General features: G+C 47.2%; 1 protein-coding gene and 1 long non-coding RNA gene across 2 annotated transcripts; one reads left to right on the top strand and one right to left on the bottom strand.

The window, feature by feature from the left end:
• Nucleotides 1–12776: 12776 nt before the first annotated feature.
• LOC141094363 (uncharacterized) lies at nucleotides 12777–19175 on the bottom strand. The gene is made up of 2 exons (XR_012233030.1): nucleotides 18925–19175; nucleotides 12777–13105 (listed from the first exon to the last, which is right to left on the bottom strand). It is a non-coding gene; the product is annotated as an uncharacterized lncRNA (long non-coding RNA).
• Nucleotides 19176–57866: 38691 nt separating this feature from the next.
• Nucleotides 57867–123312, top strand: LOC141093968 (uncharacterized). Its single transcript, XM_073579641.1, has 6 exons — nucleotides 57867–58976; nucleotides 110707–110880; nucleotides 110964–111087; nucleotides 111171–111271; nucleotides 111468–111558; nucleotides 122174–123312. Exons 1-6 carry the CDS (start codon nucleotides 57867–57869, stop codon nucleotides 123118–123120), a joined length of 2547 nt encoding a protein of 848 aa, XP_073435742.1. The 3' UTR covers nucleotides 123121–123312.
• Nucleotides 123313–144179: the final 20867 nt, after the last annotated feature.

Below are 144179 nucleotides of genomic sequence, written 5' to 3'. Positions count from 1 at the left end.
GTTCCGCACACTGCAGATTCGGCAGCCACATGTAGTCTGCAGTATGCTGGATGTAGTGGCCATGGCATTACAGCATAAATATCCATCTGAAGCAGATTGGCCCCCTAATGAGAAACCATGGTTCACTTGAAAAGATTGTTGTCAGATGTTAAAGAGGTTATGAAAAATGCCATTTCTGCAGACACATATGACATTTACATGGATGTCCTTGTCAGTGCGTCCATCAGGAATCGCATAATCAGGGCTGCTCCCCCAGCTTATAAACATGTAATGATGACCCTGATGGTGAATCAGACTGGGAAAACTCTCTCTAACACCTTAGAGGCAATCCGACAGGAGATTTGGGAGATTGGGGTCCCAAGCACAGTGGTAACTATACGTCTGGGGAGCAGCATAGAGAGTCCAGAGGCGATAGTAATGGCCACCGCACCTCACGCAAGGATATGTTTATTGCCTTGCTGAAAGATGGGGTTCCTAGAGAGAAAATTGATGGCATTGGTACAGATGAAATGTGGAAGTTATACCAAAAGCGAGGTCTTCATAAGAAATCAGGAAGTTCCCAAAAATAATTTAAGTGACCGTGAAAGATTCTGAATCTCCACAGCGTAGGCGTAGTTGGACACGAAGGGGGAGAGGGCCCACTCCCTCTTTGTCGCCAGTGAAACCCACAGCGCCGGGGTTTGAGAATCTTTGCGATCTGTTTCCTGAGGTAAAGGCAGCATTACTGCAGACACTTAAAACACGGCAAAGGAAGTTAACTTCTCCTTCCCCAGTGGTTTCTCAGTCAAAGGGAGATACGAGTGATTGACTCTGGCCGAGCCCTCCATCTGGATAAGCGCCCTCATGTAAATTTGACCATTAATTGGAAAAATAAAAATAGGCAGTGTGTAAAAGCCTTAGTGGATACGGGGGCGGAGGCCAGTTTAATTTATGGTAATCCAAAATAATTCAAAGGAAGAAAGGTGATAATCATAGGACTAGGGGGCAAACAAATAGAAGAAGTACAGACTAAAGTGTCATTGAAAATAGGGAATCTGCCTACAGCCATGTACAATGTAATGATTGTCCCTATACCTGAGTATATAATTGGCATTGACATACTGAAAGGGATGGCTTTGCAATTACCAGATGGTAAGTATCAATTTGGGGTGCCCCCCTCAGTGACAGTCAGACCTTCTCAGCTATCAGTGAGGCCTTTCATTGAAGCAGCCCCAGTGATGGTTGGGAAAGTTAAAATGCCTCCAGTAGAAATCCCTCCCAGCTCAAAGGTGATTAGTATGAAACAGTACAGAATCCCAGGGGGGAACAAGAGATCAGCGAGACAGTTCAGGATTTGTTGAATGTTGGCGTGCTTATACCCATAACTAATGACAATCCGGTTTGGCCAGTGAAAAAAAGCGATGGGTCAAGGAGAATGACTGGATTATAGGGAAATGAACAAACATACCCCTCCCCTCACAGCCACAGTACCTGACACTGTCACTTTGATTGACCACATACAGAAACACAAAGGGACTTGGTATGGAGTGTTAGATTGGGCTAAAGGTACTGTCACACTTAGGCCTGTTTCACACTTCAGTTTTTGTCCATCAGTCAAGATCCGCCGTTTTTCAAAAAAAAATGGATCCGCCATTTTGTTTGGCGGATCCATTTTTTTTCCCCATTGAGTTGCATTACCGGTGGATCTTGACGGATGGCCATCCGTTGGATCTGGTTTTTTTGCGGATCCGCCAAAATTTTGCCGTCCGCTGACATGCCCGAATGGAGCATGTAAAGTTTTTTCGGGTGGCAGGATCCGCACTTCACACTGCGCATGCCCGAAAGACTTCACTCAGCCGGAAATTTAACCCTAAAGTCTGTTCTGGCGGCTGAAAAAAAAAAAAATCTCTCTCTCCTCCCGGGCTGCGGTTCCTTTAAAATTCTTCATTCATCGGATCCGTCAAAAAAACGGTCCAGTGGTGACCTGTGAAGACTCAGACGTCAAGGTTAGATTTCAGAAAGGCAGATTTTAAGGGATTCAGAAAGAGAATTGGAGAAAATGTCCAGGAAGGATGGGAAATCTTGAAAAATGAAATTCTCAAAGCACAATTGTTAACAATTCCGAAAAGAGGGAAGAATAGGAAGCATTTAAGGAAACCAGGATGGATGAACACAGAACTTAAGCACATGCTAAAAAGGAAGAAAGAAATGTTTATAAAATGGAAAGAGGGAGGCATATCTAAAGAAGAATATAATGCTGTCTGCAGAACCTGCAGGGCACAAATCAGATTAGCTAAAGCTGACAATGAATTGAGGCTTGCAAGAGATGTCAAAAGCAATCAAAGGATTTTGGGGATATGTCAAAAGTAAAAGAAAAGTCAAAGATGCTATAGGATTTTTACAGGATGAAAATGATGAAATGGTAAGACAGGATGTTGAGAAGGCCGAACTTTTAAATTCCTATTTTGCATCTGTTTTCTCTCAGAAAGGAAATGTAACCTCAACTGTTCTTCACTGTCCTATTAAGGGAATAGAAGAATCCAGGATATCTATAAACAGAAAGATAGTGAGGAAACACTTAGCTAACCTAAATGAATTCAAGTCTCCAGGTCCAGATGAATTACACCCCAGAGTACTGAAGGAGATAGCAGAAGAAATTTTTGAACCCCTCTCCATAATCTTTGAAAATTCTTGGAGAAGTCCCAGAAGACTGGAGAAGAGCAAATGTTGTTCCTATCTTCAAAAAGGGGAAGGTGGACCCAGGCAACTATAGGCCGGTGAGCCTGACTTCTATACCAGGAAAGATCTTTGAACAAATTATTAAACAACATGTATGTCAGTACCTGGATAAGAATGAAGTGATTAAACAGAGTCAGCATGGGTTTGTAACTAATAAGTCATGTCAGACTAACTTAATTTCCTTCTATGATGGAATCACTGATTGGGTGGATCAAGGAAATGCTGTAGATATAGTATATCTTGACTTCAGCAAAGCATTTGACAAAGTATCTCATAAAATCCTTATTGAAAAAATGACTAAGTATGGAATGGACAAGGCAACTGTTAGGTGGATTCATAACTGGCTTAGTGATCGGACCCAAAGAGTGGTCGTAAATGGCTGCACATCCAGTTGCAAGAATGTCTCAAGTGGGGTACCACAGGGCTCTGTCCTGGGCCCTGTATTATTCAACATCTTTATCAACGATTTAGATGAAGGAATTGAGGGTAAACTGATTAAATTTGCTGATGACACAAAGCTAGGTGGAATAGCTAATACTAGAGAAGAGAGAGGATTCAAAAAGATATAAATAAACTGGAGCAGTGGGCAGCAACTAACAGAATGGTTTTTAACAGGGAAAAATGCAAAGTACTACATCTGGGCAATGAAAATGAAAAAAGCATATACAGAATGGGAGGAATAGGGCTAAGCAACAGCACATGTGAAAAAGACTTGGGTATACTAATAGATCACAGACTGAATATGAGTCAACAGTGTGATGCAGCAGCAAAAAAGGCAAATGCAATTCTAGGATGTATTAACAGAAGCATACAGTCTAGATCACGTGAAGTCATTATTTCCCTCTACTCCTCTTTAGTCAGACCTCATCTGGAATATTGTGTCCAGTTTTGGGCACCACATTTTAAAAAAGACATCAACAAACTGGAGCAAGTTCAGAAAAGAGCGACCAGAATGGTGACTGGTCTGCAAACCCTGTCTTATGAGGAAAGGTTGCAGGATTTGGGAATGTTTAGTTTGCAAAAGAGAAGACTGAGAGGAGACTTAATAGCTGTCTACAAATATCTCAAGGGCTGTCACATTGTAGAAGGTTCATCGTTATTCTCATTTGCACAAGGAAAGACCAGAAGCAATGGGATGAAACTGAATGGGAGGAGACACAGATTAGATATTAGAAAAAACTTTTTGACAGAGTGATCAATGAGTGGAACAGGCTGCCAAGAGAAGTTGTGAGTTCTCCTTCAATGGAAGTCTTCAAACAGAGGCTGGACAGACATCTGACTGGGATGATTTAGCGAATCCTGCTTTGAGCAGGGGGTTGGACCAGATGGCCCAGGAGGTCCCTTCCAACTCTATGATTCTATGATCCGTTCACATCAGTTAGCAACGGATCCGCTTTCCGCCATTTTGGCGGATTTTAACTGACACAAAAAAACTGAAGTGTGAAACAGGCCTTAGCGATGCACCAGCGATCCCGACCAGCGATATGACCCGGTCAGGATCGCTGGTGCATCGCTAAGTGGTCGCTAGTGAGCTGCCGCACAGGCAGATCTCACCAGCGACATCGCAGGAGTCGGGGGTCGCTACTTACCTATCACACTAGGCGATCCTGACGTCCTCCCGCCCGGCTCATCTCTCCACAGGAAGCGCCGCAGGAAGCTGACGAGAAACAGTCCAGGACGTTCTCGCGCGATCAGCGATAACCAGCGGGGTCGGGGGTCGCTACTTACCTATCACACTAGGCAATCCTGACGTCCTCCCGCCCGGCTCCACGCTCGTCGCGCCACAGGAAGCTGACGACGAGAAACAGTCCAGGACGTTCTCGCGCGATCAGCGACAGACAGCGGGGGAGCGGGTCTTTGGTAAGTATCACACACAGCGATATCGCTAGCAATATCGCTATAACGTCACAAGTTATAGCGATATTGCTTAGTGTGACAGGCCCTTAATGCTTTCTTCACCATACCAATTGATAAAAAGGAGTATTAGAGTATAGGGACAGAGAGAGTGCCCGGAGGCACAGAGCACATGATCCGAGTGGATGCCAGAGGGCACGACTGAGCAAAGACAGCGGAATGGAAGTTCAGAAAGGGTGCCCTGGAGCACCAAGAACACAAGGCGGAACAGAGGACCTGAGTACAGCGAACAGCCTGGCAGAGACACAGACGTCCCAGCCAGGAAGCACAACAATAATCATGCACCTTCCTTAGGGGGAGGTCGCCTGATATAGCACATGACCACTACTGGTTCCGGGTCAGGTCCTCTAGCCAGAAGCACCTGACCACTACAGCTTCCGGGTCAGGTCCTCCATTACCATAGAGAGGACCGACCCAGAGACAGCACTGACAGGAGCGCGCAAGCATGACATGGAGGAGCCCCGGGAACGAGAGCTGCGCATGCGCACCCGACGGGAGCCCCCAAAGGACCGCCGTACCGGAGTGAGCGACGTCGGGACCGAAGCCCCGCCTCCTGGTGAGCGCGGCATAACAGTACCCCCTCCTTTACGCCCCCTCTTTCTAGAACTGGAAAATAGCACCTTGACACTAGGAGCGGGATCCAGACACTTCCTAACTGCATGAGGACCAATCAGATCCAGAGTCTCAATACGAGAAAATTTGGTCTCCTGCCATACCCTGGAGAACTCCACGGACAGAGAGTCGGGGACAAGTATGCCTGAGACAGGTCAAACTGGCAGAGGCACACTGAGATGCTTGGAGACCGCAGCAGTGGTGCGGTTACTGAAAGTCAATTCAGCCTTAAGAGGCGAGCTGTTGGCGGATGGTTGCTTAGGAACTTCCTTCTTGGCACAGGACAGACAAGCAGCCACAAAGTCTTTGACATCCTGAGCAATAGACGGCCACCAGTAGTAGTGGGATAAAAGGGAGAGTGTCCTCTTGACACCAACATGGCCAGCAACTGGAGAATGTCCCCAGGATAACACACCTTTAAGGTTACCTTTAGCCACAAAGGTCTCCCCCGGGCGCTGGGATGTCAATTTGACGGAAGCCACGGAAATTACCTTGGACCGGTTACTTGACAGATGTGGAGACTGACTCTAGGCCCCTTATCGACATTGTCACAAGTCACAGGCCGGTTGCTTGCCGGATGTGGAGACTGACTCTCAGCCCCCCCTCTCGACAATGTCACAAGTCACAGACCGGTTAGCGGACGGCGGACCTGTAACCGCTGAAGACGAGCAAGCAGAGTTCTTCGCATGAACGGACAGCAGGCAACTTTTTTGACAGGACGGTCTCCAACGGAGTATTTCACCGGATTGCCAGTCCAGGGTCGGCCCATGAGTTTGTAACCAAGGAAGACCAAGAAGAAGGGTATGAGCCAAAGTTGGCAATACGTGGAAGGAGATCCGCTCCCGATGACATGTGCCAATCTGCAACTCTACTTCTTCAGTGACCTGGTTAACTGTGTCCAGCAAGGGCTTACCGTTGACCAGAACTACCGACCTAGGAGTCTCCAGGGATCTGACAGGAATCCAAAACTTCTTAACTGCCTCGAGACTAATAAAGTTACCCACTGCACCAGAGTCCACAATAGCCTTCACAGTGCAACTTTCGGAAGCAAAATTCAGGGACACAGGCACGATCAGCGGTAAAGAGGAATCAGATACACCAGAGGAGAGCTCACTTACAAGTCCCAGGCAGAGAAACTTCCCCAGCCTCTTGGAACATGAGCGTTTGAAGTGGGAGGCATCCCCACAATAGAAACAGCCCTTGTGCCTGCCTCTTCACACGACGCCATTGAGCTATCTGGAGATGATCCACCTGCATAGGCTCAGGTACCGGATCTATTGCAGATAATTCGGGTAACTGATGGGAAGAACTGAGCATGGAGAAGAGGTGGGAGGCCCCTCTCTCTCTGGCTGACTCGCAGGTGCGTTCCTGGTAGCGCAAATCAATGCGTGTCGCGAGAGAGAGGTCCTCTAAAATGGTAGGAGTATCATGGCCCGCCAGTTCGTCTTTGATCCGGCTGGACAGACCACGCCAAAAGGCCCCTACGAGGGCATCATTATTCCAACCAAGTTCGGAGGACAAGGTGCGAAAACATATTGCGTATTGTCCAACTGTTAAGAGTACCTTGACGGAGATTAAAGAGTGACTCGGTGGTGGAAGCAAGGCGACCCGGCTCGTCGAACACGTTACGGAAGGTGTCCAAAAAGACCGAAAGCTGAGAGACGAGTGGGTCATCCCGCTCCCAAAGGGGATTAACCCATGCAAGGGCCTTCCCCTCTAAGTGAGAAACTATAAATGCTATTTTAGCACGATCGGTGGGGTAATGTTGCGGCCAAAACTCAAACGACACTGATTCAAAATCCAGCGACACAACACAGGGTCAGCACCATACCGAGGTGGCTTACATAAGCGCGGTAGCGAGAGAGGAACCATGGCCTGGGCAGAAACGGATTGTATAGATAGGAGCCGATTGTTATGAATGAGTCACCGTAGGAGGAATAAACAAAAATGCAAGCTAAGTCCAGAAAACCGGAGAGGTTGGTAGCTAGCGGATTGCAGACCCCTGATCCTATTCACAACAACTAACAGTAGCCGTGGAGCGTGCCTACGGTGGTCCTAGACGCCTCGTCACAGCCGGAGAGCTAAATAAGCCTAAAGAAAGGCTGCCAGGTGGAACCGACCCCTATACAGGGACCGTTAGGAGCAGGCCCAGGTGTTCGAGTATAACAGTAGCCGGTACCGAGAGGGACGGCTCACAGGAGACAGGTGGGTATGACTGAGGGACGGTACTGGATACTTGGAAGACCAGGTGTGTACACGGAAGTGTGCTAACTACAGGATAGTGCGAGACAGGTACACGTGAGCACGTATGGCGTGTGGCGAGAAATATGTCTAGAGGTAAACCAAGCAAGACGCGTGCAAGGAGCACGACAGAGTACAGAATGGAGCAGCAGTCGTGCCAGGAGTATTAGAGTATAGGGACAGAGAGTGCCAGGAGGCACAGCGGAGCAAGAGACAGAGCACAAGATCCAAGTGGATGCCAGAGGGCACGACTGAGCAAAGACAGAGTGGAATGGAAGTTCAGAAAGGGTGCCCTGGAGCACCAAGAACACAAGGCGGAACAGAGGACCTGAGTACAGCGAACAGCCTGGCAGAGACACAGACGTCCCAGCCAGGAAGCACAACAATAATCAGGCACCTCCCATAGGGGGAGTTCGCCTGATATAGCACGACTACTACTGGTTCCGGGTCAGGTCCTCTAGCCAGAAGCACCTGACCGCTACAGCTTCCGGGTCAGTCCTCCATTACCATAGAGAGGACCGACCCGGAGACAGCACTGACAGGAGCGCGCAAACGTGACATGGAGGAGCAGCCCTGGGAACGAGAGCTGCGTGTGCGCACCCGACGGGAGCCCCCGAGGGACCGAAGCCCTGCCTCCTGATGAGCGCGGCATAACACCAACCATTTGTCACAGGGTAGTGGGAGAACACTTGGATGAGTTTGTCCTTCCATCACACATGCAGATCTCATTACATTGATGACATTATGGTGCAGGGAGACACAGAAGAGGAAGTAGCCCAGCAGCTACACGCACTGATGGAACTCATGAGGAGTAAGGGATGGGAGATTAATCCTAAAGAGGTGAAGGGACCTGCACAAACAGTGATGTTCCTTGGTATCCAATGGAACAAGGGACACAGGGAAATTACACCACAGGCTAGGCAAAAGATTCATGATTTTGCCATGCCCAGAGACAAAACACAGACACAACAGTTCATAGGACTTTTTGGAGACAGCGCATTCCACACCTTGGCCAAATACTCACCCCCCTCTACAAGGTAACAAGGAAAAAATATCAGTTTGAATGGGGTGAGGAGCAACAGACAGCATTTGAATGAGCCAAGGAAGCAGTGCAAAAGGCATTGGATCTGTGGCCGGTGTTGGATGATGAGCCTGTGGAATTGAATGTGTCAGTACAGGAAAGGTATGCTAATTGGAGTCTGTGGCAAAAGCAGGGGAGAAACAAAGTACCCTTGGGGTTTTGGAATAAAAAATTACCTGAAGCGGCCCAGCGCTATACTCCTGTTGAGTGTTAGTTATTGGCGTGTTATTGGGCATTGATTGACACAGAACAGTTGACAATAGGACATGAGGTAATAATTAGACCAGAAATTCCAATCATGCAGTGGATACGTAGTACCCCAAAAACCCACCGCATAGGCCATGCCCAGGAATCATCGGTAATAAAATGGAAATGGTATATTCAGGACCGGGCGAAACCAGGAGTAAGTGGGATTACAACATTGCATGAGAAAATAGCTAAAGTCCAAGTAGAACTTCAGCCACAAGATGGAGGATGTGTGTATGTATGCACGGCTGTGGATATGTACTCAGGGTACATGATGGCTTGTCCGTGTAAAACGGCCAATGCTAACAGTACCATCAAAACCATGGAAACCATAATATTATATTACGGTATTCCATTGCAAATTCAGAGTGACAATGGTAGTCATTTCAAAAATAGAAAGGTGGCAGAGTTCTGCTCAGAACATAACATTGAGTGGATCGTTCATATCTCATATTATCCTCAAGCCGCAGGATTGGTAGAGCGGTGAATGGGTTATTGAAAGAACAATTGATGAAATTGGGAAATGGAACCTATAAAGGGTGGAGAAAACATTTCAATGAAGCCCTTAATATTCTTAATAACAGACCAATTGGAGAACAGGAAACCCCATTAATGAGGATGATTACCCCCAATTTACAGATCATGCCTCTGAAAGCTACTACCACAGGACAGTTCTCTATTGGGAACTAGAGCCAGGAGCTCTGGGACCTTATAGAGCCACCCCACAGGCAGCAGGACTAGATTTACACTCTCATGAGGAAATCAGACTAGAGATAGGGACTGTAAAGGTAATCAGAACTGCTATAGGATTGCAAATGCCTCCTGAGCATTTTGGTTTTATAGCTCCAAGACCAGGTTTGGCCCTAAGAGGAATTCAAGTGATGGGAGGAGTGATAGATCAGGACTATCAAGGTGAGATCAATGTGCTCCTGCTGAATAGTGGGAAAAGTGACTTGTTGATCCAAAATGGAGACAGGATAGCTCAATTATTAATTTTGTCTATCCAGAAAATGAAAGTAATCAAGGGAACAGCTCCTACAATAACAGCAGTAGGAGGAGACCGAGGTTTTGGCTCCACTCATTCTCTAAATGATGGTGCAAAGATTTGGGTGAAGCAGCCAGGAGATAAAGGTCCTCCAGAACCTGCAGAGGTAATTGTCTGCCCCTTGGGCAATGTGCTAATCTTGATGAAGCCAGGACAAGAGAAGTGGGAACATGGCCCAACAGACAGGTGTTACAGGCATGGTCCTTTTGGTCTCTGTTACTACCCTTTATACAGAGGTGAAAGAGAAACTCTGATCAAGGAAAATGAGGCTTTATGGAAAATCAAGCAGAATTTATGGAGCTATTTGGCACAACTGACAAACATGAGCCATTTTTGTATGGCAAAGACTGCTACAAATGTGTTGGAAACTTGTATGGTAGCCATACCAACCCCCTTACGACTGTGGACCAAATTGAGAAGGGGATTTATTCGAGATGAAGAGACTGAAGATGTGCTCCAGGATTATACATACAACCCGTATTATGCTTGCATAAACTGTACTGGCGAGGACCTTCTTACAGAAGATATGATCACTATAAAGACTCAAAACATTGCATCTGCTGAGTTATGTTACCAAATGACTTGTGACCAGAATAACATAGGTAAATGAAAAACCGGGCATAATGAGATTAATATTATTTGTAGTTCTCGCTCAGATAAAGAGTGTTAAGCCCCCGTTACACATAGCGATATCGCTAGCAATATCGCTGTAAAGTCACCGATTTTGTGACGTAGCAGCGATATTACTAGCGATATCGCTGCATGTGATACTTACCTCCGACCCGCTCCCACACTGGTTATCGCTGATCGCGCGAGAAGCTCCTGGACCATTCCTCGTCGGTCACTTCCTGCGGCGCTTCCTGCTGTGACGACGAGCGACGCGTGGAGCCGGGCGGGAGGACGCAGGATCGCCTCGTCTGACAGGTAAGTAGCGACCCCCGTCCCCAGCGATGTCGCTGGTGAGATCTGCCTGTGTGGCAGCTCACTAGCGATGTACCAGCGATCCTGACCGCATCATATCGCTGGTCGGGATTGCTGGTGCATCGCTAGGTGTAACGGTACCCTAAGAAAATAAGATCGGGAAAAAATATGAGGTGTAACAACACAGTAATTTCCCCCTCATACACACATGTAAAATTGCCCAAGGGGTGGATGTTTCCTTGTGGGAATATAACTTTTAACTATATTCCGGCTAATATAACAGGTGGGCCGTGTGTTATTTCCAGATTAAGGTTAATGATGTATCCTTTATTCCCATATCATAAAATTAAGCGTTCAAAAAGAGGATTGTCTCGCTTACCAGAGCTTTGTAATTGTAACGTAACTTTATTAACTGAATCAGAAATTCTTGGAATGTATCTAACGATGGTAGGATCCCCCGCTATAATGGCATATGCTGCCGATACTGTAGGGAGATTATCTTGTCTCATAGCTAGATCAATAAATACTACGAGTAGAGCTTTAGAGAATATATTACTGGATATGCAAAGTTACCGGAAAGCAATTTTACAAAATAGGGCAACTATAGATTAGTTGTTGTTCATTCATAATCATGGATGTCAAGAGTTTAATGGTGTGTGTTGTTTTAATTTGATCACAGCCAGGATTTTCAGTCTCAGATAGAACATAGAATCGTAGAGTTGGAAGGGACCTCCTGGGCCATCTGGTCCAACCCCCTGCTCAAGGCAGGATTCGCTAAATCATCCCAGTTACAGGAATATGTTAATCACATCACACAAAGTGACAGTAGATGGTGGGATTGGTTATTTTCCTGGCTGCCTGATTTGGGGTATTTACGCTATATTTTAGGAGTAATTTTTGGGATAATCTGTGCACGTATTGCTTTATGTTGCTGTATACAATGTATTCCGTCTTTGTTTTCTCTGTCGCTCATCTGTTGATGTTATTCCTTTAGGATATGGTACTGGATATAAATAAATGGTTTCAGATAGCCAAGGGTGGATTGTAGCGCAAATTATATAAAAGATGCCTAGTTTGAGTGCATATTGAAATTACTGTATATTGAAATATAGATAGGAACCTGAAATGTCAGCATTTGAAGGCCTCATATCCAGTTCTTGAAAACCAGGGTTCATGAGGTCAGACACACAATGGCTATTCAGATGCGGCCTAAAGGGGGTTTTAGACATAGCGATATCGCTATAACATCACCGATTTTGTGACATAGCGATATCGCTATGTGTGATACTTACCTCCGACCGGCTCCCCCGCTGTCCATCGCTGATCGTGCGAGAATGTCTGGCTCCATTTCTTGTCGGGCGCTTCCTGCTGTGACGACACCAGGATCGCCGAGTGTGAAAGGTGAGTATCGTGCGCTATGTCGCTGCGAGGTCTGCCTGTGTGACAGCTCACTAGCGATCATTTAGCGATGCACAAGCGATCCTGATGGGGGTGGATCGCTGGTGCATCACTAAATGTAAAGGGGCCTTTAGTGTTGAGTATACTAAAAGACAATGCTTGTTGAAACAGTATGTTTAATCTTGATTACTGGCAAGAATTAACCTTTGTGTACGCTGGTGACTTACTTGAATTTTAAGAGCAGTGAATGGTGTGAGTATATTGACAAGGCATCACCTGATATTTGTGTCTTAAAGCATATGGGGGTTAAAAGTGGACTAGGCATATAGACAATTGCACATTAGTGTACATAAGGCCATAGAAATATGGCTGGGGAAGCCTAATGTAGAACCAGGAATATAGTTGGCAATCTGAAACCCATTATAGTGTATCCAATCTTAAAGATCTCTTTAACTGTAGTCTGAAATATATATATTTTGTGCTAGGGTTCTGATCATAGTATATTGTTGGAAAGAAACTTTGTTCTGGTTTATACCCCGGTGTATAATTTACTCTTATGTGTAAATATTAGGACAGGAGTAAATAGTCCGAAGAGGCAAGTCTTGTTTGATGTTATTTATTCATGATAGGTGGCCACTGTCATGTGATTGGAACATCAGACAACTAACTTGTGTATTTTCATGTTTGCACAATATTATATTGTGTAAACCTTTGTTTAAAGCATATAAAAGCTGGTAAAGCAGTCACTCAAGGCAGAAGCTTTTATGGACCTGTGTAAGGGGACGCTCTTCGCAGTGTAGATCCTAGGAAGCATTCTCTGTCTTCGCAGACCGCTTCTCCAGCTGAAGTATTTCCAGACAGATGATGTAAGTGCCCCTAGTGAAGACTCTTTCTCTTCTTCTTTCTGATGTGAGTATATGTACCAAAACCTTTGTAGTTTGAAGATATAAGTATACGCAATATCATACTATTTTCTATTTCCCGTAATTTCTATATTATTATCATATATTCCATTAATTTGGTGTTTTATCATTTAAATTAATGATTGTATAATAACATTGTGTCATATCCAAGTGGTGCCTTCTTTAAAGCCGTATCGGAACCTTATTGCTAAGGCCTGTTTCACACTTCCGTTTTTTCAAATCCGTCAAAATCCGTTGGTTTCCGTAAAAAAACGGATCCGCCATTTTTTTGCAGGATCCGTTTTTTTTGTCCCATAGACTTCCATTAGTGGTTACCGCGGATCCGTCAAAAAAACGGATCCGTTTTTTTAAAAACGGATCCGTTTGCATCAGTTTCCGTCAAAAAAACGGAAACGGATCCGTTTGGCGGACACAAAAACGGAAGTGTGAAACAGGCCTAAACAGTTGGCAATACAACACCTGACCCCTCCCCACATAAACCTCATCTGAAGTCCACCCCCCTTTAAGCACAAACCCCCATCGGACGTCCACCCACTCCCATCGGACGTCCAGCTTCCCCATCATAAACGGGACTACCAGACACCCCCCAAGCGTGCATCCTTAACCCCCCTCTCCCGGGACTACCAGACACCCCCCCCCCCAAGCGTGCATCCTTAACCCCCCTCTCCCGAGACTACCAGACACCCCCCCCCAGCGTGCATCCTTAACCCCCCTCTCCCGGGACTAACACACCCCCCAAGCGTGCATCCTTAACCCCCCTCTCCCGAGACTACCAAACACCCCCCCAAGCGTGCATCCTTAACCCCCCTCTCCCGGGACTACCAGACACCCCCCCCCCAAGCGTGCATCCTTAACCCCCCTCTCCCGAGACTACCAGACACCCCCCCAAGCGTGCATCCTTAACCCCCCTCTCCCATCATTAACCCCCCTCTCCCGGGACTACCACACCCCCCAAGCGTGCATCCTTAACCCCCTTCTCCCGTCATTAACCCCCCTCTCCCGAGACTACCAGACACCCCACCAAGCGTGCATCCTTAACCCCCCTCTCCCATCCTTAACCCCCCTCTCCCGGGACTACCAGACACCCCCCCAAGCGTGCATCCTTAACCCCCCTCTCCCGGGACTACCAGACACCCCCCAAGCGTGCATCCTTAACCCCCCTCTCCCGGGACTACCAGACACCCCCCAACCGTGCATCCTTAACCCCCCTCTCCCGGGACTACCAGACACCCCCCCAAGCGTGCATCGTTAACCCCCCTCTCCCGGGACTACCAGACACCCCCCCCAAGCGTGCATCCTTAACCCCCCTCTCCCATCATTAACCCCCCTCTCCCGGGACTACCAGACACCCCAAGCGCGCATTAACCCCCCCTCTCCCGGGACTACCAGACACCCCAAGCGCGCATCATTAACCCCCCTCTCCCGGGACTACCAGACACCCCCCCAAGCGTGCATCGTTAACCCCCCTCTCCCATCATTAACCCCCCTCTCCCGGGACTACCAGACACCCCAAGCGCGCATTAACCCCCCTCTCCCGGGACTACCAGACACCCCCCAAGCGTGCATCCTTAACCCCCCTCTCCCGGGACTACCAGACACCCCCCCAAGCGTGCATCGTTAACCCCCCCTCTCCCGGGACTACCAGACACCCCCCCAAGCGTGCATCGTTAACCCCCCTCTCCCGGGACTACCAGACACCCCCCCAAGCGTGCATCGTTAACCCCCCTCTCCCGGGACTACCAGACACCCCCCCCAAGCGTGCATCCTTAACCCCCCTCTCCCATCATTAACCCCCCTCTCCCGGGACTACCAGACACCCCAAGCGCGCATTAACCCCCCCTCTCCCGGGACTACCAGACACCCCAAGCGCGCATCATTAACCCCCCTCTCCCGGGACTACCAGACACCCCCCCAAGCGTGCATCGTTAACCCCCCTCTCCCATCATTAACCCCCCTCTCCCGGGACTACCAGACACCCCAAGCGCGCATTAACCCCCCTCTCCCGGGACTACCAGACACCCCCCAAGCGTGCATCCTTAACCCCCCTCTCCCGGGACTACCAGACACCCCCCCAAGCGTGCATCGTTAACCCCCCTCTCCCGGGACTACCAGACACCCCCCCAAGCGTGCATCGTTAACCCCCCTCTCCCGGGACTACCAGACACCCCCCCCCCAAGCGTGCATCCTTAACCCCCCTCTCCCATCATTAACCCCCCCTCTCCCGGGACTACCAGACACCCCAAGCGCGCATCATTAACCCCCCCTCTCCCGGGACTACCAGACACCCCAAGCGCGCATCATTAACCCCCCCTCTCCCGGGACTACCAGACACCCCAAGCGCGCATCATTAACCCCCCCTCTCCCGGGACTACCAGACACCCCAAGCGCGCATCATTAACCCCCCCTCTCCCGGGACTACCAGACACCCCAAGCGCGCATCATTAACCCCCCCTCTCCCGGGACTACCAGACACCCCAAGCGCGCATCATTAACCCCCCCTCTCCCGGGACTACCAGACACCCCAAGCGCGCATCATTAACCCCCCCTCTCCCGGGACTACCAGACACCCCAAGCGCGCATCATTAACCCCCCCTCTCCCGGGACTACCAGACACCCCAAGCGCGCATCATTAACCCCCCCTCTCCCGGGACTACCAGACACCCCAAGCGCGCATCATTAACCCCCCCTCTCCCGGGACTACCAGACACCCCAAGCGCGCATCATTAACCCCCCCTCTCCCGGGACTACCAGACACCCCAAGCGCGCATCATTAACCCCCCCTCTCCCGGGACTACCAGACACCCCAAGCGCGCATCATTAACCCCCCCTCTCCCGGGACTACCAGACACCCCAAGCGCGCATCATTAACCCCCCCTCTCCCGGGACTACCAGACACCCCAAGCGCGCATCATTAACCCCCCCTCTCCCGGGACTACCAGACACCCCAAGCGCGCATCATTAACCCCCCCTCTCCCGGGACTACCAGACACCCCAAGCGCGCATCATTAACCCCCCCTCTCCCGGGACTACCAGACACCCCAAGCGCGCATCATTAACCCCCCCTCTCCCGGGACTACCAGACACCCCAAGCGCGCATCATTAACCCCCCCTCTCCCGGGACTACCAGACACCCCAAGCGCGCATCATTAACCCCCCCTCTCCCGGGACTACCAGACACCCCAAGCGCGCATCATTAACCCCCCCCTCTCCCGGGACTACCAGACACCCCAAGCGCGCATCATTAACCCCCCCCTCTCCCGGGACTACCAAACACCCCAAGCGCGCATCATTAACCCCCCCCTCTCCCGGGACTACCAGACACCCCAAGCGTGCATCATTAACCCCCCCCTCTCCCGGGACTACCAGACACCCCAAGCGTGCATCATTAACCCCCCCCTCTCCCGGGACTACCAGACACCCCAAGCGTGCATCATTAACCCCCCCTCTCCCGGGACTACCAGACACCCCAAGCGTGCATCATTAACCCCCCCCTCTCCCGGGACTACCAGACACCCCAAGCGTGCATCATTAACCCCCCCCTCTCCCGGGACTACCAGACACCCCAAGCGTGCATCATTAACCCCCCCCTCTCCCGGGACTACCAGACACCCCAAGCGTGCATCATTAACCCCCCCCTCTCCCGGGACTACCAGACACCCCAAGCGTGCATCATTAACCCCCCCCTCTCCCGGGACTACCAGACACCCCAAGCGTGCATCATTAACCCCCCCCTCTCCCGGGACTACCAGACACCCCAAGCGTGCATCATTAACCCCCCCCTCTCCCGGGACTACCAGACACCCCAAGCGTGCATCATTAACCCCCCCCTCTCCCGGGACTACCAGACACCCCAAGCGTGCATCATTAACCCCCCCCTCTCCCGGGACTACCAGACACCCCAAGCGTGCATCATTAACCCCCCCCTCTCCCGGGACTACCAGACACCCCAAGCGTGCATCATTAACCCCCCCCTCTCCCGGGACTACCAGACACCCCAAGCGTGCATCATTAACCCCCCCCTCTCCCGGGACTACCAGACACCCCAAGCGTGCATCATTAACCCCCCCCTCTCCCGGGACTACCAGACACCCCAAGCGTGCATCATTAACCCCCCCCTCTCCCGGGACTACCAGACACCCCAAGCGTGCATCATTAACCCCCCCCTCTCCCGGGACTACCAGACACCCCAAGCGTGCATCATTAACCCCCCCCTCTCCCGGGACTACCAGACACCCCAAGCGTGCATCATTAACCCCCCCCTCTCCCGGGACTACCAGACACCCCAAGCGTGCATCATTAACCCCCCCCCTCTCCCGGGACTACCAGACACCCCAAGCGTGCATCATTAACCCCCCCCTCTCCCGGGACTACCAGACACCCCAAGCGTGCATCATTAACCCCCCCCTCTCCCGGGACTACCAGACACCCCAAGCGTGCATCATTAACCCCCCCCTCTCCCGGGACTACCAGACACCCCAAGCGTGCATCATTAACCCCCCCTCTCCCGGGACTACCAGACACCCCAAGCGTGCATCATTAACCCCCCCTCTCCCGGGACTACCAGACACCCCAAGCGTGCATCATTAACCCCCCCTCTCCCGGGACTACCAGACACCCCAAGCGTGCATCATTAACCCCCCCTCTCCCGGGACTACCAGACACCCCAAGCGTGCATCATTAACCCCCCCTCTCCCGGGACTACCAGACACCCCAAGCGTGCATCATTAACCCCCCCTCTCCCGGGACTACCAGACACCCCAAGCGTGCATCATTAACCCCCCCTCTCCCGGGACTACCAGACACCCCAAGCGTGCATCATTAACCCCCCCTCTCCCGGGACTACCAGACACCCCAAGCGTGCATCATTAACCCCCCTCTCCCGGGACTACCAGACACCCCAAGCGTGCATCATTAACCCCCCCTCTCCCGGGACTACCAGACACCCCAAGCGTGCATTAATCCCCCGGTACCCAGCCAGACCCCGGGAGCGTGCATTAACACCCCCCCAGAGACTCCATCAGACCCCGCAGACGTGCATTAACCCCCCCAGGACACCACAAGCGTGCATTAAACCCCCCCGACCCAAACAGACCCCACAAGCCAGCCTTAACCCCCCTGGGAGCCAAAGCAGACCCCACAAGTGTGCATTAACCCCCACCCCCCTGACCCAACAGACCCCACAAGCGATCATTAACCCCCTGGGAGCCCAAAGTAGACCTCACATGCATGCATTAGTACCCCCCAAAGTACAACCAGACCCCACAAGCGTGCATTATACCCCAAAAGCATGCATTAGTACGCCACCAAGTACAACCAGACCCCCACAAGCGTGCATTAAGCCCCACCCCCTGCCCCAAACAGACCCCACAAGCGTGCATTAACCCCCACCCCCTACCCCAAAAGCATGCATTAGTACCCCCCAACCAGACCCCACAAGCATGCATTAACGCCCCCGGAACCCCACCAGACCCGTAAGCGTGCATTAACCCCCACCCCCCTGCCCCAAACAGACCCCACAAGCGTGCATTAACCCCCCTCCAGATCCCACAAGCATGCATTAGTACCCCCCGAAGTACAACCAGACCCCACAAACATGCATTAAGCCCCCGAGACCTCAAATAGACCCCACAAGCAAGCATTAACCCCTCCGGATCCTAACAAGACCCCATAAGCATACATTAACTCCCCCCCCCCCCCGGACCCCAAATAGACTCCGTAAGCATGCATTAATCCCCCCTCCCCTCCAGTACCCCAACAGCTCCCAAATCCCACTAGTTAGCCCCAAGTATCAGCCCCATCAACCAAACATCTAAGAAGACACCAACCTGTTACTTACTAATCCCTCCTGCCTGTCACTGACAGCTGAGACACATGTGTAATGGAAGCTTCTCTCCCTGTACCAGACGGCAGAGACACGTGTAATGGCGTCTTCTCTTCCTGCCTTTGCTGTCAGAACACGCCCCCTCCGGTGTGACACGCCCCCGGAAATGACGTCACATCTGGAAGGAGCCCATACAGTCTAGGCATTGTACAGTGTCCAGTGTTGTTGTCAGTGGTCACTGTGTGAGGAGACCGCAACAGGTGAGAGGAGACTGGGTCTGACAGCCTGTGCCTGCTGAGGGGAGAGAAATGAGGGGACTGGGGGGCTGCGTCCCACAGGGGGAGGCTAGTGAGGGGACTGGGGGTTGCGTCCCACGGGGGGAGACTAGTGAGGGGACTGGGGGGCTGCGTCCCACAGGGGGAGGCTAGTGAGGGGGACTGGGGGGCTGCGTCCCACGGGGGGGGGCTAGTGAGGGGACTGGGGGGCTGCGTCCCACGGGGGGAGGCTAGTGAGGGGACTGGGGGGCTGCGTCCCACGGGGGGAGGCTAGTGAGAGGACTGGGGGGCTGCGTCCCACGGGGGGAGGCTAGTGAGGGGACTGGGAGGCTAGTGCGGGGACTGGGGGGCTGCGTCCTACAGGGGGAGGCTAGTGAGGGGACTGGGGGGCTGCGTCCCACGGGGGGAGGCTAGTGAGGGGACTGGGAGGCTAGTGCGGGGACTGGGGGGCTGCGTCCTACAGGGGGAGGCTAGTGAGGAGACTGGGGGGCTGCGTCCCACAGGGGGAGGCTAGTGAGGGGACTGGGGGGCTGCGTCCCACAGGGGGAGGCTAGTGAGGGAGCTGCGTCCCACAGGGGGAGGCTAGTGAGGAGACTGGGGGGCTGCGTCTCACAGGGGGAGGCTAGTGAGGGAGCTGCGTCCCACAGGGGGAGGCTAGTGAGGAGACTGGGGGGCTGCGTCTCACAGGGGGAGGCTAGTGAGGAGACTGGGGGGATGCGTCTCACAGGGGAAGGCTAGTGAGGGGACTGGGGGGCTGCGTCCCACAGGGGGAGGCTAGTGAGGGGACTGGGGGGCTGCGTCCCACAGGGGGAGGCTAGTGAGGGGACTGGGGGGCTGCGTCCCACAGGGGGAGGCTAGTGAGGGGACTGGGGGGCTGCGTCCCACAGGGGGAGGCTAGTGAGGGGACTGGGGGGCTGCGTCCTACAGGGGGAGGCTAGTGAGGGGACTGGGGGGCTGCGTCCCACAGGGGGAGGCTAGTGAGGGGACTGGGGGGCTGCGTCCCACAGGGGGAGGCTAGTGAGGGGACTGGGGGGCTGCGTCCCACAGGGGGAGGCTAGTGAGGGGACTGGGGGGCTTTTCGCAGAGAAGATTCTCGGGAGAGCTGCTTCGACGTACCGCATAGCATAGTCACGTATGACCAGTATGCATTAATGCCCACTAGCAGATTTATCCAGGGGACATACCAAGTCCATGGCAATTTCCTCAAGTCACTTGACGTCACACCTGGAAGGAGCCCATACAGTCTAGCATTTACCATATGTGGAGTGCGGCTCTGCGGGTGGAGGTAGGTGCCGGAGGCTCCATTATTCTCTGTGGAGTGCGGCTCTGCGGGAGGAGGTCGGTGCCAGAGGCTCCATTATTCTCTATGTGGAGTGCGGCTCTGCGGGTGGAGGTCGGTGCTGGAGGCTCCATTATTCTCTATGTGGAGTGCGGGTGGAGGTCTGTGCTGGAGGCTCCATTATTCTCTATGTGGAGTGGGGCTCTGCGGGTGGAGGTCGGTGCTGGAGGCTCCATTATTCTCTATGTGGAGTGGGGCTCTGCTGGTGGAGGTAGGTGCTGGAGGCTCCATTATTCTCTATGTGGAGTGCGGCTCAGCAGGGGGAGGTCGGTGCTGGAGGCCCCATTATTCTCTATGTGGTGTGCGGCTCTGCGGGTGGAGGTCGGTGCCGGAGGCCCCATTATTCTCTATGTGGAATGTGGCTCTGCGGGTGGAGGTCGGTGCTGGAGGCCCCATTATTCTCTATGTGGAATGTGGCTCTGCGGGTGGAGGTCGGTGCCGGAGGATCCATTATTCTCTATGTGGAGTGTGGCTCTGCGGGTGGAGGTCGGTGCCGGAGGATCCATTATTCTCTATGTGGAGTGCGGGTGGAGGTCGGTGCCGGAGGCTCCATTATTCTCTATGTGGAGTGCGGCTCTGCGGGTGGAGGTCGGTGGCGGAGGCTCCGTTATTCTCTATGTGGAGTGCGGCTCTGCGGGTGGAGGTCGGTGCGGACCGCTCTGCCTTCTGTTGAAACCTTGGCTAAGTTGTTTGTGCAGCATGTGGTCCGCTTGCACGGTGTGCTATTGAATATGTTGTCCAACAGAGGAGTGTAATTTGTAGCTAAGTTCTGGAGGGCATTTTGTAAAAAACCGTGAATCTCACTTTTTTTCATCTGCATACCACCTTGAGTCTGATGGCCAGTCTGAACGTACCAACCAGTCCCTGGATCAAATTCTGCGCTGTCTGGCATTTTCCAGACAGGATGACTGGTGTGATGCGTTGCTTCTGGTGGAATTTGCCTTCAACGGTTGGGTGAGTCAGTCCACAGGAATATCTCCTTTTCTGGTCAACTATGGGTTTAACCCACACTTTGGGGAGTTTTCACGAATTGATTCTGGCTGCTCGGGGGCAGAAGGTATGGTGCAGCGTCTGAGAGTCCTGTGGGGGGAGGTCCAATGGAACATCACTGAGGCTCAGGGTAGGTATAAATTCTTTGCAGACAAAAAGAGGGTGTCGGGTCCTGCCTTCCAAGTGGGGGAGAAGGTGTGGTTGTCTACCCGCAATATTAAACTCAAGATTCCCTCTGCCAAGTTGGGTCGTAAATTCATTGGTCCATATGAAATTTTGGAGGTGGTTAACCCGGTAGCCTACAGGTTGCAGAATCCCGCCTCCTTCAAAATTTCCAGTGTTTTCCATAGGTCCCTTTTAAAATCGTTGGATGCCGTTGAGGAGGATTCCTCGGCCATCGCCCCTCCAGTGTTGGTGGAAGGTCACTTGGAATATGAGGTGGGTCGCATTGTGGATTCTCGGTGGGTGCACCGTAAGCTGCAGTACCTGGTTCACTGTAAGGGGTATGGGCCTGAGGATCGGTCTTGGGTCCCGGCCAATTCGGTACATGCCGATCGGTTGGTGCAAGCATTTCATGCCAGGCATCCTGGAAAGCCTGGTGCCCCCCCCCCTTTAAGGGGGGTTGCTGTCATGATTGTGGATGGGATCTCCTTTTCTGTTCGCGCAGGATTAATTTTGTGTGGCCTCCCTATGTTCTGGGAGGGCTATAAGAAACCACCCCTCCCAAGGGTTCTTTGTCAGTGATACATTCATTACTGGCTGAGTAGATGACCCCTGGTGTGCTTGCATACTGCTTTGTCTGTTTCTGCCTTCAAGTGTTTGACCCGATCCATCCTCCCGTTCTGAGTATTGCCTTGTGATTCTGTGCTGATTGTCTGTTTCTGGTTCTGACCCCAGCTTTATATTCTGACCTTCCTTCTGTCTGACCCATTGGTAATTCTCTGATATCTTCGGTTTTCTGACTTCTGGCTACGTCCTGACAACTTTGTGTATCATCCCTTGGCACTACTCCGACCTCCTGGCTTGACTTAGGCACGTCCTGACTACCCTCTGGCTTCGCTGGTCACCGTTGCTACTCAGCGTCTGGCCCTGGCCGCTCCCCCAGTGGTCACGTGCTTCAGGTCCTTTACACCGACAGCTAGGCTCACTGCCTCTCTCCCCACACACTTTAGGACCATCTGGTTTCCCTGGAACATGTGTGCAGACTTCTGTTTAAAGTCTGCATTAGTGTTCATTATAGAGATAAGAGGGGAGTAGAGAAGGAGATTTTGAGGAGGTTGTCTGCAGTTAAGTACTGGGAGACTAGGTCACAGATGTATGGAGAACACAGGTCTTGAATGGTTTTGTATGCCATGGTTAAGGTTTTGAACTATAGTCTCTGGGTAATGAGGAGCCAGTGTAGGGATTGACAGAGTGGAGAGGCTGGGGAATAGTGGGGGAATAGGTGGATTAGTCGGGCAGCAGAGTTTAGGATGGGTTGGAGGGGTACAAGACTGTTAGAAGGGAGGACACAAAGCAGTGGCCTGCAGTAGTCGAGAGAGGAGATGATGAATGCATGGACTAGGGTTTTTGCAGATTCTTGATTAAGGAATGTACGGATCTGGGAAATATTTTTGAGTTGTAGTCTGCAGGAAGTGGAAATGGCATGGATATGTATTTTGAAGGTGAGATCAGTGTCCAGAGTTACCTCGAGACACAGAGCTTGCAGGACCCACTCCTCTACACCTTGTCGATGAGTTCCAGAAAGAGCATGTCTTTCCTAACTGACTGTGGGGAACCCCAGATGTGCGAGTGATGCAACCACGAGAAGCACTGCATCCTCAGCCACAACTCTGGTTGTGACCAGCAATGGTGGCAGGTGTGCAGTTCATGTGGTTGGAAAGGGTTGCCTAGCCTGAACCTGCAGTTGGGTCTCAAAAAAGGCCATCTGCTAACTTTGTAAAAAAAAAAAAAAAAACCCTCAGTAGAGGCAAAAATTGCAATATATTGACTATGTATGCATGAACCAGCACATGAGTGATCAACATGCATTAGTCTGGGAAATTCACTGCACTAAAATGTGGCCTAGTGTGCCTTGCCACCCACCGTCCACCCCCATCAACCGCATCTTCTGCTTCTTCCTGCTCCTTCGCTGTGCTAAGTGTTCTCACACAAGTCTCCGGCCTCAGAACCTCCACTTGTTTACCCACTACATTTGCGGTGAGTGACAGCACATCAGTTGTTACGGAAGTGGACATGCCTGCTGTTTTTGACAGCTCTCAAACACATCACATCTTTCTCAATCCACCATAACATCTCAGTCTGCACATCATTCACAGTCCAGCAGTTTGTCGTGTTCTCCTTACTCCACCCTCCCTCCCGCACTGCAGCCAGCCCTTGGTCCTGCAGTTGTTGGCACATAAAAGATTGTTTCCTCTGTGGTGTAATGACCACTATGTCTGCTAGGGGGCGCTGTGTGGATGTCCCAAGAGAGAGGATGAGTGGCAGAATATGGAAGGACCCTTATGTATCTCAAGGTGGGTGGCCTTGAGATGGAGACTTATGTATGTGTGTGGATCAGCAATGACATTGCTGAGGTGTTGCTTCAATGTGTCAGGGAGAAGTCTCCAGGTAACTAGAGAGATGGGGGGGCCTGGTTACCTACAAACCCACCCAGAGGGTGTGTTTAAAGAACACTGTTGTAAAGAGTGTGAGTGGTTGAAGGACCTGTGATGAGGTCAGTCATGTGACCTGGTGGGCGTGGCTATGGACCATATAATGTGGCCAGGGTAGGTCTCATGTGGTGAATGCTGGGACCTGGTTGGTCCAGTGTGGAAGGCCCTGTCTGAGAGAGAGATGGGGGCTGCCTTCTGACAGCAAGTGAACGCTGTGTTAATGGCTGCACGTGCCTTGGAATTCCCAATGGACATCTGCAGTATGAGTGACCCTGACGTGGGTGAGATAACCGAGGCTAGAAAGCCTGTGCATGTTTAACCTCTATGACTACAGAGTAACAGAGCTGAACTCTGACGCTATGCTGTTAAGTGAACTTTATGTTGCTGTTATGGGTTTATGCTGCTGAATAAACCACATGGACTGTTATGTCTTTGTGGAAAACCTGTGCTGGATCTGATTTTGTGGCTGCTGAGTGAGTGTCCCCTACTTGAATGACAGTGCTACCTCTCACCTCCTACACATGGCATAGCTAACAGCTTGAACTTCACCATCTCCAATCTGTTTGCCATGGAAATGCTGCTTTTCCGCCTGGTGTATGCAGTCACTTTCTGAAAGCTAATGGCCATCGCAGTCACACAGTACCAGTTGCCCAGTCACCATTACTTATGTAAAAAAGCTGTGCCTATGCTACACCAGCATGTCGCAGACAACGTCAGCCGTTACTTGAAAAAATCAATGTCTGTCAGTCTGCGTTTCACTACTGACACCTTGACGAGCAAGCATGGTCAGGGGTCTTTACAACTTGTTGATTAGGCACTGGGTACCTGTGCGGACAGATGGGGAAGGGGGCTGGAATCACCAAAGGCTTGCAGGGTGCTTTGGGATGGAGAAGTAAACCACTACACAGCAGAGGATGGAGAACTAAACTACTAGACATCAGGGGTTGGAAAAGTAAACTACTAAACACCTAGAGTTGAATAACTAAACCACTACTTACCGGGGGATGGCGAAATAAACCACTTCACAATAAGGGATGATGAACTAAGCCACTAGACTCCAAGGTGTCAATAGACACCAAGTCTTGGAATAACCACTGCTTTTGTCTCCTCCACCTCTTCTAGGGCCTCCACCTGCACCTTCAACCTCTCTCTCTTCCTGAGACCCGCATTCCAACATTGCAGAGAGAATCCCCCTCTTCCTCCGTACTGCGCAGCGAGGTCTCGCCACAATCAGGCAGTGTTTAAATTAATATGCTTTGGAAATCGCAGTCATACAGCTTAAGATTTGTGGTCAGCCATCCAGGCAACAGAGGGCTTTTGGCCTACCAGTTAACCATTTTATATGCGATCTGTCGACATGGTGGAATTTCACTCTCCACATGTATCAGTGACTGTGGCAGCAGCGACCAGCCCTGGTGCAATGCGTCCTTTTGCATAGTACAGATGTGGTGAAAATCACGCTTGCGTAGTAAGCCCAAATGAAGGACTTTTGCACCCTTCTGCACAGTTTTAAAATAACTAAGATTGTTTCCGCTGGTGATGCCAGTATCACTACTTCGGTCATCTACATGCTGGAGCACACTTTGAATAGTCTGCGGGAGGTTGTGGTCGTCCCAAAGGAAGAGGAGGAAGATGCAGAAGTGATAGCAATGGCTTAAAGTTCCGGACTGTTGTCGCACAAGCGGGTGCCATGGGAGGGTGGATTACAACAGCCGAGGGGGGGTCATGATACCAGACAAACTTATAGTGAAGGTGCAGGAGCCAAGGAACAAATGGAGGAGGACAAGGAGGAAGAGGTGATGCAACAGTCAGAAGATAAAGAGAATAATGATCCCCTCTCTGTTATCTGTGGTTGGCGCGAGAGGATGTAGGAAGCAAGCTTGAGAGTTACCCTGCCGCCAGAACACCATGGACTCCGACCTCATGAAAGTGCCCCACATATGAGTGCCTTCTTTCTGCACTATCTACAACATGATGCCCATATTTTTAGAATTAGAAATGGTGCTGGCTACTGGGTTGCCACTCTGTTAGATCCATGGTACAAGAGTAAATTTTGCCAGATCCTTTCCCCCTGTAATGGGTGCGCATATGCTGCTGGAGTATCATAACACACTTGTACACAAAATTAAGAGTGGTTTTCCCCTAGACAGCAGCCACGCACAATTAGTGCATCACAGTGTAAGTGGCCTAAGCAATTTCTGAGAGTCATTTCACACATTTTTTAGACCAACACATGCACCAGCAGAATAGTGTAAGTCTAACACTTGAATGACTGGAGAGGATGGTGGAGGAATATCTTCAGCTCAATATCCATACCATCAGGAGGAATTTGGACCCTTTTGCATTTGGGTCTTCAAAAATGACTGAGAGGCCTAGCTTTCATCAAGATGAACAAGTCCTAGATCTTCAATGACTTTTGCACCCCAATCGCAGACTGGGTGATGGTGTAGTTTTCAGTGGGCTGCATTGATCTTATGTTATTGTAGTATGTGACACCTTTGTCATGGATCCTGTGCCTGCTGTTGCTTTTGTTGTTAACAATTTTTGGAAATATCGAGATTAAGTTGTGTCTTCATCTGGTGGCTTGCCTGTAGTGGAAGGAGTGTCAAAGCTTAATTATACTTTCTCTACTCTGGGGAAATTGATTATAATTTAGTGGTGTCTTCCCCTTATTTTTGGAAATGTTTGGGTCTCCCACTTGTTTCTTGCCTGAATTTGGCAGGTGTCTCAGGGTATCAGGCCTACACCTGTCTCTCGTCCACCTGTTAATGATCAGTTTTAAGCTAGAAATGCTGGTCCAAGCCCTGTTCCAGGCCCTGCCCCATGCATCCATGCATTGCAATTATATGATTAATATTTTGGGTGAGTTGGGCCATTGGAGAGTTTTGATGCGGGGAAAAACACAAGACATAATAATGCCAGGCTCCTGATTCCGCACATCAAGGAAGGGCACACTTCCCAGGTTAGCAGACGATGCACTAGGTCAACAAGGGTTGATGCAGTCCGGGGTCATCTGGCACAGGCATACCAGAAGGTCCTCTCTTTCGGGCCTCTGGCATAGTGCAGGCACAGTAGGAAAACATCAGACACCTCCATTGCACAGGCGTCATCACAGGTAGGACCCCAGGGAACTGGCAGGACATCAGGACACAGGCAAGACACCGACAGAATAGGTCCATGAAAATCAGCATGGCAGCTCAGGACCGACTCTGAAACACGGGCTGGACCACGGACTGGACATCTGGACACAGGCTGGACATCTGGACTCCAGATTACAGACACGGCTCCAGGCAGAGAACATCAGGACTCAGGCAGGACATCAGAGACATCGGCAGAATGTTGGGCAGCAGTCGTCAGGCTCCGGACCTCGGACATGACCTCCAGGAACCAGACAGCGATCGTCAGGCTTCAGGCACCATTTGCCAGACTCTGGACATCGGACACTTCCTCCAGGCACCAGATTGAACACGATCTAGAAAGGAGCTCAAGCAATAGGGCAGAGTAAGTGTGCCTGCGCAGGAGCCGCAGAAGAAGTAAGAAGGAGGACATCATCTCTAGAAGAAGGGAGGCACCGGACCGGACACCGGGGTGAGTATAATCTAACTTTTTTTTCTTATCTTTCAGGTAACATCGGGGGCTTGTCCACAGCATTACAGAATGCTGTAGATAAGCCCCTGATGGCTGTGGCTGCAGTTTATAGGCCAAAAATGGGGTGACAGATTCCCTTTAAGGCACCTGGCAGCAGCTGCAGGCCTGGACACGTGGAAAGTCATGCTCCAGCTTCAGTGGACCTCGCAATCCACGAATAGCTTCCGCAGTGGCAGCCATGGACTGCACGTGCAGATGGTCATGCAGCAGAGCAAAGACTCTACAACACATGTACGGCTATGCAGCAGAGCAGAGAACTGAGCAGCATCCATACATTTAACAGACAACAGTATCCCAGCTGGTTAGAGGGAAAGGAGCAAAGGGTAAGAGCACAGACATGCAGAGTAACGCCGGGGTAACAAGGCACAAACACACCTGCGTTAGAACTAGAAGCAGCAGGATTGGCCTCTCTGCGCTATTAAACTGAGAAAATAGCACTGTCACGATCCATTTTCGAATCCGTGGCAGAGTCTGGACTCTCTTATATGAACCTTTTCCTTTCTGGCCTCTGGGGTTAATATGGAGTTTTGCCCCCGGTGGCTGCTGGTGTTACTACATGTTTAATTAGTCAGCAGGTGGTAACCTCCCCCCTCCTTCCTTTAAAAGGTCATCAGCTGCTGCTGCTCCCTGTTGGTAATACTGGTCATTTGCTAACCAACCTTGGTGAAGACTGGACCTACCTGGTGGAGAGGGGGTTCAGTTTATCTGGAGCAGTGGAGTTGCTGCTGGATGCTGATCGGGTGCCTTTCTTTGCTGTCTGGAGCCTTGGTGGCAGATAAAGCTAAGTTTGGGTTTTTAGTTGCTTTAACCCCGTGGTGTCTGTTTTATTTTTCCTTGTGTGTTATTTGGTGAAGTTCACTTTATTCCATGTCTCACCTCCTGGGGAGGGGGTTGTGGGTTTAGCTCAGGGCTAAACAGGAGATGGGGACTTGGGCCTCACAACCATCAAGTGTACCCCCAAGTTAAGGAAAGTCAGGGCACCTCCTTAGCCTGAGGGGCAGTTCAGGGACCCAGGTTCCACGTCTCCTGCCTTTTCCCTACTGTCCTGTGACAAGCACCAGCAAAGCATGTCCACTTTTTATATGGAGAGGGGCATGTGATTTCACCAATGACAGAAGCCCTTGTGTCATAATGTTGATGGTTTCTGTGCGTTGTTTGCCTGCTGGAATACACACATTAAGTTCATTAAAAAAACATACTGACTGCCGGTACTCTGACCTCTTCCCTTCATCAAACACGAAACCCCCCCCCAAACCTAGAAAAAAGTCCTAATGTCAAGACTCAGCTGTCAGGTGACCTGGGACAAGGAGCTCCTTCCCTGTCCCTAACACTATGGGGTGCCCTAGCTCGCCCTATTCCCTGGGATACTTTTGAAGGTGAAGATGCCGGGGCAGCTATCCTTGCCTTATCTCCTGAGTTAACCCTCTGTCTGTTCTCTTACCCCACCCATTGAAGAGTAGCGCTACTGTGTACCGCAGTACACCAACCTGACAAACAAGGCTTCACAATAAGGGTAAACTGAAAACACCATGCATACAAATATTCACTCACATATAACAGGAATGCACCGGGGAGCGGAGGATGGGGAAAAAACAAAGTAGAGGAGGGAAGAGAATTGCCACACTTACAAACCAAGCAACAGTCACAGATAACTCCTCCAAAACTCCTTCTCATGTGAACACCTCTCCTCCTAAGCCATGAAACAAATTCTAGCTCTGACATGGGTTTGAATCAGGACCCAGATTATAAAGGGGATGAGAATGGCTAACTGAGCACAGCTGAGAGCTCAGAGTTTCCAACATGGTCGATTAACCCCTGTTCTGCCAAAAGAAATGAACACCATTAAAATGAAGTGCTTTTCAGCTCAGGAGTAGGAGCAATCAGACATTGCGGTCTTCTAGATCAGGGGTCCCCAACCGCCGGTCCGCGGCCCAGCACCGGGCCGCTGCAGTGCCCTTGCCGGTCCGCGGACACAAGGGGAGCCAGGGGCGGTCAGTGGCGTAGCGGGGGCTGGGGCGGCGCGCAGCAGTTCTTAGCGGCGGCCAGGGAGCGATCCAAGCAGCTCCGCTGCCTGCAAGAGGGAATAGCAGGAGCGGAGCTGCAAGGACCCGTCCACTGCGTCCAGCTTCCTGCCCGCCGCCCGCGCTTCCTGTCTCTGACTGACACAGAGAGGAGAGCGCGGCCGCTGCTGTGTCAGAGCGAGGAAGCGCGGGCGGCGGGCAGGTGAGAGGAGAGAGGTGGTGTGTGTGTGTGTGTGTGTGTGTGTGTGTTGGTCTGTGTTTGTGTAGCCTGGCCCTGGAGGAGATGGGGACATGAGGAGAAGACTGTGAGGGGAGAGATGGCAGTGATGGGGTGCAGGCAATGATGGGGAGATGGCAGTGATGGGGTGAAGGCAATTGTGGAGAGACAGCAGTGATGGGGTGAAGGCAATGATGGAGAGAAGGGAGTGATGGGGTGAAGGCAATGATGGGGAGAAGGGAGTGATGGGGTGAAGGCAATGATGGAGAGACAGCAGGGTGAAGGGAGTGATGGGGTGGAGGGAGTGATGGGGTGAAGGGAGTGATGGGGTGAAGGCAATGATGGGGAGATGGCAGTGATGGGGTGAAGGCAATGATGGAGAGACAGCAGTGATGGGGTGAAGGCAATGATGTGGAGAAGGGAGTGATGGGGTGAATGCAATGATGGAGAGACAGCAGTGATGGGGTGAAGGCAATGATGGAGAGAAGGGAGTGATGGGGTGAAGGCAATGATGGGGAGAAGGGGTGATGGAGCACTCATTCAAAACCTATGGTGAGTTGAGTCACATTATAAATGTTATTTAATTATAAGTATGCACTGCTACACTACAACCGTGTCCATAGCCCCGCCCCCTTATGACAAAAGCCCCGCCCCTGCCACACCTCCATCCCCGCCCTGCCGGGCCATGGAAGAATGGTCTTGCTTGAAACCGGTCCCTGGTGCAAAAAAGGTTGGGGACCACTGTTCTAGATAGTCTCTGCGGTAACCCCGTGACAACGATCAAAAGCATTATTGGAAACGCGATCATTTTACCGAAATGTGCTCGAACTTTGCTCTGGAACACTAATCCGAATGTGCTACGTTTGTGCCGAATTTGAGTTTGGCAAACGTTTTCTGACAAGATCGCACATCTCTACTCCCCGTATTGTACACTGCATATTAATGCCTTTCTGGACAATCCTTTTTCTTTTTTTAGGGACTCGTAACAGGAGTTCTGCGACCTCACTATAGGCACTATCTCTGGTCCTCAGAACTGACGGGGTTTAGAAACCTGAAGGGGTTAATAGAAGTGTCAAAACTGAAAGTATGAACAGTGAGTTGTTTTTCATTTTTGTGCATTATGTTCCAACTTTTGCACTTTTTCGGATTGGTTACAGGATGTGTCCACCTGAAAAGACAGTGTGCACATGTCCTTACACTATATCAGCATCACTGCTCCTGTATCTTGTTTTCCCATGGTATTTTGTATGATTCTTCATCAGCTGATCTTTTTTCCATTTAGGATCCTGGCAGATACAATCGGTATAATTGTCTTCTAGAAATTTACTTTTAAACATTTAACAAATGGCTACGGACAAGATGGCGGAGAGGATATTACACCTCACCCTAGAGATCCTCTTCCGGCTTACTGGAGAGGTGAGAGATTCTGATGAGGTCACATTACATCATTCTTATCTATGGGAATAACAGATGGACAGAACTGGAGAGGTGAGGACTCTGGAAATGTCTGTAGAGAGATTTATTAATGTGTCTCTCCATAATCAGGATTACACAGTAGTGAAGAAGACCTCTAGTGAGCGCTGTCAGGACCCTGTGTCTGAGGGATGGGGAAGACCCCTGAGCCCAATCACAGGGCCTCCACCTCACCTGATACATGAGGATATCAATGACCAGAAGATCCTAGAACTCGCCTACAAGATGATTGAGCTGCTGACTGGAGAGGTGACACTGCTGGGAATGCTGGGACATTATACAGTAACACTATAAAGGGATCGGGGGGGTGACGGTATCATTGTATGTGTCAGTTTCCTGTAAGGTGTCAGGATGTCTCCGTCTATTTCTCCATGGAGGAGTGGGAGTATTTAGAAGGACACAAAGATGTGTATAAGGACGTCATAATGGAGGTTCCCCAGCCCCTCACATCACCAGGTAATAGACAGGACTAAATACACACGGCCTATAATTATCTGTATGTAAAGAATGAATTCAGTCCCTGTATGTTTCCTCCAGATCTATCCATTAATAGGACAACACCAGAGAGATGTCCCCGTCCTCTTCTTCCACAGGACTGTAACCAAGAAGATTCCAATGTTGCTCAGGATCATCAGGTAGATGGAGAGAAGGTGTCAGGAGATCTATGATGTGTAGATGGCTGTGAAGGTCTTGTGCTCAGTCTTGTTTTATCCACCAGTATTATATGTTTTATACTTGTGTAATGAGAGCGGTGGAGATGGCAGGATTAGAGCTGATCATAGATGGGACTCCTCCATCTGTCTGTGACTTTTACAATATTTGTTTCAGGGTGAAGATCTGACCCATATTAATACTACAGAGACATATGTGAGGGGTGATGAGCGGTGTAAAGAGGAGATTCCTACATATGACTACCCAGGTGAGTAGTGACCACTAAATGCAGAGAAGTCTACTCTAGAAGATTCTACTGTAATTACACACGTGGTCAAAATTGTTGGTACCCCTCGTTTTAATGGCAGAAAACCCCATAATGGTCACAGAAATAACTTGAATCTGACAAAAGTAATAAATTAGAAATCTACGAAAATGAACAAATGAAAGTAAGACATTGCTTTTGAACCATGCTTCCACAGAATTTAAAAAAACATAAAACTCATGACCTAAAACTGGACAGAAATGATGGTACCCCTGAAAATGTGCCAAATCCCTTCAGGGTCCAATCAAAAGACTCTAGAGAGAAATGTGCTGCCCAGTGTCAGAAAGCTTTGTCTCAGTCACAGGTCATGGGTCTTGCAACAGGATATTGACCCAAGAATGGCTAAGAGGAAAACATTGGACTCTTCTGAAGTGGCCTTCTATGATCCCTGACCTAAATCCCATTGAGCATCTTTGGAAAGAGCTGAAACATGCCGTCTGGAAAAGGCAACCTTCAAACACAAGACAACTGGAGCAGTTTGCTCCTGAGGAGTGGGCAAAAATACCTGTCGAGAGGTGCAGAAGTCTCATTGACAGTTCCAAGAATCGTTTGCAGTGATTGCCTCAAAAGGTTGTGCAACAAAATATTAAGTGAAGGGTACCATCATTTCTGTCCAGGCCTATTTCATGAGTCTTATATTTTATTTTTTTTTTTTACCGCCTTCACCCCGAAGCCTGTTTTCACCTTAATGACCGGGCCAATTTTTACAATTCTAACCACTGTCCCTTCATGAGGTCATAACTCTAGAACGCTTCAACGGATCCCGGTGATTCTGAGACGGTTTCTCGTGACATATTGTACTGATAACATTTTTTTGCTGTAACTTGTGTTTGTTTGTTAAAAAAAAAACGGAAATTTGGCAAAAAAATTTGAAAATTTTGCAAGTTTCAAACTTTTAATTTCTATGCCCTTGAATCAGAGAGTCATATTGCGCAAAATAGTTAATGCATAACATTTCCCACATGGCTACCTTACATCAGTACAATTTTGTAAACATATTTTTACATATATATTTCTCATTTTTACAACAATTTGCAAAGCCATTTTTTTGTAGGAACCACCTCACACTTGAAGTGACTTTGAGGGGCCTGTATGACAGAAAATATCCAAAAAATGTCACCGTTTGAAAAACTGCACCCCTCAAGGTGCTTAAAACCACATTCAAGAAGTTTATTAACCCTTCAGGAGATTCACATGAATTTTTGGATTGTGGGAAAAAAAAATAAACATTTTACTTTACTTTCACAAAAATTTTCCTTTAGACCTAATTTTTTTTACTTTTGCAAGGGTAACAGGAGAAAATGGACCATTCATTTTGTTGTGCAATGTCTCCTGAGCATGCCGATGCCCCGTATGTGCAGGGGGAAAGCTACTGTTTGGGCACACGGAAGGTCTCGGATGGGAAGGAGCGCCATTTAACTTTTTGAATGTAAAATTAGCTGGAATAATTAGCGGTTGCCATGTTGCCTTTGGAGAGCCCATGATCTGCCTAAACAGGGAAACCCCCTCAAGTGACCCCATTTTAGAAATTATAACCCAATGGGAATTTATCTACAGATGTAGTGACTATTTTGACTCCATGGGTGTTTTCCAGAAACAGGCAGCAGTTGCTGAGTGAAACTTGCAAACTGCCGTTGTAGTAACCAGTGTTATGAATAGGTCACCAAGGAGGCTGGCAGGAACAGGCTAAGCCACCAGAAAACCAGAGAGGTTGGTAACTAAGCGGATTGCAGACCCCTGATCCTATCAACACAACTAGCAGTTGCCGTGGAGCGTGCTTACGATGCCCTAAACGCCTCGGCACAGCTGGAGAGCTAACTAAGCCTAAAGCCAGAAAGGTGAAATCTAAACTGCCCCGGAGCAGATCCCCAAAGGAATAGACAGCCCCCAAACATATATTGTCGGTGAGACAAGATGAGACACAAACACAGGCAGAGAACACACTGAGCAAACGGTGGGGCCCAGGCTGTCTGGACAGGACAGAAAAGATACTGTCTGCAATCATGCACAAAACCCTAAAAAAGTTCAACACATCTGATATACAAAAAACCTGAGGCCACACGACCTCACCCCCGCTAGATCAGCACTCTGGTATGGACTGGAAACGAAGCAAAAGATACTAACATAACAGGGGACTGAACAAACTGACACAAGCTGTAACATATGGAGCGGGGCCCAGTGCTGCCCCCAGCAGGGAGTACGCTGAACCCTAGCAACAAAGCAGAAAGCAAAAAAAAAGGCACAACCAGATTAGATGCAAAGGATTAACCAAAGAATCACTTAGCTGAACCATGCAGATCAGGGAGGAGACAAAAGAACTCCAAATGCAGAAGGAGGAAATCACCAGCAACTACCAAGAGTAGCCAGCTAAGTTATATGCTCCCAGCCAGTAATCCCAGGTTCCCAATTATCGTCATTAGGTGGGAAAAGTCCATCAACCTGGCCAGCTCCGCTACTACCAGTAACCACCAGACAGAGCAGATGTAGCTTTGGCTCAGAAGTCCGAGCAAGGGAATTCACAACAGATCAGTACATTGCAGTGACAAGTACATTATGCCCAGCTAATACTTCTGGAGACACGCACCTGTTAGGCGGGCTCTCTTCACTACAGAAATGCCAAACGTGGGCACTAAATGTTGTTTAATTACAATTTGCCAATAACGCCAACTAGACCCTAACTAAAGGTTAACATAAAACATAACTTTTAATTCCACTATTAAGCAAATAATTTAAAACTACAGATTAGTCGGTATGAACATGGATAGTTAATTGTCTGTCTAATCCTCTGGATCTGTCACCACTATTCTATATCTCATTTATTCCATAGAGTTGGTGCGGCCGATACCACTACTCTTTCATAGGAGTTTATACACACTCCACTAAGTAGCTAATAAAAGCATATTCTAGGCCTCCCCGACATGTTTCACCAGACTACCTGGCTTCATCAGGGGTAGAGGCTAGAGGAATAGACAGCCAATTTACTATCCATGTTCATACCCACTAATCTGTAGTTTTAAATTATTTCCTTAATAGTGGAATTAAAGTTATGTTTTATGTTAACCTCTAGTTAGGGTCTAGTTGCCTTTATTGGCAAATTGTAATTATTTAATATACCCTATGCTGGTTATTGAGCAGCATGTAGTGCTTCACTAAATGTTGTTTAGGCACACTGGGGCTCTGAAGGGAGGGGGTCATTTATATTTGGGAGCACAGAATTTGCTGAATTTGTTTTGGGGAGCGAGGAGCAATTTCGCTTTTCTAGAACCTTTGTGCTACCAGTAACATGGAAGCCCCTATATATCCGTTAACAGATGACAGATCTGAGTGGAGACTTGCTTTTATTGTGGATTGAGTTGAAGCTTTTATTGGGAACATTTTACATATTGTTTGGGATCACATTTTTCCGTCCCTCTACACTGACACTTTGAGGTTTCCATTAACTATAATGAGGCAGCAGATTTACTCTGGACTCCGTCTGGCCTCTGTTCAGAGGTGTCCTTTTCAGGACTGTACAAATCTGTTCAATCCTAAAAAGACGGACACCAATGGATCACAGGTCATATGGCATCCACAGTGACTCCATCTGCCTCAAAATAGGGAATTTTCTGCCAGGGTTCTGTCTGAATCACGTATTTAAGAAATGTACATGGAAACCCCAGTGTAAGCGCTCAGCGCAGAGCATAGGATAAATGTGCGCCGAGCCTTACTGCAATCTTTGGGATGCAGAATGAAAAAATCAACAGCATGTGAAGAATTGGTTTTATTTCTTATGCCGTTCCTCATGCAGCATAAGTGATTTTTATTCTTCGGGTTGGTGCGGTTACAGCGATACCAGATTGGTATCGGGTTTTTATGATTGGCTGCTGTCACACAGTAAAAACCGCTTTTTATTGTGAAAACTAGTTTTTGCATCACCGTATTTTGAGAGCTATAATTTTTTCCTATTTTGGCCCACAGTCATGTGAGGGCTTGTTTTTTGTAAGACGAGCTGACGGTTTTATTGGTACCATTCTCGAGCACATGATATTTTTGTGATCGCTCTCTATTCTGATTTTTGGGAGACAGAATGAACAAATGCCAGCAACTCAGGAATTGCTTTTTGTTTTGTTTTTGTTTTTTATAGCGTTCCACGTGTAGTAAAATTAATAAGACAGCTTTATTCTTCGGGTCAGTACGATTACAGCAATACCTTATTTATATTTTTTTTTTATATTTTGGCGCTTTTACAAAATAAACTATTTAACAGAAAAAATACAGTCATATGTAAAAGTTTGGGCACCCCTATTAATGTTAACATTTTCTTTATAACAATTTTGGTTTTTGCAACAGCTATTTCAGTTTCATATATCTAATAACTGATGGATTCAGTTATATTTCTGGATTCAATTGAGGTTTATTGTACTAACAAAAAATGTGCAATCTGCATTTAAACAAAATTTGACCGGTGTAAAAGTATGGGCACCCTTATCATTTTCTTGATGTGAACACTCCTAACTACTTTTTACTGACTTCCTGAAGCACTAAATTGGTTTTGTAACCTCATTGAGCTTCGAACTTCATAGCCAGGTGCTTCAAATCATGAGAAAAGGTATTTAAGGTGGCCACTTGCAAGTAGTTCTCCTATTTGATTCTCCTATGAAGAGTGGCATAATGGGTTCCTCAAAACAACTCTCAAATGATCTGAAAGCAAAGATTATTCAACATAGCTTTTCAGGGGAAGGATACAAAAAGTTGTCTCAGAGATTTAACCTGTCAGTTTCCACTGTGAGGAACATAGTAAGCAAATGGAAGAACACAAGTACAGTTCTTGTTAAGCCCAGAAGTGGCAGGCCAAGAAAAATATCAGAAAGGCAGAGAAGAAGAATGGTGAGAACAGTCAAGGACAATCCACAGACCACCTCCAAAGACCTGCAGCATCATCTTGCTGCAGATGGTGTCACTGTGCATCGGTCAACAATACAGCACACTTTGCACAAGGAGAAGCTGTATGGGAGAGTGATGCGAAAGAAGCCGTTTCTGCAAGCACGCCACAAACAGTCGCCTGAGGTCTGCAAAAGCACATTTGGACAAGCCAGTTACATTTTGGAAGAAGGTCCTGTGGACTGATGAAACAAAGATTTGAGTTGTTTGGTCATACAAAAAGGCGTTATGCATGGAGGCTAAAAAACACAGCATTCCAAGAAAAACACTTGCTACCCACAGTTAAATTTGGTGGAGGTTCCATCATGCTTTGGGGCTGTGTGGCCAATGCCGGCACCGGCAATCTTGTTAAAGTTGAGGGTCGCATGGATTCAACTCAGTATCAGCAGATTCTTGACAATAATGTGCAAGAACTAGTGACGAAGTTGAAGTTACGCAGGGGATGGATATTTCAGCAAGACAATGATCCAAAACACCTCTCCAAATCTACTCAGGCATTCATGCAGAGGAACAATTACAATGTTCTGGAATGGCCATCCCAGTCCCCAGACCTGAATATCATTGAACATCTGTGGGATGATTTGAAGCGGGCTGTCCATGCTCGGCGACCATCAAACTTAACTGAACTGGAATTGTTTTGTAAACAGGAATGGTCACAAATACCTTCATCCAGGATCCAGGAACTCATTAATAGCTACAGGAAGCGACTAGAGGCTGTTATTGTTGCAAAAGGAGGATCTACGAAATATTAATGTCACTTTTATGTTGAGGTGCCCATACTTTTGCATCGGTCAAATTTTGTTTAAATGCAGATTGCACATTTTCTGTTGGTACAATAAACCTCATTTGAATCCAGAAATATAACTGAGTCCATCAGTTATTAGATATATGAAACTGATATAGCTGTTGCAAAAACCAAAATTGTTATAAAGAAAAAAGGTTAACATTAATAGGGGTGCCCAAACTTTTACATATGACTGTAATTATTTGCACTTTATTCTATTGCTTAATTTTGTTTATTTTTCTGCTGATGGCAGCTTGTTTTTGCGGGAAAAGATGACGCTTGCAGCGGTACCATTTTTATTTAGATCCGTTTTTTTTTATGCACTTTTTGTTCGGCGGTATGATAAAGCATTTTTTTCCCTCCTTTTTTATTTTTTTACAGTGTGCACTGAAAGGGTTAACTATAGAGCGGGTCGTTACGGTTGCGGCGATACCAAATTTGTGTACTTTTATTTATTTTTATTTACATAAATATAAATATTTCTCTCTCACCCATGACAGCACCACGGAGAGAGGGGATCCGCCCTTCAGGGACAGTAACCTACAGATAAAAGGGCGGTACCTCTCCTCCGCCTTCAGTTGGGTTCCTGTCCCTGACGGGGGGACTCACAGTACGGCGTACCTGTGATTTGAAGAAGAGTCTGGATCTGGGGCCGGCCTGTCCGGTATACGGCAGCGGGGAGGCCCCTGTCGTGGCAGGAGCGGTGCCCAAAGCTGCCACCGCTGGGGCCTATGCGGGCTGCTGGGTGAGCGGTGGGGGGAGACGTTGGAGCCGCCGCTCCGAAGGGAGATCGGGGCTCGCGGGGACCCGATGGAAGTGAGGGCAGCGCCATGGTACAGAGAGTACCAAGATGGCCGCTGCCCCGTAAGTAGAGGAGCGGATTCCGGGTCCCTGAAACTGGCGCATGCGCAGGAGCACGCTTCCCGGCCAGCGCGGTGTAGGATGGGAGAGGTGACTTCACGGGGTGGCAAATTTTCAAAATGGTGTATTCAGAACTCCTGGCTGGAAGCGATCCTGATGATGGGGGATAGCGACCAGCAACAGGAGCAGCATGCCAGGCTGCAGGTCAAGCAACAGCAGCAGCACCACCAACACCACCACCGGCAAAAGGAACAAAACAGAGACGGCCGTTCGAGCAGTCACTCCACGCGGCGTAGTACGTCAGCGGCAAGGAGCAAATCGCCACCAGGAGATCAGGCTATACAGGACCTGACTCCATCTCCCAAACCGGTACCTGCAGCCGCGCACCTTTGGGGGTAAGTCATCTTCGTGAATGATCACCCTTGTAATACAATTCCTCTCCCTTATTAGGGAAAGAAGATGGGGGGGGGGGGGGGGGGGAAAGAACAGGGAATGCCCCACTTGCACTAGGCCCCTACCTGTATCGTGGGAGAAAAAACTGAGTCTTGCACAAAAGAAATTCTTTGGCAGGAGACTCCGGATTTCGCATCCGACCTAAGGGCCACAATCAAATCAGAGGTTCAGAGTGTAAGAAAAAGTTCTATTGAGAGCTGGAAGAGTCGGGAAGAAGTTCCACAGACGATCTCTTATCAAGCTGAGGTTGAAGGTTTATTCGGAGATACACGGCAAAACAGATACAGAATAACAGAGGAGTTGGAATATGCGGGCAAAAACAGGAATTCAGACAAGTAGAGATTCGCTAGGAAGTCTGGCGATGATAAGGCTCTGTGCCCTGGCCATGGTGAGGCACAGTGGCATGATGGCGATGGAATGGCCCCGATCGACAGTAACAGGGGCTTCTTATACATTACCAGAACAAAGAAAGCTGCATTTTGCCGCAGAGGGCGTTAACATTATAATTCTAAGGCGTTTTCATGGTAATCTACAGAAACGTGGTTTAGAAAAGAGAATATAATGACATAATACGAAGATATTAATTAACATTTCTTCAAGCAACACTAAAACCCATAAGTCATTGGTATCTATGGCTACTGTCCTAAAATCTTATCATTGTCTCCAGTCTAGGTCCCTAAATTCTTACATCCTGACATTTTAACTACTCTACTCTTCGCTACCACACTATCACGTATAAGCATACTGACCATATATTTGGTAACCTGTGACCCTATTGATTGATCCAATCTTCCTCTACGCACATCGGCTGAGGTTGCTAGGAGACATGATCTCATTTTCCATCCTCCATTTAATACATTTTATCAGCTCTTTTGTAAAAGTTGAATCTTCTCTAACTTTCAACAAAATGGCTGCTAGAGACAACATGGCCGCTCAGTATATTATGACTGACCATTCTCTTACACAGAGCGCCCTCGTATCCCTTAAGCATAGGGAGAAAACGAGGAAGAAAGACACAATAGAAACCTCCCAGTCAGACTCTTCCACTTCGGGAGAAATCACATCTAAAACCTCAGAATCTGGCTCCTCAGACGAGGAAACGGGAGGGCGTCACTGCTTTCCCCTAGAAGAGGTAGACAGACTAGTAAAAGCTGTAAGGTCTACCACAGGGGTATTGGACCCTAGACCGGTTAAAACAGTCCAGGACATAATGTTAAGGGGACTAGGCCAGAAAAAACGGAGATTATATCCGCTTAACGAAATTGTCAAGGGCCTAATCAAATAGGAATGGGACAAGCCAGGCAGGAAAAATACTACAGTCCCTTCCCTTAAAAGAAAATATCCCTTTGACGAGGAGGCATCTACGTCTTGGGATAAAGCCCCGAAGCTCGACGTAGCAGTTGCAAAGGCCTCAAAGAAATTCGCCATTCCCTTTGAGGACATGGGCACCCTCAGGGACCCCCTGGATAAAAAGGCGGATACCTTTCTAAAGGGGGCATGGGAGTCAGCAGGCGGTAACCTCAGGCCAGCCATAGTGGCGACATGTACTTCAAGAGCCCTAATGGTATGGGTGGACCAACTTGAGAAACAACTGAGGGAAGGGGCACCAAGGGATAAAATCTTAAATTCTATCCCAGTAATAAGGGAAACGGCTGCCTTCCTAGCGGACTCATCGGCCGATTCAGTCAGGCTATCGTCCAAAACAGCAGCACTTTCAAACGCAGCCTGAAGAACACTATGGCTTCAAAGTTGGCCAGGGGACTTACAGACCAAAATGAAATTATGTTCAATCCATTGTGAAGGAAAAATCCTTTTTGGGGAGACGTTAGATGACATCCTCCAGAAAGCAGGGGACAAGAAGAAAGGGTTCCCAAATTTGGGGCCAGCAGCATTTAAAAGGCCCTTTCGAAATAGGAGGTTTTTTCAGTGGAGACCACCGAGGGAACAAAAGTGGGATGACAAAAGAGAGAGAGAGGGTTCTTCTTTAGTAACTCTTCCCGAGACAAAAAGCCCTCCAAGTGACAGTAACGCCCAGGGTGGGGGGAAGGTTAACCCTTTTTCTTCCAGCCTGGAGGAGAATTTCAAACAACCCATGGATAGTAAACCTAATCCATGGGGGCCTAAGAATAGACTTTCTCTTCCACCTCAAAAGTATGTAATAACGCCGCTGAGATCCAGTACGCGGGAACAGGAAGCGCTAGAAAGCGAGGTCCTAGGCCTAGTAAAGAAAGGAGTCCTCCAGGAGGTTCCCTTGCAGGATATGGGCAGAGGGTTCTACTCCCCTCTTTTTCTAGTAACAAATCCGGACGGCACCTTTCGAACGATCATAAATCTGAAAAAGCTAAACGAATACGTCAGGAATCAGAGCTTCAAAATGGAGTCAATCAGGTCCACTACCAAAATCCTGTTCCCAAACAACTACATAACGGTGTTAGATCTCAGCGACGCCTATTATCACATCCCTATCCACAAAGACTCCAGAAAATATCTCAGGTTAGCCGTCTCAATAAAGGGCAAGGTGAAAGAATTCCAGTACAGAGCCCTGCCATTCGGAATATCAATAGCCCCGTGGGTATTTACCAAAACAGTATCAGAAATGATGGCTCATATAAGGGAACAAGACATAATAATAATCCCGTATCTAGACTATTTCCTAATAGCAGGCAGCTCGGCTCAAAAATGCAGGGAACAGAGGGACAAGGTGATGGACACTCTACAAGGCCTAGGCTGGCTTTTAAATCTAAAAAAATCAAGATTGGAGCCCAGCAGGGTACAAGAATTCTTGTGCCTAACACTGGACTCAAACATTCAGGAGTGTCGCCTCCCAGACCACAAAAAGGAAAAAATCGCTCAAATTACAGCAAGAGCAATCCAAAATCCCTCTATGACATTAAGGACAGCTATATCACTGCTGGGTTCCCTATCCGCCTACCTGCCAGCAGTTCATTGGGCTCAGTTACACACGAGAGATCTCCAGTGGGACATATTAGCCAACCAGGCAGCAATAGGGGGACACCTAGAGGGTCGTATTACCCTAAATTCAAGAACTATTCATTCCCTAGCTTGGTGGTGAAACCAGGAAAATCTGTCCAAAGGGATCCCCTGGGTAACAAAGATAACACACATAGTGACAACGGATGCCAGTCCCACGGGATCGGGAGCACACATGAACAACGAGGTGGCTCAGGACGTGTGGGGAGATCAAGAACTAAAAGCCTCCTCAAATCAAAAAAAGCTTCTAGCAGTAGGCTATGCACTGACACACTTCCTACCCCGGCTCCAGAATCACCATGTCCGCATTCTTTCGGACAATCGAGTCACAGTGGCCTATATAAATCATCAGGGGGGAACCAGGTCCCAAGCCCTAATGGACACATCCGCCAAAATCCTCAAACTGGCAGAGGCAATCCTGCTATCTGACAGCCCTACACATCCGGGGTACAGAGAATCAAAGGGCAGACTTTCTAAGCCGCAACCAATTACGACAAGGGGAAAGGGTACTAAAGTGGTCCATTTTTCCGCAGATTGTAAAAATGTGGGGGACCCCAGACATAGATCTGTTTGCCGATTTAAAAAAAAAAAAAAAAAAAAATAGACACCTTCTACTCCCTAGATCCCAGGGGGAATCCTCTAACTCTGGATGCGTTTATGCTTCTATGGACGCAGAGTCTAACATATGCTTTTCCCCCAATCATGCTCATTCCAGCGGTCCTAAGGAAAGTCAGGGAGGACGGGGCAAGAATGATACTGATAGCCCCTTTCTGGCCCAAAGGAACCTGGTTTTCCTGGCTAAGAATGCTCTCAGTAACCGACCCATGGATCCTACCGGATCTCCCGGACCTGCTATCACAGAGTCCAGTGTTACAGTACATCCTCAGGCACCGAACCTCCATTTAACAGCATGGAATTTGAGAGGGTGCTGATGAGGGACAGGGGATTTTCAGAGAACCTGATAACTACATTACAAAAAAGTAGGAAACCGTGTTATGAATGAGTCACCGGAGGAGAAAACAAAAATACAAGCTAAGTCCAGAAAACCGGAGAGGTTGGTAGCTATCGGATTGCAGACCTCTGATCCTATTCACCACAACTAACAGTAGCCGTGGGGGGTTCCTACGGTGCCCTAGACCCCTCGTCACAGCCAGAGAACTAAATAAGCCCAAAGAAAGAAAGGGGAAATCTAAACTGCCCCGGAGCAGACCCCAAAGCAATAGACAGCCCCCAACATGTATTGTCGGTGAAAAACAGATGAAACCACAAACACAGACAGAAAGACAGGCTGAGCAAACGATGGGGCCCAATTAACTAGATAGGAAAGGACAGAAAAGATGCTGGCTGCAATCCGCAAATAAACCCTTCCAAAAATGTCCCAACCGTCTGATAGGAAAAAAGGCCCTGAAGTCGCTAGACTTGAAAATCACTATCAGCACTCAGGTATATTCTGGAAACAGAGCAAAGAGATCAACTGATCAGAGACAAAAATGGAATTCAGCCAGTCCCAACCAGGACTGGCTGAACACAAACACTAAGGAAACCAGACAAAATCTCATGGAATAATAGCAGAGCAAAAACTTAGCTTTTAGTAGACAGGAACTAAACTGGATGCAAGAGCTCAGAGCAGAAAGGATCACCAGCAACCCTGCAGGGCGTCGGTTGCCTTATATCCACTCAGAGATTCCGGATGTCCAATCACACTCCGCTTGTTCAGATGACAGGTTCTTCCCATCCCAATCAATTTCACTACCTCTCTTCACCAGCAGAGGGAGTTCATCAGACATCAAAGGTGAAGGGGAAAATGAACTCACAACAAAACCGGTTACAATGAGAGCTTACGGCAGAACATGGAAAAAATTCCTATCCACTTCTAGGGCAAAGGTTCAGGACGGGGTTCAGATTGATAAGATCCTAGAATTTCTACAAAATGGCCTAGAACAGGGTCTGGCGGTCAACACATTAAAAGTACAAATAGCGGTGTTAGGCGCCCTCTTTAACCATGATGTGGCAGGTGACCCTTGGGTAGCACGGTTTATTAAGGCCGCATCCAGATCTAGGCCAATAGCTAGTCAAAGGTTACCGTCATGGGACCTGAATCTTGTACTTTCAACACTGACAGGCCCTCCGTTCGAACCAATTTACTCGGCACCCCTAAAAATCCTATCACTTAAAACGGTGCTTCTGGTGGCACTAACATCAGTTCGAAGGGTGAGCGATATTCAAGCCTTATCAGCAGGGCCACCTTTTAGAAAAATTCTAGAAGAGAGTCATCCTAAAACCTGACCCGGCCTATCTACCTAAAGTATCATCACATTTCCACAGGTCCCAAGAGGTAGTCCTTCCTTCCTTCTGCCCAAATGCAAAAAATAAGAGGGAAGAAAAATTCCACACTTTAGATGTTGAAAGGTGCCTAGTACACTACTTGGAGGCCACCAAAAGATGTAGGAAGGAAGGCTCTCTCTTTGTATGTTTCCAGGGTCCTTGGAAGGGGCTCAAGGCATCCAAGAGTACCCTGGCAAGGTGGATAAGGGATGTGATTGCCCTGGCATACTCATCCAGTGGAAATACCATTCCGGAGGGGCTGAGAGCTCATTCCAAAAGGGCAATGGTGACCTCATGGGCTGAAAGATCTGAGGTATCAATAGAACAAATCTGTAAGGCGGCCACCTGGTCATCACCTTCGACCTTTTTCAGGCACTATAGATTAGATCTAGCCTCTACGTCTGACCTGACGTTCGGGAGAAGGGTCCTTCAGGCGGTGGTCCCTCCCTAAGCTACCAATCTCTAATTCTCCCCGTGGTGCTGTTATGGGTGTGAGAGAATAGCTTAGTTACTCACCGATAACGGTGTTTCTCGGAACCCATGACAGCACCTGCTTATTCCCCTCCCCTTCACGAGTGTGGTGAGCACGTTTTACTGTTAGTAGAGTGTTACCGTTTAGGCACGGTGCTTTTGATAAATTTGCAGTATTATAATATTGTGTATATATTTCTGTTGTCTAACCTGGAGACCCTCTGATGCTCTGTAACCAACTGAAGGTGGAGGAGAGGTACCACCCTTTTATCTGTAGATTCCTGTCCCTGAAGGGCGGGTCCCCTCTCTCCGTGGTGCTGTCATGGGTTCCGAGAAACACCGTTATCGGTGACTAAGCTATTTCCCGTCTCCCATGACGGCACACATGAGAGAAGGGATCCGCCCAGCCAGGCCAGGAACCCTACTGAAGATAAAAGGGCGGTACCTCTCCCTCACTTCAGTTGTGTTTTCTGTCCTGACGGGGACCCGTGTGCTGAAGACAGCGGTCACACGTACCTGCCCCTCTCCCGTGCCAGCATGGAAGAACAGGCGGGGTCCTGGGCGCCGTGCGTCGGGAGGGGGAAGCGCCGTCTGTGGGTCCCCCAGGGGCTCCGTGTCCGAGCGGGCGTAGGAGCAGCACGGCCCGGTGTCCTGGGGCTCTGCCGTGGCTGCCGTGCCGCCCTCCCCCCTCCGCCATGAATACAGGAGCGGCCGCTTCCGGGTCGCGCCCCTCTGACGTCGCACGCTGGGAAGGGGCGTGCCCGCGTGACTTCGGGAGGCGGCACCGAAATCCAAGATGGCAGCTCCCATCAGGAAAACGCCGTCCGGTAAAGGAGGATCCCGGCGGCATGGCGAGGGGAGGGGCTGTGGGGGTAACCGGAGGAGGCGGAGAGTGCAGTGGATCCCCCTTATAAGGGGGATGACCACAGAAGACGCACTCATGCCCAAAGCTTCACAATGGAAGTGGGGCAGGATGAGCAGCAGCCGCGACAGCAGCAGCAAGAGCTCTCGCCGGATGCCAGGCCGAGCCGCCAGCATACCAGGAGCAGCCGCTCAAGTGGGAGCGGCAGTCGTAAACGTGACCAACATGACTCTGAGACGTCCAGAAGAAACGTCACGAGCGCATCTGAGGAGCTTCCGAGATCGGTACCCCTGAGTGACAGCGGTGGTGAGTGATCTACGTGAATGTCACCCTTATAGTAACAGGGTTGCATTTTTTCTGTTTGATCACTAGGGGTCGAGGAATTCTAGCGGCAAAACAAAGAATAGAGAGTGCGCCCTATGCCAACACCCGCTGGCAGATCAGTGGCAGAAAGACCTCTGCGCTGACTGTATAAACAAAACCATACAGGATGAAACCCTGTTTTGGTGACTAGCCTTAATACAACAGGAGGTAAAAGGCTCCCTAAAGGCAGCCCTTAAAAAGGATAAGAAAAGCCGTAGAAGGGATTCTGATTCGGAGGCCTCGCTAGTGCAGAAAGGTCGGGAAAGATCCCTGTCCCCCTCCACCTCCTCTTCCTCTTCACAGTCCTCAGAATCCTCCTCGGACAGCGATATAGGGGGCCATCCGTGTTTCCCAACAGAGGACGTGGAAAAGCTGGTCAAAGCTATCAGGGCTACTATGGGCCTTAAGGAGGAAAAGACTCCTAAATCATTGGCGGATGTGATGTTTGGAGGACTGGAGGAAAGGAAAAAACGCACCTTCCCTGTAAATGATAAGATAAAGGCCTTAATTGACAGGGAATGGAATAAACCTGAGAGGTCAGGGGGCTTGCCTTCTACATCAAAAAGGAGGTACCCTTTTGAGCAAAAGGATTCAGAGACCTGGGAAAGTCCCAAAAATTGACAGTGCCGTAGCCAAATCCTCAAAAAAGGTATCTTTACCATTAGAGGACTCTGGCGTGCTGAAAGACCCACTTGATAAAAAAGCAGATGGTTTCCTGAAGCATATCTGGGAAGCTTCGGCAGGTTGATTAAAACCAGCGATAGCTGGTACTTGTACCGCTTGTGCCCTCATGGTCTGGCTACAACAAATAGAGGCCCAGATCAAGGATAGAGTTCCAAGGGACGAAATACTGTCTAATCTGACACTGGTACATGGAGCAGCGGCTTTCCTAGCGGATACCTCTGCAGATTCCGCAAGATTGACAGCCAGAGCAGCAAGCCTGTCAAATGCGGCGAGACGAGCCCTGTGGCTTAAAGGGTGCCCAGGAGATTTGCCATCGAAACATAGATTATGTTCCATTCCGTGTGATGGCCAATTCCTCTTCGGAAAAAAACTAGAGGAAATTTTGGGACATGCGGGGGTTAGGAAGAAAGGCTTTCCCCGATTTCCGGGAGAACCCAAAAAGCAGCCCTTTCGGAGGAGATTTAACAGGGGGCGTCCCATGGGAGATAAGAAAAATTGGGACTTTAAAGAAAGTAGAGGATCGGGCTATATGTTTAAAGGACCCTCTACTTCCTCCAAAAAATCTCCCCAATGACATCAGGTCGGAGGTAGGGGGAAGGCTTTCTCTCTTCCTTTCCGCCTGGGCAAATATCTCCCCCAGTACATGGGTCCTAAACATAATCAAGGACGGCTTAAAAATAAAATTCACCCGTCCGCCCAGGAATACCTTTATAATGACACCCCGAAGGAGAGCCCAAGAGCAGCAGCTGGCTCTGGAGACGGAAGTCCTGGGACTAGTGCAAAAACAAGTCTTGCAAGAAGGGGGAAGGGGGTTTTACTCCCCCCTCTTTTTAATACAAAAACCAGACTGCTCTTGGAGAACCATAGTCAACCTGAGGAGACTCAATCAGTGGGTAGACAATTGCTCCTTCAAAACGGAGTCAATCAATACGGCCACAAAGATCCTGTTCCAGCACTGCCTCATGGCAGTGATAGACTTAAAAGATGCCTACTATCACATCCCAATTCATCGGGAGTATCAAAAATACTTGAGTAGCGCTCTATGTCCAAGGTCAGGGTAAAGCACTACCAATACACAGCCCTTCCATTCGGCTTGTCTACAGCCCCCAGAGTGTTCACCAAAGTGATGGCCGAAGTAATGTCTTTTCTTCGTTCCCGGGACATAGTGATCGTCCCATACCTGGACGACTTTCTTGTCGTAGGGAGGTCGGAGACCCACTGCACACACCAAGTGAAGGAAGTGATATCAACCTTAGTAGGACTAGGATGGATAGTAAACATCCCCAAGTCAAGATTAACACCAGTAAAGGTGCAATCCTTCCTAGAGTTAATACTGGACTCCTAGCGACAATGCTGCCTCCTGCCAGAGAACAAAGTAATCAAGATAAGGGGCCTACACAGCAATACAAAGGCCAGCTATGACACTGAAGAACGCAATGTCCCTTTTAGGCTCGTTGACATCATGCATACCCGCCGTAGCGTGGGCACAGTACCACTTAAGACAACTACAGTGGGAGGTTCTGTTAGCACAGAAACAATTGAAAGGGCAGTTAGAGGGCGAACTATGTCTCTCAGTGGCTGTAAGAGATTCCCTGCTCTGGTGGACTGTAGAAAAGCATCCAACAGGTGGTGTTCCATGGCAAAAACCAGTCGACGACATCATCACAACGGATGCGAGTGCCACGGGATGGGGAGTACACCTAAGATCCCACTCAATACAGGGAACCTGGTCCCCGCTAGAAAAAGATCACGGTTCAAAAGTAAAAGAACTATGCGCGGTAGAGAAAGCCGTGAAACATTTTCTCCCCTTGCTTCAGGGCCACCACACTCTCGAGTCATGACGGACAATCAGGCAGTGGTAGCCTACCTCAACCACCAGGGAGGAACGAGGTCTCGGGGCCTCATGGAAATATCAGATCTACTTTTCCAATTAGCAAAACAACATCTGTTATCCATCATAGCACTGCATATAAAGGGGGTAGAAAATACACAGGCAGACTTCCTGAGTCGCAGGCACCTAAGACAGTGGGAATGGTCCCTAAACCCCCAAGTCTTCCAACAAATAGTTCAAGCCTGGGGCAAACCAGAAATAGACCTGTTCGCCACCACAGGCAACAGAAAGGTCAGGAAGTTCTGCTCACTAAATCCAAGAGAAAACCCCTTCGCAGTAGATACCCTGGAAGTTTATCCTGGCCTATGCTTCCCCCCAGTAACAATGATCCCGGTAGTGGTCCGGAAAATCAGGGAGGATCGAGCAAAAATAATTCTTATAGCTCCATTTTGGCCGAGGAGGCCTTGGTTCTCCCTTCTGAGACTCATGTCAGTGACAGATCCATAGATACTACCAGAGGTTCCAGACCTGCTTTTCCAGGGACCAGTGGTCCACTCTCAGGTGAAGGGCTTCCATCTAGCAGCCTGGAATTTGAGAGGGCGCTACTGAGTCGCCAGGGATTCTCTCCAGGGTTAGTCTCCACCCTGTTGAAAAGTAGGAAACCTATAACATTCCAAATCTATGGTAGAACATGGAAAAAGTTCCTAGACTTCCTGGGGGAACCTTTAGGGGAGGTAGCTCCAGTGGGACCTATTCTAGAATTCCTACAGGTGGGGCTGCAACTTGGGTTAGCCACTAACACCCTCAAAGTCCAAGTCTCAGCTCTGGGGGCCCTATATAACTGCAACCTAGCAGCCAATAGGTGGGTGTCCCGGTTCATAAAATCTTGTGGCAGGTCTAGGCCGGCCATTATCCCAAAGATGCCACCCTTGGACCTCAACCTAGTCTTAGAGGCTTTAACCAAGGATCCCTTTGAACCATTATTAGAGCTGTCGCCAAAACTACTCCCACTTAAAACTGTTACTGGTAGCCTTAAAATCGGCCTGTAGAGTGAGCCACCTGCAAGCTCTATCTATATGCCCTCCATATACGCAGATCTTGGATGATAGAGTGGTTCTTAGACCAGACCCAGCCTACCTCCCCAAGGTAGTCCAGAAGTTTCATAGGACTCAAGTAATCTCCTTTCCATCTTTCTGTAAAAATCCTAGAAACCCTGGGGAGCAAAAGTTCCATATTACAAGAGGGCCATATTACAATATATATCAATAACTAGTCAGTGGAGGAAAGATCAGTCCCTTTTTGTAGCCTTTCAGGGTAGTAGAAAAGGGCATGGGGTAGCTAAGAGTACCATTGCCAGATGGATCAGGGAGGCCATTATGTTATCCTACTACGCAAGTGGCGCTCCGGTTCCAGAAGGTATCAAGGCTCACTGCACCAGAGCCGTGGCTACCTCCTGGGCACAGAAGGCTGAGGTATCAATTGAACAAATTTGTAAAGCTGCTACTTGGTCCTCACCTTCGACCTTTTTTAAGCACTACCGGCTTGATCTATCTTCCTCTACTGACCTAACCTTTAGTAGAAGGGTGCTGCAAGCGGTGGTCCCTCCCTAAGGTGTCTTATTCTACAAAAGTCTCTCGTGTGCCGTCATGGGAGACGGGAAAACACCAAGGTTACTTACCGGTAGCTGGTTTTTCTGGAGCCCATAACGACACCTATATGTCCTAATATCACTCTTTTGGTGTGCACTATAGTTTGGGTGTTTTTTTAGTTAGATATAATGTGGTGATAGTTTTACCATGTGTACTAACCCGGGGGGCCTCTCATGCTCTGTAAACCAACTGAAGCAAGGGAGAGGTACCGCCCCTTTTATCTTCAGTAGGGTTCCTGTCCTGGCTGAGCTGATCCCCTCTCTCGTGTGCTGTCATGGGCCCCGGAAAAACCGGCTACCGGTAAGTAACCTCTGTGTTTTCCCAATAAATACATTTTTTTTGCTTTAGGGATTTAAAAAATATATATTTTTACACTTTGTATTTTTTTTTAACTTTTCTACATTGTCCTAGTATGGGACATCACTATATAAAGTCAGATCGCTGATCTGACACTTTGAACTGCACTATATCAGATCAGTGATCTGACAGGCAGGGAAGGAGACTTGCTCTCAGCAGGCGCTCACAAGCCACCTCTCTGCAGGACCCGGAAGGATCCCGCAGCCATCTCTGGTGCTGGGGGTCTCCATGGAGACCCTTAGGAAAACGTGATCTCATCACATTGTTCTGAGGGAAGCGCGAAGGGAGCCCCCTCCCTGACTGATGCTTCTTTATGCCGAGGTCACTAGTGACAGCGGCATCAGAGGGATTAAATGCCCGCGATGGGTGCTAGCACTGATCGTAGGTATTGCTGCGGGGTGTCGGCTGTCACATACAGCTGACACCCGCACCCGATTACCACGGTGTTCAGTGTGAGGTCGTGCGATCGTGTCACCTTAGATATACTGTTCTTTGTGGGAATGCACCTCCCGCAGAGCAGCATATGTACGACGCATGTCGGGAAGGGGTTAAAATTCTATGGACGCCTGGTTGAAAAGCAATGTCTGATATTCATTTGTTAATTTTCATAGATTTGTTATTATTACTTTTGTCAGATTCAGGTTATTTCTGTGACCATTGTGGGTTTTTCTGTCATTAAACGAGGGGAACCAACAATTTTGACCACGTGTGTATACACAATGAACTAAGTGACCCTGTGAATTTAGTGCAGCATCTCCACCAGCGCAGCCATGGACTATATTGGGAAGGCTGGTTAGAAAAGTGACAGTGCAGGAGCATGCCTGTACAAGACCATTACAGAGTAGTCATGGTGAGACGTGACATGGCAGCATATGAAGGTCTTCTATGTACAAAGGTGTTTCTCTATACCTTCTGTAAACAACTGATCACTGGTCAACAGCATTTTTGGTGCCAAAGATATTTCATCGAATTTAGGGTATTTTTGGGGTGCTGATTCTGAATATGTCATCAGTTTTGCCAGATTGGCTCAAGTTTTTGAGATTTTTGGTATCTTATTTATAGCACTTGTTGGTAAATGCGACGCATCATCTCATTAATTTCTTTGGATTAGTACTTGAACTGAGCAGTTCTCAATATAGTTTTGTGTTAATTAGTGTTCTAAAAGTTTGTTCATAGCTTGATTTTTGCACTAACTTTATGTTGTTGTCTGTTTTCCAGTGAAAAGCATGAACTCATCATGAAGAAGTTGTCTTAACGATCCAGACTCATTCTGTTACATTTGTGGTGAATATACACTGCCAAAACATAGAAGAAACATAACACACTTCGTAAAAAAAGTGTATTTTGCCTATTTTGGGGTTATGCTTGGGGACCAAGACAAGTTTTGGGCACCACACATAGTGTGCAAAGCATGTATCGAATTATTACGAAAATGGAGCAAAGGACAAAGAAAAAGCTTCAAATTTGGTGTTCCAATGGTGTGGAGAGAGCCAAAAAATCATCATGATGACTGTTATTTCTGTGCAGTGCAAGTGCAAGGATTCAATAAGCATAAGAAACGAAAATGGGAGTAACATGGAATCTGCAAGAAGGCCTGTCCCTCATTGTGAAGATGTGCCTGTACCTGTGTTTACCATAAATAACAGTCATCATGATGATTTTTTGGCTCTCTCCACACCATTGGAACACCAAATTTGAAGCTTTTTCTTTGTCCTTTGCTCCATTTTCGTAATAATTCGATACATGCTTTGCACACTATGTGTGGTGCCCAAAACTTGTCTTGGTCCCCAAGCATAACCCCAAAATAGGCAAAATACACTTTTTTTACGAAGTGTGTTATGTTTCTTCTATGTTTTGGCAGTGTATATTCACCACAAATGTAACAGAATGAGTCTGGATCGTTAAGACAACTTCTTCATGATGAGTTCATGCTTTTCACTGGAAAACAGACAACAACATAAAGTTAGTGCAAAAATCAAGCTATGAACAAACTTTTAGAACACTAATTAACACAAAACTATATTGAGAACTGCTCAGTTCAAGTACTAATCCAAAGAAATTAATGAGATGATGCGTCGCATTTACCAACAAGTGCTATAAATAAGATACCAAAAATCTCAAAAACTTGAGCCAATCTGGCAAAACTGATGACATATTCAGAATCAGCACCCCAAAAATACCCCAAATTCATTAAAATATTTTGGACACCAGAAAAAAATTTTTTTTTCGTTGACCTGTGTTATTGATATTCTACTTTACGTGATGTGTTGGATGAGCTCACTTGGGAAGAATAAACATCTTGATGCAGAAATGAGCAAACTTTTGAAATGACCATACTGCTAAGAATAAAGATCATTTTCCCCCTCTGCATTCGGCTGTGTGCGGGCACCAGTCAGTATAATAACACTGTTAACCTGCAGACTGACCGCATATCGACAGGTTAACAACGTTATTTCTGGTGACCGGAACCCTTTCCAACATGCGTCGTACTACTACGGCGCATGTCGCGTCTCCCCTTTTGATGTGGGCTCCAGCGGTGAGCCCATATCTTTTCCGGCACATGTCATCTGTTTTGAACAGCTGACATATGCCTGTAACAGCCGCGGGTGGAATTGCAATCCACCCGCGGCTATTTACCCGTTCAATGCCGCTGTCAATCTCTGACAGCGGCATTTAATACGCACTTCCGGCCATCGGACCGGAAATCTGCCTATCGGTGACCCCCGTCATGTTATGGCGGGTCACTGATGGGTTGGCATGACAACCAGAGGTTTCCTGGAGACCTCTATGGTTGTCACTGCTGGTATGCTGTGAGCGCCGCCCGGTGGTCGGCACTTGTAGCAAGTGAGGTATTCTGCTGCATAAGGCGATCTGATCATCACCTGTATGTAGCAGCAGATCGGGTTATGGCAGCTTCTAGTCTCCCATGGAGGCTATTGAAGCATGCCAAAAGTAAAAAAAAATAATATTAAAAAATAAAATCTCAACTTTTATATCACCCCACCTTTGCCCCATTCAAAATAAAACAATAAAAGAATTCAAACATACACATATTTGGAGTCCAGAATTACCCGATCTATCAATAAAAAAAAAAAAAAAGGTTAACCTGATCGTGAAATGGCAAAGCTTTGGATTTTTTTTCACTACTTAAATAAAAAGAACCTAGATATGTTTGGTGTCTATGAACTCATAATGACCTAGAGAATCATAATGGCAGGGCAGTTTTAGCATTTGGTGAACATGGTATAAAAAATCCAAAAAAAGTTGTGGAATTGCACTTTTTTTTGCAATTTCACCGCACTTGGAATTTTTTCCCCATTTTTGTGTACACGATATGGTAAAACCAGTACAACGTGTCCAAAAAAAACAAAAAAAAAAAACAAGCCCTAACATGGCCATATTCATGGAAAAATGAAAAGTTATGGCTCGTGGAAAAGGAGAGTGAAAATCAGAAACGAAAAAGGGTAAGCTCTTGAAAGGGTTAACATAGCACAAAAATGTACCAATAAAAATGCTTGCAATTCGAGCATAGAACTGATTCAATAGCTTGTCCTGGTATATGCTCCTCTTGCCTGGTATATGCTTCTTCATCCTGGTATTTGTCCCCCAACCTGGTATATGCTCCCCCCGTCCTGCATGTGGTGCTGTTGTTCGATACATACATACATACATACATACATACATACATACATACATACATACATACAAACAAGCAAAAAGTAAAATAAACCTTTCCTCCTCTCCCCTGCTACGCGTTGTGTGAATTAAATAAAATGGCGCCGGAGTCAGCGCATGCTCATACCGTGCTCTCCGGTGCCATTTTGTTTAAGACACTGTATGCGAATTTGTCTTCAATAAAATCGCGCTGGAGATCGCGCCATGTACAGGGACTGACTCCGACCCAACACTCCTCTTCCAGCCTCGCCGGAGCTTGCGGTAAGTCCTCACGTATTCGTTCAGCACTTACACCTATCGCCATCTCCAGCGCGACCCTCCTCGTCCCTGTCACCTCCGTTAATGTTGGATGTGTCCTGATGACAATGGCCACACTGCGCAGGCTACACAGGCTTCAGCAGATGGATGCATTGAGCGAGCAAATTTTAAGTACCAACAATTTTTTTTTTTTTTGTCTGGCCCGGAGATATGTGTTTGTTATTCATACGTGTGACAACCATGTGCCGCACCAGTACACCGGTGCCTGGGAGTCAGCGGTACTGTTTGCGCTGATCCCCGGTGCCAAGTATTGTAGACAGCTCACATCTTTGTCCTCTACTCTGCCTGCGATCAGCGGGAGCAGGGGACAGTGTTGAGATTTGTATTTAGAGTCTGCTGTGTACAATAAAAAATAAAATAAAAAATCACATTAAGGGCTCATACTCATCTGCAAGGAAAATGGACGAGTGCAATCCGATAAAAATCAGACCGCACTGATCAGTGTTATTCTATGAGCATGCTGCAACTGTCCTTGTAACTCGAACAACACTCGCCAATGCAAGTCAACAGGTGCGAGAAAAAAATCGAACGGCACTCAGACCATGTGAGCACCATCCGATTTTTACACACCCATGTCCTTTGAAAAGCCGGCAATTCATCTGCCGCATACAGTAAAATCACAGCGTGACCCAACAGACTAGAATAGATAGATATAAAAATGTCAGTTACACACAGAATTAGTACAGTGTGTGCAACTTACTCTACATGTATTTTGATGTACCAATTCTGACACTTAGGCTCGCTCTTCCCACTTACCCTGGTGCAATGGCAAGTGCGGTGATGGGGAGGGGGGATTGATGTCACCTTTGTATTGTCAGGTGACATCAGGCCCAGAGATTAGTATTGGAGAGGCGTCTTTAAGATGTCCCCATAAATAACCACATACTCAAATTGAATTAAAAAAAACACAGCAAGAATTGAAAGAATGACAGCAACTCCCTTAATGAATCTAAAATAAACCATACTCATATCATAGCCCAGTACACTGAAGGCAATGTCTCCTGTAACAGAATTAAAATAATAACAATATTCCTCACCTTTCCTCCAAGAAGATAATCCATTTGTCCCATGATGGGTCTAGCTCTCCTACATCTACATGGCAGGCTGCCATCCCGCAGAGACACTGAGCTGAAGAGCAGGGGAAAATGGCTCCCTGCAGTGAGAGCAGGCCTATGAACTGTGATGACCTCAGTGAGATCATCACAGTTCACCTTGAGAAATCGGGGTGCAACGAGTCATTCTTCCCACCTTTCAATGTGAGTGGTCTACTCAGGTCACCACTTATGCTGATGACCAGATGTCATACAGATGGATTACGGCATGGGACACTTTGTATTCTTTCAACTTTGGACAGGTGAGGGACGTTCTTGTTTTTTCATTTGTTTCTTTACATGGAAGAATGGCTTCACTGGATTAGGTGTTAAGGTGAGTATTTTTTATTTTATACTTAATTTTACTCTATGTAGACAGCGGGGGCTGAATACAACTCTTAACATTGTCCCCTGCTTGTGCTGATCACACTCAGAACAGGGTACAATTAATGAAATTAGCTGTTTTCAACACCTGGAGCCGGGTATCAGCACGAACAGTGCTGCTGATTCCCAGGTGCCGTTACGTGTCACATGGCTGTCATCCATGTGTCGTTAATGTGTGAGTTGTTTTGTGGCCCGTTTTGCTGATAAAAAAAGTCATGTCCAGTGTGCCTTGCCCACAGACACCCAGTCCATGGAAACACTCTATGTGCGCAGATCCATTCAATTGAATGGGTCTGCATGTTTAAGTGTCTCCGGTACGTATGAAAATTGTCACCACACTTACCGGACACACTGACCTGTAATGAAGGCCTTAAGGTGGTATTCTCATTTCCAAGAACCTATCCCAAAAATCTAGTAGGTGTAAATATAATAGCAAATACCTCCAATTAGAAGTGTGGTATAGTTTTCCTGATTCTCTATGTCCCTTAGCCCATGTCCAGGGCATTGCAGTAGCTTAGTTGCTAGTGGTCATAACTATGGATACCCAACAGTTACTATATCAGTGTTCGTAACCATGGATACCTAAGCTAATGCAATGCCCTGCACATGGGGTGAGCAACATAGTCAGAAGAACTATACTACATGTTTCCTAATATTATTATTACACCTAATACTTATTGGGATAGTTGATCAGAGATGGGAATACTCATTTAAGAATCTTACATGTTTTTATGGTGTATATTTGTATCTGTTGCTATAGATTGTAATGTAATAACGCTTATATTTAATCCTCCCTTTATTGCTTCAAACTTTTCTGTGTTTGTGTATTATGTTTGTCGATTGTACTTTAGAGGTTCAGTACCATGGGATTTGTGAACAGGTGGCTCACCACTGTCTTAGGTCATAGTTTCATTATACTTTGAGTTGTATAAAATTATGTATATAAAATATAAGGCATTGATAATGAAAAATAATAAAATCAGTTTTATTCTTGGCAGGTGACTGTGGTGTCAAACCAGATACCTATGAAAAGCATGTCCTTATTCCAGCTATACCTCCAGCCCTTCAGAGCAAAAATCAGTCATCGGAGCCTTTTCAATCAGTCACCTATTTGGATTCATCACAGACTGTTAAGCAAAATGAAAGCAGCAAAAGTTATGTTGGACAGCAAATAATTCCCACAGAGAAGAAATCATTTTCCTGTTCAGAATGTGGGAAAAACTTTAAATATAAATCTAAATTGCTTACACATGAGAGAATTCACACAGGAGAGAAGCCATTTTCATGTCCAGAATGTGGGAAAAACTTTAAATATAAATCTAAATTGCTTACACATGAAAGAATTCACACAGGAGAGAAGCCATTTTCATGTCCAGAATGTGGGAAATGTTTCAACCAGAAAGCACATTTCCTTAGGCATCAGCGAAGTCACACAGGAGAAAAGCCATTTTCATGTCCAGAATGTGGGAGATGTTTTATCCAGAGATCAGATCTTCTTAAACATCAAAGAATACACAGGAGAGAAGCCATATCCATGTCCAGAATGTGGGAAATGTTTTATTCAGAAACCAGATCTTCTTAAACATCAAAGAATTCACACAGGAGAGAAGCCGTATTCATGTCCAGAATGTGGGAAATGTTTTATTCGGGGTCAAGATCTTATTGCACATCAAAGAATTCACACAGGAGAGAAGCCGTATTCATGTCCAGAATGTGGGAAATGTTTTATTCGGGGACAAGATCTTATTGCACATCAAAGAATTCACACAGGAGAGAAGCCATATTCATGTCCAGAGTGTGGGAAATGTTTCAACCAGAAAGAAAAGTTCCTTATTCATCAGCGAAGTCACACAGGAGAAGAGCCCTTTTCATGTTCAGAATGTGGGAAATGTTTTAACTGTAAGTCAAAATTGCTTACACATTACAGAAATCACACAGGGGAGAAGCCATATTCATGCTCAGAATGTGAAAAATGTTTCAACCATAAAACACGCTTCCTTATCCATCAGCGAATTCACACAGGAGAGAAGCCATATCCATGTCCAGAATGTGGGAAATGTTTTATCCAGAAATCAGATCTTCTTAAACATCAAAGAATTCACACAGGAGAGAAACCATATTCATGTCCAGAATGTGGGAAATGTTTTATCCAGGGACAAGATCTTATTAAACATCAAAAAATTCACACAGGAGAGAAGCCATATTCATGTCCAGAATGTGGGAAATGTTTTAGCCAGAAATCAACTCTTCTTAACCATCAAAGAATTCACACAGGAGAGAAGCCATATTCATGTCCAGAATGTGGGAAATGTTTTAGCCAGAAACCAGCTCTTCTTAACCATCAAAGAATTCACACAGGAGAGAAGCCATATTCATGTCCAGAATGTGGGAAATGTTATATTACAAGGTCAAAGCTTGTTGCACATCAGAGAACTCATACAGGGTAGAAACCATTTTTTATGTTCAGAATGTGGCAAATGTTATTCCTTTGAGTCATATGTTCAAATAAGGGAAATCAATCAGGCAGTAGAGTTCCATTTAGTTGACAAAGGGGTGAAACTGGATATACCAGTATTGTAAGCACAAAAGGGGCTTTTGCTGGAGGTAGGTGTCAATCCTGGCACCTTATAGCTCCTGGATTCTCAGCATAGAGGGATGTTAGAAAATGGTCTGTACTAGAAGGAATATTTTCTATTGGATTTGTAGGAATAGACAAGTATTTAAAAGGGTACAACTTGGCTCATCCCTCCATTCATAGACAACATCGTTTAACCCATTGCAAACTTGCACTGTGTGTATATATATATATATAGTGCCGCAGGAGCTGTGTTCCCGCAAACCACCATATAGATATGGCACTGTGATCAGGTAGATCAGTGAACTGTCATTATACAGTTGATGTCCCATCTGGGGATAATGGTTAAGAGTGAAAAAAGTTAATAAATTGTAAAAATATTTAAAAAAAAAAAATCACAAAATAAAGAGCAAAAAAAAATATTAATCTAATATATTTATGTTTAAAATAAAATATAAAAAGTACACAGATTTGGTATCGCCCATTGTGGAAAGACCCGACCTATAAAACTGTCCCCTTCAGTGAACACCATCAAAGCAAACAAAAATCAAAAACAAGGCAATAAACTGCTTATCATGATATTGCTGAACAATAGTGGAAAAATATGCAAAAAAAAAAAAAAAAGCCATCTACATAAAAATTGTACAGCTGATAACATCATCTTGTCTTGCGAAAAAACATGCTGCCATACGGGTCCATCAGCAGAAAAATTAACAAGTTATAGCTCACATGATAAAGCGATTCTTTTTTTGAATAAAAAATTTTATTGTGTAAAAGCACTAAAACAAAAAAAATATAAATGAGGTATTGCTGTAATCCTACTCGCACACCAAAATCATCCTATGTAACTGACCATAAAGCATTTTATTATTATACATTTTTTATAGCGCCATTTCTTAGATGGCGCTTTACATGTGAAAAGGGGCAAATATAGACAAGTACAATAAACATGAGCAATACAAGCCACACAAGTACAGAAGGAGAGAGGACCCTGCCCACAAGGGCTCACAGTTTACAGGGAATGGGTGAGGATACACTAGGAGAGGGTAGAGCAGGTCGTGCTGCGGTTGAGTTGACTGAGGATCACTGCAGGTTGTAGGCTTGTCGGAAGAGGTGGGTCTTCAGGTTCTTTTTGAAGGTTTCCATGGTAGGCAAGTCTGATGTATTGGGGTAGAGAATTCCAGAGTATGGGGGAAGCACAGGAGAAATCTTGTATGCGGTTGTGGGAAGAAGAGATAAGAGGAGAGTAGAGAAGGAGATCTTGAGAGGATCGAAGGTTGCGTGTGGGTAAGTACCGAGAGACCATGTCACAGATGCATGGAGGAGACAGGTTGTGGATGGCTTTGTATGTCATAGGGTTCTGAACTGGAGCCTCTGGACTATAGGAAGCCAATGAAGGGCTTGGCATAGGGGAGAGGCTGGGGAATAACGGGGAGACAGGTGTATTTGTCGGGCAGCAGAATGTAGGATGGATTGGAGTCGTGCCAGAGTGCTAGAGGGGAGGCCAGAGAGTAGGAGGTTGCAGTAGTCGAGGCAGTAGATAAGGGCATGCACTAGTGTCTTTGTGGTGTCATGGTCAAGGAATGCAAGGATCAGCTAAATATTTTTGTGTGAGACGGCAGGCGGAAGCTAGGGTTTGGATATGTGGCTTGAAGGAGAGGGCAGAGTCAAGGATCACCCCGAGGCACCGAGCATGCAGGACTGGGGAAAGTGAGCAGCCATTGACATTGATGGATAGGTCTGGTGGAGGGGTAGAGTGAGATGGGGGAAAGATTGAGTTCTTTTTTGTCCATGTTCAGTTTTAGAAAGTGAGCAGAGAAATACGGAAATAGCGGACAGACGTTGTGGGATTTTGGTCAGTAAGGAGGTGAGGGTCAGGTCCAGATAGGTAGATCTACGTGTCATCGGCATAGAGATGATACTGCAAACCGTGGGGTTCTATGAGCTGTCCCAGGCCGAAGGTGTAGATGGAGAAGAGTAGGGGTCCTAGAACTGAGCCTTGAGGCACACCGACAGGTGGTGAGGCGAGGAGGTGGTGTGGGAGAGGGAGACACTGAATGTTCAGTCTGTTAGATATGATGAGATCCAGGATAGGGCCAAGCCGGTGATGCCTAGAGATGAGAGAATCTTGAGCAGGAGGGAATGATCCACAGTGTCGAAGGCAGAAGACAGGTCCAGGAGGAGGAGGACAGAGTAGTGTCGCTTGCTCTTGGCGATTAGTAAGTCGTTAGTGACCTTAGGGCAGTTTCAGTTGAGTGATGCAGTCGGAAGCCTGATTGTAAGCGGACAAAGAGGGAGCAGGAGGGAGAGGTGGGAGGACAGTTCAAGATGGACATGCTGTTCCAGTAGTTTTGAGGCATAAGGGAGAAGAGATATCGGGCGATAGCTTGACACAGAGGATGGGTCAAGGGAGGTCTTTTTGAGGATTGATGTGATCGAGGCATGTTTGAAGGATGAGGGGAACACACCATTTGTAAGTGAGAGGTTGAAGAGGTGTGTTAGAGTAGGGATGAAGACTGTGGCGAGGTTAGGGATGAGGTGGGATGGGAGCTGGTCAAGCGTGCAAGCATGAATATAAATAGACCACAAAAAAAGCTTTAACCAAGGCCAGAGTAAAAAGTTCAAATGTTATTGAATATTGCATATAAAAAAACATAAGTCAGACACAATTCAACAGGTATCAGGAAAATAGAGGTGGGTACACCCAACCCAAAGAGGTGACAGTAACATACATGTTAAACCCTCAAGGCACAAAGTTTTTTGTATGGGTAATGTATTAGAGTGCAGGTACTAGCGTTGGTTTAATTAGTCCATGGTACATAGGTAATTATTTTGTAGAGATTAAAATAAAATGTGAAATTATATTCCAAGAATCAACATAAGGTTGAAGCAGACATTCGAACTCCCAGGCAAATAAACCAATACATAAATGAAGTGATAGGATGCATGATAACACTAGTCACATAACATAATGTCCTATAATATGGCACCACAATGGTGGTCACTATACATATAAAATACCAATGATATCAAATAATGCAATATAAGGAAAGACCTAAAATGTGGCACATGATTATTGCAAGAAGAAGGTATATTTACCTAGGAATGGTATATAGGGACCCACCACATCCGACGCGTGTTTTGATTGTAGATGCTTTGGAAGAAAACACACCTGCCAGACTACTTCAATGCCTTCAAACAAGCTACACTTGCCTTTAAATCAGCCCTCACCTCTGCTAAACAAACCTATTACAACCTTGTATCTTCATTAGCCCACAACCCTAAACAACTGTTCAGCACATTTATCTCTCTCCTCCGCCCACCACTGCCACCTCCAACTCCCCTCATCTCTGCTGAGGACTTTGCCACCTACTTCAAAAACAAGATCGACCAAACAAGGCAAACCTTTACAGTTCCACCACTCCAACCGCTCCACATACCAGACCTCTGCCCTTCCCTAATAACCTCCCTCTCCAACATCACTGAAGGAGAGCTTACTTACCTTTCCAAATCACGCCTCACCACCTGTGCACTTGACCCCATCCCTTCCCACCTCCTCCCCAACCTCACTAACATGATCATTCCAGCCTTATCCCATCTCTTCAACCTATCCCTAAGTTCTGGTACCTTCCCCTCTGCCTTCAAACATACCACCCTAACACCCATCCTCAAAAAATCAAACCTTGACCCAACTGCTATGCCCAGCTATCGCCCCATATCACTGATCCCGTTTGCTTCCAAACTCCTCAAACAGCATGTCCATGCTCAACTTTCCTCCCACCTTTCATCTAATTCCCTCCTTGACTTCTGCCCCCACCACTCCACTGAAACTGCCCTGATCAAAATTACTAATGACTTACAGCCAAAGCTAACAGACAGTTCTCCATCCTCCTCCTTCTTGACCTGTCCTCTGCCTTTGACACAGTTGACCACTGCCTACTGCTACAGATTCTTCCCTTGGCATAAAAGACATTGCCCTGTCCTGGATTTCCTCATACCTTTCTGACCGCACATTCAGCGTTTCCCACTCCCACACTACCTCATTCCACCCCCTCTCTGTTGGAGTCCCCCAAGGCTCTGTCTTGGGGCCCCTACTTTTTTCTGTCTATATTCTTGGCCTAGGACAACTCTTAAAGTCCCATGGCTTCCAGTACCACTTGTATGCAGATGACACTCAGATCTACCTCTCTAGCCCAGATGTCACCTCTCTGCTGTCCAGAATCCCAGAGTGTCTATCAGCCATATCCTCCTTTTTCACCTCTCGCTTCCTAAAACTCAACGTAGACTAAACTGAACTTATTATCTTTCCTCCATTTCACGTATCTTCCCTACCCAATCTATCTATTATGGTAAGCGGCATCACGCTCTCTCCCGCACCTGAAATTCGCTGCCTCGGAGTAACTCTCAACTCTGCCCTGTCCTTCAAATCACACGTCCAAACTCTTGCCACCTCCTGTCGCCTCCAACTCAAAAATATTTCCAGAATCCGTCTCTTCCTCAGTCCTCAATCTACTAAAACTCTTGTACATGCCGTCATCATCTCCCGCCTTGACTACTGCAACACTCTCCTCTGTGGCCTCCCTGCCAACTCTCTTGCACCACTCCAGTCTGTCCTCAATTCTGCTGCCTGACTAATCCACCTCTCTCCTCGCTACTCCCCTGTCTCTCCCCTCTGCAAATCCCTCCATTGGCTCCCAATTCCCCAATGATTCCAATTCAAACTACTAAAGGCCCCTTTACATTTAGTGATGCACCAGCGATCCCGACAACGATACGACCCGGTCAGGATCACTGGTGCATCGCTAAATGGTCGCTAGTGAGCTGCCACACAGGCAGATCTCAGTGATGCAGCGGTCGCTACTTACCTGTCAGACGCGGCGATGAAGACGTCCTCCAGTCCGCGTCGCTCGTCGTCGCCAGCAGGAATCGCCTGACGAGAAATGGAGCTGCGCGATCAACGACAGACAGCGGGGGAGCCGGTCAGAGGTAAGTATCACACATAGCGATATCGCTGCTGCGTCACCAAATCGGTGATGCTTTAGCGATATTGTTAGCGATATCGCTATTTCTAAAAACCCCCTTAACACTGACCTATAAAGCCTTCCACAACCTTTCCCCTCCCTATATCTCTGAACTAATCTCCCAATATCTTCCCTCACGTAATCTTTGATCCGCCCAAGACCTACTCTCCTCTATACTTATTTGTTCCTCACACGACTGCCTCCAAGATTTCTCCCAAATATACCCCATCCTCTGGAATACCATGCTTCAACATGTCCGATTATCCACCACCCTCGGATCCTTCAAACGGAACATGAAAACCCATCTTTTTAGGAAAGCTTACAGCCTGCAATGACCATTCTGCCGCCTCACCACCGCCTGAGCTACTGCCTCATCACCACCAGAGCTGCTGCACCCCCGACCTTCTGTCTCTTCCCCACTATCCCGTAGAATGTAAGTCCGCAAGAACAGGGTCCTCTCCCCTCTGTACAAGTCTGTTATTGTAAATTTGTTTACTGTTAACGATATCTATAACCTTGCATGTAACCCCCCTTCCCATGTACAGCACCATGGAATTAATGGCGCTATATAAATAATAATGCTAATGCTTTGTCCAGGGGTGGTTGGGTACGGGCCAATCAGCGTACTTTTAGTCAGGTGTCCCTTATTCCCACTGAGTTTGAGCGCCAAACATTGCTGGTATACAGGGCCATGTTGACGCTGTAACCTAAGTGATCGAATCACTTGGGCCCACCAGCATAGTGTCACTGCCAGAAGTGATGCAGTACCATCATTATAGTTACAAAGATCGGTGTCTAACATCCAGAGATCAGGATTTCCGACCAGAAGTTCAAACACATAACCCCCGGAAGTGATGCGGTGGCATTATCGCAACAGGGATTGGCGTCTCGTATCTGAAAGTCAGAAGCGTACAGACCATCTCGGCTGAAGAGGTGTGCGCCGGAGTGAGAATTGTCAGTACGTCGCTTCATATTTACCAGTTATCAAACATGACGGCCTGTGCGATAATTGGTGCTAAAGACGGTGTTGGAAAAGAAATAGATATAATTATCTTAATCCAGCACATAATAGTCGCAAGTTGGGAACAAAGTGTAACGGAACCTATAATATGCTAAACATTTATTGTTATAATTATATCTTTGGATGGACAAACATCAATTAAGTTAAATTATATAAGGAAAAAAATAGAATATATATATATTATTCTAAGGACTCCTGCCACTGACAGTGGTGAGCATATATGCATATATGTGCAAGGTAAAAGGCTAAAGGGGCCCAAAGCCCTGTGGAATTATTGTACTATAAATGTGACCTGATCAAACCATATTAATGGACAATAAATATAAATGTACATTCAAAGTGTATCATTATACTAAAACATGCCATAATCGAACCATATTAGTGGACAATAAATATGAATATCCATTTCAGGAGCACATGTGTTATAAGAACTAGATAGTTAATCTAGTATTGAAAAGTGAGTGGGATATGCCATTCAGTATTATTAATTTAGTTTTTTTTTCACACATCCCATATAATGAATTAACATAATTTTTCGGTGTCCATGACAGCCCATCCTGTATATTGCAATAAAGTGTGCAGAAAAAAAATCACGAGCGAAGTATAATGTTTCATTGATGTACAGCGGGTAAAAGAATATAGGAACTAAGGGAAGACCTATACAAATAATAGAAATACAAAAGAGCAAGATAAAAATAAATAACATAATAAAAGACTAAAAACAACCAGCATCCAACAGACCGGTTAAAAGAAACTAGAAGACAGCATGAAAAAAGGGATGAGCAATTGGTACGGGGTGGTTTATTCGGATGGCAAGGATACGTAACTATTGTGAGCATTTAAGCCACGTGGTGTTATGGTATCCAGCTTGTATATCCACCTTGCTTCCTTTTGTGCAAGTAAACATTTCCAATTACCCCTCTAGGGCTAATAAACACACTATCTATATCTTTCACTACCAAGCCCGTAGGATCACAATTATGTGTTGTTCTAAAGTGGTATAGGTATCACAGTCCGTTTCAGAATTGGCACCTTCTATATCAAGAACACGTTCCCGTACTCTCCTACGGAGCTCCCGTGGTGCCATGCCCACATAGATGAGCCCACAGGGGCATGTAACGTGGTATATAATGGCTTTTGTGGCACAGCATATACTGTGTGTGATTGTATATTGCTTGTCTTTCTTAGAATTAGTAAAATCCCTCGTAGTAGCAATGTTCTTACATGCAACACATTTACTGCATTTTGTACAACCCCACATTGGGCCTTTGGAGTGAAAAATGAGACGTTGGTTCTCACCTTTGTGGTAACTATGGACCAACTGTGTTCTCAGACTTTTTGATTTTCTGAATGTTATTGCTGATGTTTGTGCTGCAAATTTAGAAATAGTCTCATCAAGGAGTAAAATGGACCAATGTGTCATGATTAGTGTTGAGCATTCCGATACCGCAAGTATCGGGTATCGGCCGATATTCGCTGTATCGGAATTCCGATACTTAGTTCCGATACTTTTTTCATATCGAATACCGGAATCGGAAGTTCCCATAATGCTAGGAGCCCGCTCGATTTGATTCAGCCAATGGGGATCCTCAGAAGTGTGGGCACAACCTGTTAGGCATGTAGGCATGTTAACTACTGGCATGGCTGTGATTGGCTGCTGAAATGATGTCATGATGCACTATAAAAACCGCTGCAGCCGCCATTTCTGGTCACTGCTGTGAATTCAGTTAGGGACAGGCTGCTGTTGAAGACTGTGAGGGACAGTTAGAAAAAGCGATCATCAAAAATATCTTTTGCTCTACCCAGGCTACATAATCCACCACTGTTGCATTTTTGTAGCCCAGCAGCACTGTTTTAATAGCTGTCTGCAAGGGCTGTGTGAGTGCAGACCCACGCTGTGTAGTGTGTCCTGCAGGCACATCTGCTTGTAGGCCGCCCAGCGTGTGTCTCTGCCTCATACACATTTTTCTTTTATTGCTGCTTTTTTTTTCTCCTCTATAGTGTGCTTCCATACGTATCCATATACGTTGGTTGCAAACACTAAAGGAGTGGAGAGCGGAGCCTTTCAGCATCCTTTCAGTGCTATAGCCCATTTCTCTGCACTGTTTTTGGCTGTCTGATAGGTCTCTGTGTGTGAGTGCAGCTCACGTTGCAGTGTGTTCTACAGCCACCGCTAGCTGTAGTCCGCTCAGCGTGCGTCACTGCCTCATACATAGTCCTTTTTTTGCAGCTAATTTATCCAGATTTTTGTTCCTATATTAGTGTGCTTCCATCCACATCCATTGTCATTGGTTGGTTGCAAACACTATATAGGATTAGATAGAGGAGCCTTTTTGCTGGCTTGTGCCCTTCAGGGCCAGCCAGACTAGTATCACCCTATTTTTTGGAGCCTCATCAATTGCATTGTAGGTTAGCTTCCTGCATTGTAATCGCTCCAAAATGTTTGTGATACTATAGCTTTCAAACTTTGATCACATCCTTTTCTCCCCCCCCCCAAAAAAAAGGAAATAAAGTTCACCAAACACTCCACTTTACAGTTGTGTAGGCCACATTAGATGATATTAAAGTGTAGTACACACACTCTTAGCCAAATTAGTGTCTCTTATACTGGTTAGCAGGTGTTCAGGAATAAGAACACTAAGCCACCCCTTTTTTACTTTTCTGCCTATCTTTATCAGTCTACCAAGATGAAGAAGGCAGGGAGTAAGGCACGTGGTCGAGGCCGTGGAGTTTCAGCAGGGAGAGGATGGGGGGATTCAGCAGGGAGAGGACGTGGGGATTCGGTGTCTGCTGCGGCCACCAGTTACCCGGCATCCCCCACTTTTACCAGGCAACAGTCCTTCATGCGCAGCTTTGTAGGACCTCGCCGTACCCCACTGCTGCGTGACGAACAAATTGAAGCCGTTGTCGGATGGATGGCAGCTAACGCATCCACTTCAATGACTTCCGCATCCTCCCAAGGCCAGAGCACTGAAGAGCAACCATCTGTCTCTTCACCACCTGCCAAATTGCCCAGGCAGTCTGAGAGCCCTGGACAGGAGCAATCTCAATCTTTACTTCTGTTCTCAGAATCTGTTGGCTTGGAAAGAGGTGGCCAGCCAAGCAGCATTCTAGAGCGTGAAGAAGAGGGAGTATGCAGTGATAATAATAATATAATAATAATCTTTATTTATATAGCGCCAACATATTCCGCAGCGCTTTACAGTTTAACAGTTTCAAAACACAAGTCATAAGTAACAACGTTAACAATGCAATAATTGAAGCAGAATAAGACGAAATGAGACGACCCTGCTCGTGAGAGCTTTCAATCTACAATGAGGTGGGGGAGATACAGAGTACAGGGGTGAATTTACAATGGTGTATTTACAATGAAGGTCCAGCCATCTTGAGGGAGTGAAGGATGGATGGAGATAGTGAATGGGCTACACACGCACACTTACACAGAGAATTACTTTGATCAGTGAACGTGATAGGCCGCTCTGAACAAGTGTGTTTTGAGGGAGCGCCTAAAACTATGCAAATTGTGGATAGTCCTGATTTCTTGGGGTAGAGCATTCCAGAGCATAGGAGCAGCACAGGAGAAGTCTTGGAGTCGGGAGTGGGAGGTACGGATTAGTGCAGAGGTTAGTCGAAAGTAATTTGCAGAGCGCAGCGATCGGCTAGGCCGATAGACAGAAATGAGGGAAGAAATGTAAGGGGGTGCTGCACTGTGGAGAGCTTTGTGGGTGAGAACAAGTACTTTGAATTGGATCCTATAATGAATAGGCAGCCAATGTAAGGACTGGCGAAGAGCGGACGCGTCCGAGTACCGATTAGCGAGATGGACGATCCTGGCCGCTGCATTAAGTATGGACTGGAGGGGGGATAGTCGAGTGACGGGGAGGCCAAATAATAGAGCATTGCAGTAATCCAGGCGGGAGTGGATCAATGCAACAGTGAGGGTTTTTGTTGTTTCCATAGTGAGAAAAGGGCGGATTCTAGAGATGTTCTTTAGGTGTAAGCGGCAAGAGCGGGCAAGAGATTGTATATGGGATGTGAAGGAGAAATTGGTGTCAAACAAAACACCCAGACAGCGTGCCTGCTGCCGGGGTGTTATTGTGGTACCATCCACGGAGAGGGAAATGTCAGATTTAGGGAGGTTAGTAGACGGCGGGAGCAGAAGTTCAGTTTTAGAGAGGTTGAGTTTCAGATAGAGAGTGGACATGATATTGGAGACTGCGGACAGACAGTCACTGGCGTTCTGTAGTACAGCGGGGGTGAGGTCGGGGGAAGATGTGTATAGTTGTGTGTCATCAGCATAAAGATGGTACTGAAAGCCAAATCGGCTGATGGTCTGTCCAATTGGGGCCGTGTAGAGAGAGAAAAGAAGGGGACCAAGGACTGAGCCCTGAGGTACCCCAACAGCAAGAGGAAGAGGAGATGACATGGAGCCAGAGAACAAAACACTGAAGGAGCGGTCAGAGAGATAGGAAGAGAACCAGGAGAGAGCAGTGTCCTTAATGCCTAGTGACTGGAGCCTAGAGAGTAGGAGATGGTGGTCAACAGTATCGAAAGCTGCAGATAGGTCAAGAAGAATGAGCAGAGAGTGGTCACCGTTACGTTTTGCTGTCAGAAGGTCATTGGTCACTTTGATGAGTGCAGTTTCAGTCGAATGTAAGGGGCGGAAGCCAGACTGTGAAGGGTCTAGAAGGGAGTGAGTGGAGAGGTAACGGGTAAGGCGGGAGTAAACTAGGCGTTCCAAAAGTTTAGAGATGAAAGGGAGATTGGAGACTGGTCTGTAGTTGTTTGTGCAGGATGGGTCGAGAGCAGGTTTCTTTAGTAATGGAGTAACAATGGCGTGTTTGAAGGAGGATGGGAAAATGCCCGAGGAGAGGGAGAGATTAAAGATTGTAGTTAGGTGGGTTGTGACGACTGGAGAGAGAGACTGGAGGAGATGTGAGGGCATGGGGTCGGTAGTGCATGTAGTCAGACGAGAAGAAGAGAGGAGTCTGGAGACTTCTTCTGTGATGGGATCAAATGTGGAAAGTGAGCCAGGGGAGATGCAGGAAGGGATGGGAGTCACAGCACTTGGTGGTTGGGAGCAGATTTCTTGACGGATATTATCTATTTTTTCTGTAAAGTGGGAGGCCAGTGATGCGCAACTGCTTTGACCCTCTGAATCTGAAGAGGCGGGTGGGCCAGTGCCTATTGTCAGCACACCTCAGTGCTCATCTGATGATGATGAGACTCAGTTGCCAATTTCTGGTGCGTACGGTGCTGGCGAGACAACCCAGGACCAGCCGGTGCTTGAAGAGGGGAGTGGAGATGATGAGGTCCTTGACCCATCATGGCGTCAGCCACAGGAAGGTGGTGGGAGCAGCTCTGAGGAAGAGATTCCCCGAACGGCCAAAAGAGGAGGGAGAGGGCGGGGGCAGACTTGGTTGCCTGTAGCCTCCACTTTGGGACCCGTGAGGAGCAATCCTCTTCCAAAACACAAAATGGGCGCTCCCAGGACTTGCAGTGCGTGGTCTTTTTTTGACACAGTTGCAGATGACATTTGCTTTGTCAAATTCAAGCTGTGTCATCAGAAAGTGAAACGAGGGAAAAATGTGAGCAACCTCAATACCACAAATATGTGGAAACGTGCGTACCAAGCACGAGGTGGAGTTACACAGACACACTGAAGATGTAGGCCAACCTTCAGCAGCACCTACCACCTCTTCAGCTCGTGTTGGGGCCTCTTCCTCCAGCTCACACACAGCTGGTTCGGTTTCCTCACTGGAACGCCATGGAAGAACCACAGCCACTGTTGTCCAGAGACCCAGTGAAATTCCACCCACTGAACCACGTTCGCAGTCATCAGCACACTCCCAGGTCACTCATCAGCAATCGGTAGCACTGGCATGGGAGAAAAAGCGGCCATACTCGGCAAACCATCCCCGAGCACTGGCTCTGAATGCTGGCATTGCCAAACTACTGGCCCTTGAGATACTGTCATTCAGGCTGGTGGAGACTGACACCTTCCGGAACTTGATGTCATTGGCAGTTCCACAATACAATGTGCCCAGCCGCTTTTATTTCAGCAGGCAAGCCGTCCCTGCCCTGCAAAAGCATGTGGAGGGAAAAATTAAAAATGCGCTACTAAACGCCGTCAGTAGCAAGGTCCACCTGACCACCGATGCGTGGACCAGTAGCCATGGACAGGGACGATACCGTTCCCGCACTGCCCATTGGGTCAATGTTGTGGAGCCGGGTACAGATCTGGAGAGTGGCTCTGTACGTATTCTGCCAACTCCAAGGACTGCAGGAATGCAGTCTGTACATATTGAGTCCTCCTCCTACTCTAGTTCCTCCGAATCAGCACTGCATGAGCCTGTTAGGCCAGATATGAGCACAGGTGTGGCCAAACGTCAACAGACCGTCCTTAAATTAATTTCTTTGGGGAATCGGAGCCACACAGCACAGGAGCTCTGGAATGCCATCAAGCAGGAGAGCGATGTGTGGTTTGTGCCTGCGAATCTCCAGCCAGGTTTGGTAGTGAGTGACAATGGCCGAAATCTAGTGGCAGCTCTGGGCCTAGGCAACTTCACATACCATGTCTGGCACAGGTGCTCAATTTGGTCGTGCAGAGCTTTCTGAGGGACTATCCGGATCTTGATGCACTGCTGCACAAGGTTTGCCTAGAGTGTGCTCACTTGCGGCGTTCCAGCATGGCAAGATCGCGCATTGCATCTCTGCAACGCCGATTCCGCCTGCCAGAACATCGCATCATATGTGACCTCCCCACCAGGTGGAATTCAACGTTACATATGTTGGAGCGGTTGTGTGAGCAGCAGGCAGCAGTAATGGAGTACCAGCTGCATCAGGCGCAAACAAGTCGCACTGTGCGCCGGACACACTTCACCACCACTGAGTGGGCCACTATGAGGGACATCTGCCAAGTTTTGCGTGCCTTCGATGACTCCACGCGGATGGCCAGTGCAGATGATGCACTAATCAGCATGACTGTCCCCCTCATCTGTCTACTTCAAAAAACCTTACAAGCACTAAGTGAGGAGGTTTTTGAAGAGGTCGAGGATGAGGAGTCAGAAATGCCATCTGCTTCTGGCAAGTCTGCGCAACGTGCTTCCACACAAAGGCCCAGGCAGGGGACACTTAGTGAGGAGGATGACGAGGAGTCAATGGAGGAGGAGGAGGAACACATCTCTCCAGAGGAGGGAGGTACACAAGGCTCTAGTAGTCAGTGTGTACAGCGAGGGTGGGGTGATGCTGAGCAGGCAGAGATGCTGCCTCAAGCTGGGGACAGCGTTTCCGGTCCAGTTGACAGTCTGCAGCACATGGTTGATTTCATGCTGCAGTGCTTGTTAAATGACCGCCGCATCGCCATCATTCTCCACACGGCTGATTATTGGGTGTACACCCTCCTAGATCCTCGCTACCGGGACAACTTACAAAGCCTCATACCACAGTTGAACCGGGAGCGAAAAATGCGGGAGTACCAAGAAACACTTGTGCAGGCCATCATGTTCTCCATTCCCCCCGCAAGTGTTGCTGGTAGTGCTTTTCAAAGCAGCCATGTGGGTAGAGGCAGTGGAGGAAGCTCTGCACAAAGAGGTAGCAGAGGCAGTGCCGCAGGACAAGGCAAGGCCAGTATGGCCCAAATGTGGAAAAGTTTTGTGGGACCGCCACAAACGGCTACACCATCACAGACGGCTCCAGTCAGCAGGAGCAACGTTTCCGTCAGATGGTGACAGACTACTTGGCTTGCCCTGTTAGTGTACTCCCAGAAGGCTCTTCCCCGTTCAAGTATTGGGTCTCTAAGCTGGATACATGGCCAGAGCTTAGCCAGTATGCATTGGAGGTGCTGGCTTGCCCTGCTGCCAGTGTATTATCGGAATGTGTCTTTAGTGCTGCAGGTGGTGTGGTAAGAGACCGTCGCACGCGACTATCGGCCGATAATGTTGACCGGCTTACTTTTCTGAAAATGAACAAGGCCTGGATCTCACCTGAATTTGCCAGTCCTCTTCCAGAATAAATAATTGGCTGGCAACAGGATCCAGGTCTCCTGTTGTGTTCATGTTTCTATGACCTGAACTTTATTTCCTGGGCTACAGCAACGCCCGTTGTTGCTCAGAAGTGCTGTCCACACAGACAAAACTCTCACTCATGTGTAAGTGGGGTTCAGTAACGTCAGCTGATCCCCTGCTGTGTGTATGGCAAAGTGTCCTGCTCCCTCCACAGTCAAACAACCTCAGATTTACACCTGGCTCCAAGTAGGCCTCGGCCTACTACCTGATTTTCCCTGGGCTCCGACACCGCCAGTTGGTGCTCAGAAGTGCTGTCCGCACAGACAAAACACTCGCTCATGTGTAAGTGGGGTTCGGTAACGTCAGCTGATCCCCTGCTGTGTGTACGGCAAACTCTTCTGCTGCCTACAACTTCTGACTACTGTTGTGAGTTCATTTTCCCCTTCACTACTGAGGCCCGAGGAACTCCCTCTTCTGGTGAAGAAAGGTAGTGAGCCTGATTGTCAAACACCTGGGGCTGATGATGATGACTGGCTGAGTGGAGTTAATGACTGGATATAAGGCTGCCGACGCCCTTCTGGCCTGCGGGTGATTTCTCTTTGGACTTCTAGGAAACCAGTCTGATTCCTGCTCATCTAAAGCTAAGATTTCTGCTTTGCCTTTTTGCATTAGTGTTTTGTTTTCCTTGCTTTTCTGGATTCTGCCATTCCCTGCTGGGGTGAGCTGAATCTCCTTTTGCCTGTTGCTCTGTCTTCAGAATATTCCTGAGTACTGACGTAGCTTTTTTGAAGCCTAGCGTCTTCAGGGCCTTTTTTACTGTCAGTTTGTTGGCTCTTATTTTCATAGGGTTTTTCACGGATTGCAGAGAGCAGCCTTCCTGTCCTTTCCTATCTAAGCTAGCATGGGCCCCATCTTTGCTCAGTCTATCTTTCTGTCTGTGTTTTGTTCTTTCTTCTTGCTTCACCGTCATTATATGTGGGGGGCTGCCTTTTGCTTTGGGGTCTGCTCTGGGGCAGTTTAGATTTCCCTTTCTGTCTTTAGGCTATGTAGTCCTCCGGCTGTGATCGAGGGGCCTAGGGCATCGTAGGAGCCCCCCACGGCTACTGCTAGTTGTGTTGATAGGTTCAGGGGTCTGCAATCCGATAGCTGCCAACTTCTCTGGTTTTCTGGACTTAGCTAGCATTTCTATTTTTGCCTCCTACGGTGACTCAATCATAACAGAATCACCCGCCATACCGCAGATTCTAGGGTACTCAATAGCAGGAAAGAAGTGTATAAAAAAAAAAAAAGTGTATATTTTTTCCTCTATATCTCTGAGGCCGTAGGGGGAATTTTTTTTTCTCTCAATGGAGATAAAGCAATTGTATGATCGTGTGGAGCAGCTCGCTGCGGAAGTGCGGGGAATTTCCGCCTACCTTGCTCATTCATATGCTGCTGAACCAAAGATTCCTACACCTGATGTATTTTTGGGGGATCGGTCTAAATTTTTGAATTTCAAAAATAATTGTAAATTATTTTTTGCCTTGAAGTCTAACTCGTCAGGGAGCTCCGTGCAGCAGGTTAAAATTGTCATCTCTTTGCTGCGTGGCGATCCCCAGGATTGGGCGTTTTCTTTGTAACCAGATGATCCTATTCTGACTAATGTGAACGCATTTTTTCAGGCCTTGGGGTTGTTGTATGACGAACCTAATGCCATTGATCAGGCTGAAAAGACCCTGCTGGCATTGAACCAGGGTCGTGATTCTGCAGAATTGTACTGTCAAAAATTCCGAAAGTGGGCAGTACTTACTACCTGGAATGATAATGCCTTGGCTGCTCTCTTTCGGAAGGGGTTGTCAGAAGCCATAAAAGATACTATGGTGGGATTTCCTGTTCCCTCTGGTCTTGACGATTCTATGTCTTTAGCCATTCAGGTTGATCGGCGTTTACGCGAACGCAGAGCTGCACGAGAGGTGTTGCCACCTGTTGAACAGATGTCTGAACCTATGCAATGTGATAGAGTTTTTTCCAGAGAGCAGCGTCAGGAGTTCAGAAGGCGTAATAAGTTGTGTTTTTTCTGTGGAGATGCCTCAAATATTATTTCTGTCTGTCCTAAACGCGAGAAACGCTTTGCACACACGTTTTCTGTTGGTGGTGTTCAACCTAAGTTTCTTCTGGCTATTACTCTGATCTGCTCCCTGTCCACATTTTCCGCCAAGGCTTTTGTGGTTTCGGGAGCAGCTCTAAACCTAATGGACTTGGATTTTGCTAAACGTTGTGGATTTCCGATGACACCTCTGCAGACGCCTATCCCTTTGAGGGGGATTGATGCTACTCCTTTGGCTAAAAATAAACCTCAGTTTTGGACCCAGGTGGTAATGCGGGTCGCCCCAGACCATCAAGAAAATTGCAGGTTTTTGGTGTTACATAATCTGCATGATACTATTGTTCTGGGGTTTCCCTGGTTACAAATTCATAATCCAGTTTTGGATTGGAAATCTGTGTCTGTGGTGAGTTGGGGTTGTCGGTGTGCCTTTACTGAGGCTCCGGTGTTTTCCACCTCTCCTCAGTCGCATGATGTTCCTGATTATTTGGCGGACTTTTATGATGTATTTAGTGAGAATGAGTCTGCGTCTCTGCCTCCTCATAGGAGTTATGACTGTGCTATTGAACTGAGCCCGGGGTGTAAATTTCCCAAGGGTCGGCTCTTCAATTTATCTGTACCCAAGCACGAGGCTATGCGATCCTATATCAAGGAGGCATTGGAGAAGGGTCATATTAGACCATCCTCGTCACCCTTAGGTGCCGGTTTTTTTTTTGTAGCCAAAAAGGATGGATCATTAAGACCTTGTATTGATTATCGTGCTCTCAACAAAATTACTGTTAAATATCAGTATCCGTTACCCCTGATTTCTGATCTATTCTCCAGAGTTAAAGGTGCTTGCTGGTTTACCAAGCTTGACCTCAGGGGGGGCGTATAATCTTATTCGCATTAAGCATGGGGATGAATGGAAGACGGCGTTTAATACTCCGGAGGGACATTTTGAGTACCTGGTGATGCCTTTTGGGCTCACTAATGCCCCTTCTGTCTTCCAGTGCTTCATGAACGATATTTTCCGAGATTTTGTCGATAAATTTTTGATTATCTATCTGGATGATATTTTGATCTTCTCCAAGGATTGGGATTCTCATGTGGAACATATTCGGACTGTGTTCCGGATCTTGAGGGAGAATTCCCTGTATGTCAAAGGATCTAAATGCCTTTTGGAGTACAGAGGATTTCTTTTTTGGGATTTATTTTGTCCCCGTCAACTATTGAAATGGACCCGGCCAAGGTACAGGCCATTTACGATTGGGTTCAGCCCACTTCTTTGAAGGCCCTCCAGAAGTTTTTGGGTTTTGCTAATTTTTATCGGAAATTTATAGCAAAATTTTCTAGTATTGCCAAGCCATTGACTGATTTGACTAAGAAGGGTGCTGATGTGTTAAATTGGTCTCCGGAGGCTGTTTCTTCCTTTCAGGAGCTGAAGCGAAGATTCACCTCCGCCCCGGTTTTGCAGCAACCTGATGTCTCACTTCCATTCCAGGTAGAGGTGGATGCTTCTGAGATTGGTGCAGGAGCTGTTTTGTCCCAAAAGGATCCTGTAACATCTAAAATGAATCCCTGTGCTTTCTTTTCCCGAAAGTTCTCTCCATCTGAACGTAACTATGATGTGGGGAATCGGGAACTGTTAGCCATGAAATGGGCATTTGAGGAGTGGAGACATTGGTTGGAGGGAGCTAAACATCAAGTCGTGGTCCTCACTGACCACAAGAATTTGATTTACCTAGAGTCGGCGAAGCGCTTGAACCCTAGACAGGCTAGGTGGGCCTTGTTTTTTACACGTTTTGATTTTGTGGTTTCTTTTCTTCCTGGAACTAAGAATGTCAAGGCTGACGCCCTCTCTAGGAGCTTCTTTGCTGATTCTCCTGTGGTGACCAAGCCTGCTACCATCTTAGGCGAAGGGGTAGTTCTTTCTGCCATCTCGCCCGATTTGAGACGTGCTCTGGAAAAGTTCCAGGAGGACAAACCTGAGCGTTGTCCCAGTGGAAAGTTGTATGTTCATGACCAGTGGAAGAAGAGAGTGATGTCTGAAGTTCATTGCTCTGCTTTGGCTGGTCATCCAGGTATTTTTGGTACTAGAGATCTGGTGAGTCGGTCTTTTTGGTGGCCCTCCTTGTCTCGTGATGTCAGGAATTTTGTGCAGTCCTGTGGGACGTGCTCCCGGTCTAAATCGTGTTCTCGCTCTAGTGGGTTGTTGATGCCTTTGCCTGTCCCCAAGAGGCCATGGACCCATATTTCAATGGATTTCATCTCTGATATGCCTGTCTCTCAAAGGATGACTGTTATTTGGGTGATTTGTGATAGGTTCTCTAAGATGGTTCATCTTGTACCACTTCCTAAGTTGCCGTCTTCCTCTGAATTGGTGCCCCTGTTTTTACAACAGGTGGTTCGCTTGCATGGGATTCCTGAGAACATTGTATCTGACAGAGGAGTCCAGTTTGTGCCTAGATTTTGGAGAACTTTCTTTTCCAAGCTGGGAATTCAGTTGTCCTTCTCCTCTGCTTTTCACCCTCAGACCAATGGGCAGACAGAGAGAACAAACCAGACCTTGGAGTCATATTTGAGATGTTTTATTTCTGCTGATCAGGATGATTGGGTTTAATTTTTGCCCTTGGCCGAATTTGCTTTAAATAATAGAGCTAGTTCTGCCACTTTGATGTCTCCTTTTTTTTGTAACTTTGGGTTTCATCCTCGATTTTCTTCAGGGCAGGTGGAGCCCTCTGCCTGCCCAGGGGTTGACACTGTGGTGGAGAGAATGCACCAGATCTGGGACCAAGTGGTGGATAAGTTTTCTCTCTCCCAGGAAAAGGCCCAGCGGTTTTCCAACCGACATAGGACCATTGGTCCCCAATTTAAGGTTGGTGATATGGTGTGGTTATCATCAAAAAATATTGCTATGAAGGTGGCTTCTCCTAAGTTTAAGCCTAGATTTATTGGACCTTACAAGATTTTGGAGATTATTAATCCGGTCTCCTTTCGTTTGGCTCTTCCTGTCACATTTAAAATCCATAATGTGTTCCATAAATCTTTATTGAAGAGGTTTGTTGAACCTGTTGTTCTGGGGGTTGCACCTCCAGACCCTGTATTGGTTGAAGGTAACATGGAATATGAGGTAGAGAAAGTACTGGATTCCCGTCTGGCTAGACAGAGACTCCAGTATCTGGTTAAGTGGAAGGGTTATGGTCAGGAGGATAATTCCTGGGTCTCTGCCTCTGATATTCATGCCAAAAGATTGGTGCGTGCCTTTCATCGGGCTCACCCTGATCGCCCTGGTGGCGTGGTTGAGGATTCGGTGACCCCTCCTCAAGGGGGAGGTACTGTTGTGAGTTCATTTTCCCCTTCACTACTGAGGCCCGAGGAACTCCCTCTTCTGGTGAAGAAAGGTAGTGAGCCTGATTGTCAAACACCTGGGGCTGATGATGATGACTGGCTGAGTGGAGTTAATGACTGGATATAAGGCTGCCGACGCCCTTCTGGCCTGCGGGTGATTTCTCTTTGGACTTCTAGGAAACCAGTCTGATTTCTGCTCATCTAAAGCTAAGATTTCTGCTTTGCCTTTTTGCATTAGTGTTTTGTTTTCCTTGCTTTTCTGGATTCTGCCATTCCCTGCTGGGGTGAGCTGAATCTCCTTTTGCCTGTTGCTCTGTCTTCAGAATATTCCTGAGTACTGACATAGCTTTTTTGAAGCCTAGCGTCTTCAGGGCCTTTTTTACTGTCAGTTTGTTGGCTCTTATTTTCATAGGGTTTTTCACGGATTGCAGACAGCAGCCTTCCTGTCCTTTCCTATCTAAGCTAGCGTGGGCCCCATCTTTGCTCAGTCTATCTTTCTGTCTGTGTTTTGTTCTTTCTTCTTGCTTCACCGTCATTATATGTGGGGGGTTGCCTTTTGCTTTGGGGTCTGCTCTGGGGCAGTTTAGATTTCCCTTTCTGTCTTTAGGCTATGTAGTCCTCCGGCTGTGATCGAGGGGCCTAGGGCATCGTAGGAGCCCCCCACGGCTACTGCTAGTTGTGTTGATAGGTTCAGGGGTCTGCAATCCGATAGCTGCCAACTTCTCTGGTTTTCTGGACTTAGCTAGCATTTCTATTTTTGCCTTCTACGGTGACTCAATCATAACAGACTACCTCTGATTTAATATGTTCTCTGATTTGCCCTCTGTCTCCACTCTGTTTTGAGTATTTCCTCCGGCCTACAACACCGCCTGTTTCTGCTCTCAAGTGCCGTCTGCACAATCCACACTTGTTCCTGTGTTACCTGGGTCCTGTAACATCTGCTCATCTCCAGAGGTGAGCACGGCAATGTCTCCTGCTTTGTCTACATTCCCACTACTTGTAGTGGAAATGTGGACAGAGCAGGAGACATTGCCTGACTCACCTCTAGGGAGAAGCTGCTGTTACAGAACCCCAGTAACACAGGAACAAGTGTGGGTTGTGCAGACGGCATTTCAGAGCAGCAACTGGCGTGGTTGGAAGCCAGAGGAAATACTCGAAACAGAGTGAAGACAGAGGCCTAATTGGAGTACGTTGACAGTTAGTAGTAGTCTAGAAACAATCGCAAACTGCCACCAAGTAGGCCTCGGCCTACTACCTGATTTTCCCTGGGCTCCGACACCGCCAGTTGGTGCTCAGAAGTGCTGTCCGCACAGACAAAACACTCGCTCATGTGTAAGTGGGGTTCGGTAACGTCAGCTGATCCCCTGCTGTGTGTATGGCAAAGTGTCCTGCTCCCTCCACAGTCAAACAACCTCAGATTTACACCTGGCTCCAAGTAGGCCTCGGCCTACTACCTGATTTTCCCTGGGCTCCGACACCGCCAGTTGGTGCTCAGAAGTGCTGTCCGCACAGACAAAACACTCGCTCATGTGTAAGTGGGGTTCGGTAACGTCAGCTGATCCCCTGCTGTGTGTACGGCAAACTCTTCTGCTGCCTACAACTTCTGACTACCTCTGATTTAATATGTTCTCTGATTTGCCCTCTGTCTCCACTCTGTTTGAGTATTTCCTCCAGCCTACAACACCGCCTGTTTCTGCTCTCAAGTGCCGTCTGCACAATCCACACTTGTTCCTGTGTTACCTGGGTCCTGTAACATCTGCTCATCTCCAGAGGTGAGCACGGCAATGTCTCCTGCTTTGTCTACATTCCCACTACTTGTAGTGGAAATGTGGACAGAGCAGGAGACATTGCCTGACTCACCTCTAGGGAGAAGCTACTGTTACAGAACCCCAGTAACACAGGAACAAGTGTGGGTTGTGCAGACGGCATTTCAGAGCAGCAACTGGCGTGGTTGGAAGCCAGAGGAAATACTCGAAACAGAGTGAAGACAGAGGCCTAATTGGAGTACGTTGACAGTTAGTAGTAGTCTAGAAACAATCGCAAACTGCCACCAAGTAGGCCTCGGCCTACTACTTGATTTTCCCTGGGCTCCGACACCGCCAGTTGGTGCTCAGAAGTGCTGTCCGCACAGACAAAACACTCGCTCATGTGTAAGTGGGGTTCGGTAACGTCAGCTGATCCCCTGCTGTGTGTACGGCAAACTCTCCTGCTGCCTCCAAATTCAAACAACGTCTTATCTTAAACTGCCTCCAAGTAGGCCTCAGCCTACAAAATGACTGTCCCTGGGCTCCAACATCATCAGTTGTTTGGAAGTGCTGTCCACACAGAAAAAAACACTCGTTCATGTGAAAGTGGGGTTCGGTAACGTCAGCTGATCCCCTGCTGTGTGGAGGGCAAAGTGCTGCTGCCTCCAAATTGTAACTACTTCAGATTTAAACATTCTCTGATTTGGCCTCTGTCTCCACTCTGTCTCTAGTATTTCCCCTGACCTCCAGCACCACCAGATCCTGCTCACAGTTGCCGTCCGCACATTCCACACGTGTTCCTGTGTTACTGGGGTTCTGTAATGTCAGCAGATCCCCCAATGTGTGTCCGCCACTGTCTCCTGCGCTGTCCACCTTCCCACTGCAAGCGGTGGAAATTTGGACAGAGCAGGAGACAGTGGCAGACACACATCAGGGGCTCTGCTGACATTACAGAACCCCAGTAACCCAGGAACACGTGTGGATTGGGCAGACGGCTGCTGTACGCATAAACTGGCGGTGTTGGTGGTCACGTGAAATCCTGGAAACAGAGTGGAGACAGATGCCTAATTGGAGCACGTTGACAGTCTGTTGTAGCTTACAAACAATCTAAAACTGCCACCACGTAGACCTCGGCCTGCACCCTGATTGTCCCTGGGCTCCAACAACGCTAGTTGGTGCTCGGAAGTGCTGTCCACACAGAAAACCACACTTGTTCATGTGAAAGTGGGGGGTCAGTAACGTCAGCTGATCCCCTGCTGTGTGGAGGGCAAAGTGTCCTGCTCCCTCCAAAGTCAAAATACCTCAGCGTTACACCTGGCTCCTAGTAGGCCTCGGCCTGCACCCTGATTGTCCCTGTGCTCCAACAACGCTAGTTGGTGCTCGGAAGTGCTGTCCACACAGAAAAACACACTCGTTCATGTGAAAGTGGGGTTCGGTAATGTCGGCTGATCCCCTGCTGTGTGTACGGCAAACTCTCCTGCTGTCTCCAAAGTCAAAATAACTCCGATTTACACCTGGCTCCTAGTAGGCCTCGGCCTGCACCATGATTGTCCCTGGGCTCCAACAACGCCAGTTGGTGCTCGGAAGTGCTGTCCACACAGAAAAACACACTCGCTCATGTGAAAGTGGGGTTCGGTAATGTCGGCTGATCCCCTGCTGTGTGTACGGCAAACTCTCCTGCTGCCTCCAAAGTCAAAATAACTCCGATTTACACCTGGCTCCTAGAAGGCCTCGGCCTGCACCATGATTGTCCCTGGGCTCCAACAACGCCAGTTGGTGCTCGGAAGTGCTGTCCACACAGAAAAACACACTCGTTCATGTGAAAGTGGGGTTCGGTAACATCGGCTGATCCCCTTCTGTGTGTACGGCAAACTCTCCTGCTGCCTCCAAAGTCAAAATAACTCCGATTTAAACCTGGCTCCTAGTAGGCCTCGGCCTGCACCATGATTGTCCCTGAGCTCCAACAACGCCAGTTGGTGCTCGGAAGTGCTGTCCACACAGAAAAACACACTCATTCATGTGAAAGTGGGGTTCGGTAACGTCAGCTGATCCCCTGCTGTGTGGAGGGCAAAGTGCTGCTGCCTCCAAATTGTAACTACTTCAGATCTAAACATTCTCTGATTTGGCCTCTGGCTCCACTCTGTCTCTAGTATTTCCCCTGACCTCCAACCCCGCCAGTTCCTGCTCACAGTTGCCATCCCCGCATTCCATACGTGTTCCTGTGTTCCTGGTGTTCTGTTACGTGAGCAGATCCCCCAATGTGTGTCCGGCACTGTCTCCTGCGCTGTCCACCTTCCCACTGCAAGCGGTGGAAATTTGGACAGAGCAGGAGACAGTGGCAGACACACATCAGGGGCTCTGCTGACATTACAGAACCCCAGTAACACAGGAACACGTGTGGATTGGGCAGACGGCTGCTGTACGCATAAACTGGCGGTGTTGGTGGTCACGTGAAATCCGGGAAACAGAGTGGAGACAGATGCCTAATTGGAGCACATTGACAGTCTGTTGTAGCCTACAAACAATCTAAAACTGCCACCAAGTAGGCCTCGGCCTGCACCATGATTGTCCCTGGGCTCCAACAACCAGGGCTGTGGAGTCGGAGTCGTGGAGTTGGAGTCAGAGTCGGAGTTAGTTTTGGTTGGAGTCGGAGTCGGTAGAAATGTACCGACTCCGACTCCAGCTTTAAAAAAAAATGTATTAATATTTCATAATTGAACTTTCATATGAATTTTATAAATGTTACTCAAATATATATGTTCTATCAAACTATGAACAACAGTGATAAGCAGTTCTGCTGGAGATAGAGACATTTCTTACTTCTTGTGTGTCACTGTTCTCCACTGCCCTTATCTAATCTTATACTTGGCTAACCTCATGCTGCCCCAACCCCCCTACTTACAATGTATGAAACTGAAAGTGAAAATGTGTTGCAAATTCTTAGTAGTAAAGCTCCTCCTCTAGACTAGATCATACTAGGTGTGCGTCTTCCAAGCATATCACAGCTGCCTGCTACTCAGAAGAGGAAGACTGTAAGAAGTATTATCCTTTCAACAAACTTTGCATCAGTTAACTGTGAGTACATGAGGAATAATAACAGTATTACTGACCACTATATCAGTTGTACGACCTGGCAATAATTTTGTACAATTGTTTTTAGGAAAAACAATTGTCATTTGGATTGTGAATGCAGAATTAAAAACCTGAGAATGTCAAAGAAGCATCACATTAAATCAGCTGTATTTGAACATTTCACCATCACTCAAGATAGAAAACATTATGTCTGTCAGTGTATGACAAATGATCCAGACGAAAACAAATGCTGTGAAGCCAAGATGAGTGCATATTCAGGCAAAGATAAAAATGCTCCTACTAGAGCTTCTAATCTAAAGAGACATTTACAGCGCTTTCATCCAGAAGTACTGAAAGCAGTGGATGAGAAAGACTGCATCCAAACCAATGAACCAGTGCCCAGCTCTTCCAGCCAAACAAAGGAGCAGAGAACTTTGCAGCCATCAGTTGCAAGATATTTTGTCAGTGACAAAGTTACTGTGACAATGACAGTAGATACATTTAAAAAACAGATCATAGAGCTTGTTGTAAAGGATAGTGTGCCTATTTCATTATTTTCACGACCAGCTTTTATGTGTCTGAATGGGGGAAATGGCCCGCAAGCTTGGTGTTTCTCTGGAGAGAGAGAGTATTAGAAAATTAGTAATCGAAGAAGCTTTTAAACAAAAGGAAGAACTTAAAAACTCTCAAGGGACGCTTTCTGTTTCTTAAAATGGATGCCTGCACACGTCACAGAGTGAACTATTTTGCCATCAATGTCCGATTTGTTTGTGACAAAAATGAAATAGTTACCAAGACATTGGCAGTAAAAGACACCAAAGCTCATCACACCAGTGAGTTTCTCCAGGTCTTGGTGGAAAAGGTTCTGCAAGACTATGAACTTAAAAAAGAGCAAGTTCTTTCTGTCGTAACTGACAATGCTTCAAATATGATAAGTACTATTAAGCTAATGAATGAGAGTAATGATGGTGACCAGCAGCTAGAAGAACATTCTGGGTCCACAGACACAGAAATGTTTGAAATAGAGGAACACAGTATTGTAACTGAGGAGCAAACTGAAGTTGCTTCAGATGAACAGCAACATGATAGTTTAGATGATCTTGTTGAAACTGTCAATATGTTCTTTCATTCATCACATGCGCTGTGTTGTGCATACGCTACAGCTGGCTATAAGAGACAGTCTGCAAGAAGGACATGCTGCTGCACTGATTGGCAAGGTGAGAAAATTGGCTACTGTTGCCAGAACCCCTAAAGTTGACTCAATTTTGAAGAGATGTGCTGGAAAAGGGGCAATTATTGATCAAGCCACACGATGGGGCAGTACTTACTTAATGATTCAGCGCTTGGTTGAACTGAAAACCTTTCTTGTAGACATGGCTAACCCTCAACTGACGCTAAATGAAAGTCAGTGGAGTCAGGTGACTGAGCTGGAAAAATTGCTAGAGCACCCATTTACAGTGACTAAAAAATTACAAGCAGAGGACTTAACTCCAGGTATTTTCTTAAAGGAGTGGAAGAACCTGATGTTTCGCCTGTCCCAAAGAGGAGGGTTAATTGCAAGTGGCATTGCTACATCAATGAAACGGAGAGAGGAGCTACTATTACAAAATAACATTCTTTTGGCAGCTGTTTATGTAGACCCAATGCATCGGATTCTTCTAGATGATCAACAGCTAAGTAAAGGAAAAGAAGCTCTGTTTGAAATAGCAGTATGGATGAAAGGGTTGCAGAACAGTCAGGAGGAACAAGAAGAATTTGGTCGTCCTACCACATCTTCACCCTCATCATCAACTGATGAAGAATTTAATTTCGAAAAATATTTGGATCACAAGGACCGTGCAAAGCGTTCCCGCATAGAAGAAGAGTCATCCCCATCAAGGAACACAGCCAGTACATTTCAGCAGAATTTTTCATGTGCACTAAAAGAAATTGAGAAATTTGACCGTTCACCAAAAATAACAGTGCAACAAGCGATTCCTCTGTATCCTGACATTGTCAGAGATGTTGCCCGAGTGGTTACTGCTTTGCCACCAACACAAGTTAGTGTAGAGAGGTTGTTCTCTGCTCTCAAAATAATTAGAACAGATTTGAGGGCATCCATGAAGGAGGATCTGACAGAGGCAATACTTTTTCTGAGGACAAATTTATAGATTTCTTCTTATTAACTGCATAAAAGTGTTTATTGCATATTTACTTACAGTTTAGAAAAGTTTATAAAAGTTATTTGCTATATTCTAATTGTATTCTAATAAATGTAGTTTTTGCTCTAAGTGGTCTGATTACTTATATGATGGTGAGAAACTGAATAAGCACGATGTTTAATATTTTACAACAGTAAATTTGTTGTTATGAATTGGCCATTTATGAAGGAGTCGGAGTCGGAGTCGGAGCCTGATAAAATCCAGGAGTCGGAGTCGCAACTGTGGCTTACCGACTCCACAGCCCTGCCAACAACGCCAGTTGGTGCTCGGCAGTGTCTTTGGCATGGGTACTCCCTGTTGCCCAGCCTGGTTCCAGCACGCCAGCTGTTCCCGGGAAGTGTCAAGGTCACTATGCCACCAATCTGTTGTCCTGTCGTCTTGCGGCCGGGTTAGCCGACTCTACGGTGCCTGCAGTTTAGGTGACTCCTATGTGGGCTGCGGGAACTGGCACTGAAGGCTGGATCCATAGTGCCAATGGGAAATGGACCCCCTGTAGGACTGTGGGTTTCGGTAACTGCGGCCGGCTTGCGGCCTGACTACTTTGTTTTGAATGGGTACCTTCTGCTACCCACCCGGGTTCCGGCATTGTCAGCTGGTTCTCGCCAGAGCCTTTGGCCTAGGTGCCTCCATCTTGTTATCCGAAGGTCCAGCACCGTCAGCTGGTCCTTGGTAGTGCTTTTTAGCACAGGTACCTTCTGCTTAGTAACCGTGGTCCAGCACCGTCAGTTGGTCCTCAGTAGTGCCATTGGCTCTTGTTCATTCTGCTACCCATCCGGGTGCCAGCACTGTCTGCTGGTTCTCGCCACAGCCTTTGGCCTAGGTGCCTCCATCTCGGTATCCGAGGTCCAGCACCGTCAGCTGGTCCTTGGTAGTGCTTTTTAGCACAGGTACCTTCTGCTTAGTAACCGTGGTCCAGCACCGTCAGTTGGTCCTCGGTAGTGCCATTGGCTCTTGTTCCTTCTGCTACCCATCCGGGTGCCAGTACTGTCTGCTGGTTCTCGCCAGTTTCTCAGCCTTCTTGTACCTTCTGCTACATTTCCAAGATCAAGCTTTTTGAAATTGTCTTTGGTAATCCTTATTGATCTCCATGACGACGACCCTGATGACGACGACCCTGAAGACCACACCAAAGAAGACCAGAAATATGACCCTAAATAATAAGACCAAGAGGACAAAGAACATGAAGACAACCACCAAGATACAGAACAAAAGACAGAAGAACAAGAAGCAGAAGAAGCAAAAGCAGAAGAACAGAAAGCAGAAGAACAATAAGCATAAGACTAAAAATAAGCATAGAAGAAATCAAAATTATAAGCAGAAGAAGACTAAGCAGTAAATGGGGGTGAGTCCGTTCCTCCTCGTGGTGCCCCTGGAAAATGCCTGCTGCTGCAGGCCAAACTGAACGCGGACAAATCCTGTTGTAAATCTTTAGTGACAGGCAGAACGTAAGGTGTAATCTTATAACTTTTATAGATAAGTACTACAGGAATGCCTGTCACCATAAGAAAATGAAGACAAAGAAGAATAGGAAGAAGAGGAAGAAATAGCATATTAAAATTAATAATAGCTGAATAAGAAAAATATGAAGAATGGAAAAAAAAATTAATGGGAAGAAGATGAAGAAGAAGAAGATGAATAAGGTGAAGAAAAAGTTGATGAAAAAAATGCTACTGCTGCGGATCATGAAGGAGAAAGTGTGGGAGAAGTACAAAAGAAGGTGAAGAGCATGGAAGTTGTGAAACATACATATCTGACAAAATATAAAAAAGGTTAACATAGTCAATATCTTTTTAACTCCGAACGTCTTGAAAAAAAAAATTGGAATTAATGCTATGCCATGTGATTTGAATAAACCACTATGCCTTTAATGTCTCCTCCACCTCCCACAATACATTCTACATGATTCTTATTTGTTTTCAATTATGTAGAATTAGCCAACAAGCAAATAAAGGGCTTTTTTAAATTCCGATACCGGAAGTCCCATTGACTTGAATGGGACTTCCGGTATCGGAATCGGCGATACCCGATATTTTTTTCGTATCGGGCGATACCATCCAATACGATATTTTTGGGTATCGAACGGTATCGCTCAACACTAGTCATGATCACTCTTCACACCTCTTCACTTCTGGAGTTAAAATCCAGTACGCATCATTCCTTATTCTCTTGATCTGTGTTCCTGATATTTCTTCTGTAATTCCTTTTTGAATAAAAGTTTTTATTGTGTAAAAGCACTAAACCATAAAAGAATATAAATGAGGTATTGCTGTAATCCCACTGACCCGAAGAATAAAACTGCCTTATCAATTTTACTACTTGCGGAACAGCACTGGGGTTTCCGAGTAAATCTCTGAAAGACGTGATTCAGTTGGATCTTCTGTTGGATGATTACCTATAATGAGGCAGATGGAGTCACTGTGGATGCGGTGTGACTTCCTATAATCCAGCAGTGTCTACCTTTTTAGGCATGCATAAAAGTACAGTCAACCACAGTTTTGTGCACCTCTGAAAAGAAGGACATCTCCAAACGGAGTCCAGAGTAACTGCTGCTTCATTACAGTGAATAACTTGGGGGTCTCATCTGAATCCTGTCACTAAGGGTATGTTCCCACAGTCAGCAAATGCTGCGGGTTGGACGCTGCATACATCTGCAGCATCCAACCTGCAGCGGCCAGATGTTACAGCATAGTGGATGGGATTTCATGAAATCCCATGTCCACTATACGTGCAGGTGTAGGCAGGTTATGGGATGCAAAAGAATTAACTTTGGCAAGATCAATAGAAAACACGGAGAACCGTGACATAAACAACAACCAAAAAGAAACAAAGTGCTCCAGCAAATGCATTAAAAAATGTTTTCTTTATTGAACCATGTCAACATATAAAAAAGGTGCGCACCCCTTTTGGGGAAGACATCGAAACGCGCGTCAAGGGGTACACTGCAGCAGTGAGGACTTTGGGTAACTGTGCTCTATATTAATTCTTTCGAAGTGTGCTGGTATTTATTGTTAAGCACGTGATTGCTAGCCATGGTATATAGAGGAATATGTATTTTATTTATTGTCTAATTATTTATCTATCATGAACGGGCCAACTCTTTACCATGAGTTTTGTATTGTAATTACCCTATTCAATGTCCTTTAGGATTTGTTCTAGCCTTTAATATATCTATTTTTATTATACAGAAATTATTTCCATATGCAATGATTATAGGCGGTACTGTCCTTTCTGTTCAGTGTGTGCATTCATTAATTTTTTCTCGTATGTGATATTCCCTTTTTTATATGTTGACATGGTTCAATAAAGACAAATATTTTTAATGCATTTGCTGGAGGACTTTGTTTCTTTTTGGTTGTAGGTTATGGGATGCAGTGATGGACAGGTGACAGAACAAGGGTTAACAATTTAATTTAACAGTATAAGCTCCTCGCAGAGAGATTAATGGTTAAAGAGTTAATGCAAGAAAGAAAACAGGATAAAAGATGCAGAACAGCAGCAGTCCAATTGTCAAAACTTATCGTGTTCTTTAGGATCCTCAGCTGATCCCGCAGGGGTTGTAGCACCGACAACGACCGGGAAGTTGTCCACAGATGGAGTACTTTAAACGGCGATCTGTCTTCTGGCGGCAGTGGTCAGTCTCCGATACCTTCCGCTGAGCCCCCAGTCCATAAACTTGTGTGGCCAAAGTAAGAAGGACCACTGTACTTCCAGAAACAATCATGGGCTGAAGTGTAGCAACTGGCGGGGCAGGCTGCGTGTGATTGTCCTGCACCCAGACATGTGCTGCTTCCCAAGCGCTGCTGGTTCTGCTTGTGGGAACATACCCTGAGTTTTAGATGTAAACCCCGATGTAAGTGCAATGCTCAGCGTAGAGCGCTGGATAAATGTGATCCCAAATGTTATGGAAAATGTTCCCTACAAAAGCTTCAAATCAATCCACACAAAAAAGCAAGTCCCCAATCGGGTCCATCACCTGTCAATGGAAATATAGGTGGCTTACACGTTACTGGTAGCACAAAGACTCTGGAAAAGCGCTATGGCTCCTCGCCTCCCAAAAGAAAGTCAGCAAATTCTGAACTCCTAAATCCAAATGCCCCCTCCTTTCTGATCACAGTGTCTCTAAACCACATTTAGCGTCCACATGTTTGGGATTTCTGTAGCGATGACAGTCCACATAATTTACAGTTGTGTGTCTCCAGAAGCATGTGCTGGGCACTACCACATACTGGTGACTGCAGCGTACTGGGCACTACAACACACGGGTGTAGGAAACAGCAGGTTCGCAGGATGCAGTGACGAGATGCGAGACCGGTTGAACTTTGGAAAGCAAACTTTTATAAATTAAAGCCGCTAGGGCTATACTAAGCAACCGAAAAGGGATAACAACAGTTGTCCTAGCAGGGACTAAGTACAACCAAACACTATTTGAAAAGAACATGACTAACCCGGCCGATGCTGGTGACTATGGGGCCGCGGAATGGCCGTCTACGGGTCACTTATCCATCCTGACGTCCCTCGGTGTCCCTGTGGCAGCTGCGTCGCTGATGAAGCTTCTTTGTCATCTTCGGTGAGGCTGTTTTGACGTCTGATGAGGCTGCTTTGGCGCATTTGATGAGGCTGCTTTGGCGTCGCAGCCGCTGGGCCCAGCTGCTGAAGATTTGAAGTAATTGTCGGGCACTCCAGTGCCCAGGAGGAGTTGGGGCACAACAGGCCCTGATGGAGCCTTGAGATGAAGTAACCCCCTGTTGTAACAGCGGGGTTGCGCTGGTTAGAGAGTTCAATGGGACTCCTGTCCCCAAGCAGGGTTGTGTCACAGTTGTCAAGAGTGGCGGTTTACTGGCCTCGCGCACAGCCTGGGGCTGTGCAGAGTTTCTCTGTTGCAGAGGAACAGGCCCCAACTGCAGTGGGGTGAAGGCAGCTGTGAGCGGTGATAAATAGACCGCAACCATGAGCTGAAGTGAAGCGGCAGCGTCCGTGGGTGGCAGCGGGCAGGCCGCAACTGCGGGCTGAAGGGGGATGGCAGCGGACAGGCCACAGAGGGCTCGGGCTCAGCGGTAAGAGCCGAGGATGACCGGGGGCAGATAGCAACCCGGGATTGGGATGAAGAGGCAGTCCCGTCGGTAAGCTCGGCGCCTCTTTCCTGAGGGCCACTGCGTATCTACCCTCTGCTGCTGGTCTCTCTGAACTGTCAGTGTCCTCCTAGTACTCTCACGTCCCCTCTGTCTCCTACTCCGTGTCTGACGTATCACCAACTGACTCCCCTGTGCGCTCCCTGTCCCTTTTATACTCGCCCCTCCCCTTGCTGTCCTGGACACTCTGCGGGGGTCGTCCTCCCTATACTCCCCCATCCTGTAAGCTCGCCAGTCCTCGAGCGAGGGCCTCAGTATACTTGAGTTGGTCTGCGGAGGTGTCAGTTTTTTTTGCCATATGAACTGGTCCTGTTCGTATCGCTCGGGGGGGTTTGCCGGCTGTTGACCGCTCGGAGCGTCTTAGTTTGACTAGAGTGGAGTCTTCTGGGGTGGTGGCCAGTGGTGAGCTAGATGGTTCGGGCAGGATATTTGTGTCAGTTGGTTTGTCATTGAGTAGAGAGCCCCTGGTTATTGTCGGGAAGTCTTCGTCGTCCGGGTCCCAGAACACGGGCAATGGTTCAGAGACCTGAGGAGCAGGCTCAGATTGTTTCGGGTCGGTGGAAATACAGGGGCATAGCATATTATGATGCACAATGCGGGTAGGCAGCATTTCATCTTTCTCGGGTTGTATTTCATACACAGATCCTTCAGGGTTTATACAGCATAGGACCTGATAGGGACCCTCTTCCCAGCGTGGCTCTAATTTGTTCTGGGGACGTTGGTCTAGTACGAGTACTTTGTCTTCGCTTTGGAGGTCGGGAGGTAGAGATGAACTCTTTCCTGGGTGTTCTAAGTCTTGAAGTTTGGTATGTACAATTCGATGAAGAGTTTGCAGCCTGTGCCGGTGATGCCGGACCCATGATGATACCCCAGTCCAGGGCTGAGGTTCCTCTGGGTCCAACTCTACCTCCGTGATCCCTTTGCCCTGGCGTCCGTACAACAGGGAGTAGGGGGAATAGCCGGTGACTCGATGTACTCGGTTGTTATAGACCCATACTAGTTCAGGGACATATTCGGGCCAACAGGCCTTCTTGTCACTCTCCAGAGTACGCAACATTTGGATTAATGTCCGATTAAATCATTCGCAGGCCCCGTTTCCCTGCAGATGGTATGGCGTGGTCCGGGATTTGTCAACACCGTAGAGATGGTGTAGTTCCTGTAACGCCGCTGTGTTTGGACCTTGATTCACGGCGTTACTCTTATCTCTGCTTTAACCCTTCGCTCTTTTTCCCTCTAATGTGCTGAAATGCTGTTGTCAGTTATCTGTGTGGATGCTGCCCAGTGTCCGGCACAGCCGCATAGCTGTATATACGTGCGTGGTTCCTCTGCGCTGCATGACCACCCGTGTGTGCGGTCCCTGGCAGCCACACATTGCGTGTCTTACCACGTGTGTTCAGGCTTCAGCTTCTGCCAGGTGTCCTTTGCATTGCTGATTATGTTCTGTCTTGCTTAGGGCATGCGCGGCCACACCTCCCTTCCTTTTATCAGGAAAGGGTGTGTGCTACAATTGGTGCTCCAGCCTATGGCTGTGTGGCATCTCCTATATAAAGGTCCCTCCCCCTTTGGGGCGTTGCCAGAGCTTCGCATTGAGTTCCTGAACCTTGCCATGTGAGTCTGTGTTCTGCTCCTGCTCTGATTCTGTTCAGTTCTGGGGGAGCCGTTGCTCTTTATCCCTCTGTGAACTGTCTTGTATCTTGGCCTGCTCTGAGGTCACTCAGATGTCTCTCTGAGTTCTGATGTCCGGCCTGCGTCCAGATATCCAGTCCATGGTTCTTGTGGTCCAAGTTGTGCTCTTAAGCCGGTCCCGTTCTCCTTCCTGGATGGAATCCTCCTCCATGGTTTCCGGGAGTTTCCAGCTCTGCTCCCTGGTGACGGTCCCACCTGCGAGTCCTGGATCTGACCAGCCTATGCCCGGTGCTGTAGTGCCACCAATCCTGGACCTGCGCCATCCGAGTCCTGTTCTGTTGTCCTGCCAGTTCCCTGGGGTATTACCCGTGATGACCTCTGCCATCATCTGAAGTCCACCTGTGGTCGGCGTCTGACGCTCTCCTGCTGTGCCTGTGCTACGCCCGTTGCCGTACATGCGTGCGTGGATCTGCTGTGCTGCATGACCACCCGCACGTGTGGTCCCCCCTGGTAAGCCCGTGCCAGACAACCCTGGACCGCGTCAACCCATGATGACCTCCTGCTTCGCCTGTCAACCTGAGATAGGTTTCCTTCATGATGTGCATGCATATTCCGGAACCTGGTGTTTCTATGTTTTTGCCTTATTTCAGTAAACTTTATTTTTCTTCATACCTGAAGTTGTGCGGTGTCTTTTAGTCCTGCTTATGGCCATCTTGTCCACAAGCTCAGCTGCCACAGACCCTGGTCGCTACCCTTCCCTAGTCCGGGTAGGTCTGGGTCCCCCCTGTGGTCCAGTGGGTCCACATTCCACGACCACCTGGGACGCATACCATGTTGTCGTTATAGCTCGACGACACGGGAACGTTGGCTGTAAGCCACGCTGCGTCCGCGATCGTAACAGTTCCTCCATTATTTTTCCCAAAAAACATGCTCCTTGATCGGAATGTATCCGTTGAGGGCAGCATAAACTTGTATAAATTTTCTACAAATTGCGGAGGCGGCCGACTCCGCGGTTTGGTCTCGAGTGGGAGTGACCACAGCGAACTTGGTGAAATGGTCTACCATGACGAGACAGTGTTCATAACCCTGGAATGCGGGACCAATGGTCAGGTAATCCACCGTCAGAAGCTTGAGGGGTGCTGAGGTCACAATTGTTTGTATTGGGGCTCGCTGTGCAGGCGGTTTAGCTAATTCACATAGGCAACAGGTCCGGCAAGTCTCGTCCACAATAGCATGCAAGCGTGGATGGTAAATTTTCTGTTGTAACCATTGCAAGGTCTTTTGAGCTCCGAAGTGACCTCTTTTTTCGTGGGCTTCTCGAGCCAGTTGGTTAAGTTGGGCTCCAGGCGCAACTACCTCCCAAATCGTCATAGATGTTGTTCGTGATGTCATTTTACGATACAATAGTCCCTTTCGAATAACCAGTCTCTCCCATTGTCGCAACATCAGCGACATGTCCTGAGTCAAAGTCTGTCTTTGGGAGTCAGTGGGTAGTTTGCCAGCGGTTACCCATTTCCGGAGAAGCCCAATTTCTTTGTCTTCTTGCTGCTGTTCGATCCACTTATCCCGGGATTGTTCCAGCATGCCACTTAGGGTCTCCGTGGGAGGTACTTTCTGGGTGGCAGCTGTAAGCACGGCAGCGGTGAGGGTGAACGGTATCTCTTCCCCTTCCAGTTCGTTGTCTTGACTTTTTCCTGGGGTTGTATGTTGAATCCTGGAGAGAGCGTAAGCGTGTACATTCTCGGCCCCTCTTTTATAGATAATTTTGTAGTTGAATTTCGCCATCCGGGCCACCCATCTTTGTTTCAGAGCTCCCAGTTTGGCATTTTCCAAATGGGCCAGCGGGTTATTGTTGGTCCGCACCACTACTTTGGAGCCCGCCAGGTACTCTGCGAACCGCTCCGTCATGGCCCACACTACTGCGAGGAGCTCGAGCTTAAAGGAGCTGTAATTGTCAGGGTTGCACTCGGAATCATGGAGTGAGCGGCTTCCATACGCGATCACTCACTCCTGGCCGTCTTGAACTTGCGACAACACATCCCCCAGCCCGTGAAGACTCCCGTCAGTGTGCAGGATGAACGGTTGCGAGAAATCCGCATAAGCTAACACTGGAGCATCCGAGAGCGCAGCCTTAAGGTCTTGAAAGGCCTCTTCTTGAGGTTGCCGCCACTGTATTTTTCGTCCATTTGCCCCAGCGGGAGCCCCCTTCAGCAGGTCGTGCAGGACTCGAGCCCGGCATGCAAAATTCTTTACGAAACGACGATAGTATCCTGCCAACCCCAGGAAGGCCCGCACGTCTTTTATCGTCTCGGGGGTAGGCCATCCCTGAATGACAGCAACCTTTTCCCGGGACGGCCTAACGCCCTCCGCCGAGACGACATGGCCCAGATATTCGATCTGGGTGCAAAATAGGTGGCATTTCTGGGGTTTTACCTTCAACCCATACTTTTGCATCCAAAATCTTCCTCATGACTAGCAAATACCTCGTGGTACTGTCCGAGTAGTGTTTTTAACTGAGAGAGCTGGGCTGCAGTTAGTCCGGAGAGCTTGGCCCGCACTTGTTCCAGGATGTTTTGACCCTTTTACCTGAGTTGAAATTTCGGTAGCCTGTAGGGTCCGGATAGTTACTGCCCAAGGGTCCTCGGATTGCACTCTCAATTGAACCGCAGGGGTCGGTAGCACTTCTTCAAAAGGCCTTACTAGCTTGGCCAGTTCTGTCCGGGGCTTCAGGACGATGTCTTGGTCTTCAAGGTTGACGCAGCGCACCAGGACAGTCCCCTTCTGCACTGTGGTCAGGGAGCGAGCCACCAGTATGCCAGGGGGTAAGCACTCTGAGTAGCATGGCTCCACCTGCATCTCCACGCCTTCCAATGGTATCTGGGCTCGGATGGGCAGGGCCACCACTGTCTGTCCAGGGGGCAGTACAAGCAGGGGAGCCGCTGGCGCGATGACTTTACCCAGGACCTCGCCCTGCTGACAGTCCTGGAGGACTCATGCTTCCAACACCAACATGCTGGAATACCTGTCCTTGGGCCCTTGCGGGAACCCCACTGTTTCAAGGTCTCATGCCTGTGGCAGGAACAAGGGGGCATCCTCTACGTCTGGAGGAAAGAAGGTTTAAGCATAATCACAGATGCGGATTCTTTACTGTAAGAGCCGTGAGGCTATGGAACTCTCTGCCGTATGATGCTGTAATGAGTGATTCCCTACTAAAATTTAAGAAGGGCCTGGATGCCTTTCTTGAAAAGTATAATATTACAGGGTATATACACTAGTTTCCTTAACATTGCGTTGATCCAGGGAGCTAGTCTGATTGCCGTATGTGGAGGCGGGAAGGAATTTTTTTCCCCAATGTGAAGCTTACTGTTTGCCACATGGGTTTTTTTTTGCCTTCCTCTGGATCAACATGTTAGGGCAAGTTAGGCTAGGATATGGGATGAACTAGATGGACTTAAAGTCTTCCTTCAACCTTAATAACTGTTACTATGTTACCCAAGACATTTGAGTGGGCCATTCCATGCACACATGGCTCCGCTCCATCCACACAATGCTCCTCTCCATGCACATTGTATACACACATGGCTCTTCTCTGTACACCTCGTACACACACGGCTCTTCTCTGTACACCTTGTACACACCCGGCTCCGCTCCATACACCTCGTACACACCCGGCTCCGCTCCGTACACCTCGAACACATGCGGCTCCGCTCCGTACACCTCGAACACATGCGGCTCCCCTCTGTACACACGCAGCTGCCCTCTGCACAACTTGTACACACGAGTCCGCTCCGTACACCTCATACACACGTGGCTCCGCTCCGTACAATTCGTACACAGGAGTTCGCTCCATACACCTGGTACACACGCGGCTGCCCTCCATACACCTCGTACACACGCGGCTCCGCTCCGTACACCTCGTGCGCACGCGGCTCCGCTCCGTACACCTCGTGCGCACGCGGCTCCGCTCCGTACACCTCGTGCGCACGCGGCTCCGCTCCGTACACCTCGTACGCACGCGGCTCCGCTCCGTACACCTCGTACGCACGCGGCTCCGCTCCGTACACCTCGTACGCACGCGGCTCCGCTCCGTACACCTCGTACACACGCGGCTCCGCTCCGTACACCTCGTACACACGCGGCTCCGCTCCGTACACCTCGTACACACGCGGCTCCGCTCCGTACACCTCGTACACACGGCTCCGCTCCGTACACCTCGTACACTCGAGGCTCCGCTCCGTACACCTTGTACACACACGGCTCCTCGCCGTACACCTCGTGCACACACGGCTCCGCGCCGTACACCTCACACACGGCTCCACACCGTACACCTCACACACATGCGGCTCCACTCCGTACACCTTTTAAACACACAGCCCTGCTACATCCACAATGTAAACACCTCCTGACCCCACACATAAACTTCCCCTCATCCAGCACCATGACAACCAGCACAGCAGAGTCCTGCATACACTGAGGCTCCTGATCATGTGACCCCTGACTCCTCCCCTCCTGTGACCTCATCACAGGTCCTGTGCAAACAGAGCAGCCATATATGTGGAGTGCGGCTCTGCGGGTGGAGGTCAGTGCTGGAGGCTCCATTATTCTCTATGTGGAGTGCGGCTCTGCGGGTGGAGGTCGGTGCTGGAGGCTCCATTATTCTCTATGTGGAGTGCGGCTCTGCGGGTGGAGGTCGGTGCTGGAGGCTCCATTATTCTCTATGTGGAGTGCGGCTCTGCGGGTGGAGGTCGGTGCTGGAGGCTCCATTATTCTCTATGTGGAGTGCGGCTCTGCGGGTGGAGGTCGGTGCTGGAGGCTCCATTATTCTCTATGTGGAGTGTGGCTCTGCGGGTGGAGGTCGGTGCCGGAGGCCCCATTATTCTCTATGTGGAGTGCGGCTCTGCGGGTGGAGGTCGGTGCTGGAGGCTCCATTATTCTCTATGTGGGGTGCGGCTCTGCGGGTGGAGGTCGGTGCTGGAGGCTCCATTATTCTCTATGTGGAGTGTGGCTCTGCGGGTGGAGGTCGGTGCTGGAGGCTCCATTATTCTCTATGTGGAGTGTGGCTCTGCGGGTGGAGGTCGGTGCCGGAGGCTCCATTATTCTCTATGTGGAGTGCGGCTCTGCGGGTGGAGGTCGGTGCCGGAGGCTCCATTATTCTCTATGTGGAGTGCGGCTCTGCGGGTGGAGGTCGGTGCCGGAGGCTCCATTATTCTCTATGTGGAGTGCGGCTCTGCGGGTGGAGGTCGGTGCTGGAGGCTCCATTATTCTCTATGTGGAGTGCGGCTCTGCGGGTGGAGGTCGGTGCCGGAGGCTCCATTATTCTCTATGTGGAGTGCGGCTCTGCGGGTGGAGGTCGGTGCCGGAGGCTCCATTATTCTCTATGTGGAGTGTGGCTCTGCGGGTGGAGGTCGGTGCCGGAGGCTCCATTATTCTCTATGTGGAATGCGGCTCTGCGGGTGGAGGTCGGTGCTGGAAGCTCCATTCTCTATGTGGAGTGCGGCTCTGCGGGTGGAGGTCGGTGCTGGAGGCTCCATTATTCTCTATGTGGAGTGTGGCTCTGCGGGTGGAGGTCGGTGCCGGAGGCTCCATTATTCTCTATGTGGAATGCGGCTCTGCGGGTGGAGGTCGGTGCTGGAAGCTCCATTCTCTATGTGGAGTGCGGCTCTGCGGGTGGAGGTCGGTGCCGGAGGCTCCATTATTCTCTATGTGGAGTGCGGCTCTGTGAGTGGAGGTCTGTGCCGGAGGTTCCATTATTCTCTACGTGGAGTGCGGCTCTGCGGGTGGAGGTCGGTGCCGGAGGCTCCATTATTCTCTATGTGGAGTGTGGCTCTGCGGGTCGAGGTCGGTGCTGGAGGCTCCATTATTCTCTTTGTGGAGTGTGGCTCTGCGGGTGGAGGTCGGTGCTGGAGGCTCCATTATTCTCTATGTGGAGTGCGGCTCTGTGAGTGGAGGTCGGTGCTGGAGGCTCCATTATTCTCTTTGTGGAGTGTGGCTCTGCGGGTGGAGGTCGGTGCTGGAGGCTCCATTATTCTCTATGTGGAGTGCGGCTCTGTGAGTGGAGGTCGGTGCTGGAGGCTCCATTATTCTCTATGTGGAGTGCGGCTCTGCGGGTGGAGGTCAGTGCTGGAGGCTCCATTATTCTCTATGTGGAGTGCGGCTCTGCGGGTGGAGGTAGGTGCTGGAGGCTCCATTATTCTCTATGTGGAGTGCGGCTCTAGTGGTGGAGGTCGGTGCTGGAGGCTCCATTATTCTCTATGTGGAGTGCGGCTCTGCGGGTGGAGGTCGGTGCCGGAGGCTCCATTATTCTCTATGTGGAGTGCGGCTCTGCGGGTGGAGGTCGGTGCCGGAGGCTCCATTATTCTCTATGTGGAGTGTGGCTCTGCGGGTGGAGGTCGGTGCTGGAGGCTCCATTATTCTCTATGTGGAGTGTGGCTCTGCGGGTGGAGGTCAGTGCTGGAGGCTCCATCATTCTCTATGTGGAGTGCGGCTCTGCGGGTGGAGGTCGGTGCCGGAGGCTCCATTATTCTCTATGTGGAGTGTGGCTCTGCGGGTGGAGGTCGGTGCCGGAGGCTCCATTATTCTCTATGTGGAGTGCGGCTCTGCGGGTGGAGGTCGGTGCCGGAGGCTCCATTATTCTCTATGTGGAGTGTGGCTCTGCGGGTGGAGGTCGGTGCTGGAGGCTCCATTATTCTCTATGTGGAGTGTGGCTCTGCGGGTGGAGGTCGGTGCTGGAGGCTCTATTATTCTCTATGTGGAGTGTGGCTCTGCGGGTGGAGGTCGGTGCCGGAGGCTCCATTATTCTCTATGTGGAGTGCGGCTCTGCGGGTGGAGGTCGGTGCCGGAGGCTCCATTATTCTCTATGTGGAGTGCGGCTCTGCGGGTGGAGGTCGGTGCTGGAGGCTCCATTATTCTCTATGTGGAGTGTGGCTCTGCGGGTGGAGGTCGGTGCTGGAGGCTCCATTATTCTCTATGTGGAGTGCGGCTCTGCGGGTGGAGGTCGGTGCTGGAGGCTCCATTATTCTCTATGTGGAGTGTGGCTCTGCGGGTCTAGGTCGGTGCTGGAGGCTCCATTATTCTCTTTGTGGAGTGTGGCTCTGCGGGTGGAGGTCGGTGCTGGAGGCTCCATTATTCTCTATGTGGAGTGCGGCTCTGTGAGTGGAGGTCGGTGCTGGAGGCTCCATTATTCTCTTTGTGGAGTGTGGCTCTGCGGGTGGAGGTCGGTGCTGGAGGCTCCATTATTCTCTATGTGGAGTGCGGCTCTGCGGGTGGAGGTCAGTGCTGGAGGCTCCATTATTCTCTATGTGGAATGCGGCTCTGCGGGTGGAGGTCGGTGCTGGAGGCTCCATTATTCTCTTTGTGGAGTGTGGCTCTGCGGGTGGAGGTCGGTGCTGGAGGCTCCATTATTCTCTATGTGGAGTGCGGGTGGAGGGGGGCCCCAGACAGCACACGTGGGGCAGAGACAGCGAATGGGTTTCCAGGCAGAACACGGGGGCTCCAGGCAGCACACAGGGGCCCAATCAGCGCACAAGGGGCAGAGACATCGAACGGGGTATAGTTTGGCCTTGGTCATACTGCACCCAGGGTATATTCTGGCCCAGAGGGGTATAAATTGGCTTAGGCCACTTTAACCCTGGGTATATTCTGGGTGGGGCATTAATCTTGCCTGTTTAGCACAGTGCGTTTTAAGTGTGGCCTGATGTGCCTCGCCACCCATCATCCGCCCCCATCAACAGTATCTGCTGCTTCTTCCACCTCCTTCACTGTGGTAAATGTTCTCACACAAGTCTCCGGCCTCAGAGCCTCCACTTCTTTACCCACTACGGTTGTGGTGAGTGACAGCCCATCAGCTGTTACGGAAGTGGACATGCCTGCTGTTCTTGACAGATCTCTGTGACCAAACACATCACATCTTTCTCAATCCACCATAACATCTCCGTCTGCACCTCATTCACAGTCCGGGAGTTTCTTGTGTTCTCCATACTCCACCCTCTCTGCACTGGAGGAAGCCCTTGGTCCCGCAGTTGTGGTCACGTAAAAAATGATTTCCTCCTACACATGGCAAAGCTAACAGCTTGAACTTCACTATCTCCAATCCGTTTGCCATGGAAATGCTGCTTTTCCGCCTGGTGTATGCAGTCCTTTTCCGAAACCTGATGGCCATCGCAGTCACAGTACCAGTTGCCCTGTTGCCATTACTTATGTAAAAATGCTTTGTCTGCGCTACACCAGCATGTCACACACATCAGCCGCTCCTTGAAAAAAAATCAATGTCTGCCAGTCTGCATTTCACTACTGACTCCTGGGTGGCTGTGGGGACAGGCGTGGAAGGGGCTACTCTGTAAGTCTTGGAATCCCCAAGGCTTGCAGTGCATTTTGGGATGGAGAAGTAAACCACTACACAGCAGAGGATGGAGAACTAAACTACTAGACATCAGGGGCTGTAAAAGTAAACTACTAAACACCTAGAATTTGATAACTAAACCACTACACACCAGGGGATGGAGAAATAAACCACTAGACGCCAAGGTGTCAATAGACACCAATTCTTGGCATAACCAAGGCTTGTGGGACAAACCTCTGTATCTAGCACTTCATCCACTGCTCTTGCCTCCTCCACCTCTTGTAGGACCTCCACCTGCACCTTCATCCTCTCTTAATGAGACATGCATTCCAACATTGAAGAGAGAATCCCCCTTCCTCTGTACTGCGCAGCCAGGTCTCGCCACAATCGGGCAGTGTTTAAATTAATACGTCTTGGAAATCGCAGTCACACAGCTAAAGAATTGTGGACAGCTATCCAGGCTGAGTTTGAACAATGCCAGTCTCCACACAAACTGGATGCAGGGATGCAGGGCTGTGTGATAATGGTGCACATGCCTTGCAGGGCTCACATCCTCAACCTGGTGGTACAGAAATATCTCTACCAATATCGGGCATGGATTCGCTGCTGCAGAAAGCACGGTCAATGTGTTGTCACTTCCGCCATTTGTACCACGTAGGTCATCGACTTGAATCACTGTAGAGATCTTCCAGCCTACCGGTTAATCGTTTTATATGCGATCTGCCAACATGTTGCAGCCACTGTGGCAGCAGCGACAAGCCCTAGTGCAATATGTCCTTTTGCATAGCCTGGGCCAACATAGTACAGATGTGGTGAAAATCATGCTTACATAGTGAGCGCAGATGAAGGACCTTTGCACCCTTCTGCACAGTTTTGAAATGGCTACTAAGATGGTTTTCGCTGACTATGCCATCATCATCATCACTATTCCGGTCATCTACATGCTGGAGCACACTTTAAATAGTCTGTGGGAGGTTGTGGTGGTCCCAAAGGAAGATATGGAAGTCATATCATTATCTCAAATTTCCAGACTGTTGTCGCACAAGCGGGTGCCATGGGAGGGTGGATTACAGTGATCGAGGGGTGGATCATGGTACCTGATAAACTGTTAGTGAAGGTACAGGAGCCGAGGAACAAATGTGTCATGATCCCAGTGCAGGTTTTTGAGCTGCACACCGGGGGTTAATGTCTGGAGCTCTGTGCAGGTTTTGACCTGCACACTTGGGGTTAATGATTGTGGCCTCTTTCTGGTTCTGGGAGAGCTTCATAAACCTCTGGGTAGCTTCAATCCCTGCCAGTTATACTTTTGCCTTTGGCAGAGTGTACTGACCCCCGTGTGCCTGTTTGTTGCTATAGCTTGTTTATATGGTTCTGACCCGATTCTGTTTCCCGTTGTGAGTTTGCCTGTTGATTTTGTACTGCGTTATTATCTGTGTATGACTCATTGCCTGTGACCTGACTACTCTCTGCTCGCCCCCTTGTACCTTGCAGCTATCTGTGTATGACTCATTGCCTGTGACCTGACTACTCTCTGCTCGCCCCTCTTGTACCTTGCAGCTATCTGTGTGTGACTCTTTGGCTACGTCCTGACTATTCTCACTGTCTATGCCCCTTGGTAACTTTGTCTCGCAGTTACTCTGCTAGGAATTGTCTTGCAGCTCCTAGCTCTGTGGAGTTTAGGCCACGCCTCTAGCAGTCACGTGCTTCAAGTCCTGCGGGTGTGAAGTACACATCTACTCGGTTGCTGCCCGCTCCACAGGTAGCTTTGAGCACTGTTCGCTTTACTCAGGACACGCGCACTGGCTCAGTGAGCAAGTTCAGTGCGGTGTCTCTGACATTATAACTGGCCTACAATTTTTTTTTTTTCTCCTCACTTCTGCAGCATGGACCCAATGTGTGCTTTATCTGAGCAGGTGAAATGCTTGACTCAGTCGCTGCAGAAGCTTAGTTTGGAACACCAAGCTCTGGCCCAGTCCCAACGGCGGGTTGAGGACTCAGTTCAGGGGGTACTTTCCGCAGGCTTCCAGCAGGTGGGGAATCGTGATGTCATTTTAGTCCCACCTGAATCCCCGGTTAAATTGCCAGATATATTTTCTTGGAACAAGGATGATTTCAGGGCATTTAAGGAGGGCTGTAAGCTTTTTTTTTTTCTTTGAGACCCCGCTCCTCTGGGGATGAGAAACAGAGGGTGGGGGTGGTGATGTCCCTGCTTAGGGGGTCCCCACAGGCCTGGGCATTCTCGCTTTCCTCTTCTGCCCCTGAGAGAATGTCTGTGGATGCATTTTTTGAAGCCTTAGGGCTTATTTATGATCAGCCTGATAGAGTGCGGTTGGCTGAGGACAAAGTAATGAGTGTCTGTCAGGGGGAGCACTCGGTCGAATGGTTCTGTACTGAATTCAGACGTTGGGCAGCGGAGATTTCCTGGAGTGATGCCGCCCTTCGGGGGCTGTTCCACAGAGGCCTGTGTGAACGTCTGAAGGATGCTTTGGCACTCCATCCTCCGCCTGACTCCCTGGAGGATGCCATGGTGCAAGCGGTTCGCATGGATCGCAGGCTGCGGGCTAGAGGCATTATGCAACGGGAATCGCCCTTATTCTTCAGTGGAGATGAGACCCAGACTCTTCCTATGGCTATGGAGGTGAGCGCTGTCACCTGTGAGGGAAAGGAAAGAAGACGCCGCCGGGAAAAGCAGTTGTGCTTCTATTGTGGGAAATCTGGACATTGGAAGAAGGACTGCCCCTCCTGTCCGTCATCCTCCAAGATGGCGGGAAATGACTAGGTCTGGGTAGTAATCGAGGAGGCTACCCAGACCTTCAGGTACAATTTTCCTCATGTGCAAAGATGGTGCTGCAGGTGGAACTGGAACTTGGTTATGGTCCTGTTCAGACTACTGCTTTTATTGACTGCGGTTCGGCTGTGAACCTGATTGATACCAAGGTTATTACTCTTAATAAGATAGAGACAGTCAGGCTTCATGATCCTGTTAAACTTTTGGCAATTGACTCATCTCCTCTTACCCAAGATGGTATCTGTTGCAGGTCTGAACTTTTTTCTCTAAAAGTGGGTTCCACTCATGTGGAGAAACTAAGTTGTCTGGTGCTAGATAATTTGCCTGCAGGACTGGTACTGGGGATTCCTTGGCTTCAACGCCATAATCCTACCATTGATTGGGTTACAGGGGAAATCACTCAATGGGGATGCAATAATAAATGTGGTAACCGGGGACATCTTGTTAACGCTGTTAAATCCGTGTCGTCTGTCGATCTGGAAGGTATTCCGGAGTACCTGAAAGATTTCGAAGACGTTTTTTCCGAAAGTGAGGCTGAGGCGCTGCCACCACATAGACCCTATGATTGTGCCATTGATTTAGTACCCGGCGCCAAGTTACCTAAGGCTCGATTGTTTCATTTGTCTGGGCCTGAGCGCCAAGCCATGAAGGAGTACATAGCTGAGAGTCTCCGCAAAGGGCATATCAGGCCTTCTGTGTCACCTGTGGCAGCAGGGTTCTTCTTTGTGAAGAAAAAAGATGGTGGTTTGCGGCCGTGCCTCGACTTTCGGGAACTGAACAAGATAACGGTTAGGAACTCTTACCCGCTTCCCCTCATCCCAGACTTATGTAACCAGTTAGCTGGGGCCCAATGGTTCTCCAAGTTAGATCTGCGGGGGGCCTACAATCTGATAAGGGTTCGGGAAGGGGACGAGTGGAAAACGGCATTCCTCACATCAGAAGGACTCTTTGAGAACCTGGTAATGCCATTTGGGTTAACTAATGCACCCGCTATTTTCCAAAATTTCATCAATGTTGTGTTTTTTCTGATCTGATAGGCCGTTTTGTTATTTATTTGGATGATATTTTGGTGTATTCCCCGGACAGTCACTCACTTGCAACATCTAAAGACAGTTTTCCAGAGACTCAGGGAGAACCAATGGTTCGCCAAATTGGAAAAATGTTCGTTTTTTGTACAGGAGCTGTCTTTTTTGGGGTTGATTGTGTCCTGTGAGGGGTTTCGTATGGATCCTAAGAAGGTGCTGGCGATCGCTGACTGGGTTCAGCCTCGAGATCTCAAGGGGCTCCAGCGCTTCTTAGGATTTGCGAACTATTACCGGAGATTCATTAAAGGTTTCTCACAAGTGGTGAAACCACTCACGGATCTTACCCAGAAGGGAGCTGATGTAAAAAATTGGTCTGTACTCGCTAAGGAATCCTTCTCAGCGATTAAGAAATGTTTTATGTCTGCCCCGGTGTTGGTGCAACCTGACCCGTCCAAACCATTCATTGTGGAGGTGGATGCTTCTGAGGTGGGGGTGGGGGCTGTGCTGTCCCAGGGTCCGGCCACCCTTACCAATCTCAAACCCTGTGCCTTCTTCTCCAAGAAGTTCTCTTCATCTGAGAAAAACTATGATGTAGGCAATAGAGAATTTCTTGCGGTCAAGCTGGCGTTTGAGGAATGGAGGCACTTTTTGGAAGGGGCGGCTCACCCTATCACGGTTGTCACGGATCACAAAAATTTGGCATACCTTGAATCTGCTAAGAGGCTTACTCCTAGACAGGCCCGTTGGTCACTTTTTTTTTTTCACGATTTCAATTCTCAATTACTTTTCGACCGGGGTCCAAAAATGTTAAAGCGGATGCCCTGTCCAGAAGTTTTGATTCAGTGTCTCCCCCTGAGCCGCCGTCCTCCATTCTTCCCCCAGGGGTGGTAGTGGCGGGGGTCTCAACTGAGTTGGAACAAGAAATCCTAAGGGCTCAAGCCCTAGCTCCGGCAACAAGGCCAAGCGATAAACTGTTTGTTCCAGATTCATTGCGGCCTAGACTTCTGCAGGAGTTTCATGATTCTAGGCTGAGTGCTCATCCGGGTATCACGGCCACTAGAGAGGCAGTAGCCAGGGGTTTTTGGTGGCCTTCATTAAGGTCCGATGTCAAGGAATTTGTTTCTGCTTGTGACATATGTGCCCGTTCCAAAAGCCCGCATAACCGACCGGCTGGGGAACTCATACCTTTACCGGTTCCTGATAGGCCATGGACTCATCTTTCCATGGATTTTATTACCGGCCTTCCACCTTCCAGGGGCAATACCGTGATCTGGGTGGTGGTGGATAGGTTTTCTAAACAGGCCCATTTCATTCCCTTGGCAGCATTACCTTCAGCAGAAACGTTGTCAAGATTGTTTGTGCAGCATGTGGTCCGATTGCATGGGGTACCCCTGAATGTTGTGTCTGACAGAGGTGTGCAGTTTGTGGCCAAATTTTGGAGGGCGTTCTGTATGAAATTGGGCATCTCACTCTCCTTCTCGTCGGCATATCACCCGGAGAGTAATGGTCAGACAGAACGCACCAATCAATCCCTGGAACAAATTCTCAGGTGTCTGACCTCCGCCAGACAGGAGGATTGGTGTGATGCGTTACCGTTGGCTGAATTCGCTTTTAACTATGGCTTTAATCCGCATTTTGGGGAGTTTTCTCGGGTGGATTCCGGTTGTCCAGGAGCAGAGGGGTCCGTTCAACGGTTAAAAAACCTCTGGGCTGAAGTCCGGCGTAATATCTCTCGGGCCCAGGGGAGATACAAATATTTTGCGGACAAAAAGAGAGCCTCGGGAGACATGTTTCAGGTGGGAGAGGTTTGGCTCTCCACGCGTAACATCAACTTAAAGGTACCATCAGTTAAGTTGGGACCAAAGTTCATTGGTCCGTACGAGATTATGGAGATAGTCAACCCTGTGGCATATAGGTTGCGTCTCCCCGCCTCCTTAAAAATATCTAATGTGTTCCATAAGTCTCTGTTGAAACCAGCAGGATCTGTCAAAGAGATCTCTGAGACTGTTGTTCCTCCAGTGCTGGTGGAGGGTCAATTGGAGTATGAGGTCGGACATATTGTGGACTCTCGGCGGGTGCGCCGCTCTTTGCAGTACCTAGTCCACTGGAAGGGATATGGACCAGAAGAGCGCTCATGGGTCCCTGCTCGCTCAGTACATGCAGATCGTCTGGTTCAGGCGTTCCATGCCAAGTACCCGGGGAAGCCTGGGGGTCCAGAGGCCTCCCGTTGAGAGGGGGGTACTGTCATGATCCCAGTGCAGGTTTTTGAGCTGCACACTGGGGGTTAATGTCTGGAGCTCTGTGCAAGTTTTGACCTGCACACTTGGGGTTAATGATTGTGGCCCCTTTCTGGTTCTGGGAGAGCTTCATAAACCCCTGGGTAGCTTCAATCCCTGCCAGTTATACTTTTGCCTTTGGCCGAGTGTACTGACCCCCGTGTGCCTGTTTGTTGCTATAGCTTGTTTATATGGTTCTGACCCGATTCTGTTTCCCGTTGTGAGTTTGCCTGTTGATTTTGTACTGCGTTATTATCTGTGTATGACCCATTGCCTGTGACCTGATTACTCTCTGCTCGCCCCTCTTGTACCTTGCAGCTATCTGTGTGTGACTCTTTGGCTACGTCCTGACTATTCTCACTGTCTATGCCCCTTGGTAACTTTGTCTCGCAGTTACTCTGCTAGGAATTGTCTTGCAGCTCCTAGCTCTGTGGAGTTTAGGCCACGCCTCTAGCAGTCACGTGCTTCAGGTCCTGCGGGTGTGAAGTACACATCTACTCGGTTGCTGCCCGCTCCACAGGTAGCTTTGATCACTGTTCGCTTTACTCAGGACACGCGCACTGGCTCAGTGAGCAAGTTCAGTGCGGTGTCTCTGACAAAATGAAGGAGGAAGAAGTGATGGGCATGCAACAGTCAGGAGAAGAGAATAATGATCCCCTCTCTGTTATCCGTGGTTGACAGGAGAGTATATAGGAAGCAAGCCTGTGTGTTATCCTGTCACCATTACACCATGTACTCGGACCTCATGGAAGCGCCCCACATATGAGCGTCTTCTTGCTGCACTATCTACAACATGATGGCCATATTTTTAGGATTAGAAATAGTGCTGACTACTGGGTTGCCACGCTGTTCGATACAAGAGTACATTTTACTAGATGTTTTCCCCCTGTAATTGGATGCGCAGATGCTGCTGGAGTATTGAAACACGCTTGTACACAAAATTAAGAGTGGTTTTCCCCAAGACAGTCGTCATGCACAATTAGTGCATCACAATTACAGAGTTCCAACCCTGGGAACAATCAAGAACATTAGCATCAGCAGTGTAAGTGGCATAAGCAATTTCTGTGCATCATTTCACACATTTTTTTAGACCAGCACGTGCACCAGCAGAAGAGTGCAAGCGTGACACATGAATGACTGGAGAGGATGGTGCAGGAGTATGTTCAGCTCAGTATCAATACCATCAGGGAAAATTTGGACCCTTTTGCATTTTGGTGTTCATTAATGGATGAGTGGCCTACCTTTCATGAAGATGAGCAAGTCATGGATCTCCAATGACTTTTACACCCCAATCGTAGACTGGGTGATGGTGTAGTTTTTAGTGGGCTGCATCGATCTTGCGTTATTATAGTATGTGACACCTTTGTCGTGGATCTGTGCCTGCTGTTGTTAATGTTGCTAACAATTTTTGGAAAAATGGAGATTCTGAAGTTGTCTTCATCTGGTGGCTTGCCTGTAGTGGAAGGAGTGTCAGAGCCTCATTATACAATTTCTACTCTGGGGAAATTGATGACACTTTAGTGGTGTCTGCCCCTAATTTTTGGAAATGTTGGGTCTTCCACATGTTTGTTGCCTGAACTTGGAAGGGCTGTCAGAGCATCAGAAGTACACCTGTCACTCATCCACCTGTTAATGATCAATGTTTAGGCTAGAAATGCTTGTCCAAACCCTGTCACAGGAACTGCCCCATGCATCCATGCATTCGATTATGCGATTAGTACTCTGGGTGAGTTGGGCGGTTGGAAAGTTAAGGTTTCGGGAAAAACTAGGGTAATTCTGGTGCCACCTCTGAGCCCTGTACTGTGTGTCATGTTAAGGTGGAGGAATAGGAGGAGAGGACACTTGATGCCATGCTTGTCATCTTCTGGAGCACATGCTGTTTCTGGCCCTCATTTACAAGGTGTACCACTGTGTGGCTGCAAAAGAAAGGGAGTTCAGTATACTGTCCAGTAACACAAGTTGTCATTTGTCTTTGGATAGGACGATGTTTGTTCAGTAGAGCTTTCAGCAACATTACATCCTACCCCAAGTAAACCACCAAGGCTGTTCCTCCTTCCACCACAACCTTACTTTTTCCCACTAATGTTGGCTGTACCCTTCCCCCTCTTTAACTAGCTGTTTCACAACTCTAGTCCCAGACCTGTAAGTCATCTGTCATTAATTTAATAATCAGTATTTATTGGCTGATATAGTGTGCCTAGACCACAGAATTAGCACAAAAGTTTAATATGTTGAAATGTGGACTGGTGCCTGCATCAGAGTATTATCCCAAACGACTTTTATTAGTAAATGTGACCTCTGGAGGCCTGACTGCAATACAGTGTTAGCCAAAATGAATTTGAGTAGGAAATGTGGACTGTGGCCTGCACAACACTAATAGCCATAATGATTTTGATTAGCAGATGGGGTCTCCTGACTCCTTCCCCTCATCTAACAAGAACCCTCCCCCAACCTAGCCAAAGTCCTAATGTCGCGACTCAGCTGTCCTGGGTCACCTGAAAAGGATCTCCTTCACTGTCCCTGACACTAGGGTGTGTCCTAGCTCACCCTATTCCCCAGGATACTTCTGAAGGTGAAGGTGCCGGGGCAGCCACTCTTGCCTTATCTCCTGAGTTAGCCCTCCATCTGTTCTCTTCCCCCACCCAAGGAAGAAGGGCGCTACTGTGCAACGCACTACACCAAACCAACAAACAAGGGTAAACTGAAAACACCATGCATACAAATATTCACTCACATATAACAGAGGAATGCATCGGGGAGTGGAGGCCCAAGTAGAGGAGGGAAGGGAAGTACCACACTTACGAACCACGCAACAATCACAGATAACTCCTCATGTGTACACCTCTCCTCTAAGTCATGAAACAAATGTTAGCTCTGGCGTGTTTTTGAATCAGGACCCAGATTATAAAGGGGATGTTAGTGGCTAACTGAGCACAGCTGAGAGCTCAGAGTTTCCAACATGGTCGATAAACCGCTGTTCTGCCCAAATAAATAAACACCATTAAAAAGAAGTGCTTTTCAGCAATGGAGTATGAGCATTTGGACGCTGCGGTCTTCCGGCTACTTTCTGTTGCGGAAACCCTGTGAAACCTAACACAAGCATTATTGGAAACGTGATCATTTACCGAAATGTGCTCGAACTTTGCTCTGGAGCACTAATCCGAATGTGCTACGTTCGTGCCGAATTTGAGATTGGCGAACATTTTCTGACAAGTTTGCACAGCTCTACTCCCTGTATCGTACACTGCACATTGATGCCTTCCTGGACAATCCTTCTTTTTTTTTTCATGGACTCGTAACAAAATGAGTCCTGTGACCTCACTATAGGCACCGTCTCTGGTCCTCAGAACGGACGAGGTCCAGAGATGCAAATTTTTTGGCGTCTTATCTGATGTTTTCAGGTCACTTCTTGTAACTGTTTTGCAGCTTTAGAAACCAGAAGGGGTTAATAGAAGTTGAAAAACTGAAAGTATGAACAGTGAACTTGTTTTTCATTTTTGTGCATTATGTTCCAACTTTTGCATTTTTTCGGATTGGTTATAGGATGTGTCCACCTGACATGACACGGTGTGCACATGTCCTTACAGTATACCAGCATCACTGCTCCTGTATCTTGTTTTCCCATGGTATTTTGTATGATTCTTCATCAGCTGATCTTCCTTCCATTTAGGATCCTGGCAGATACAATCGGTATAATTATCTTCTAGAAGATTTACTTTAAACTTTAAGGAATCGCTACAAACTAGATGGCGGAGAGAATATTACACCTCACCCTAGAGATCCTCTTCCGGCTTACTGGAGAGGTGAGAGATTCGGATGACGTCACATTACATCATTCTTATCTATGGGAATAACAAATGGACAGAACTGGAGAGGTGAGGACTCTGGAAATGTCTGTAGTGAGACTTATTAATGTGTCTCTCCATAACCAGGATTACACAGTGGTGAAGAAGACCTCTAGTGAGCGCTGTCAGGATCCTGTGTCTGAGGGATGGGGAAGACCCCTGAGCCCAATCACGGGGCCTCCACCTCACCCCCTGATACATGAGGACATCAATGACCAGAAGATCCTAGAACTCGCCTATAAGATGATTGAGCTGCTGACTGGAGAGGTGACACTGCTGGGAATGCTGGGACATTATACAGTAACACTATAAAGGGATTGGGAGGCTGACTTTATCATTGTATGTGTCAGGTTCCTATAAGGTGTCAGTTTGTCTCCGTCTATTTCTCCATGGAGGAGTGGGAGTATTTAGAAGGACACAAAGATATGTACAAAGATGTCATCATGGAGGTTCCCCAGCCCCTCACATCACCAGGTAATAGACAGGACTAATTACACACGGCCTATAATTATCTGTATGTAAAGAATTAATTCAGTCCCTGTATGTGTTTCCTCCAGTTCTATCCATTAAGAGGACAACACCAGAGAGATGTCCCCCTCCTCTTCTTCCACCACAGGACTGTAACCAAGAAGATCCCAATGTTCCTCAGGATAATCAGGTAGATGGAGAGAAGCTGTCATGAGATCTCCCCTATGATGTGTAGACGGCTGTGAAGGTCTTGTGCTCAGTCTTGTTTTATCCACCAGTATTATATGGTTTATACTTGTGTAATGAGCGGTGGAGATGGCAGGATTAGAGCTGATCATAGATGGAACTTCTCCATCTGTCTGTGACTTTTACAATATTTGTTTCAGGGTGAAGATCTGACCCATATCAATACTACAGAGACCTATGTGAGGGGTGATGAGCAGTGTAAAGAGGAGATTCCTACATATGACTACCCAGGTGAGTAGTAACCACTAAATGCAGAGAAGTCACAAATTCTACTGTGATTACACACGTCAAAATTTTTGCACCCCTCGTTTAATGAAAAAAAAAAAAAAACCCACAATGGTAACGGAAATATCTTGAATCTGACAAAAGTAATAACAGATAAAAAAATCTATGAAAATGAACAAATGAAAGTCAGGCATTGCTTTTCAACTATGCTTCCATAGAATTTTAAAAAAATAAAACTCATGAAATTATGTGACAAGAGACATGTTAAATCAAGGTGTGTCCGCTAATTAGCATCACAGGTGTCTACAATCTTGGAATCAGTGAGTGGGCCTGTATAGAGGGCTACAGATACTCACTGTGCTGTTTGGTGACAAACCCGCAGATGTCTGCCAAGCCCTTGCTGGTTATTAACTATAGGGGGACTTTACATAATTTTTTTTTTTTTGAGCGGGCCAACATTTTCATAACCAGTAAAAGCTAATTATATAACTGAGAGCTGATATTAATAGCCTGGAAAGCTCCATGGTGTATTACCCCCTTTCCAGGCTGTAAACAGCAGCCCACAGCCATCTGCTTTACCTCCGCTGGTTATGAAAATTAAGCCCATGCAATTTTTTTTACAGAAAAAACTAATTTAATTAAATACATATACAGTAAGCTGCACACACACTGTGCTAATTATATGTGTGACTGACATCTTTATATCTATCTATTCTATGCATATAGGGAGGGCCATTTAGATGTATACACCTGGGTGGGCCATTTATAAAGTTGGATCCAAAATGGCCACCTTCAAAATGACCACCATGGTCACCACCCATCTTGAAAAGTGTTCCCCCTCCCATTTACTAATGTACCACAAGCAGAAAGTTGATATCACCAACCATTCCCATCTTATTTAGATGTATCCATATAAAGGACCCACCTTGTATATATTGTTTGTAATCTATCTGGTCTATTCTGTCACGTCACGCTGTGATTCTACTGTACACGGCAGATGAATTGCTGGCTTTTCTTGAAATATATACAGTATGTGTTTATTGAAGTATATTTCCTTGGAAAAATATGTGTAAATGACAGAGTAATTTGCTATGTCAATGTTTATGATAAAATCGTATTGCAATCAAATAGCAATTACATGGCATTCGGATGTCAGTCGAATGCTAGGTGTGTAAAATTGGATTGTACTCGCATGAAAATCGCATGGCATGTTCATGACATTAGTCCTACTTTTCTAGACCGAAATCAGAACTCTTTTTTTCATAGTAATGGGTACAAGCCCTCAACACCTAATCCCCTGAAGCCATTGTCACCTGTACACAAACAAAAGTAAGACAACAATATCTCTCACCTTTCCAAAATTGTTACCAACGCTGTAATCAATCTGTCCGACATTTGCTCATAAGAATAATAATCTTATATAGCGCCAACATATTCTGCAGCGCTTTACAATTCAACAGTTCATATACAACAAAGTTAACGATAATACAATAATTAATGCAAAGATATTGACGACCCTGCCCATAAGAGCTTACACTCTACAATGTGGTGGGAGTGACACAAAGTACAAGGGCTTATTTACAATGATGGTCCAACTATCTTGAGGAATTAGGGGTGGATAAAGGTTGGATGAGCTAGTCAACAGCCAATTTTTGTAGTGCTTTTGGGTGCGATGGACTTTGATGGAGAGTTATGAGGCAACCACTCCCGCTGAAGAGCAGGGGAAAATGACTCCCTGCAGCAAGAGTGGGCCTATGAACTGTGATGACCTCAGTGAGATCATCGCAGTTCACCTTGAGAAATCGGGGTGCGAACGAGTCATTTTACCCAGCTTTTCAACGTGAGTGGTCACCTCAGGTCACTGCTTATTCTGATTTGCAAATGTCACACAGATGGATTACGGCATGGGACACTTTGGATTCTTACAACTTTTAACAGGTGAGTGATATTGTTTTTTCATTTTTGTTTCTTTACAGTTGACCATGGCTTCACTGGATTAGTTGTTAAGGTGAGTATAATTTTTTTGTTTTGTTGTTATTTTAGACTTACAGTAAAATTATGTAGGTAGCGGGGCCTGAATACAACTCAACATTGTTCCCTGGTTGCGCTGATCACAGACAGAGCAGCGTACAATGATGTGAGCTGTTTTCAAAACCCAGAGCCGGGTATCGGCGCGAACAGTGTCGCTGATTCCCAGGCGCCAGTACGTTTCACACTGATGACACACAGATGTTATCCATATGTCATTAGTGTGCACGTGTGCGAGACGTTTTGTGGGCCATTTTGCTAAAAAAACAGTCATGTCAGCTCGCCTTGCCCACAGTCACATGGTCCGTGGAAACACACTGACATGTGCGCAGATCAATTCACTTCAATGGGTCGTCACCGGTACGTATGAAAATTGTCACCACATGTACCGGACACACTGACGTGTGAAGGAGGCCTTAAAGGGGGTACTCTCATTTCCAATAACCTATCCCAAAATATAGTAGGTGTAATTATAATAGCAAATACCTCCAATTAGAAATGTGGTATAGTTTTCTTGATCATCTATGTCGCTTACCCCATGTCTAGGGGATTGCAGTAGCTTAGGTATCCATGGTTATGACCACCGGCAACTAACAGTCACCATATCAATGCTAGTAACCATGGATACCTAAGCTAATGCAGTGCTCTGCACATGGGGTGAGCAACATAGCTGTAACGGTCAACGTGTGACTGGACACAGCGCCTCCAGCAGGGCGAATTTAGGACACACGTGACCCTGGATACAGCGCCTCCAGCAGGGCGAATTTAAATAATAAGGGGAAACACAGGAACAATTACAGTGGTGGGCCCTGTAATAGGGACATGGAGACCTCCTGAGCTCCCCTGAGGCAGCGTCCCTGCACTCCTTACATTCCCTATACAGGCTCCGAACCTGTCGCCGCACGCGAACCTTATGCCCTGACTCGCCCTGAACCTAGTCCCTCGCTAGGGCATTGGCCGGTGTGGAAACTAATCCCACCACTGCACTAGATCACACATAAGGAAAGTCACAAACAGGGGAAATAGAAAACTTAGCTCTCTCTGTGCAAATGCTCCAGCACAGAGTCCAGCAACCGACTGCAGCCTTCCTCCTGAATAGCTGCCACCAAGTTCAGTCAGCGCTGGAAAGAACTCCCTTCTGTGACTCCTTCCACACCAGGACTCAGATTGAGCTGAGCAATCTCTCCAGCTCCTTCCACCACCAAGGTTGGTTGCAAATGAACAACTATCACCAACATTGATTGAATACCCTGAGACTCATTTATAGAGCCCCACACCTGATTTATAATTACAATTAAACCTACCACTAAGGTGCGATACCACTCCCCACCACCGGGCAACTATGAATGAAAAACACCACGTGTGATAATTCCAATGGCCACCGGGGGCAATCACGTCACACATTGCACTTGACAAAGTAAAAAAAATTCACTTTGTCCAATTTAAAACTGTCAGACCATGACAGTACCCCCTCCTTAATGAGGGGCCTCTGGACCCTCAAGACCACCCCTCATTAGGGAAACCCCTACAGCGGGGACGGCCAGACCCTGAGTTCACCCCACCATCACCTGAATTCAAATTTATGACAAACACACAGCTGGTATTGGCAATAAAGTTTATTTTGGAGGAATCACTCATCTCCATAGCGCCAACCTGGGGAACGAGTTTATGTATGTGTATGTTTGTTATGAGCTGATCAGGCTCCACAACACACTTCCACAAGATGTTTTTTGGTGGCACCCATACACACTCGTTCACACACAGGTCCGGACCTGAATGTTTATTGCACACATTCGTTATGTCATAAAACCACACTCACACCCCCGAACTACACCATAGGGTACACCACACTCCAACCCTTTCCACCACGAGGTCTGCCTCTCAGGGTTAGCTAGCGGCGAGGGGTGAAACTTGCCCCTACTCTCCCGCCGCACCATTACTGCTCTCCCTGGAGAGGAAGGGGTCCCCTGAAGAGAGACGGCAGAGACAGTAGTCCCAAGGCAGCAGCCCTCACACGACTGCCCCCAGCTGACTACTTCCCTTGCTCGCCAATCTATCCCCGGGTTGTGTTTTTTCAGCCAGGGGAAGCCTAAAACGATAGGTACTGGCATTCCCTCCAAGATGTAGCATGACAAGGACTCCTCATGATGTCCTATACGCAGATGGATGTTTTCTACGACTTGGGTAAGGCTCCCCTGGCTCAGTGGAACAGAGTTAATGGCCTGGACGCTTATAGGTTGGGCCAGCGTCCTACACTTCAGGCCATGAGTCTGGACAAAACGAGCATCCACCAGACTAACCCCTGCTCCACTGTCCACAAGCACCGGTACCACCTCCGGTACCCCGCCAGCAAACACTTCTGCTGACATAATACCTTGGGAGGGCAAAATGGAGGAAATGTACACTCGCTGGTCGCCTCCACACAACCAGGAGGGCGGCTTCTTCGATGGTATAGAAGATTTGGCGTAAACCCCGCGGACTATCACACCAGTCAGCTCACCACAGGGGCGTACCCCTTCACCTCGGGGAATACCAGGCAGCTCCGTGGGGCACCATTCCTCACACCTGCCTGGGTGCGCCCGCATGCATGAACCAGTCCCGCTCCCCAGCAGCGACTCTAGGGGGCTTTAGCCAGACCGCAGCCGCCATTTTTTTTTTTTTTTATTTTCTGGTTAGCTGAGCAGAGGCCCCAGACCCTGATAACTGCTGCTGCAGCGGCTCCAACACACCATGCCGCTCCCCACTCACCTCAGTGAGGCCCGGCAGCAATTACTAACAGGTCTCCACATGGCCAAGGCTCACCAGAAAAAATAACTGTATGGCCTGTGATAATGTCACGGTCACGTGTCTCTGGACGCAGCGGTTACCGCAAGGTGAACCCATAACACACGTGACCCTGGATACACCGCCTCCAGTGGGGCGCATTTAAATAATAAAATGTGCAGGTGGATACGCCGACTTCACCTGGCGAATTTAGGTATTACACGTTATACAATAATCAAATAATAAAGGGGAACCTGGGTAACTTTAACAATGGTGGGCCCTGCGATAGGGAATGGGGACATGGAGACCTCCTAAGCTCCCCTGAGCCAGTGTCCCTGCACTCCTAACATTCCCTATACAGGCTCCGCACCTGTCGCCGCACGCGAACCTTAACCCCTTGCTCGCCCTGACCCTAAACCCTCACTAGGGAATGGGTCGGTGCGGAGACTAATCCCACCACTGCACTAATAACACACATGAGGAAAGAAGACAATACAGGGGAAACACCACTTAGCTTTGCTCTGTTGCGTACGCTCCTAGCAACAGAGCCCACCACCTGCGTGCATCTTCTCCTCCACCTGGATCCATCACCATAACAGGATCCTTCACCTTAGTGCAGCCTTGGAGCAGAGTCCACCACCAGTTGCTGCTGCTTAGAACCAGAGTCCCAAAGATGAGTTCAGCTTCTGCCACGAAGGCAAGCATGCTTGAGTCCAGCTCAGCAGCCAAGTCCCACATGGTGAGTGCTATTCTCCATAGTCGCCACTCCACCAGTCCATGCAGACACTTCCTGCCGACACCATCACTGCGACCCCACCACGCCATGCCAGCCCTTCGTCCAGACACCATAGCTGACACACGTCCCCCCTGGCTAAGCTGCGCAGGACTCCTCTCCAGCTCCATCCTTTCACCAGGCTCTCACACTCAGATTGAGCTGAGCAATCTCTCCAGCTCCTTCCACCACCAAGGTTGGTTGCAAATGAACAACTATCACCAACATTGATTGAATAACCTGAGACTCCTTTATAGAGCCCCACACCTGATTTACAATTAAACCTACCACTAAGGTGCGATACCACTCCCCACCACCGGGCAACTATGAATGAAAAACACCACGTGTGATAATTCCAATGGCCACCGGGGGCAATCACGTCACACATTGCACTTGACAAAGTAAAAAAAAATTCACTTTGTCCAATTTAAAACTGTCAGACCATGACAATAGCGAGTCAGAAGAACTATACTACATATTTTCTAATATTATTATTACACCTACTACATATTGGGATAGTTGACCAGAGATGGGAATACCCCTTTAAGAATCTCACATGTTTTTATGGTGTATATTTTTATCCAGGGGAAGAGTCTTGAGGAGATTATTTGCATATTGCCAGTGCCTTCTGTGATAAGTGAAGAGTCTCCGCGAGCTCGACGATCACTGGGTTTTGGCTGTTGCAGCTGAAAAGAGGAAATCCGAAAACCGCATGCTCATCTTTCATCGTTTTTAAGAAATCTCAATATGGAAGAGGCCAGGAGCCATTTGGTGAGCTGCATTTCTTGCTACATGTTCACAGACTTACCAGTGGAAAAGCCAAACTTCACATGCCACAAATGCAAGCTTGTGTCCCTGTTGGAGGAAAAGTTGCAAAATCTCGAAGAGAGGTTAGCTACGTTGAAGATCATTAAGGAAGGTGAAGAGTTCTTGGACAGAGCAGAATTATCTCTTCATGTTACAGAAAGAGAAGAAATTCGAAGTGCACCTGAAGAAACAGAGGAATGGAGACATGTGACTCAGAGAAGCAGGAGGATCAGGAGGCAGTCAGCGCCCATACTGCTCAGGAACCAGTACCAGGCTCTCACGCAGGAAAACGATGAAGAAATACATCAGGATAAGACTTTGCCAACAAACAGCAACCTTGTACGCCTTCAGAGTCCTCCTGGATGGAGAAAGAAAAATGTTGTGAAGAAGAAACGGAGAGTGGTGGTCATGGGGGATTCCCTGTTGAGAGGAACAGAGGCCGCTTTCTGCAGACCGGATATAACTTCAAGAGAAATGTGCTGTCTTCCAGGTGCAAAAATTAAAGATGTGTCTGACAGGATATCAGGACTCTTCAGACCTACTGATGACTACCCATTCCTGCTACTACATGTGGGGACAAATGACACCGCAAGAAATGACATGGAAACCATCTGCAGAGACTTTGAAGACTTAGGCAAGAAAGTGAAAGCACTGGGAGCGCAGGTGGTCTTCTCTTCCATCCTCCCAGTGGATGGCCATGGAACAAGGAGGTGGAATAAGATTCTGCAGGTGAACAACTGGCTACGTCGATGGTGCCTCAGCAAGGATTTGGATTTCTGGATCACGGAGTGAATTACTTATACGATGGACTACTTGCTAGAGATGGGGTGCACCTTACGAAGACTGGAAAGCATGTATTTGGAAGTCGCCTTGCTACACTTGTAAGGAGAGCTTTAAACTAGAACAACATGGGAAGGGAAGCAAAAGACCAGAAAAAGCCATACACCTGACAAATGCTATTGAGAACTCTGCTATTAGAAGTGGAAAGGAAGAACAAAGACAAAAGAATCTAAATAATAAAAATATTGAAGAAAGAGAAACCAATCACAAACTAAAATGTTTCTATACTAATGCACAAAGCATGGGCAACAAGCAAGGAGAATTGGAACTACTAACAGAGGAAAAGAAATATGATGTCATTGGAATCACTGAAACTTGGTGGGACGATACACATGATTGTAATACAAGACTAGAAGGATACAACTTATTTGCAAGAAACAGACTTGATAAACGAGGAGGAGGTGTCGCATTGTATGTTAGAAACGCGTATATCTGCACAGAGATTGAAGCTTCAGAGACTGGGAGTTCTGTGGAAACTGTTTGGGTAAGAATACAAGGACTGAACAATGGAAAGGACACCATTGTAGGCATTTACTACAGGCCGCCTGTGCAAGCTGAAGATATGGATGAACTCTTTATGCATCAAATGGCCAAGTGCTCCAAAAAATATGACAGTTGTCATGGGAGATTTCAACTATCCAGACATTTGTTGGGAATCTCTCTCAGGCAAAACTAACAGGTCAAGGAAATTCTTATCCTCTCTTGCTGACAACTTTATCTTCCAAAAGGTAGGGGAGAAAACAAGGGGAACTGCTACCTTGGATCTAATCCTTATAAACAGGGAGGAAATGGTTGAGGAGGTAAAAGTGGCTGGGACCCTAGGAGGTAGCGACCATGCTATTTTAGAATTTTGGATAACTAGAGGAGGAAGACCTGTGAAGACTAAGACGTCAAGGTTAGATTTCAGAAAGGCAGATTTTAAGGGATTCAGAAAGAGAATTGGAGGGATCCAATGGCTGGATATCCTTAAAGACAAAAATGTCCAGGAAGGATGGGAAATCTTGAAAAATGAAATTCTCAAAGCACAGTTGTTAACAATCCCGAAAAGAGGGAAGAATAGGAAGCATTTAAGGAAACCAGGATGGATGAACACAGAACTTAAGCACATGCTAAAAAGAAAGAAAAAAATGTTTATAAAATGGAAAGAGGGAGGCATATCTAAAGAAGAATATAATGCTGTCTGCAGAACCTGCAGGGCACAAATCAGATTACTAAAGCTGAAAATGAACTGAGGCTTGCAAGAGATGTCAAAAGCAATAATAAAGGATTTTGAGGATATGTCAAAAGTAAAAGAAAAGTCAAAGATGCTATAGGATTTTTACAGGATGAAAATGATGAAATGGTAAGACAGGATGTTGAGAAGGCTGAACTTTTAAATTCCTATTTTGCATCTGTTTTCTCTCAGAAAGGAAATGCCACATCAATTGTTATTCACTGTCCTATTAAGGGAATAGAAGAATCCAGGATATCTATAAACCGAAAGATAGTGAGGAAACACTTAGCTAACCTAAATGAATTCAATTCTCCAGGTCCAGATGAATTACACCCCAGAGTACTGAAGGAGATAGCAGAAGAAATTTTTGAACCCCTCTCCATAATCTTTGAAAATTCTTGGAGAACAGGAGAAGTGCCAGAAGACTGGAGAAGAGCAAATGTTGTTCCTATCTTGAAAAAGGGGAAGAAGGTGGACCCAGGCAACTATAGGCCGGTGAGTCTGACTTCTATACCAGGAAAGATCTTTGAACAAATTATTAAACAACATGTATGTCAGTACCTGGATAAGAATGAAGTGATTAAACAGAGTCAGCATGGGTTTCTAACTAATAAGTCATGTGAGACCAACTTAATTTCCTTCTATGACAGAATCACTGATTGGGTGGATCAAGGAAATGCTGTAGATATAGTATATCTTGACTTCAGCAAAGCATTTGACAAAGTCTCTCATACAATCCTTATTGAAAAAATGACTAAGTATGGAATGGACAAGGCAACTGTTAGGTGGATTCATAACTGGCTTAGTGATCGGACACAAAGAGTGGTCATAAATGGCTGCACATCCAGTTGGAAGAATGTCTCAAGTGGGGTACCACAGGGCTCTGTCCTGGGCCCTGTATTGTTCAACATCTTTATCAACGATTTAGATGAAGGAATTAGGGGAAAACTGATTAAATTTGCTGATGACACAAAGCTAGGAGGGATAGCTAATACTAGAGAAGAGAGAGAGGATTCAAAAAGATATAAATAAACTGGAGAAGTGGGCAGCAACTAACAGAATGGTTTTCAACAGGGAGAAATGCAAAGTACTACATCTGGGCAAAAAAAAATGAAAAAGCATATACAGAATGGTTGGAATAGGTCTAAGTGACAGCACATGTAAAAAAGACTTGGGTATACTAATAGATCACAGACTGAATATGAGTCAACAGTGTGATGCAGCAGCAAAAAAGGCAAATGCAATTCTAGGATGTATTAACAGAAGCATACAGTCTAGATCACGTGAAGTCATTATTTCCCTCTACTCCTTTTTGGTCAGACCTCATCTGGAATATTGTGTCCAGTTTTGGGCACCACATTTTAAAAAAGACATCAACAAACTGGAGCAAGTTCAGAAAAGAGCGACCAGAATGGTGACCGGTCTGCAAACCCTGTCTTATGAGGAAAGGTTGCAGGATTTGGGAATGTTTAGTTTGCAAAAGAGAAGACTGAGAGGAGACTTAATAGCTGTCTACAAATATCTAAAGGGCTGTCACATTGTAGAAGGATCAACTTTATTCTCATTTGCACAAGGAAAGACTAGAAGCAATGGGATGAAACTGAATGGGAGGAGACACAGATTAGATATTAGAAAAAACTTTTTGACAGTTAGTGATCAATGAGTGGAACAGGCTGCCACGAGAAGTGGTGAGTTCTCCTTCAATGGAAGTCTTCAAGCAGAGGCTGGACAGACATCTGACTGGGATGATTTAGCGAATCCTGCTTTGAGCAGGGGGTTGGACCAGATGGCCCAGGAGGTCCCTTCCAACTCTACGATTCTATGATTCTATGATCTGTTGCTTTTTAATCCTCCCTTTATTACTTCAAACTTTTCTGCGTTTGTGTATTATGTTTGTCGATTGTACTTTAGAGGTTCAGTACCATGGGATTTGTGAAAAGGTGACTCACCACTGTCTTAGGTCATAGTTTCATTATACTTTGAGTTGTATAGAATTATGTATATAAAAATTATATAAAATATAAGGTCCTTCCTGAATCCCTTCATTAAGAAAATTTGAATGTTGATTATACTGACTTGTATTTTGATAATTCTGTAACAACATTCTTAAATAAAGAGTTTATAAAAAAAAAAAAAAAGAAAAAAAAATATAAGGCATCGATGCTGAAAAGTAATAAAATCCGATTTATTCTTGGCAGGTGACTGTGGTGTCAAACCAGATACCTATGAAAAGCATGCCATTATTCCAGCTATACCTCCAGCCCTTCAGAGCAACAATCAATCATCGGAGCCTTTTCAATCAGTCACCTATTTGGATTCATCACAGACTGTTAAGCAAAATGGAGGCCGCAAAAGTGACGCTGAACATCAAATAATTCCCACAGAGAAGAAACCATTTTCCTGTTCAGAATGTGGGAAATATTTTAAACAAAAATCTCACTTGCTTTCACATGAGAGAATTCACACAGGGGAGAAGCCATATTCATGTTCAGAATGTGGGAAATGTTTTAACAGTAAGTCAAATTTGGTTACACATTACAGACGTCACACAGGGGAGAAGCCATATTCGTGTCGAGAATGTGGCAAATGTTTTAACCAGAAGTCATATTTGGTTACACATTACAGACATCACACAGGAGAGAAGCCATATTCGTGTCGAGAATGTGGGAAATGTTTTACCCAGAGATCAGATCTTCTTAAACATCAAAGAATCCACACAGGAGAAAAGCCATATTCATGTCCAGAATGTGGGAAATGTTTTACAGAGAAAACAAGTCTTCTCCATCATCAGATAAGTCACACAGGAGAAAAGCCATTTTCATGTTCAGAATGTGGGAAATGTTTTAACCGTAAGTCAAATTTGGTTACACATTTCAGACATCACACAGGAGAGAAGCCATATTCATGTCCAGAATGTGGGAAATGTTTTACAAAGAAATCATGTATTCTAAATCATCAGAGAATTCACACAGGAGAAAAGCCATTTTCATGTTCAGAATGTGGGAAATGTTTTAACCGTAAGTCACATTTGGTTATACATTTCAGAAGTCACACAGGGGAGAAGCCATATTCATGTCCAGAATGTGGGAAATGTTATATTACGAGTTCAAAGCTTGTTGCACATCAGAGAACTCATACAGGGTAGAAACCATTTCGATGTTCAGAATGTGGGAAATGTTATTCCTGGGAATCATCTTCATCATCTAAAAACTCATGTAGAGTGTGAAGGAAATAATAAGGGAAATCAGTCAGGCAGGAGAGTTACATTTAGTTGACAAAGGCTTTTGCTGGAGGTTTGTGTCAATCCTGGCACCTTAGCTCCTGGATTCTCAGCTTACAGGGGGGATAGCAAATGGTCTGTACTAGAAGGAATATCTCCTATTTGAAAGGGCACAGCTTGGCTCATTGTCCATTCATAGATAGCATCGTTTAACCCATTCCCGACTTGCGGTGTGTGTGTGTGTGTGTATATATGTATGTATGTATGTGTGTGTGTGTGTATGTATATATATATATATATATATATATATATATAGCGCAGTAGGAGCTGTATTCCCGCAAACTGCCGTATAGATATGGCACTGTGATCAGCTAGATCAACGATCTGTCATTATACAGTTGAGCAGGGCCCTCATTCCTCTTGGTATCTGTTATGATCTATGTGATTATTGCTATGCTGTAATGTATATTGTCTGTACAAGTCCCCTCTGAAATGTAAAGTGCTGCGGAATATGTCGGCGCTATAGAAATAAAATTTATTATTATTATTATTATTATTATTATGTCTTATCCGGGGATAATGTACAAGAGTAAAAAAAGATTTAAAAAAAAATTGTAAAAATATTTTTTTAAAAATCACAAACTAAAGAACAAAAAAAAAAATAAACTACTAATCCAATAAATATATTTATGTATGTTTAAAATAAAAAGTACACCTCTTTGGTATCGCCCTTTTAGGAACGACCCGACCTATAAAACTGTCCCCTTCAATGAACTCCATAAAATCAAACAAAAAAAAAAGGCAAAAAGCTATGCTTTATCATGATATTGCTGATCAAAAGTGGAAAAATAAGCGATAAAAAAGCAATCTACATAAAAATTGTACAGCTGAAAACGTCATCTTGTCCTGCAAAAAACAAGCCGCCATACGGGTCCGTCAGCAGAAAATTAAGTAAGTTCTAGCTCTCAAGATAAAGCGATTCTTTTTTTGAATAAAATAGTTTTTATTGTGTAAAAGCGCTAAAACATAAAAGAATATAAATGAGGTATTGCTGTAATCGTACTCGCACAGCAAAATTATCCTACGTAACGGGCCATAAAGCATGAATATAAATAGACCACAAAAAAAAGCTTTAACCAAGGCCAGAGTAAAAGTTAAAAAGTATAAATGTTATTGAATATTACATAAAAAAAAGAAATTATAGAAAGGCAGACACAATACAACAGGTTTCAGGAAAAGTGGTGGGTGCACCCAACCCAAAGTGGTGACAGTGACATACACCTGGTAAACCTTCAAGGCGCAAAGTTTATTGTATGGGTAATGTCTTAGTGCAGGTACTAGCAATGGTTTAGTCCATTGTACATAGGTAATGATTCTGTAGAAAATAAAATGTGAAATTCTATTCCAAGGATCAATATAAGGTTCAAGCAGACCTTAGTAATCCAGGCAAATAAACCAATACATAAATGAAGTGTCAGGATGCAGGGTAACACTAGTCACATAACATAATGTCTTATAATATGGTCAGTATGCATATAAAACACCAATGATATCACATACTGCAATATAAGGAAATACCTAAAATGTGGCACATGATTATTACAAGAAGAAGGTATATTTACCTAGGAATGGTATATAGGGACCCACCACACCCGACGCGCGTTTCGCTTGTAGATGCTTCGTCCAGGGGTGGTTGGCCAGTACTCAATCAGCTTACTTTTAGTCAGGTGTCCTTTTATTCCCACTGAGTTTGAGCACCAAACATTGCTGGTACACAGGGCCGTGTTGACGCCATAACCTAGGTGATCGAATAACTTGGGCCCACCAGCATAGTGTCACTATAGTTACATAGTTATAGTTACGAAGATCAGCGTCTAACATCCAGCAATCAGTATTTCCGACCGGAAGTTCAAACGCGTAACCCCCGGAAGTGATGCGGCGGCGTTATGGCAACAGGGATTGGTGTCTCATATCTGAAAGGTAGAAGCGTACAGACCATCCCGGTTGAAGAGGTATCTGACAAAAGTGCGCCTTCGTGTGACAGGAGTGAGAATTGTCAGTACATCACTTCATATTTACCAGTCATCAAACATGACGGCCTGTGTGATAATTAATGCTAAAGACTCTGTTGGAAAAGAAATAGATATATTATCTTAACCCAGCACATAATAGTCATCACAAGGTGGGAACAAAGCGTAGCGGAACCTATAATATGCTAAACATTTATTGTTATAATTAATATAATTCTTATATCTTTGGATGGACAAACATCAATTAAGTTAAATTTATATAAGGAAAAAAAATATATACACTGCTCAAAAAAATAAAGGGAACACTTAAACAACAGAATATAACTCCACGTGGATCAAACTTCTGTAAAATCAAACTGTCCACTTAGGAAGCAACACTCACTGACAATCAATTTCACATGCTGTTGTGCAAATGGAATAGACAACAGATTGGCAATTATCAAGACACCCTCAATAATGCAGTGGTTCTGCAGGTGTGGACCACAGACCACATCTCAGTACCAATGCTTTCTGGCTGATGTTTTGGTCGCTTTTGAATGTTGGTTGTGCTTTTGCACTTGTGGTAGCATGCGACGGACTCTACAACCCACACATGTGGCTCAGGTAGTGAAGATCATCCAGGATGGCACATCAATGCGAGATGTGGCAAGAAGGTTTGCTGTGTCTGTCAGCATAGTGTCCAGAGGCTGGAGGCGCTACTAGGAGACAGGCCAGTACACCAGTACACGTGGAGGGGGCTGTAGGAAGGCAACAGCCCTGCAGAAGGACCGCTATCGCCTCCTTTGTGCAAGGAGGAACAGGAGGAGTACTGCCAGAGTCCTGCAAAATGACCTCCAATAGGTCACAAATGTGCATGTGTCGCACAAACTGTTAGAAACCGACTCCATGAGGGTGGTCTGAGGGCCTGACATCCACAGATGGGTTTGTGCTCACAGCCCAATACCTTGCAGGATGCTTGGCATTTGCCACATCAAACCAGGATTGGCAAATTCGCCACTGGCGCCCTGTGCTCTTCACAGATGAAAGCAGGTTTACACAGAGCACATGTGACAGAGTCTGGAGACAACGTGGAGAGCGATCTGCCTGCCTGCAACATCCTTCAGCATGACTGGTTTGGCAGTAGGTCAGTAATGGTGTGGGGCAGCATTTCTTTGGAGGGTCGCACAGCCCTCCATGTGCTCGCCAGAGGTAGCCTGACTGCCATTAGGTACCGAGATGAGATCCTCAGACCCCTTGTGAGACAATATGCTGGTGCGGTTGGCCCTGGGTTCTTCCTAATGCAGGACAATGCCAGACCTCATGTGGCTGAAGTATGTCAGCTGTTCCTGCAAGATGAAGGCATTAAAGCTATGGAATGGCCCGCCCGTTCCTGAAACCTGAATCCGATTGAGCACATCTGGGGCTCATGTCTCGCTCCATTACAATGGCACATTGCACCACAGACTGTCCAGGAGTTGGCGGATGCTTTAGTTCAGGTCTGGGAGATGATTCCTCAGGAGACCATCCGCCGCCTCATCAGGAGCATGCCCAGGCGTTGTACAGTAGGGACGTCATACAGGCACGTGGAGGCCACACACAATACTGAACATCTTTTCATTGTCATGAGGCATTTCCACTGAAGTTGGATAAGCCTGTAATTTGATTTTCCACTTTGATTTTGAGTATCATTCCAAATCCAGACCTCCATGGGATATTCATTTGATTTACATTGATAATTGTTATGTTTTATTGTTCTGAACACATTCCACTATGCAATGAATAAAAATTTGCAACTGGAAAATTTCATTCAGAGTTATCTAGGATGTGGTATTTTAGTGTTCCCTTTATTTTTTTTGAGTAGTGTATATAAAGGGTGGGCCATTTATATGGATAAACCTAAATAAAATGGGAATGGTTGGTGATATCAACTTCCTGTTTGTGGCACATTAGTATATGGGAGGGGGGAAACTTTTCAAGATAAATGGTGACTATGGCAACCATTTTGAAGTAGGCCATATTGGATCCAACTTTATTTTTCAATGGGAAGAGGGTCATGTAACATCAAACTTTTTGAGAATTTCACAAGAAAAACAGTGTACTTGGTTTTACCATAACTTTATTCTTTCATGAGTTATTTACACTTTTATGACCAATTATAAAATGTATTCAAAGTGCTGTCCATTGTGTTGGATTGTCAATGCAACCCTCTTCTCCCATTCTTGACACACTGATAGCAACACCGCTATCTGTAAGCCAGGAGGAATAGACTTATCTATATGTTGAGTTTTGAATTTATGCGTTTGTTCTTCAGTTGGTCAAGAACCATACACTGTTGTAATAATAGTCTTAAACATTGATTTTTGGTCATTTTGAATAGCTAATGTTTGCCTCTTATATCAGCTCCTACAATTTATTGTCTGCTATCTTTAGAAGTGATGTAGGGTAATTGAACACTAAGTAAAAATCCAGTCTGTTGAATGACCGTTTTGTGGGTCCTGTGGCTTGTTGACTTACAAAACAGAGAATTAAAAACTATGCAAATTAAGTAGTCAAACAATGCAAGGTAACCTCATCACATCATCCTCTTGACCTCTGGATGCTGGCTTGAATGACAACAGTTATGAGCTATAAAAGTGGAATATGCCTCTAACAATTTGCATCCAGACAGCCAAAACTCCCAGAGAGCCAAGAGATCCAAAGAACCAGAGACTCTTTACAGAACCACATCCAGGAACACTACAGGATAGCTGCCAGATCATGGCTCCATCATGAGGGAATCAGATTTTACATTTTACAGGATGCCAGCTTAGGGGACCATGGCCCCAGCTGAAAGAATAAAGATCTGCTCCATTGACCATCACTGTACCATATATATGTTTGGGGTAGTCAGGATTTGGACCCACAGGTAACCAGAGCCCCTTGGATATATTTGGGAAAGCCAGGATTGGCATCCACAGGTCACCTGGCTCCATGGAGATGTTCGGAGAAACCAGAATATGACCCTCCATTCACCTGGCCTTGTACCTCAATGGACTGTCAGTTTCCTAAGCTTGTTGCTACATCCTCCTGGGTGTTCCACAGGTGGGGTGGTCGTCTCTTGAAGCTCTGAAGTCACCGACGAGTCAGCGGAAGTGTGAGACTCAGTAATTTTTCACCATCTTGGGTATTTTGCTGCCACTGTTCTATGTTATTTGCCAATTTTGTGGTTCAATAAAGTATTGCCACATTGTTTTACCTTCACTCTGCGTTGTTAGAGTAGTATTATGCCCACGATCAAAGGAGAGGGGGCGTTAGGCAGGATGATCCTTGGTCCATGCGGTTTCAGCTAGCTGACTAGAGCACCCGCAGACCCTTGTGTCTCCACATCTGTAATCGCACTTACCCGAAGAATAAAGTCGCCTAATCACTTATTCCACACGATGAACAGCATAAAAAATAAATAAAACTAATTCTTCACCTGCTCTTGATTTGTTCATTCTGCCTCCCAAAGATCGCAGTAAGGATTGGCTCATATTTATTCTTTGCTCTATGCTGAGCGCTTACACTGGGGTTTCCATGTAAATCTCAGAAATATGTGATTCAGTTGGAACTTCTGCTGGAAGATTCCCTATAATGAGGCAGATGGAGTCACTGTGGATGCCGTGTGGCTTACTATGTTCTGGCAGTGTCTATCTTTTTAGTAGTGCATAAAAGCACAGTCAACCACAGTTTTGTGCACCTCTGAAAAGGATATCGCCAAACGGAGTCCAGAGTAACTCTGCTGCTGCGTTATAGTGAAAAACTTGGAGGTCTCATCTGAATCCTGTCACTAAAGGTATGTTCCTACGGTCAGTAAATGCTGCGGGTTGGACGCTGCATACATCTGCAGCTTCCAACCTGCAGCGGCCAGATGTTACAGCATAGTGGATGGGATTTCATGAAATTCCATGTCCACTATGTGTGCAGGTGTAAGCAGGTTGCAGGATCCAGTGACGGACAGGAGACAGAACAAGGGTTAACAAGTTTAACAATTTAACAGAGTATAAGCTCCGCGCAGGGAGATTAATGGTTAATGAATTAATGCAAGAAACAAAACAGCGGATAAAAGATGCAGAAAAGCAGCAGTCCAATTGTCAAAACTTATCGTGTTCTTTAGGATCATCCTCAGCTGATCCCACAGGGGTTGTAGTGCCGGCAACGACCGGGAAGTTGTCCACAGATGGAGTCCTTTAAATGACGATCCGTCTTCTGGTGGCAGCGGTCGGTCTCCGGTACCTTCCGCTAAGCCCCCAGTCCATAAACTTGTGCGGCCAAAGTAAGAAGGCCCGCAGTTCTTACAGAAACAATCATGGGCTGAAGTGTAGCAACTGGCAGGGCAGGCCGCATGTTTGTCCAGCACCCAGACATGTGCTGCATCCAAACGCTACCGGTTTCTGCCCGTGGGAACATACCCTACAAGTTTTAGATGTAAAGTGCTCAGTGTAGAGCGCTGGATAAATGTGATCCTGAAAGTTCTGGAAAATGTTTCTACAAAAGCTTCAAATCAATCCACAAAAAAAGCATGTCGCCACTAGTGGAGTATCGCGTGGCATACCTGAAAGAGGTAGGGCAGCTAAGACTTGAGAGGGAGCAGATCAACAGAGAGCTGCAGGAAATAGGAAGAAGATGGCCTTTACCTTCAACTCGCAGTATAGAGAGGCAAAGAGGTTCGCTTAAGACTGGAAGTCATAAAGCTGGAGCTAATAGAGGACATAGGGACAGATGGAAGGACTGATCTCCGGGCAATAAAGACCATGGGAGAAATGGCCAGCAGAGAGATAACAGAAGGTGGCCTAATGGAACAGGTAGAAGCAGTGATGCCTCAGTTAGCTCAGGGCTGAGTGACCTAAGTGGGAGACCCTGTAATAGATGAAATGGCAAAGTGTCAGACCAGACAGGTCATATGGGTGCAAGGGAATTATGCCTACATACTGACCGATGGGGGCGGGGAAGGCCTAATGGATTTCTTACAAAGTCTGATAGCACATTGTTGACAGACAGGGATGTGGTGACAGTGACGTACTATGTCTCAGGAGCTGACGCTCGAAACCAATTGGGAAGGCCCTCTCGACAGGTAGGGAAAGGTGATGTGTGCCCTGTCTCGAGGCCCTCGATTTAGGACAAGTGTTCAACCCCACAGGTTTGAACGGGGGGGGAAATATGTGGTGTGACTGGTAGTCACGTGGTTAATGGAAGGTATATGTCATAGGAATGGATGCTCCCTGCGATGCAACCCGGACTATTTTGTCTTTAGTGCACATGAGCACTAATATGTCCTTTAGTGCACCTGGATCTGGGTTGCCAGTAGGTATAAGAGATGGGAGGGTCTGGCTACCCTTATTACCTCACCTCTGGGTGAGGGTGCTCACTGTACCCCTGTTTTCCTTCAGGACCTGCAGGTGATTGAGGACTTGCAATGATGTCATGGCCATGTGACCAGCCCATGTGATCCATACCTCACCTGTGGGTGTGGTTACTGCTATGTAATCGAGGTGTGTTTAGCACACGGGAGTGAGTGTTTGGGAGTCTGCTGGTGTGGACATATTTCCATGTGTCCAGACTGGACACTACAGAGTGGTCTGTGTCTTGAGAGGGAGAAGCTTTCCTGTGTCTGTGGCTCCAGATAGAGCCTGAGTGCTGAACTGCACAGCCTGTGTACCCACAGGCCTGAGAGAGCAGAGCTCTGCTATGGACATTGATGCTGTGTCTGCCTGATATAAAGACTGTACCTTTTTGTTGCTGATTTGATAGTTTATGAAGTAAATAAACCCACATGAGAATGTGCCTCCTGTTTCCTTCTACGCACCTGAGTGAGTACAATCCTTACACGTCGCACCAAGTTTCAGTGATTCCAATGACATCATATGTCTTCTGTGTTAGTAGTTCCAATTCTCCTTGTTTGCTGCCCATGCTTTGTGCATTTTTATAGAATCACTTTAGTTTGTAATTGGTTTCTCTTCCTCCAATATTTTTATTTAGATTTTTTTTGTCTTTGTTCTTCCTTTCCACTTATACTAGCAGAGTTCTCAATAGCATTTGTCAGGTATATGGCGCTTTCTGGCCTCTTGCTTCTCTTACCAAAATTGTTCTAGTTTAAAGCTCTCCTGATGAGTGTAGCAAGGTGACTTCCAAATACTTGTTTTCCAGTCTTCGTAAGGTGCACCACATCTCTAGCAAGTAGTCCATCATATAGGTAATTCACTCTGTGATCCAGAAGTCCAAATACTTGCTGACGTCACCATCGACGTAGCCAGTTGTTCACCTGCAGAATCTTATTCCACCTCCTTGTTCCATGGCCATCCACTGGGAGGATGGAAGAGAAGACCACCTGCGCTCCCAGTGCTTTCACTTTCTTACTAAGTTTTCAAAGTCACAGCAGATGGTTTCCAGGTCCTTTCCTGTTTCTTCTTCACATTTTTCTTTCTCCATCCAGGAGGATATTGAGGATGTACAAGGTTGCTGTTTGTGGGTAGAGTCTTATCTTGATGTATTTCTTCATCGTTTTCCTGCGTGAGAGCCTGGTACTGGTTTCTGAGCAGTATGGGTGCTGACTGCCTCCCGATCCTCCTGCTTCTCTGTGTCACATGCTTCCATTTCTCTGTTTCTTCAGGTTCACTTTGAATTTCTTCTCTTTCTGTAACATGAATAAATATGTCTGCTCTGTCTAAGAACTCTTCACCTTCTTTAATGGTTTTCAGTGTAGTTAACTTCTCTTCTAGATTTTGCAACTTTTCCTCCAACAGGGACACAAGCTTGCATTTCTGGCATATGAAGTTTGGCCTTTCTTCAAGGTAAGCAATAAGGTATGGGTATCTTCCAAAAATTTTAAGTTGAAAGTCCCATCTGCGAAGTTAAGGCCCAACTTTATTGGGAGATTCTGGAGGTAGTCAATCCGGTTGCCTTCAGATTAAAACTTCACCAGTCTTTCCATGTCTCTAATGTGTTTCACAGATCTGTTAAAAAAAATTTGACCCTTCTGTGTTGTCTGATTTGCCCCCACCTCCTGGGTATGGGGGCCTTGAAAATAAGTTATGAATCAATGACATCAGAAGTCATTAACACATTAACAGACTATTGCAGGCACAATACTTCTGGTACATTTCTTATGCTCCATCTTTGCGAGAGTTAAATACAGCATTTCAATAGTATTGGTACAATTCAAGAGTGACAGAGTATTTCTCAAGTTTTCTAGCACTGTTCCCACTTTTTTTTTATCCTGCACTGTAATGGGTACCTCGTATTTCCTCCTGGTCAGAATAGGATTTCTATAAATCTCCAGGACCGGTTCACAAGATGCCTTATGTAGCCCAGTGTAACGAATGGAAGCGGAGGCACAGATGGTGAAGTTCACATTCGTTGTTTATTGCAATATTTGAGGAACCTTGGGACCACAGTCCGGGGGGGCTTCAAAGGGGGAGTGACTAAGTGAGCCCCAGACACCCATAGTAAGTCCCCTTAAACAGGGTCAGAATGGAATGTTGGGAAAACACCCGTGCTACCTCCAGTTAGACCCGGGACACGTGGCAGCTGTCCCAGCAGGACAGATGGATAAACAGGGTTAACAGGAATGGTGGAGCTGACCGGCGAGTTCCCGGTACACAGGTATAAGCTGGCACTAGCGTTGTTCAGAGGTTCGGATGGCTGAGTGGTGGAGCGTGATGGAACTGGCGTAGAGGGAACAGATGTCATCCTGGAAAGCTGAGTAAGAGATAACAGTCTGCAGAGACAAACAGTGTAAGCGAAGTACTAGTCAGAACACTGCAGGAGCACAAGCACAACAACAGCGGAACCGGAAGCTAGCAACAGAAGATATTTGTTGCTCCGATGCCCTCCCTATGGCGGAGGGGCCAGAAATAGTAATCAGTACCACACCATTGGTTAGAGACATTTTTGAAAAAAGTGCGCTGTCTCTTTAAGAGAACGGGAGCACACGCGCGCAACTTCAGTACTCTCCCCGGGGACCTGCTGACAGTGCGCCAGGAAGCAGAGAGGAGGGAAGGAGCAGAGGCTGCGGCAGGACTGCACGAGGCCGGCACAGACCGGGAGTCCAAACGGGGACCCTGTGGAGGTATGGGACCGGGGCCAGGTGCAGCAGGACCGGGATTAGGCGTAACAGTATCCCCCTCTTTACACCCCCTCTTTTTTTTTAAGCCTGCGTAGAATTTCTTTAGTAGGAGGGGGCCTGGATGTTCTCTTTAGGCTCCCATGACCTCTCCTCAGGACCAAAGCCCCTCCAGTCCACCAGATAATAGGTCTTACCCAGAGGCGTAGCTAGGGTTTTGTTTCAGGGGGGCAAAACTTCTGAGTGGGCCCCAACCAGAGAACCTCAGGAGATGACCATGCTGTTGCCAATATATATATATATATATATATATATATATATATTCCATTATTGCGGCGTCAGTGCGGGCCGCAATAATGGAAGAGAGAGCATCACATGACGCTCCCTCTCCCATCATTACCCTCTTCCTCTGACACACAGCGGGTGTGCAATGACATCACTTCCTCGCGTCCCCTCTGTGTGCCGGTCTGACTGAAGCGCAGCTCCTGACATCAGAGCAGAGCCGCCGCTGAAATCAGCGTGGGAGCGAGGAGGAGAGGTTAGTATAGTTTTTTAAATTTATATAGTGAGTCCTGGTTGCAAGATTATGATACCCCATATGGGGGGGCAGCATAATACCTGTATGAGCGGACAGAATGATATACCCTGTATGATGGGCAGCATGATACCCCGTAGGAGTGGGGTAGTATGATACCCCATATGAGGAGGGGGCAGCATGATATCCCGTATGATGGGGGGCATATTGATACACCGTATGAGGGGGGCAGCATGATACCCCGCATGAGGGGGGCAGCATGATACCCCGCATGAGGGGGGCAGCATGATACCCCGCATGAGGGGGGCAGCATGATACTCCGCATGAGGGGGGCAGCATGATACTCTATGAGGGAGGCTGCATTATATTCTGAAGGGGCTACATTATATTTTTTGGGGGCGCTGTATTATACCATATGAAGGGGGCTACATTATAGAGAAAGAAAGAACAGAAAGAGAGAGAAAGAAAGAACAGAGAGAGAAAGAAAAATTAGAGAAAGATTAGAAGGAGAAAGAAAGAAAGATTAGAGAGAGAGAGGGGAAAGAACGAACAGAGAGAAAACAGAGAGAAAGAGAGGAAAGAAATAACAGAGAGAGAAAGAAAGAACAGAGAGAGAGAAATAAAGATTAGAGTGAAAGAAAGAACAGAGCGAAAGAAAGAACAGAGAGAGAGAAAGGAAGAGGGGAAAGAAAGGAACAGAGAGAGAGAAACAGAGAGAAAGAAAGAAAGAAAGATTCTATAAAGATACTATAGCAGCCTGGCTCCCACTGTAGTGCCCACCTGAGCCTCCCAGTGCAGGACATATCATGATCCGCTCACATGGCCGATATCCCCGAGTGCAAGGCGATCCCGCTGTCAAAGGAGACGGTGATGAATCTGAAGCATTCCCAGAGGTGCCTCCATGATTCCATCACAATCTCCTACCGAAATTACCTCATTTCCGGTCAGCTTCCAGCACGTCACTTTCGGTGGAACGTCATGTTCAAATTTTAAAGTGCTCCTCGGGGCTCTGCCATGTACTCCTGTGTCCACGGGAAAATTAAGATCCCGACAGAAAAATCGAGACGGTTGGGAGGTAAGAATGCTCCACACCAGACACCTTGTACATGCATAGCTCCGCACACCTCATACACACACGGTTCCGCTTTCTATGCCTCGTACACACACGGTTCCGCTCCGTACACCTCGCATACACACGGCTCCACTCAGTACACACATGGCTTCACTCTGTAAACCTTATATACATGCAGCTCTGCTCCATACACCTCGCACACACGCGGCTCCGTACACCTCGTACACATGCTGCTCTGCTCCGTACACCTCGTACACATGCGGCTCCGTACACCTCGTACACACGTGGCTCCGCTCCGTACACCTCGTACACACGCAGCTCCGCTCCGTACACCTCGTGCACACACGCGGCTCCGCTCCGTACACCTCGTACACACACGGCTCCGCTCCGTACACCTCGTACACACGCGGCTCCATACACCTCATACACTGCTCCGTACACCTCGTACACACGCGGCTCCGCTCCGTACACCTCGTACACACGCGGCTCCGCTCCGTACACCTCGTACACACACGTGGCTCCGCTCCGTACACCTCGTACACACGTGGCTCCGCTCCGTACACCTCGTACACACGCGGCTCCGCTCCGTACACCTCGTACACACACGCGGCTCCGCTCCGTACACCTCGTACACACGCGGCTCCGCTCCGTACACCTCGTACACACGCGGCTCCGCTCCCTACACCTCGTACACACGTGGCTCCGCTACGTACACACTGTACACCCCTCCTGACCCCACACAGAAACTTCCCCTCATCCAGCACCATGACAACCAGCACAGCAGAGACCTGCATACACTGAGGCCCCTGATCATGTGACCTCGACTCCTCCCCTCCTGTGACCTCATCACAGGTCCTGCGGCAGAGAAGAGAACATAGGGGCAGAGCAGGGAGATGATAGATTCACCCTCTCTGCTGCAGATACAGTTAAGTGTAAATCCGGGTGGGCCCCCTCAGAGTGCGGGGCCCGGTGCGACCGCCCCCTCTGCCCCCCCGGTAGCTACGCTACTGGTCTTACCCTTTACTTTCTTAGTGGCCAAGTGGCTTGGTCCATAGCTTTTAAGGCTGTGTGCACACGTTGCAGATTTCTTGCGGATCCGCAACGGATTTGCCACTGCGGATCCGCAATAAATCCGCAAGTGTGTATCAAAACAATGTTAAACTATGGAAACAAAAATTTTACATCTGCAAAACCGCAGATGTAAAAAAGATCTGCGGTTTTTCTGCGGATGTGGGTGCGAGAAGCGCTGCAGGTTGGGAGGAGGGAAGTGTGTGAGTGGAGTGTGGACGGTAACTGTGTGTATGTGTGTGCGGGGGTCTGCAGGGCTGTGTGTGTGTGCTGCTGTGTAGGGCATCCATTGTCTGATAGGACTACTGCTGCTCCCATCGGGCAATGAATGCTCACAATGACAGCATTGCCACTGATGGGACAATGGTCCCATCAGACAATGGCTGTGATCGGTAGTTAAAAAAAAAAAAAAAACACATTCAGAACATACACATAACATAGAGTACATACTTACCAATCACATCCACGACGCCATCGTCTCGTTTAATAAAAATAAAATAATAAAACAACCTATACTTACCTTTCCAATGCAGTCCAGTTATTAACGAGTGTCCCACGGCGATCTCCGGTGTAGAACACTGATATCGGGTGATCTCAGTGCTCTACAGGGGCCCCGCGATGCACTGACAGCGGAGGTAATCCTCTGCGGTGTATATCACTCTCCCACCAGGACAAAGATAGTCACCTGAGTTCATTCTCACTGGCAATGCTGAGTGAGAAAATTCCCAGGTAGCATTGCCAGAAAGTGAGAGTCAGAACTAAGGTAGTCTTCAGTGATGCATTGCAGGAGGACTGTCTCCTGTCAGTGCATCACTGGGAAGTCCTATAGAGCAGTGACATCACCTGATGTTACTGTTCTATAAGGGAAACCATCATGGGACACTCATTAATTGGACTATGTCGCACCGGGGAGAATACAGTTGGTTTAATATTTTACTTTTTATTACTGGAGAACGAGGGCATCGCATAGATTTTAGGCGTACAATAAAGATGGCAAACCGTGTTGTGTTTTATTTCATTAAAATACTTTATTATGTTTTTTAGACCTTTTATACTATAAGAGTAATAATGGAGAGGCATCTTATTGACGCCTCTCCATTATTAACCGGGCTTAATGTCAAAGGTGACATTAACCCCTTATTACCCCATATGTCACCCCTACACGGCAGTGGGAAGAGAGAGGCAAAGTTCCGGAATTCTGGGGCGGTTGCGGGCTGGTGTTTGTAGCTGGGGGGGGTCAATATCCATGGACCTTTCCTAAACTATGAATATTAGCCCACAGCTGTCTGCGTAGCCTTTCTGGCTATAAGTTATAGGGGGACCCCACGTCATTTTTTTTTGGGGGGCCCCCAATTTTAATAGCCAGGCTAGGCAGACAGCTGCGGGCTGATATTAATAGCCTGGGAAGATCCATGGGTATTACCCGCTTCCCAGGCTATAAACACCGCCCCCAGTCCCTGGCTTTCCTACCATGGATTTGAAAATTGCGCAGGAGCCCACACAATTTTTTTCCTTTTTTTAAAATTAAACAGCGTTTAAGGCCAGGGTCACATGAGTCTCGCATCTCAATACCCGGCACTGCCACCGGCACTCGGGAACGGAGTGTGCTGCTGCATGTACAGTTGTGGCCAAAAGTATTGACACCCCTGCAATTCTGTCAGATAATACTCAGTTTCTTCCTGAAAATGATTGCAAACACAAATTCTTTGGTATTATTATCTTCATTTAATTTGTCTTAAATGAAAAAACACGAAAACAATTATCCTAAAGCCAAATTGGATATAATTCCACACCAAACATAAAAAAGAGGGTGGACAAAAGTATTGGCACTGTTTGAAAAATCATGTGATGCTTCTCTAATTTGTGTAATTAACAGCACCTGTAACTTATCTGTGGCACCTAACAGGTGTTGGCAATAACTAAATCACACTTGCAGCCAGTTGACATGGATTAAAGTTGACTCAACCTCTGTCCTGTGTCCTTGTGTGTACCACATTGAGCATGGAGAAAAGAAAGAAGACCAAAGAACTGTCTGAGGACTTGAGAAACCAAATTGTGAGGAAGCATGAGCAATCTCAAGGCTACAAGTCCATCTCCAAAGACCTGAATGTTCCTGTGTCTACCGTGCGCAGTGTCATCAAGAAGTTTAAAGCCCATGGCACTGTGGCTAACCTCCCTAGATGTGGACGGAAAAGAAAAATCGACAAGAGATTTCAACGCAAGATTGTGCGGATGTTGGATAAAGAACCTCGACTAACATCCAAACAAGTTCAAGCTGCCCTGCAGCCCGAGGGTACAACAGTGTCAACCCGTACTATCCGTCGGCGTCTGAATGAAAAGGGACTGTATGGTAGGAGACCCAGGAAGACCCCACTTCTTACCCTGAGACATAAAAAAGCCAGGCTGGAGTTTGCCAAAACTTACCTGAAAAAGCCTAAAACGTTTTGGAAGAATGTTCTCTGGTCAGATGAGACAAAAGTAGAGGTTTTTGGGCAAAGGCATCAACATAGAGTTTACAGGAGAAAAAAAAAAGGCATTCAAAGAAAAAAAACACGGTCCCTACAGTCAAACATGGCGGAAGTTCCCTGATGTTTTGGGGTTGCTTTGCTGCCTCTGGCACTGGCACTGGACTGCTTGACCGTGTGCATGGCATTATGAAGTCAGAAGACTACCAACAAATTTTGCAGCATAATGTAGGGCCCAGTGTGAGAAAGCTGGGTCTCCCTCAGAGGTCATGGGTCTTCCAACAGGACAATGACCCAAAACACACTTCAAAAAGCACTAGAAAATGGTTTGAGAGAAAGCACTGGAGACTTCTAAGGTGGCCAGCAATGAGTCCAGACGTGAATCCCATAAAACACCTGTGGAGAGATCTAAAAATGGCAGTTTGGAGAAGGCACCCTTCTAATATCAGGGACCTGGAGCAGTTTGCCAAAGAAGAATGGTCTAAAATTCTAGCAGAGCATTGTAAGAAACTCATTGATGGTTACCGGAAGCGGTTGGTTGCAGTTATTTTGGCTAAAGGTTGTGCAACCAAGTATTAGGCTGAGGGTGCCAATACTTTTGTCTGGCCCATTTTTAGAGTTTTGTGTGAAATGATCAATGTTTTGCTTTTTGCTTCATTCTCTTTTGTGTTTTTTCATTTAAGACAAATTAAATGAAGATAATAATACCAAAGAATTTGTGTTTGCAATCATTTTCAGGAAGAAACTGAGAATTATCTGACAAAATTGCAGGGGTGTCAATACTTTTGGCCACAACAGTATTACTATGCAAAAAGTCACGAAAAAAAGGTCCTCCAAAGACTCACTGCAAAGAAGTGAACTTTATTTATTAAAAAGTAAAAATAAATATATGGAGATAAGGTAGACCATACAGAAACTGGAAAACAGCAAAACATTGGATGGACAAAAATACAGGGCCGAGTATTGAGGTGCGAGATTCGTGCGAGTTTCTCTTAAAGTGTGACCCCGGCCTAAGACATATTTTTTTCTAGCTATAGATACAGGGGTTGGACAAATTAATGGAAACACCTAACGTTTTGGCATCCTAATCTTCGAACATGTTATAAACATGCAAACCGTGACATATGGTAATGTTTTGTAGTTGATTATTTGTGTTATGTGATATGTGTATGTAAATTAACTGTTTGTTTTGCAGAATTGTAAGAACATTGATGAGAACCTGATACCAATGACAGACCTCTCGGATTTTCAAAGAGGCCAAATTGTTGGTGCTCGTATGGCAGGCGCTAGTGTAACAGAAAGTGCCCGAATGCTTGGCGTGTCAAGAGGTACTGTCTCCAAAGTAATGACTGCGTTTGAAAGAGAAGGAAAATCGTCCGCAGCAAAGCATAGGTCCGGCCGAAAGTCGAAGTTGACTGAGAGAGACCGTCGGGCTCTAAAGCGAATTGTGAGAGAGGATCGCAAGACTACAGCTCCGAAAATCACTGCTGAGCTCAATGAACACCTACAGAACCCAGTTTCCACGAAAACTGTTCGTCTGGATTCCACGGAAGAGCTGCAATTAGAAAACCGCTGCTCTCAATGACAAATGTTTCCAAGCGTTTAGAGTGGTGTAGAAACCTCCAGAATTGGTCCCTCGAGCAGTGGAAACATGTGATATTCTCAGACGAATCATCGTTTACCCTATTCCCGACCTCCGGCCGAGTACGTTTGGAGACAGCCGAAAGAAGCATTCCATCCAGACTGCCTTCTCCCAACCGTAAAACATGGCGGAGGTTCTGTGATGATCTGGGGTGCTATTTCGTGGAGAACCGCTGGGCCAATGATATCCCTTAATGGAAGAATTAACAGCCACGATTATTTAAGCATTTTGGGCAACCAAGTGCATCCTATGGGTCAAGCACTGTTCCCGGAGGGGAATGCCATCTTTCAGGATAAGGCACCAATTTATACACCTTGAATCGTTAAAGCATGGCACGAGGAGCATTGTAATAAAGTTGAGCATCTCATCTGGCCCCCACAATCCCCAGACCTCAACATTCTTGAGCATTTATGGCCGATTTTATAGATTCAAGTTAAACGTCGATTTCCTCCGCCATCGTCGCTCAAAGAACTGGAGGGTGTTTTAACTGAAGAATGGGCTACAATTCCTTTGGAAACAATTCACACCTTGTATGAATCTATACCTCGGAGAATTGAGGCTGTAATCGCCGCAAAATGTGGACCTACACCATATTAAACTAACTTTTGTTGATGTTGCCAGGTGTTTCCATTATTTTGTCCAACCCCTGTAGATCTATCTATATATATGTTGTAAGATAGCGCTTACTGTCTGTGTTGGGGGACACTCACTTGACTGTGATATTGAGGTACACAGGAACACTTTCCACTTAAACAGTCTATGCTGTTTATTTTGCAGTCATAAACCGTACTGTAGGCAAAGGTCGGCTCTAGGTTTTCGTGGGCCCCGGGCGAAATAGTCTCAGTGGGCCCCTATAACACTTAGCTCAATTCATGATACGGCAGAGAAATATAGGTATTGTACAATGACAAAGATTTTCTTACATTACATGAGTGATATCGATAGCCCAGAAACTGGACAGTATAGTCCTATACAGTATTATGGGCACACATATTGCTCCATGCAGAATAATGTGCCCCATATATTGCTCTATACAGTATTATTGACACCACATAGAGCTCCATAAAGAATAATGAACCCTATATATTGCTCCATACAGAATAGGCCCCATATAATGCTCCATAAACTATATAATGGGCTCCATATAATGCTCCAGTATATGATGGGGCCCATATATTGCTCCAATTATAATGTGCCTCATATAATAATAATAATAATAATAATAATAATTTTTATTTATATAGCGCCAACATATTCCGCAGCACTTTACAATTAAGCGGGGACATGTACAGACAATAAATTCAATACAAGTTAAGACAATTCAAACAGTGACATTAGGAGTGAGGTCCCTGCTCGCAAGCTTACAATCTACAAGGAAATGGGGGGACACAGTAGGTGAGAAGTGCTTGTTAATTCTGGTCTGGCAATTATAATAAATAGGGATTTTCATATAAAGCTGCATGATCCGGTCATCAGCCCGTGTGTTTAAGTGCAATAGACAAGTATCAAGTGCAGTTATCGTGTGCATGGAGGGTGTGGAGACAGATGAATAGTAGGGTGCAGATTCAGAATAATATTTGGAAGGAGGGTACAGGGCAAAGTTAGTTTGCTGAGTAGTTGATGTGGTAGGCTTGTTTGAAGAGATGGGTTTTCAAAGCGCGCTTGAATAGGTCAGGGCTAGGTATCAGTCTGATCGTCTGGGGAAGTGCATTCCAGAGAGCTGGAGCAGCACGAGAGAAGTCTTGGAGACGGAGGTGCGAGGTTCAGATTACGGGGGATGTTAGTCTTAGGTCATTTGTAGAACGGAGGGCACGTGTAGGGCGATAGACAGAGATGAGAGAGGAGATATAAGGCGGTGCAGAACAGTGGAGAGCTTTGTGGGTGAGAGAGATGAGTTTATACTGGACCCTGTAGCGAATAGGTAGCCAGTGTAATGACTGGCACAAGATGGAGGCATCAGTGAAGCGGCTGGACAGAAATATGACCCTGGCTGCCGCGTTCAAGATGGATTGGAGAGGAAAAAGTTTGGTAAGAGGGAGACCGATCAGAAGAGAGTTGTAGTAGTCCAGACGAGAATGAATAAGAGCGACAGTAAGAGTCTTAGCAGTTTCAAAGGTGAGAAAAGGTCGGATTCTGGAGATGTTTTTAAGATGCAGGTGACAAGAGCGACTGAGTGATCGGATGTAGGGAGTAAAGGAAAGTTCAGTGTCAAATATGACCCCAAGACAGCGGGCATGCTGCTTGGGAGTTATGGTTGAACCCTCCAGGGTTATTTCGATGTTAGGTAGAGTGAGGTTAGTAGAGGGGAGAAACACAAGAAGTTCAGTTTTGGAGAGATTTAGTTTCAGATAGAGGGAGGACATGATGCTAGAGACAGCAGACAGACAATCCTTGGTATTTTGAATTAGGGTAGGGGTAATGTCAGGGGAAGAAGTGTATAATTGGGTGTCATCGGCATAGAGATGATACTGGAACTCAAATCTGCTGATTGTTTGTCCAATAGGGGCAGTGTATAAAGAGAAGAGGAGGGGGCCTAGGACTGAGCCCTGCAGGACCCCGATAGTAAGGGGACGAGGAGAGGAAGAGGAGCCGGAAAAAGATACAGTGAAGGAGCGGTCAGAGAGGTAGGAGGAGAACCAGGAGAGGGCTGTGTCCTTGAGGCCTATAGAGCGGAGCATAGTGAGGAGGAGCTGGTGATCCACAGTGTCAAATGCGGCAGAGAGATCCAGGAGAATCAGCAGGGAGCAATGACCTTTCGATTTAGCTGTTATTAGATCATTAGAGACTTTAGTGAGGGCAGTTTCAGTAGAGTGTAAAGAGCAGAAACCAGATTGTAAGGGGTCGAGAAGAGAGTTATCCGAGAGATAGCGGATTAGACGGGAGTGGACCAAGCGTTCCAGGAGTTCAGAGATGAAGGAAAGGCTAGAGACAGGTCTGTAGTTAGCAGTGCAGTTCTGGTCCAGGGATGGCTTTTTAAGTAAAGGGGTTATGATGGCATGTTTAAATGAGGAGGGAAATATACCTGAAGAAAGAGAGAGGTTAAATATTTTAGTCAGGTGAGTGGTGACCACTGGTGAGAGAGACTGCAGGAGCTGTGAAGGAATGGGGTCACTGTTGCAGGTTGTAGGCCGAGCAGAAGCGAGGAGCTTGGAAACTTCTTCTGAAATAGGCTCAAAGATGTCTAGTGAGCTTGAGGTGCGGCAGGGAAGGGGATCCAGGCACTGAGGAGATTGGGCTGAGATATCCTGATGGATGTGGTTGATTTTTTCTAGGAAATAAGTGGCCAGATCCTCACCGCTGAGGTTGGTGATGGGGGCCTGTACTTTAGGTTTCAGGAGGGAGTTTAAGGTTTCAAAAAGTCGTCTTGGGTTGTTGGATAGTGAGGTGATGAGGGTGGTGAAGTAGGATTGTTTGGCCAGATGAAGGGCAGAGTTATAGGCTTTGAGCATGAACTTATAGTGGGTGAAGTCTTCTGCTAAGAGAGATTTTCTCCACTGCCGCTCTGCACACCTTGAGCAGCGCTGAAGAAAGCGTATTTGCGTTGTGTGCCAGGGCTGCCGTTGTCTGTGTCGGGTCTTTCTGCATATAGAAGGTGCTGCTTCATCTAGGGCATTCTTCAGTGTATTATTGAAGTGTGACAATGCTATGTCTGGACAGGAGAGGGTGGAGATGGGGGCTAAAGATGTGTGGAGATTGTCCATAAGCTGTTGGGTATTAATGGTACGTGTATTCCAATAAGTGTGGTAAGTGGGGGTGTCCCGGGTGAAGAGACAATTCTTGACTGAGAAGGAAAGAAGGTTGTGGTCCGAGAGTGGGAGAGGTGAGTTAGTAAAGTCGTGCAGTGAGCCGGGACAGGAGAAAACCAGGTCCAGAGTATTCCCGTCCTCATGTGTAGGAGAATTAGTAAACTGTGAGAGGCCGAATGAAGAAGTTAGAGAAAGAAGATGAGAGGCAGACTGGGGGAGCAGATCATTGATGGGGATGTTAAAGTCTCCCATGATGAGGGTGGGGATGTCACAGGATAGAAAGTGAGTAAGCCAGGTGGCGAAGTGGTCTAGAAACTGGCGGGAGGAGCCTGGAGGGCGATAAACAACCGCCACTCGTAAGGAAAAG

Source organism: Dendrobates tinctorius, unplaced genomic scaffold, assembly GCF_039654945.1.
Source record: "Dendrobates tinctorius isolate UK_male_01 unplaced genomic scaffold, ASM3965494v1 ptg000063l, whole genome shotgun sequence".
Classification (NCBI taxonomy): domain Eukaryota; kingdom Metazoa; phylum Chordata; class Amphibia; order Anura; family Dendrobatidae; genus Dendrobates; species Dendrobates tinctorius.
The sequence above is the reverse complement of the archived record's forward strand: the minus strand, read 5'-3'. Positions and strand labels throughout refer to the sequence as shown.

Excerpts from the sequence above, each read along its gene's own strand:
- LOC141093968 (XM_073579641.1), top strand. The coding sequence starts at position 57,867 with ATGAAAGAATTCACACAGGAGAGAAGCCATTTTCATGTCCAGAATGTG. Across the intron at positions 58,977-110,706 it reads ATCAGAGAACTCATACAGGG|ACAGTGGTGAAGAAGACCTC; the intron begins TAGAAACCATTT and ends AACCAGGATTAC. Across the intron at positions 111,088-111,170 it reads CCAGCCCCTCACATCACCAG|TTCTATCCATTAAGAGGACA; the intron begins GTAATAGACAGG and ends TGTTTCCTCCAG.